The 128,005-nt window shown below is 39.1% G+C and overlaps 1 protein-coding gene, 1 long non-coding RNA gene and 2 other non-coding genes across 26 annotated transcripts; 2 read left to right on the top strand and 2 right to left on the bottom strand.

Annotated features, from left to right (window-relative positions):
- Positions 1 to 6,892: 6,892 nt before the first annotated feature.
- PRRC2C (proline rich coiled-coil 2C) lies at positions 6,893 to 115,837 on the bottom strand. 23 transcript variants are annotated; one of them, XM_063627271.1, is made up of 36 exons: positions 115,568 to 115,807; positions 90,017 to 90,063; positions 89,170 to 89,338; positions 88,198 to 88,375; positions 86,744 to 86,853; positions 85,525 to 85,650; positions 83,564 to 83,787; positions 79,187 to 79,269; positions 78,076 to 78,209; positions 77,908 to 77,995; positions 76,477 to 76,621; positions 73,594 to 73,647; positions 68,530 to 69,148; positions 65,886 to 66,055; positions 65,212 to 65,461; positions 64,029 to 64,239; positions 59,290 to 61,548; positions 56,121 to 56,329; positions 51,777 to 51,931; positions 42,196 to 43,093; positions 39,227 to 39,312; positions 33,937 to 34,125; positions 33,515 to 33,766; positions 32,017 to 32,109; positions 28,952 to 29,053; positions 25,250 to 25,451; positions 22,746 to 22,949; positions 20,934 to 21,046; positions 20,436 to 20,572; positions 16,267 to 16,498; positions 15,916 to 16,038; positions 13,233 to 13,451; positions 12,703 to 12,806; positions 11,948 to 12,074; positions 10,830 to 11,066; positions 6,893 to 8,826 (listed from the first exon to the last, which is right to left on the bottom strand). In XM_063627271.1, the coding sequence occupies exons 3-36, from the start codon at positions 89,279 to 89,281 to the stop codon at positions 8,566 to 8,568; spliced, it is 8,706 nt and encodes a 2,901-aa protein (XP_063483341.1). In that variant the 5' UTR covers positions 89,282 to 89,338; positions 90,017 to 90,063; positions 115,568 to 115,807; the 3' UTR covers positions 6,893 to 8,565. The 23 variants fall into 23 exon arrangements, with proteins under 23 accessions (XP_063483341.1, XP_063483347.1, XP_063483354.1 ...); XM_063627277.1 differs by having other exon boundaries at positions 86,759 to 86,853; positions 115,568 to 115,792; XM_063627284.1 differs by lacking the exon at positions 90,017 to 90,063 and adding an exon at positions 9,222 to 9,274 and having other exon boundaries at positions 15,931 to 16,038; positions 115,568 to 115,782.
- On the top strand, positions 81,488 to 81,591 carry LOC134734974 (U6 spliceosomal RNA). The gene has a single exon (XR_010117841.1). It is a non-coding gene; the product is annotated as a U6 spliceosomal RNA (small nuclear RNA).
- Positions 115,783 to 118,799, top strand: LOC134734564 (uncharacterized). The gene is made up of 3 exons (XR_010117648.1): positions 115,783 to 116,021; positions 117,857 to 117,893; positions 118,153 to 118,799. It is a non-coding gene; the product is annotated as an uncharacterized lncRNA (long non-coding RNA).
- A 608-nt stretch (positions 118,800 to 119,407) lies between these two features.
- LOC134735042 (small nucleolar RNA U13) lies at positions 119,408 to 119,510 on the bottom strand. Its single transcript, XR_010117903.1, has one exon. It is a non-coding gene; the product is annotated as a small nucleolar RNA U13 (small nucleolar RNA).
- Between the last annotated feature and the right edge of the window lie 8,495 nt (positions 119,511 to 128,005).

Genomic DNA, 128,005 nt, shown 5'->3' with positions numbered 1-128,005 from the left:
TACTCACCTAGCAAGGCATACCTTGAAGAAATTGTGGGTTTGGTTATAGACTACCACAGTAAAACAAGTCACATGGACTTTTTGGATGTCCAGTGCATATAAAAGTTATGTTTACATGGTTGCTATTAAGTGTTCAATAGCATTATGTCTAAAAAATTGCATACAGTTTTATTTAAAATACTTTATTGCTAAAAAAATGCTAATGATCGTCTGAGCTTCTAGTGAGTCATATCTTTTTTTTTTTTCAATTTGAGACAGAATTTCGCTCTTGTTGCCCAGGCTGGAGTGAAATGGTGTGATCTCAGCTCACGGAAACCTCTGCCTCCCGGGTTCAAGCAATTCTCCTGCCTCAGCCTCCTGAGTAGCTGGGATTACAGGCATGCACCACCACGCCTGGCTAACTTTGTATTTTTAGTAGAGACTGGGTTTCTCCAGGTTGGTCAGTCTGGTCTGCAACTCTGGACCTTAGGTGATCCGCCCGCCTCAGCCTCCCAAAGTGCTGGGATCACAGGCCTGAGCCACAGCGCCCAACCAAGTCATATCTTTTTGTTGGTGGAGAATCTTGCCCTGATGTTGGTGGCTGCTGCCTAATCAAGGTGGTGGTTGCTGAAGACCAGGGTGGCTGTGGCAATTTCTTCAAATAAGACAATGAAGTTTGCCACATCAATTGACTCTTTCTTTCACGAATGAGTTATCTGTACCACGTGCTGCTGTCTGATATCATTTTACCCACAGTAGAACTTCTTCCAAATTTGGAGTCAGTCCTCTCAAACCTTGTCACTGCTTTATTAACTGAGTTTGTGTAAAATTCTAAATTCTTGTCATTTCAACAACATACACAGCATCTTCACAAGGAGTAGGTTCCATCCCAAGATGGAACCACTTTCTTTGCTCATCCATAAGAAGAAACTCCTCATCTGTTCAAGTTTGATCATGAGATTGCAGCAATTCAGTCCCACCTTCAGCCTCCACTTCTAACTCTGCCTCTCTTGCTATTTTCACCACATCTGCATTTACTTCCTCTATTGAAGTCTTGAATCCCCTAGGGCTCCATGAGGGTTAGAATAAAACTTCTTCCAAACTCCTATTTGCTGTTGATGTTCTGACATCCTACCATGAACCACAAATGTTATCAATGGCATCTAGAATGGTAAATCCTTTCATATGGCTTTCAATTTCTTTGCCCAGATTCATCAGAGGACTCACTGTTTATGAAAGTTGTAGCCTTACAAAATGTATTAATATACATATATTTTTTTCTGAGACAGAGTCTCACTCTGTCACCCAGGCTGGAGTGCAGTGGCGCAATCTCAGCTCACTGCAAACTCCACCTCCCGGGTTCAAGCAATTCTCCTTCTGCAGCCTCCTGAGTAGCTAGGATTACAAGCACGTGCCACCATGCCTGGCTTTTTTTGTGTGTGCTTTTAGAAGAGACGGGGTTTCACCATGTTGGCCAGGCTGGTCTCGAACTCCTGACCTCGTGATCTGCCCACCTCGGCCTCCTAAAGTGCTGGGATTACAGGCGTGATCTACCATGTCTGGCCTAATATTTCTTAAATAAGACTTGAAAGCCAAAATTACTGTTTGATCCATAGGTTGTAGAATGGATGTCATGTTATCAGGCATGAAAACCTCAATCTTCTTGTACATCTCCATCACAGCTCTTGAGTGACTAGGTTCATTGTCAATGAGCTTATCATATTTTGAAAGCTTTCTGTTTTTTCCACCCCTGAGCAATAGGTCTCAACAGTGGGCTTAAAATATTAGATGTGCTATGCTGTAGAGATATGCTGTCATCCATGCTCTGCTGTTCTATTTCTAGAGCACAGGCAGAGTAGATTTAGCTTAATTTTTAAGGACCCTAGGATTTTCGAAATGGTAAATGAGTATTGGCTTCAGCTTAAAGTCACCAACTGCATAAACCCCTCACAAGTCAGTCTTGTTTGAAGCTTTGAAGCCAGGCATTGACTTCTCTCTAGCCTATGAAAGGCCTAGATGGCATCTGCTTCCAATAGAAGGCTATTTTGTCTACATTAAATACTTGCTATTTAGCATAGCCCCTTCATCAATTATCTCAGCTACATCTTCTAGACAACTTGCTGTAGTTCCAACATCAACTCTTGCTGCTTCACCTTGCACTTTAATGTTATGGAGATGGGTGTTTTCCTTAAATCTCATGAACCAACCTCTGCTAGCTTCAGACTTTTCTTCCACAGCTTCTTCACCTCTCTGACTTCACGGAATTGGAGTTAGGGCCTTGCTCTGGATAAGGTTTTGGCTTAAGAGAATGTTGGGCCTGTTTCAATCTTTTATCCAGACCACTAAAACTTTACATCAGCAATAGGGCTCTTTTGTTTTCTTATCATTGTGTAGTCACTGGAGTAGCACTTTTAATATCCTTCACAGTTTATCTTTTGCATTCACAACTTGTCTAATGGGCCCAAGAAGCCTATCTTTCTGGCCTATCTCAGATTTTGCCATGCCTTCCTCATTAAGCTTAATCATTTTCAGCTTTTGATTTAAAATGAGACGTGCAACTCTTCCTTTTATTTGAACACTTAGAGGCCACTGTAGGGCTATTAATTGGCCTAATTTCAATATTGTGTCTCAGGGAATAGAGGCCTAAGGAGAGGGAGAGAGGGAACAGCCTGTTTGTGGAGCAATCAGAACATGTGCATTTATGTTCACCATCTTATGGGTGTGGTTCATGAGGTTCCAAAACAATTACACTAGTAACATTCAAGATCCCGGATCACCATAACATGATAATTTAAGCCTGAAATAATTTTGAGAGTTATCAAATGTGACACAGACAGGAAATGAGCACACATTGTTAGAAAAATAGCACTAATTAACTTGCTCAACATGGCGTTGCCACAAACCTTCGATTGTTTTTGAAGAAAAAATCTTGCAATATCTGCAAAGTGCAGTAAAACGAGGTATGCCTGTAACTTCAAGTACAGTGCTTTCACAACAGTGTAGCTTAGTAAAGAGCTTACACTTCAGAATTAGACTGTCTGGACCAAAAAACCCTGCCTCCTCTGCTTACTGTGTATCATTGGGCAGGTTACCATACCTCATTCTCTGCATGTGTAAATAATATTACCTACCTTATAAAGGTGGGGGGTGGAGGGGGCAAGTGGGTGATATTTATGTGTAATTTCCAGTTTTTCCCTGTAAGGTTCTAAGCTGGAGATACAATTCTGATAACTGAGTCATGTAACAGGGAACTTTATAACACCCATTTAAATTCCCAGGTTATAGAAAGCTAAGGCCCAGTCAGTCTCCTCAATGGGTATCACAATCAGCTTCTGTGAAGAGTGTGGTTTTTACCCCAAGTACAACCTTCTTTGCAGCTTCTCATACTAGAGAGGGTGTCTCCTCCCTGGAACCAATAAACCTTATTCACATTGGTAATTAAAAAAAAAAAAAAAATAGCCACTGAATCCTTTAGCCAAGCAAAATTTTAAAGTGGAATTGCTTCTGTTTAATAGTGTGTACTTCCAATCTGAAAACCACTGCCCTAAGTAAACCAGATTATATCAGTTCCACAGAACTGTCTGAAATTAACTATTTCGCCTCTTGACAAATCTAACCCTGGAGGGACAGAATGCATCTGTCCCTCTCCACCATCCTTGAACTTCAGACTTATTCACCTGGAACCACAGGCTCTGCTTATTGAAATTCTCTTCCTCTGTTCTCCACTGAACATTAGTGCCTTTTCCAGCTCAGATAAGGAAACTATTGCTTTTTTTTGCTCATATACCAGGAAGACCCAAATTTACATGTAATTGTACTTATTAAATATTAGTTAGTATGTGAAGAAATGGTGAGAAGGCCAGATCAGGACTGACCAAAAACCTCTGGAAGATTTTAATCATATTTAGAAGGTTAAGCAGTACAGGCAAATAGACTAGGGGTGAAAGCTTAGACTGGAAAATGGGGTTTGAGGCATCCATGAAATAAGGGCTAGGTATCTATCAGTGACGAAAACCTGAAAGGCCTCAAAGCCACCACATGTATCTCTACCCACACCCCAGACTGTGTTAAGAAACTGTCCTCTATATTCCCAGCACCTGACACATACAGAGTTAATACTTGACTCCTTGCCTGATTACACCAGAGATTCACCTCTTGCTTAAACTCTACCTCAGGTAAGTTTTCCTTTTCCTGTAGCACATTATTCCTTTCTGTCGAGGGAAGTTTCTAAAAAAATCATTACAATATGAAGTAAATTTGTGGCTCTTAACCAAACTCTATTTAACCACTTCCAAGGTAATATAAATTGACTGATGACTATTAGCTAGTAGGTAGTTGTCATTACTTGAATGATTTCTACAATTTTCACTGTAAAAACTGCGGTCAAATTAGGGGTATGAAGAAAGGTGGAAAACCGAGAGAAGGTATCTGTGAAAGTTCAAGGGAATTCTCTATTCAGATTTCTTTAAGACAAAACTGAAAACTATAGATGATGCGTACGTAACAGAATCTAGGCAGCAGACAAAGAAATGGTGTAGTCCTTCATCAAAAGATTGTATGGCAAATAAGCATACATCTAATACAAGCAATCAAAGTATCTAGACTTCGTGACTTTCCACTTTAACTGACCAACCACCAATCCTAGTTCTTCTAACGCACGTACAAAATAATTAGGTCTGTCAAACTATGATATAATTTTATATTTATCCATAAGGTGGAAAAAAGTTGCAGGGGAACGTGAAGTCAGTACTGAAAATGGTAAGCATCTATGAAATATGCTGCTATGGCAACATGAAAAATCACTGGTTACTTGTTAGAAAAGACACTTAAATAGCTTCTGACTCATTCTACCCTCTGTATCTTGCCTCTGGCCAAGAGTTTGTTGGAATTTTATAAACTATACCCTCCTCTCATTCCCCAACCCTCCTCCCCCAATCACTCTTCTATCAAAAGCACTATTTGTTATTAACTAGGAGCAATGACCTGGACTCCCCTTACCTTCTACCAGGGCAGCTCAAGGGACAATGTTCAGAAGCTTATGTGACCAAGTATCTACAGTCAACTATTAACTGCAACACCTTTTGGGTTATTCTGTCACATGTCAGAGAAGCCAGGGACAAAACTGCATGGCCAAACTGCAGAGACACTTATATACATTATCTTACTTTCATTCGATATGCTTTTGGTGCCATTTTTCCATTGTAGGTACTAACAAAGGACCCAAGGTATTAGTGATATTTTAACAGCTAATACAACCAAATAGCACATGCCTGCTGGTTTGCAAGTGGGGGTAATGCAAGCTGTATAGCTGGTCACCATTAGGTCTTAAAATTTAGGAGGATTAAACTTAAAAACTAGAATATGAAAAATACTGACAATGGCAGTGACTTAGTAAGGCAAGTATTTGATTCCCATTCTTATCCATCATACCGCTTCCCCCAATCCCCTGCAATAAACCACAGCTTTTAATTTAGAGCATATTTTGAGAAAAACCCTAGACTGAAAACTTGGATCAAGGCAGGGCCTATTAATACATATCAGACCTGGTGTGGTGGCTCACGCCTGTAATCCCAGAACTTTGGGAGGCTGAGGCAGGTGGATTGCTTGAGCTCAGGAGTTCAAGACCAGCCTGGGCAACATGGAGAAACCCTGTCTCTACCCAAAACAAAACCATCAAAACTTGAGTATCTTGTGTTTAAGAACCGCAGTATCCATGAGTTAAGAACGCACATGTGTCATTAGTGACTAAATGACTAGTTTTCTCAAAACTGGGTCTGGAAGCCGTATGTTCTGAACATGGGATTAATTACAGTCCCTCAGTATTTCATTTCATAAATTGAGTAAATGATAGAACAAATGCCCTATAGCCTTTTAGGGCAGGTGATGATGTTTATGAACATGCTAACAAAGCTATGAAAAATACAAATGTAAATAATACTGAGATCTATTTTTGGTCCTTCAGCTTCTGATCAAAAGATGGTGAAACTCTTTTCTGCATCTGGCACTATGCATCAAGAGAACTTTTCTCCTTGACATCTCCTGCTTCGGCCTCCCAAGTAGCTGGGACTACAGGCATGCACCACCATGCACAGCTAATTTTCATATTTCTAGTAGAGACAGGGCTTCACCATGTTAAACAGGCCAGGCTGGTCTCGAACTCCTGACCTCAGGTCATCTGCCCACCTCAGCCTCCCAAAGTGCTGGGGTTACAGGCATGAGCTACCACGCCCGGCTGACAGATTTGTTTTCAATATGAGTTTGGCTACTTCAGAACAGGGGCCATGACTATCTGCCATGACAATAGTTACTTTAGTTGAATAATCTTCAGAGTTCTTCAAAGTGAGAAGTCAAGGTTTTGGATGATAATCCTTTTCTAGAGTATAATGTACTTTTTTTTTTTGAGATGGAGTTTCATTCTTTTGCCCAGGCTGGAGTGAAGTGGCACGATCTCGGCTCATTGCAACCTTTGACCCCCGCCCCGGGTTCAAGCAATTCTCCTGCCTCAGCTTCCCAAGTAACTGGGATTATAGGCACCTGCCACCAAGCCCAGCTAATTTTTGTATTTTTAGTAGAGACGGGGTTTTGCCATGCTGGCCAGGCTGGTCTCAAACTCCCGACCTCAGGTGATCCACCTGCCTCGGCCTCCCAAAGTGTTAGGATTACAGGCGTGAGCCATTGCTCCCGGCTGTATAATGTACTTTTTTTTGTATTTTTAGTAGAGATGGGGTTTCACCATGTTGCCCAGGCTGGTCTCGTACTCCTGAGCTCAGGCAATTCACCCACCTCGGCCTCCCAAAGTGCTAGGATTACAGGCGTGAGCCACTGTTACTGGCCAGTACTCTTGACCACTATTTTTAATACATGACAAACGCTCTTGCTTCAGATTTTAGGAAATGATTAGAAGCTCCAAGAATCATTATTTAGAGAATACTTTATTAGTTTCTGTAATCAAACCCATGTAGATAAGACCTTACATATTTAATACAGTGCGTTACCCCTGTACAAATGGAAAAAAATTAAGTTTAACGTTTCTAGACCAATATGGCTGTTAATTTCTGTACAATGCCAACTCAACACAGTAAACTGGGATACTTTTTCCAAAGTTGACAGCACAGCTAAAGTTTCCAAAAATTCAAATTATATATATATATGTATATATATATATATATATTTATATAAAAAGACCAATAGCAGTATGTTATGCATCAATAGCAGCAACAGCTTTTCCAGGTTCTGCAGTCATCTGAATAAAATTATAGAGACATCCAGCACACTCCATTTAAAAAAAAGGGGGGAAAAGGTAAAAAACAAAACCCCAGAAAATTGCAAAGTTCTGTTACTGTTGTGGTACCTGGCACCATTTTTTAAAATTAGCTTCTGAATCATCATCTGGAAAGAAAACATTCTAGAATAACATTATTAAAAACAGCTCTGATAAAGCACGGTCACTACTACGTATCATAAAGCAGGTACAAGGTATTTTACATTCACAGAGGTATGATACAGTACTGTCCTATATCTATAATACTAGAGGATACAATTAAAAAGGCATTATTTGAGACTTGATTCTACTTTTCCAGCAGAGGGCCCAAAGGATGGCATGACACAGCTCTGTAAAGAAATGCACCTTCTTAGGATTTCCTTTAATTAGTGGCACAGTTCTAGGTACTCACTGTTCTTCATAAACACCAGCTAACAACTGGTAAAAAAAGAAAAAAAAAAAAAAAAGAAACCCCCAAATAATGAGATTCATACAAAGATGACTGAGTGGGGGCAAGGAAGACTCAACCTAACTAGCATTTTACCAAATCTGTCATGTTTGAATGGTGAGAGCTCCATGGAAGAAAGGAAATGCTAAGTAGCGCTTCAAAGCTTCAGACCACAACCAAAACACAGCACCATTTCAAACAGAAGCAGTTGCCAAACACTGCTCACTTTGATATGGTTCAAGGATGCTGACATCAATATTTATCTGCTCATTCATCCAGGAAGAAGGGGAGATCAGTTACTACTGTACTTTGATTGTGTTCAACTCAATTACCATGTTATAAAAATAGCAAGCTGCCATAATAAAAAATAAGGCTCCTCTATCCAGCACCAGTTATCTTCAGTTCTTCACCTTCAAGCCTACAAATGCCATGACCATATCCAAAGAACATAAGGGAGCAAAAAAACCCCATCTGATGTATTAGCTGGGACCATCACACTGTTCAGGCTGAACTATTCCTCTGCTGTGTTATTTTCCTTATATTTTTGGTGTTTCATGTAATCATAAGGATTTTTAGGTCTAAATTATATGCACTCAAAAAAATGGGTGCATATATTTATATATAAATTCTGACTGAAGATGCATGGCCATCAACCAAGCGCATGTTACATAGTAGGTACAAGCTTGCAAAGCCTCATTTTTACTGGTACAGCAGCTGTGTGTCAGTGTAAATTTCTCCTATGTCCCCTGTACATCTCCAAGCTCTGAACAGGATAATGTCACAGACCATTTTGCCCCTTTGGCTGCCAGCATTATCTGACTTAATTCTCCATGTTTTCCCTCCCCCCCTCCCAATCCCCTGCAATAAACCATAGCCTTTAAGATTTTGTTTCTTCAGTTTTGATAGCCTGAGGTTTGATTGGTCCAGTTCTAACAGGTTTGGTGGCTATGGAGGGTGCAGGGGGTGGCTTTTCTTCTACTTTTTCCTGACAGACCCCAGGAGAGTCAGTCAGTGTTTCAGGAGGTTTACTTGAATCACTGTCCACTTTCTGGGCTTTGCCTCCTCCTATCTGTTTGCTCTGTTGCTGTTCAGAGAAGAACCGTTGCGTGGACTGAAGAACCTCTGCTCTCTGCTTTGCCTTAAAAAATGAGAAAGAACAACTGAAAATACTGCAGCATTACCAAAGCCTGTCAAATCAATCTTGGTTCAAATTCTTTTACCAATCACAAATCAGTTTTCCCCACACTGGTTTGGCCAAAGCCAAAAGTACCTCATTGATCTTTGAGCCTTTAATGCATAGATTTCTTCCTATTTTTGAAATATTCCATGTGATTTAAAAAAAAAAAAAAAAAAAAAAAAGGAAACCACAGGACCACCTCCCACCACCTTTTCAAGGTCTGCCCTCTCATATTAAATTTTATTTAGGGAACCTGCTTGCAAATCTGAAAACATACATGTAACACTTAAAACTTCTAGTTATCAATATGTGGTCTACAATAAAATGAAAAGGAAGCACTTATATTGTGGCATTACCAACACCTAGGACCAAATGTCTTGTGGCTGAGTCCTCTTCCCACAGCTCTCTTCTGCAGGGGAAGAGCATCAGAAATTAGTAACTACGACTTCACTTGATCACTAAGTTCTGATAGCTCCTACCACATTCTGAGCTGGTAAATAATTTCTTAGTTTTGACTATGTGCCCCCAAAAATATACTTACGTCAACTCTGTAAATTTTACCACTGTAACATTCACAATTAAAACTTAAGTTTCCATCCTTCTTGCATATTAAAAAAATGCTTTATGTTCTATAGGTAACCTGTACTATCCAAAGATCTGAAGCAATTTTCAAGAAGCTTGTACCCTCTCCCACCCCATTACAATTATTAAGCTCTAATGTCATTTCCAACATTGGAATATGTGAAAATCAAGAGCCAAGGAGCCAGAAGCAGAACTGGAATCCAAGGCCAAATAACTTTCTAAGATTTTTACTCACACTGGTATTTCTAATTATAACAAACAGATGGAAATCCTAGGCACACCGCCTTAATAAAAGTAGATAATTATTTAATAAAAGTTTTGCTGCTGGGTAGTCTTTAAATTTGATTACTCAGGATCAGAAACACTAGGAATGTTGCCCCAGAAAGAAACTTTACTCAATGAATCAAATTTTCTAATAGGATTATCATAAACATGTTTCTAATTCAGAGTAAAGCATTACTATGCACATTTCCCTGTTTGAAAGCAGTAAGCTTTTCTTTGTTCTAGTCTGATCTGATGACATATGTAGTGATAAAACAGGCAAAAATTACTAAGATCCCTGCAAGTCAAGCCTAAAGTAAATATAGAAATAAACGGATTCAACTGGCTGTACTGGCAGACACGTAAGGTTTATGCTACAAAACTGTCCCCACACAGACTCCTAAAGGCACTCTTTCTGCATTAGCAAACCTCATGTTTATCAGTGCCTTTCATCATGAAGGATCCCAAAGTGCTTTTCTGAGTTCTTCATCTAAAACTGCACAATCCACTGTGAAATACAACCACCTCATGTGGTAGGCCAAAAAGGGTATGAAAACAGTTTGAGAAGAAAACTGTACTTTGATGACTCATAATGGAAAAAAATACTAAGATAGGTAACACATCTTACCCATTCCAGAGTTTTCATATAACCGAGATTTATATTTTAAGCTGCTGGGAGGAGGAGGAGTCAGGGGAAAGGGGGGAAGAAAATATATATTAAAAAAAAAAAAAAAGAAAGAAAATGGGGAAGTCTATAATAATTCATATTACTTCTTTGCTATTCCAAAAAAAATTTGCATCTAAACTCAGATCTCCCTCAAATATTTATTTGATAACAATTCATTTGGCCACAGTTTAAGACATTAATTCATTTCCTGACTACAGTTGCAAAAAAAAAAAAAAAAAAAAAAAGAAAAAGAAACAAAAAGAAAAAAAAGATGAAAGGAATGGGAATGGGGGAAAAAAAAGAAAAAAAAGGGGAGGAATGAATAAAAGTAGTTAGCTTGGTTAAGTGTGCTAAGACAATGAATGCCTGGATATATAGTTATGGGTCCAGAGGCATTTTAAGACATGGTTCAGAGACAGATTCTTGATCTGTTGGCTGTTAACACTGTACTAACCTTCATGTCTTGTTCAGCCTTCAACGCAGCCTGGGCCTGATTACCTCTGACTCCAGATAGTGATCCACAAGGACCCCTGGCTACATGTGGCAAACGAGCATGGCTCATGAGGCCTGTGGTCAGCGGAGGAGGCATCTGACTGGCCAGTGCCATTGGTGGCCTCTGAACAGGCGCTGGGAAGGTGTTAGTATGTGGGGCTCTTACCAATGGAGGGACCAGGTTAGGCTGAGAGAGAATCTGAGTGAAAAAAACAAAACATACAACATTGAACTGTTAAAAAAAAAAAAAAAAAAAACCAAAAAAAAAAAAACTGCCAACCAGACCAGGTTGGCTCATCCCAGAGTAAATCTGTGCCCATCCTACCAGTGAAAGGAAGTGTATAGATTGTGCCATTCCAATAACAAGGACAAGGAATAAACAGGCCATGCTTGGAGAGTTTAACAGAAAAATTAGGCAAAGCATGCTATGGCACTTCAGTTAGTCCTAGCATCTCAGTTGTAAATTCTGAAGGGGGGATAGAAAGACTTTTAATTAGGCTATCTTTTCAAAAGATAGTGGCAGAAAAGGCACACACCTGTAACAAATGTAATCTGAAGATAAATAAGATCAATACTAATTCAACAAATTTGAATTTCTCAGGAACCAGTTCTAGTTTGTGAGAGTTCTTAGTTAGTCCTTTTATACGATCAGCAAGGGGAAGAGAAGCCAACATTTTTTACATATATTAAAACATCTTTTTGGAAATTTTATCTCAATTGCACATAAATATCTTAACAACAACAAAAAACAACTTTAAACCTAGAAAACTTGAAGCACTGGGACCCTTCGCTGAAAAGTCAACTCCTTAAAAAAAGTTAAAAGGAAAAGGACTCATTATCAGAGCTGTGTGGGGAATCTTTTAACTACTTCTCTTGTCTGCTTTAGAACTAAACAATTATCATGTCTGGCTATAAATTGCAGACCATCTTTATAAAATAAATTTATTGTTAAATTCACAAACTATTTTTTATTAAAAACTGTACTTCTTAACTGGTTAACATAAGGCAAGATCATAATTTATCCAGATTAGCAACTATTTTTAAGTAAATAATACTCATTTCTTAATTATGTCTGCCCACCTGGGGTGCAAACTGTGTAGGAAATGGTTGTGTCATTCTCACAGTGGCAGGGGCTGACTGGAACTGCTTCTGGTAGACAATGCTGTTCATTTTGCTGGACTGGCTGTTCGGACTTGTAGAAGTAGCCCTTGGAAAGAAGCCATTACTAGTCAGTATAGTAATACCAAGTAAATAATGCTGTTAGATTTTTGCAAACACCGTTCTTGGTATTTTCATCATACTTGGTAGTTGGTAAAAATTTACTAAGATGATTACCAAAACATTCTGGTAGAAGAGAGACATTGGAGGAGCAGAGGTAAGAAAGGATACCAGTTACCAGTTAGATTGGCTGGTTCAAGACCAGCTTGGACAATATTTTTTTAAAAATTAGCCAGGTGTGGTGGCATGTGTATGTAGTCCCAGCTACTCAGGAGGCTGAGGCAGGAGGATTGCTTGAGCCCAGGTGTTTGAGGTTGCAGTGAGCTATAATCATGCCACTGCACTCTAGTCTGGGTAACAGTGTGAGACTCTGTCTCAAAAAGAAATAAAAGAAAAAAAGATTTGCTCTGTAACAAAAGAATTTACTTAAAATATAGTACAATAAACACATTTTAAATAATTTAAAAGCTTAACATATTAGACAAAACTATCAAAAAGAATGTCTTAATAATTCCTTTTCTGCTTGGAAAAGGGATTATGTCACACAGGACTGATAAGTATTTAACAAATAGTGACCAAATTGGAATTTCATAAGCAAATTTAAATGCCCATTTTACCGGAAGGGACTAGATGTTGGTGTGGTGCTTCTACCAGCGATTGGAGGTGTGCCTGGTTTTATATCAATGCCACTTCCAAAGGCTTTTAGTTCCATTTCAGACATCTGAGGAAAAGCATAAAATAAACTTAACATTTCTTTAATTCCATAAGCTAAGTGCTGTGTTTACATGTCCTATATGTGAAGACGTAATCTAGGAAAGGGCAAAGAACCTTAGTACAAAACTCCTATAGTTAGGCTTCAAGTATTATGGAATTACCAGACCAAACAGACTTATAATTAAATAAGCCCAAGAGACACTATAAATCCAATTCTTCCAATAAATTTGTGAATTCTTTGTTATTAGGTAAAAACTAGATGGGGCCAAACACATTAAAAGTAAATAGATAAAATGTAAATATACTGGGGTTTGAGATTTTTGCAGGGTGGCAAAAACTGACACATTTTAGTTTTTTAGATAACACAGATGCATATATCTGAACACACTACGTTAAATTCTCAAATAACCTGTGCAAATGTCTCTTTACTTACTTTTCCTGTAGTTGCAATCATGCTATGCTGTGTTCCAGCAGGAATTAATCCTCTGAAAGGCTGGCTTACTTGTGCAGGACGACTCAGACTCTGAGCCTGTGCTTGGGGAGTGGTATGCTGTAATGGGGGCTGAAGAGTCTGAGGCAAAGCAATTAGAGGTTGCCCTGTAGATCCAAAATTAGGCAAGGAAAGCTGGGAGGCTGGTAAAGGTACTGTAACCTAGAAAATAAGTAAAGAGAAACTGAAGCAATTTGTTTCTGTTTACTACAGACATATCCATACAACTATACACAACTCTTCAAATACTTTTGAGTAAGATTTAAAATAGAACACATCGGCCAGGTGCAGTGGCTCATGCCTGTAATCCCAGCACTTTGGAAGGCCAAGGCGGGCGGATCACGAGGTCAAGAGGTCGAGACCATCCTGGCCAACACGGTGAAACCCCGTCTCTATTAAAAAAAAAAATATGAAAATTAGCTGTATGTGGTGGCATGTGCCTGTAGTCTCAGCTACTTGGGAGGCTGAGGCATGAGAATCACTTGAACCCAGGAGGTAGAGGTTGCAGTGAGCCGAGATCGTGCCACTGCACTCCAGCCTGGTGACAGAGCGAGACTCTGTCATAAAAACAATAAAATAACATAACATAAAATAAAATAAATAAATAAATAAAAAGAACACACCCATCTGCTAATATATTTCACAAATTTCTTTTGCTTAGTGACTACAAGTTGAGTATCTCTAATCTGAAAATCTAAATCCAAAATGCTCCAAAACTTTCTGAGAGGCTGATATGACACCACAAGTAGAGAATTTGACACCAAGTCCAGGCACGGTGGCTCGCGCCTATAATCCCAGCACTTTGGGAGGCCAAGGTGGGCAGATCACTTGAGGTCAGGGGTTTGAGACCAGCCTGGCCAACATGGGGAAACTCCGTCTCTACTAAAAAAAAAAATAAATAAAAATAACAATAAATAAAATACAAAAATTAGCCCGGCATGGTGGTGGGTGCCTGTAATCCCAGCTACTTGGGAGGCTGAGTGAGGCACGAGAATCACTTGAACCCAGGAGGTGGAGGTTGCAGTGAGCCAAGATCATGCCACTGCACTCCAGCCTGGGTGAGGGAGACTCTGTCTCAAAAAAAAAAAAAAAAAAAAAATTCAACACCTGACCTCCTGTGACAGATCAGTCGAAGTGAGGTCAGAATTTTGTTTCAAGCATAAAGTTATTTAAAATGTTGCTTAAAGTTACCTTCAGGTTATATGTATAAGGTATATATGAAACAAAAGAATTTCATGTTCAGACAGGCCCCACACCCCAAGACACCTCATTATGTATACGCAAACATTAAAAAAAAAAAAATCTGAAATCCGAGACACTTCTGGTCCCAAGCATTTCGGTAAGAGACACTCAACCCTCAACTGTATCTCCATTCTTATATTAAAGGTACAACATAGTTTAGTTGATGCTACTTGTAGTGAAGAAAATAGAAACTGAAAGAATTAGGACTATCTTTGAATTTATCCACAGGACATGTCAAATAATCACAAAGTACATGGGGACACAATATAAGTAGTATTCACAAGTTTCCAAACAGATATTTTACATAATATTTTCAAGGCTGGTCAAAATGAGCTATGAAAAGAACAAGAATCTCTCAGTTTTCATATAAACACTATATTTAATCTGAATGTCAATAAGATATTCATGAATTATCACTCCCTAAAATAGCAAACAACAACAGTTATAAGAAAATGACTAACGACTTGTTCCCCCACCAGCCCTCCACCACTTTTAAAGAATAAGCTAATGAAATTATTAGAGGAGACAGTTTTAAACGCACCATATACTTTTCACTGAAAATTATTATTGCATTCATACACTTAAGAAAGTGTTTGTCATTTATACTCGATCACAGCCTGCCACACTGTTGTATGTATGCTAACCTGCCAGATGGTCTTTGGGAGGCTTCTTCCTAGCACTAATGGGTAAACCACCTGTATCACACTTAATGTAACTATATTCTGGACAATGGTTTTCAAAGTTTTATATTCATTGAATCCTTTGTTAAAATAGAATAAATAATTACACGCAAACCTAGTTTTTTTTTTTTCTTAATTAAAAAAAAAAAAAAAAAAAGGCAGCCAGGTATGGTGGCTCAAGCCTGTAATCCCAACACTTTGGAAGGCCGAGGCAGGCAGATCGCTTGAAACCAGGAGTTCAAGATCAGCCTGGGGCAACATGGCAAAACCCTGTCTCTACAAAAAATATGAAGAAAAATTAGCCAGGCATGATGGCATAAGCCTGTAGTCCCAGCTACACAGGAGGCTGAGGTGCGAGGATCGCTTGAGCCTGGGAGGTTGGGCTGCAATGAGCCATGATCACACCACTGCACTCTGGCCTGGGTGACAGAAAAAAAAAAAAAAAAAAAAAAAAAAAATCCCAAACCAACAAAAAACCTAGAAGATATAAAAAAACAGGGATGACTGAAGTAGGGGGTGATGGTGGTGAGAAGAGGGGTGTCATGAGCCTGAAACCCCTTCTACGTGGACTCAATGGACTTCTTCAGGACATCTCAGTGAACAGTTTAAAAACCATCCTCCATCTTCCATCTTGGTTCAATTTAAATTCCCAAACAATAACAAAAGCAATAAAAATAATAATAAAGAAAATTGAGGAAATTTACCATGCCATAGTTTACCTGCTGGAGAGCACTTGGTGACTGGGCAGTGTTATAAAAATTTGTCTGACCAGGCTGTTGTACTTGTCCAGAATAAAGATTTGAGGCCTGGGTAAGATTTGCTCTAGCCTAGAAAAAATTTTGTAAGAAAACATGAGTAAGACAAAAAAATTTCAAATTCAGAGCTGGAGATTATGACTCCAAAGCAATGTCTAGCAATTTTTAGTATTAGATAAATGAAAGGACTTTTTTTTTTCATTGCATCTTTTAACATGTTTTCTTTTAAAAATGTTTCCTTAAAATGATCTGTGGCATAGGAATACAATGAGTGTGCATTGCTCTAGTCCCCTGACTTACCTGGAGAAGATGTGTGTCAATCAGCTGGGAACCTCCTAGTCCTGATGCCTGCCCCAGTTGATGTTCATACAATATAGGAATGGGCTGAGTATTTGATGTTTGCTGAAAGGCAAGACCGGATTGTGCCTTGGCAAGTTCTTGGTGTTGGACAGTTGGAAAGTTGTGAATAGCAGTACCAGAGAGGACCACAGATGGCTGGGATAAACTGCTTTGCATAAAAGCTGGCTGAGATCTACATAAGGATTAAAGAGAAAATATTGTTAGAAGTTAATTTCATCTGGAATCTGAAAATCTTAAGAACGCAAATCCCAAATGACCCAATACAGTCATGGGTTGCATGACATTTTAGTCAACAACAGACCACATATATACTGATGGTCCCATAAGATTATAAGGAAGCTGAAAAATTCCTATCACCTAGTGACATCATAGCTGTTCTAACATCATAGAACATATGACTCAAGTGTTTTTGCTGGTGCTAGTATTAAATATAAACAAACCTACTACACCGACAGTCATATAACAGTTCAGTACATACAGTTACATACAGTACATAATATCTGATACTAATAAAAAGAATTATGTTACTAGTTTATGTATTTACTACACATTTTCTTGTTATTTTAGAGTGTACTCTTTTTACTTAAAACTATAAAACAGCCTCAGGTAGATCCTTTAGCGGGTATTCCAGAAGAAGGCATTGTTATCATAGGACATGACAGCTCCGTATGTGTTACTGCCCTTGAAGACCTCCCAGTGGGACAGGATGTGGAGGTAGATGAAAGTATACTGATGATCCTAGCCCTGCGTAGCCCTAGCCTAATGTGTGTGTTTGCATCTTAGTTTTTAACAAAAAAGTTTAGAAAGTTAAAAAAAAATTAAAAAACAGAAAAACGTTACAAAAGAAAAGGCCAGTCATAATCCCAGCACTTTAGGAGGCTGAGGTGAAAGGGCTGCTTGAGGCCAGGAATTTGAGACCAGCCTGGGCAAGAGAACAAGACATCATCTCTACAAAAAAATAAAAAATTAGGTGGGCATGGTAGCAAGTGCCTGTAGTCCTAGCTACTTGGGAAGCTGAGGCTGGACAATGGCTTGAGCTCAGGAGTTTGAGGTAGTGAGCTATATGTGCCACTGCACTCCAGCCTGGGTGACACAGACCTTGTTTCAAAAAACAAACAAAAAGAAATATTTCTGTGCAGATGTACAATGTGTTTTGTGTTGTAAGCTAAATGTTATTACAAGAGTCAAAAAATTATAGTAAGTTGAGGTTAATTTATTATTGAAGAAAAATTTGTTTTTTTTTTTTTTTTTTTTTTTACAAATTTAGTGTACCCACAGTGTAGTACAGAGTCCACAGTAGCGTACAGTAATATCACTCGCCACTCACTCACTGACTCACCTACAGCAACTGCCAGTCCTGCAAGCTCCATTCATGGTAAGTACCATTTTTAATCTTGTATGCTATATTTTTATTGTAACTTTTCTGTTTAGATCGTTTAGATTTCTATGTTTAGACACAAATATTTACCACTGTGTTACAACTGCCTACAGTATTAAGTACAGTAAAATGCTGCACGGGTTTATAGCCTAACACAATAGGCTGGTACCCTAGGCGTACAGCTGCAGGCTATACCACCTAGGTTCCAGTAAGTACACTCTATGATGTTTGAAAAAGGATGCATACTTCAGAATGTCTCCCCATCACTGATACTTGGCTGCACTCTAATTAGCTCAGAAATCAAGAAAAGAGGCAGAGAATACAGATTGTGTCTAAGGCAACTTGTTTCAAGATTTAAAGCCCTGTATACAAGGAAGCTTCACATGTAAAAGTTCTGTGAAAAGGCCTGTTCTCCCTGAGAAGTGGATTGCTCTTTCTTTTTGAACAGTGAGAATAATTCTTTTTGTGTTCACTACAAAGTTCAGAACAAAATCTCTTTTTCTCTTTGGCAACATTCTAATTTATAGCACCAATAGCCCCAACTTTTCTTATTTGTATTTCATTACTTCCCCACATATATTTTTAATATAAATGGCCTAGCCTCAAGATCTCTATGGAATAAAGCACAGTAGTAGCTCACGTCAGAGTTACCCACGAAGATCACGCAAGCAAACAAACAAGAACATAAACCAAAACCAAACCAAGCCAAAACACACCACCCAAAACAAAACCATACTATTCCAGAATCTAACTCCAGATTTCCCTATCATCTCTGAGATGGATGCCTCCAGTCTACACTTTTAAGACGTAGAGATAAAGAATAAGCACCTAAATCAAAAGTAGTGGGTTAAACAACATTATGCTTTGTTGCTTTGTTAAAACTGACCTATGTGGCAGGAACAAAAGCCACCAAGAAAGAATGCTAGTCTAGGATCATAGCAGTCTTTACAATATCTACTTATAATTTATGTTTCAAACACGAGGTAAGAAAACATGAATATACTGCTATAAACTATCCTGTCCTTGTAGAAACCAATTCAGAGATTCCCTAATAAACACTATGCTGATTCGGTTAAGGAACAACAAGGAATGTTTAGGGATAAAATAACTGCTTTCAAAATCTAAACCTGTACTTTCCAATGTGGTAGCCAAGTGCCACAATTATATATGTGTCTTACATTTTATTTCTATTGACCACATCTGGTCTTAAAAAGTATATCTTCCAAGACAATTAGTGAAACGGGGATTACAAATATAGTACATTGCTACTCCACCTCCTATGGCCTGTGGAAGACATTACTAATTAATCACCGTACTCTTTTTCATAGTACTGAAAAGTGGTTGCAAACTTTTCAACAGTGTTTCAAGCAGCCAATACAATTTAAAAGGAGACTGGCTTGTGAGATTAAATCTAGCTGCTATTCCCGTGTCAGAAATTTTCAAGTTTTATTTTTAATATAAATTCCAAGATAATCCCAAATTCAATACAAGACTTTCTTTAGCTTCTAGGTGGGGCTTCTAATGGGAGAAAATAACGAAACTAAATGAGAGTAAGATGAGGGAAGACCTACAACAACTATATAAGTAATGATACAGGTGTCTTAAATTTTACTAAAGCATCTTTAATCAAAAGGTAAAAATAAAAGCCACATTTATGAGGTTTACTAATGACTCAGCTCTCTGTTAAGAAAGTTTCATTAGCTGAACCTGGCTTCTCTAGGAGTATCATTATGGTAATATAAAACATACTGTATTAACTGATGTCAGGTTTAATCTATAAAGTATAGAAATTCTATCTGAACCCACTTCTGAAAACAAATTCCTAAAAACAAATGCACAGCCTTCCTAAACTAAGTGTCCTGAATGTAACTTATTTTTCTTTATGATGATTTAAGGCCACCATCATGAGTATGGATGACAGCTATGCCATGATGCACTGCTCCTACTATCTGACTCTTAACTCTCACTCTTTTTCCCTCATTAAATTGGAAACCAGAGACACTGAGGGTCTGCCACTTTATGTATAACCTTAGGTTAAAACAAAACAAAACAAAAAAAACCTCACCCTCTTCAAGTCCTAACATCCACATGTTAAATAAGGGTGACTTAGGTGGTTGTGTGAAGACTAAATTTAGTTAATGTATGTGAAAGGCTGAATATCTATCATATATAAGGAAAGTTCAATAAAAATCAGTTTTCATTATTTCCCTAGTTGCAAAGATAACTTACAGTGCATCTGAGTGAATTTTTGGAAAAAATGCTTTCTTCACTACACAGCATATTTATCACCATTACTTCCATGCTTTGATATTTACCCCTCTCTGTTCTGTTATATTCCACCCTGCCCTGCACTCCCTAACATAATGTAGTTAACTGCCATGCCTCAGCTCGTACATAGAGGAGATTCAGATTTATAGTTGTTGGTAGCCAGATGGCACACAGACTTTTAGGTTCTTTAGCAGCTATTTTCTATAATTTCTAACAGTTTTGGGGTTGCTGTTGTTCACTACTTCAAGAGGTTTTGAAACCTGACATTCTTTAATAAGGTATGGTTGAAATTACCAGAGGCTGAGGTTCATGACACATAATCAACATGCTCAATTAGCCAATGTAGTTTATAGCAGAGTCATCCTAGGTTTTTTTGGGAAGGAACACTATGGATTACGGCAAGGAAGATCAGCAGTTACAATGTTTTCAACATCATTACAAACATAACTTTTAAAGCATTTACCTATATGGTTGAAGTGAGGAGCTGAACAATTCCTGAGCCTGGGAAACAGCAGGGCCAGCCCCCAAACTCAGTTGGGCTTGATGCTGCCCTTGCAGTGGTGCATAAATAGGGATTGGAATCTGCTGAACTGAAGTTGGCTGCAATGCATTGAAAAAATACATAAACATATATATCAACATCATACAGATAAATCATTAACACTGGAATATAAAAATTTGAGACATGAAAAGAGTAAGATTAATACTATATATCAGCTCCGTTTTAAAACAAAACTGAATGTAAACATCTAAATTTCCCTTTCAACCCACTACTTATTCTACATTATTAATATTAAGCTTTGGTAAATTTGGGAAAAATTTTAAATTTTCCTTATAGAATATCAAGCTAATCATGGGTAGCTTGTAATTTCAGAGTCTATTATTTATGTTCCAAGATAACTATTATAACCACAGAAATGCGAAGGAACAAATACAGGATGGAAGAAGTCTTTGATATTACCTGAGAGAGACCTGGTTGGAAACCTTGTTGTTGAGCCAAGGATGGTGGAGCCAATCGTGCATGTTGGGTATTGAATAAATGACTTGTGTCCATATAGAAGGCTGGGATTTGAGCTGTAGACCATCAGGATAAACAAGCAGTAGTAAGTGACCTAATTTCAGAATTTTCCAAACAGTAAATAAAAATCAAGTTTTGCAGCAGATTCCAAATTAAGTGCACCCTCTGAAAATACAGCCATGGAAAAACTAAAAACGTGACAAGAGGCAAATGTGAAAAGATGGAAAACTTCTAGTAGACAGGTACACACAAACATAACTAGTACTTGTGAAGGCATGAAAAAAATTTATATACCACCAATGGGGTATAGATACTCAGATTTTGTCAGTGGTAAAATTTCACATAGTCTACTAAAATTGAAAATGAATCTACCCATTGAACCAGCGATTCTACTCCAATTTTAAACCTACCTACTAGAATCTAGCAAAGTATTTAGAGGATTGACATTTAATTTTAAGTTTGGTATAAATTTTAAACACATTTCTATGTACAATACATAATACTTTGTGACTTGCTTTTTTTTTTTTTTTTAACAGTCTCACTTTGTCACCCAGGCTGAAGTGCAGTGGCACGATTGATCCCAGCTCACTGCAACCTCCACCTCCCGGGTTCAGGCAATTCTTGTGCCTCAGCCACCTGAGCAGCTGAGTGTGTGCCACCACGCCCAACCAATTTTTGTATTTTTAGTAGAGACGTGGTTGCACTATGTTGGCCAGGCAGGTCTTGAACTGCTGGCCTCAACTGATCTGCCCGCCTCAGCCTCTCAAAGTGCTGGGATTACAGGCATGAGCCACGGTGCCTGGCTGACTCGCTGTTTTTATATAGTAGTATGTTCTGCAGAACTCCACATATTATGATGATGAGACAGGGTCTCACTCTGCCAGGCTGGATTGCAGTGGCATGATTATCACCTGGGTTCAAATGATTCTCTCACCTCAGCCTCCCAAGTAGCTGGAACTACAGGCATGTGCCACCACATCCAGCTAATGTTTTAAATTTTTTGTAGAGATGGGTCTCACCATGTTGCTCAGGTTGGTCTTGAACTCCTAGGGTCGAGCAATCCTTATGCCTTGGCCTCTCAAAGTGCTGGGATTATAGGTACGAGCCACCACATCCAGCCTATATATTATTTTTAACTTGTCACTATTAGAAATAATACTGCAATGAACACCCTCACTTAATCTCTAATAGGTTAAGTGTATCCATATGAGATTCCTAGTTATGAAACTGTTACTACAGTATGTATACTTATATTCTCCAAGACACTTTTAAAAAGAATTATGCCAATTTAGGCTGGGTGAGGTGGCTCATGCCTGTAATTCCAGCACTTTGGGAGGCTGAGGCAGGAGGATCACTTGAGCTCAGGAGTTCGAGGCCAGCCTGGGCAACATGGTAAAACCGCGTCTCTACCAAAAATGCAAAAAAAAAAAAAAAAAAAAAAAAAAAGAAAAATTAGCTGGGCGTGGTGGTGTGCTCCTGTGGTCCCAGCTACTTGGGAGGCTGAGGTGAGAGGATCACTTGAACCTGGGAGGTGGAGGTGGCAGTGAGCCAAGACCGTGCCACTGCAATCCAGCCTGGGCAACAGAGCCAGATACCATCTCAAAAAAAAAAAAAAGAATTATGCGAATTTAAATATTTGCAGCAATGTACTTTAAGAGCCTTATGCTTAGCTGAAAGGGTAAGAAGAGACAAAAATAAGCATTTTAGTAAGTCTTCATTTTCTAAGTTCCTTATATTCAAGCCTAAAAACATTACCTGCTGCAGACTGAGACACATAAACTTGCGGACTCTGTTGTTGCTGGGCAATAAGGGAAGGCATACAGCTTAACTGTGAAAAATGACTTGCAGAAGGCAGGCTGCTTGTCTGTAACTGCTGAGGTTTCACTTTACAAATATTTGGAGGGTCCGATGTGGTTGTAGATTTTGTGCTCAAAGAAGAGGTAGTGTATGTACCAGCTCCTATATTTGGGGAAGCAAATAAAGGGGAAAATAGAACATATTTAAAAGTGTTGCTATTGTTCACAGTACCAACCAGAAACTGCAAAATTAATGTTTCTACCCATCACGTACTTATATACTGCTTCAGGCCAAAGCAGATGAGGTAGCTTATAAAAGAAAAGAGTGATTATCACCAAATGCAAATATGACAAGAAAATATGGAACAATAAACAACAGAAAATTAAAACAAGAAAGAAACAAAACACAAAATTCATAAAATGAGGCTTAGAGCCTATATAACTGCTATAGTTTAGCCAGAAACGATTTGTTTTTTAATCATCACAAAGAAGAATAGGATATATAATCAAGAGCTTCATTCACTTATGACCATAGATACAACGACACAAAAGAGAAAAGTGCTATACCTTAGAAATAATTATGAATATACATAGGCCTTGAAAGATGTCAACTGGTCCTAAAATGTCACATAAACTTAAGGCTGGATTTCTCTCTCCTGCAAAAACTGGCACATGTTGAGGCCAGGAGTATAAGACCAGCCTAGGAAACACTGTAAGATCCTGTCTCTACACAAAATTAAAAAATTAGTTGGGCATGGTGGTGCCTGTAGTCGCAGCTACTTGGGAGGCTGAGATGGAATGACTGCTTGAACCCAGGAGTTTGAGGCTGCAGTGAACAGTGATGACGTCGCTGCACTCCAGGCTGAGCGACAGAGCAAGACATCATCTCTTAAAAAACAACAACAAAAAACAAAACTCCAAAAACAACTAACCAAAAAACAAAAACAAAACAAAACCACCTGGTATATAGTAATACTTTAAAACAAATTAAATAAACTACTTAATAAGTAAATAGAATTATAAAACTTAGGTGTTAGGGTCAATTAGTTTTATTGATTAGTGAGCTATTATGACTGTATTACTGGCCCAAAATGTCGGTACTGGTATTTGATTAAAAAGTAATGTATAGTTGTCATTATCTTCAGATGATGTTCCACCTGAGAGTAGACCAAAATTCAAGTGCTTCCATCCTTCCAGTGAATCATCTACCAGTAGGATGAATAGGCAATAAGGGCCTTGTTAAAAAAATTATCCTAGTCAAGCATAGTGGAGGAAATCTAGACCTGGGGAAACGGGTTAGTTGGGTTCCAAAGAAAGAACTAGGAACCATTATTTCCAGATCTTCCTACCATACTCTCCTGTTTCCTTTACACCACTTTCACTAACCCCCCATCCCAAAGTAGACTGGGGCTCAAGCTAGTCTAATAAACATAAGTGAAGATGCCTTGGCAAATGAGTGGTGGAGGAATGCTAGGAAGGGTTTTAAAGTGAAAAGAAATATAGTTGGAACACAGTTTGATTTAAAATGTTAATGCAGCGTAGAATCTCGGGAGTTTGTGTTAATACATACTTCTGATTACAGACAATATCAAAATAACTTGTATAAACCTAAGACCAGCTTTTTGATACCTAAAAATAGCACGGTGGGCTGGAATACTGAAAAGCAATATTGAATGAGAACCAGTCAAACAAAGTAATTTATATCACTGGAAAGGAGCTTCCTACTGCTTTGGAAGCAGATAATACTGAGAAAGCTTGAAATTAAATTTTATTTTTTCAACAGAAGAAACTTGGTTCTACATATAGTAAAAGGAAAAGGGTGTACTTTTCTACAGTCAAGCACTTTGGAAACATCTGTGTTTCTTTAAGAACCGTAAGGCCTCCAAATAATGAGATAGTTCAATGAAAAGATTACACACTAGTAAAAATTTAAGAAAATCTAAGGAAAAAGTGCAAGAAAAGCACCTTCTAACTTTGGGCACCAAAGGACTCTCCTAAAAAACAAAATAAAACAAAAACTAAACCAAACTAAAGCCAAATCCAATGAATTACATCACTCAAATAGCAGAGGCTGAAAATTCTCCATCCCTAAGTCTTTACCAGAAAATATGTTATCCCAACAGGTTTAGGCCAACAGCACCTTCAAATTAGATAAAGATTGTGAAACATTTAAAAGAGGTGTGATACTGTTATTTTTGAGCTGATCTAGTTAGTTGTATATACATAAAAAATGACAATCAAAAGGTGAACTTCCCAGAAAAATTTAGAGGAAAATGACATTTTAAAAAGCAATTACTGCCAGGTGTGGTGGCTCATGCCTGTAATCCTAGCACTTTGGGAGGCTGAGGTGGGAAGATTTGAGTATTACTTTTTTGGGAGGGCTAGGGATAGTAAACAAGAAAAGATCATAAAAAGTTTTAAATAATGTAAGATATTGAAAGAAACAGAACGAAAAAGTTCTACCTGATAGTGATGTTGTAGGAGTGACTGAAGCAACAGGAATCTGGGGCATGGATGCACTTGAGAACGAATTGTAATTAGCAGTGCTTGGTCCACTGGCACTACTGCTGACTCCAGTTGCAATTGGAGGTGCTGTGGAAGTTACTGGAGACCCCTTTTCCCTTACATTTGGAGAATTCTCCCATGCTTTGCGTGCAGACTCCATCTGCAATAAAACAGACATTTTTTATAGTAAAAAAAATGATGTTAATACAGAATATACGTACGTATATACACGTATCAGTATTTAAGTGACAAATACAATCTTTCAAAAACCACACACACACAAAGATATTTAAAGAAAATCTAAGACCCTAAGACCCTAGGGATTTCAGACTTTCCATTTGCCTCTTTATCTCTGCTCCATTACTCAAATTGAGAGTGTAAGAGTGGGGCTTAATTATGTTTCTACAGAGAACTTGTTGATGGTTTTAGAAAACAAGTCAGTGTACTTTAAAGTCACAGCTCCTGTATCATTTAAACATGAGCCCTTATCCCTACCAGTGAATAAGGAAAGGCCTTCCCCAGTAAATATCCATTCTCTCCATTCTTTCTTTTTACTCCAATGCTTCTTAAATGGCAAATGGCAGGCATCTTTTGGTTGGGTGCTTCATGCTCAGTGTTTTAAAAGGCAAGGTAACAAGATAGGTTTTAGGCTTGGGTGCAATAGAAACACTTTTGTTTCACATCCAGATCTCAAGCATTTCATGTACCACCAGATGTAACCATTTGCATTTATGACCCCTGGTTTCAGCTGTATTTTCTTCTCCTAGTTTCTTAAATGGCAGAAAATGGCCTTATTTCAATGTAGAGCAGCACTATTCAGTAGTTTTCAACAGATACATATGTAAATGCAAATCAAATATGTAATTTTAAATTTCCTAGTAGCTACATTTTAAAAAGTAAATACAAATAGATTATATATTTTGAAAACATTTAATTCAACCCAATATTTATATTATAATTAAACACTAATAAACATAAATTGATATTTTGTAAGTTTAATATTAAAATTTCATATGCAGTATATATCCAACATAATCTATAAGATCCAGCTGCAATGACTTACGAGAAAGAAACTTTTTCAAGTAACATATTTAATATCACTGTTTGATACTTTAAGGACCCACAAAGTTCCTATTTCTAAAATTTTATTTTGGTTATAAGAATTTTGAGAGATAGAGGCCGGGTGCGGTGGCTCATGCCTGTAATCCCAGCACTTTGAGAGGCTGAGGCAGGCGGGTCACGAGGTGAGGAGTTCGAGACCAGTCTGGCCAACATAGTGAAACCCCGCCTCTACTAAAAATACAAAAAAATTTAGCCGAGTGTGGTGTGCACCTGTAAATCCAGCTACTCGGGAGGCTGAGGCAGGAGAATTGCGTGAACCCAGGAGGCACAGGTTGCAGTGAGCCAAGATCGCACCACTGCACTCCAGCCTGGGCAACAGAATGAGGCTCCAACTCAAAAAACAAAACAAAACAAAACAAACAAAAAATGTATTTTGAGAAATAGTACATATTTTACCCTGCCTTCCTTTAAAAACACACTATTCATAATTTAACCTTTTCTTAAGACTAATTGTTATCATTAGATATTTAAAATATATAACACTTTTATATTTGAGAAAAATCTGAAATCTTTTCTTTTTCTCAAAATCACCTGGTTGATTTCAAATGTGTTTTATTTTAAAATAAAAGTCTTGGGGGAATTTAGGAAGTAAGCTATAATGTAATTTACCTGTACCAGCTGAGATTTTGTGGTTTAGGGCAAGTTGACAGAGTACAATGTCTTTCATGCCAATTTTGTTTTACTGAGAACATATAAATTAAGTTATAGCTAATCAAACTTACATAATATATAGGCCACATATATGCATACAGGCCACAAGTTTGACTTGATTTCATTCCTTAAGCAGAAATATAAAGTTTTTATTTTTGGAAATTCAGTGAAACTAAAAGTACAATTAGTTAACCATACTCATTTTTTTCATATTTTGTCAATGATGTCCATAAAAACTTAACGTCGTCATGGATCCATCACACAGTTTTGCTTAAAGTTGCAGTTTCCATGAATCACTGATAAGAAGTAAGAATTTACTGTGTAATATAACTTTTCTATGCTTTATGTATTACTCCAATAAAAAGGAGATGGCAGAGGAAGTAAAAATAAAGAAATCAGAAGTTTTAAGCTAATGTAATTTGACTTAAATTTGATTCTCAATGTGTATATTTCTTCTTGGAATGTTAAAAACATAAGTGAAAGGCAAAGTTGAATAGGTATTCTAAAGAAATAAATACTGGCCTAAAAATAATTAAAGATGACATTATATTTGCTTATGTGAAATTAGATTATTACCTTGCTAGTATAATGATAAAAACCATAAAAGTAAGACTAAGTAAGGAACACAGATTGAGACAATCATTCAAGCCGAAAGACAACAGAAAAGGCTGAACAAGAACTGGCAGTAAACAGTAAAGACTGGGCAAAGACAGGGATGGCACAAAGCAGAAGCTGTTGTCTTATAAAATTTTATGATCTCAAACTTATATTTGTTAAGCCTCTTACAAAGAAGTTGGGCAGAGAGGGGAGAAGATAAGGGAACAAAAGTAATATGAGTCCAAAATGATATTGGCCACATTGTAAAACAACAAAGTTCCTGTGACCCCAACTGAAGATCATCAAAGAGATTGTCAACCAGTGCAACATCAGGATGCCCTACTATATTAGAGATTAAGAGCTTCCCTGGATTATGAACAAAGAACACCAATGAGATAAATAGACTTAAAAAAATCTTCCCTTGGCCAGGTGTGGTGGTTCACACCTGTAATTCCAATACTTTGGAAGGCTGAGGCAGGTGGATTGCTGGAGCCCAGAGTTCAAGACCAACCTGGGCAACATGGCAAAACCCCATCTCTATTTAAAAAAAAAAATTAAAAAATTAAAAAAAACCTCCTTTAATTCCATGTTTGCACTTTTTAAAACCACTGACTATTCCAAAGATGAACTGATTTAAAATACTCTCAAACAATACAACTGTAAAAAATCATTAACATAGCTCAAAATTACAATAGGAGATTAAAAAAAAGGCCAAAACATTTTGACATCAAAAAGCGCTCAATCTCTTTTGCCCTCTTATTAAATAATTATCCAAAAAAAATCAACTGAAAATCTTCTGACGTCATCTATAAAGCATACTTGTCAATTATCTTCCCATAAAATAATCATACAGTGTTCATTCAATTCACACATAACTTACAGGAAAGACAAACAACATTCTTACTATTATCAGTACTTAATATTTTGGTAACAATCACAAAAACATGAAATAATAAGATTGTATTTTTTGTATACAAACCCATATATCCAAAAATTATTATGATCTCTGGGAGGAACTTAACACAAACATGGAAAAATACTATCCTGTATTTTTAAGACAAAATTCACAAGCATAATAGGCCTCACTTTAAATATGAGGATATCACATCACCACTTAGTGGTATCAGAAGCTAATAAAACTGTAAGGTATAATTTGACAGCACTCTATTTCCTCAGCTTAGTATTGTTGCTTACCACATAAATCTAGTAAAAATACCACACGAATATTGTTAACTTATGTTCCCTTGCATGCAACAATTAAGGACTCTTAGAGATGGATGTTGTACATACCTTGAAGGTGAGGCTGAAAGTAGTGGGAGGAACTGAAGTTAGGCTGGAGCTCTGTTGTATAGTCTCCCTCTTAGGGAGGGGAAGGGTGTTGGGCAGGGGCACCTGAAAAGGTAGGCAACACATATCACAATCTAACTATGTGTCTACAATGCTAAGGTGTTCTAAGGGTAGTGTTTATTTTTCATCAGAGCTAACAGAAATACGTGATTACTTAAGAGTCACATTGTGTTTATAGTAGTTGGTAATTAAGGATATCTCAGATAAAACTTCTGAAGGGAAATTATTATCTGCCTTTTTATACGTTAAGTTGGCAGAAAGAGAGTCTGCACCAGATATGAGGTGTATACTCAGAAGGCAGTGCTTCTCATATTTTAATATGTACATAAATCACCTGAGGATGCTGATAAAAATCAGATTTTGATTCAATTGGTCTATGTTAAGGCATGAAATGCTGGGTTTCAAACAAGTTGCCAGGTGATGTTGATGGTGCTGGTCTACAGGCTGCATACCGTGTAGCAAAGCTCTAAGGAATAAAACCTTCACCATATACGGGGCATCTACAGGTTCCACCAGAAGTATTTAACATGACAGCAAAAATATAAAAAATTAATCTCTTTCCTGCAATATGGTAAACTTTTTTATAACAAGATTCAAGAACAAAAGTAATCTTGGGAAGAAAGTATGGACTACTAGCACCACCTCATTACAATAAAACTGTTCTGCTATAGTAATAATTATGGCAAATATTGTTAGAAACTTTAAGATATTAGAAACTCACTGCCTTTATCTCTGGATCTTGGGACTTTATTATGTATTACATTTTGGATAGTTCATTCAGTTGTTCAGGAAAAATAACTGGGATGCTTGAGAGTTTTAAGATAATCACTTTGTGATACTATGGACTACCTAATGGAGATTCTTTCATACATGTTGAAAGCAGCTGTGCTATGATAATCCAAAAGGCCACTTGCATTTAATCTTCAAGACATTCAAGATACAAGATGATTGTACTACTGAGTAATACTAACCAACATGTATCAGTTAAGACCATAAAAAAAGTATATTAAGCCCCAATAAGAGAAATAAGCCATTTTCAAGTATAATTAAAAAAGACAAAAGTTCTATGTGAAAAATGGAACCCCCAAACAGACAAGTGAAAGAAAAAAGGACATCTCAAGAGGTTCTAAATTTTTTCCCATGTAGGACATTTGTTTTTAACTCTACATTGAGTTCAGAATCACCAACACACTTGGCACAAGTAAGCAACACCGTGAAATCCTTTCAAACTGATGACCATTTATAATGCTCCCTGACCCAAACTGATCCTTCTGCTTTCAAATATACCCTGGCTACACTGTTAACAACTGCATGCAGACTATTCACCTATATATGAGGCTGGGCCTCTTGCCTCCAGTAGTTATCAGTATAAAAGTCGCTCCATTAATTAGCCTTATAGATCACACAGAAACCATCAAAATGCTCATCTGGATATTTTCAATGAATTTTAAGGGTTCTGAGAATAATAATTTTTTTCTTCTTTATTTTATATATTTTATAAATCATATTTTCAGAGGGTAGTTTCACAAAAAGCATCACATACTTTAAAAACCACTATCGTAGAAATATTCTGTATTTTTTAAATATGAGAAAAGACACAAAGTGTAATTAAACTTTATTGAGATCTTACTGATTGAATATTTCATAATCTAGACAGTGATATCACAGCACTTAAACTGAAAGGAAGTCTTTTCCTCCTTCCCAAGTCTTCCATTGTTTTTCACAGGAGGTATAAGGAGTTAAAAAAAAAGAAAAAAATTTATATATATATTTAAACCACTTTCATAAAAGTGGGGGGTGGGTGGGAGGAAAGTTGAACAAATCACATTAATCAGCTCCTCAGAGCTCTCAACACCAAGAAAAAATATGTGACTCACTCCTTTCTATTCCTTTTCTCAGCTACATATTTAGTACAGTCCTTCAGCTGAACTACAAAAATTGGATTAAGTGACCCCTAATGCAGCTCACCTTTCTAAAATTCCATATACTTGATGCTAGAGGGAAGAATAGAAAGCATAGAAAAAAAGTAAGAAGATAATAAAGATTTTTATAACTCAAAATGATAGTTAAAGCTCTTTGTGACAGACCTTTAAATATTTATCTGTAAAGGATTTTTTTTAAAAAAAGGATGATCAACATTTTAGTCTGATAGCCTTTACTTATTATAGAAGGCTATATTTAAAACAGAGAGCACTAACCAAATTTCCATCATACCTGCTCTCCAAAATAAGGACCATGCAAGTAACTTTTAAAATGTTCTTCTAAACAAATGACACTGTATAACTATCGCATGCTATCTAATGTTTCTGGGCTAACAATTTTTCATCTATCAGTCAGTGAGCTAAGCAAAATGATGAACTGTACAGACTTTTAACACAACCTTGAATTATATTAGTAACATGGTTGCTCTGGAAAACTAGGTCCTAAGTTACAACATGACTTAACATCACCTTATATTAGAGTATATCAGAGTGTTTGGTGTACTTATGTATACAATACAATATAGCTCAATCTACACAACAAGAATGTTATTAACACGTTGGTATTTTTTCTTTTTTAAAGACATACTTGATTCTTTGGGAATTCTATAGTTGTCTTTTAATTCTAATTTTAGTCATCTTAAATAAGTTTGGTTTCACTGAATTATAAAAAGGTTTTATATAAGAACAAAATCACCAACCGTTCATGTTAAATTTGTAAATGTGAGAGCTAAAAAAACTTCTTACCAATACCAGGTTAATAAGATTAGTATTTACATGAAACCAAGCCTACGCACCACAAACCTTCATCTTAAATGGAAAGCAGATGGCTTTCAGAGGAAAAATAAAAAACTCAGCTTTGACTATTTTTGCTAATTATATTACAGTACTCCTAAACACAAATTTACTATCAACCCTTTCCCTGAGTTAAATATTGATCACTACAGTAAATAAAACATGAAATAATGTGCTTGATAATAATAGCCAGGTTCCAATGCAAACTTGCCACATCTCAAACTGATTACTTACATTATTAACCAAAGTATCCTCCATCTTTGTATTATTAGTAGCCACAGTGTTAGGCAGAGAAGAAGAGGGTGTAGTATAGTCTGTTACAGACTCCTGTGAAGTAGTAATAGAAAAAAAAATACATTTGAAACTGAATTAATTGTTCACTTCTTTTTTTTGTGTCTCGCTATCATGCAGGCTGGAGCACAGTGGCATGATCTCAGCTCACTGCAACCTCTGCCTTCCAGGCTCAAGTGATTCTTGTGCCTCAGTCACTGAAGTAGCTGGGATTACAGGCGTGCGCCACCATGCCATTAATTTTTGTATTTTTAGTAGAGATGGGGTTTTGACATGTTGGCCAGGCTGGTCTCGAACTCCTGGCCTTAAATGATCTGCCTGCCTCAGCCCACCAAAGTGCTGAGATTACTGGCATGAGCCACCACGCCTGGCCAAATTGCTCACTTTCTAATGATAGCCTAATAGTTGTAAAGTTGTTCTGGAAGAAAGCAGGAGGAGAGAGTAGACTTTAAGACTCAACTCACTCAATCAACTAACAATGGAGTAATACAACATGGACTCACGATCAAAATGATGGCATTTCAACTACTGCTGCATTCTTGTACATTTAGTACTAGGAGACTGTCAACAGTACCAAATATTTATTTCTGTAGGTTATTAAAAGAACCTTTTATGTGCTTCCCACATTCATTCTATAGCTTACTATCAATTACCAAGATCTTAGTTGATGCAATTACTTAGGTTTTAGGGTACACTCCTTGTTTCCTGTCACAAATCTCATTTTGAAATATGGCAGAGTAGGACCACATAAGCTATTACTTATATGAATTCAGGTGTATGGCAATTAAAAAGAGAATAATATTCAGATAATATAAAAAATTGCATGTAACTTTTTTCTCAGAGTTTATGTCCTGGAGTCAACATAAAATGGCAGATATGTTTGCTATTCCCACAAGTGTCTGTTCCCATGGTCAATCAACATATCTTGTCTTAATGAGTATTTTTAGATACACGTTTCATTCAATGTGGCCCCTAAATGTGAGTCAACAGCCTCTAGTGTTCAACCAAAGAAACAGTAATCTGTTCCAACTATGAAAAAAAAATGGCTATACTGGAGTTACTAAAAGTCTGCCTTATTTCCTGACTTTAGAATGTCACCAGTGGGCAAGATAAAGCTCTACTGTAATTCTATTTATATTAAAAGTGATATAGAGCCATCTTTCAAAGTATTCTGATTTTGTATAGATGTTTTTCACTTTAAGCTACTCAAATAGTCCAGAATTTAGAGTAAATTTCCTCAAAAAGAAATATAATTTGCTATAAAGAACTTTCTTAGATTACATACATAAATCATGAAACAAAATCTTCTTTGCAGAAATAAACTATAGAGTTTTATGCCTCAGCAGGAAAAAAAAAAAAAAAGCAGACTGTTGCTTTTCTTCCTGTTCCTTTTAGACATGGCTTGCATCTATTGAACTGGTAATCCCTACATGTGGCTTACCTTTGCATTAGTTACATATTCTGCAGATGATACTGAGATCATTGCCCCTATTTCAGTAGACATTTCTGAGACTGCTTTAGTTTCCTTTGTCGTGACAGGATCTGTGCTTCTGACTGTAGCTGGGCTTGGTTTCTCTTGTCCTTCTGGCTCCACCTGTTGGGCATCTTTTACTTTTCTATTTTTTAATGAACGTTCCTTTCCAATGGGACCAGGTTTGTGTTCTTTGTTTTCTACTGGACTCAAATCTGGAAGCTAAAGTCAAATGTTTATGATAAAACTATGTTTATGATAAATGAGTATCTTTCATCATTGCATCATGATCAAAGATATTCATTAAAATTAAGTTCACTTTTAAAACTATTATTTGCTCTTCATGTCAGTGGCCTTCATAAAATTTTATCTGGATTATAAAGTATATTTACCTTCTGGGCTTTGATAGGTCCTGCTCGTGGCTGCTTCTGCCGCTGTTCTTTTGGTTCAGGTATTTTGTCAGCAGATTTTTCCGAAAGCACAGGAACAACTTCATTTTCATTTCCATTTGAAGCTGGAGCACCAAACTGAATTGTGTCAGTTCCAATTTCGAGTCCACTTTCTTGACCATTCTTCGTTCCCTAGTAAAAGAATATTTTAAAACTTGCTTGCAAAGCATAGTTCTGATGTGACTGATTTATGAAGCACTATATAGTTTAAGTACAATAGAAGGTTTAAGGCAATCTACATATTAACTGAGACTGACATTAATTATATTTTAGGAGAATTTTCTCTTAACTGTTATTTATCTGTACTAGAAAATAACTGATAAAATGAAACTAGCACAAGACTTAAGTTTTTAAAGTCCTGGCTCTCATGAGTGTGATCATGGGCAAAGCACAGCTTCAAGTTGTTTCCTCATTTAAAACAAATGTAAAAGCAACACACAAAGACACCACTACCAACAAACAGATGAATAAACTGGAAATAAAAGACAGTAGTAAGTGTCACCTGCTTCTCAGAAGTCTGCTTTGAAAATGAAATTTAAGAAATATAATAAAAACTTTGTTATTGGTAACATAGAGCAAACATCTAAGCAATCAATCCACCAATTAAACAGTTAATTTGGGCCAGGCATGGTGGCTCATGCCTGTAATCCCAGCACTCTGGGAGGCCTAGGTGGGCGGATCATGAGGTCAGGAGTTTGAGACCAGCCTGACCAACATGGTGAAACTCTGTCTCTACTAAAAATACAAAAATTAGCAGGGCGTGGTGGCGTGTGCCTGTAATTGCAGCTACTCAGGAGGCCGATGCAGGAGAATCACTTGAACCTGGGAGACGGAAGTTGCAGTGAGCCTAGGTTGCGCCACTGCACTCCAGCCTGGGTGACAAAGCGAGACCTGTCTCAAAAACAAACAAACCCAGCTAATTTGTTGAGCATCTTCTTTGTGCTAATCAGTCTAATTGCACAATTTGCATTCTAGCAGGTGAAGCAAATAAAGAACTAAAAAGTCAGATAAGGAATCTGCAAAAGCAAAATAGGGTTCAGAGACCAGCTACTAGACTGGTAGACAGAGAAAGCCCCTGAAGAGGACACACTGACATTGAATCTAGAAGACAAGATCAGTGGAAAGAGTTTAGGGAGACCACATACCTAGGGTAAAGATCAAGAACAAAAAAAGGTCAGTGAGGCTGAAGCATAGCAGGTATGGGGAACAGTTGTAGAAACAGACAAGCAGGTTAGGTGACCTAGGGCTTTGTTACAACTAATCTTTTCATGAAAAGACAAACATAAGCAAAACTAGGGTCAAAATTCAACTAAAGCTTGTTTTAATAATTGAATCACTACTCCATGTCATTTTTGGCATTCCTAAACCCAGCATGGTCAATTACTACATAAGGCTAATGTTATATCTACCAGGATATAATGTATGAACAACGCATGTAATTCAGATTTTTAATATCTAAATAGTCACCTTCAAATACAGTCACGTGCCATATAATGGTGATGTTTAGCCAATGATGGACCACATATACAAGGTGGTTCCATAAAATTGTAATATCGTATTTTTACTGTACCTTTTCTATGCTTAGAAACACAAATACTTATCACTGTGTTACAACTGCCTACAGTATTCAGTATAGTAATAAGCTGTATAGGTTTGTAGCCTAGAAGCCATAGGCTATACCATCTAGGTTTGTGTAAGCAGACTCTATGATGTTCACACAATGACCCATTTCTCAGGAAGTATCTCTGTTGTTAAGCAAAGCATGAATGTATTGGAAAATACTGATGTACATTAGAATAAAAATTTCTTTGCTTTAGTCAATGTTGAAATTCTACAGTCAGTTAAGTGTTAAGTGTACAGTAGTATTAGAAAAGAAAATAATGCAGTAAGTAGACTGTGAAGGCTATTAACTGTATATACAAAAATGTTAAGAACTTGCACATATTTAAATGAGTAGAAAAATAACTGTCAAGTTAATGACTGTTAGAGAATGTTATATCCTTTGAAACGAAAGTGTTTATGAAATATACATAATACAAAGAATGATAAAAGCTTAGACAATATTATAATATCAGGTCTTTGTAAGGCTAGTTGGTATAACTAACATTGATAACTTTAAGTAAAATAATCATTAAGAGCTCTGTTTCACTAGAATAATCTAAGAAAAAGTCCATTAGGGAATTCTTTCCATCCTATGAAATGTCAGCTTTGCTAATACAAAGTTTCATCATGAGGAAAAACTCCAAAATAATGTATGACATTCACAAAAAATCATCTTCCATACAGAAAACATAAAAACACAAAGATAATGAAGAAAAAAGTATGAGAGAAAAATGAGACACCACTAAAATATCTTGCTCCACCACTGACTGAAGGTAAGTTTAAACACCCATTTATCACTGTAAACTTGTAGAATGCCTGCAAGAAAAATCTTGCAGTTGGGAAACAAACTTCCACTCTGTCCTTCACACCAGCATGAAAAATCCTGAAATGCTCTCTATGACTAATCATAATGCTAATACCAACAGGCAGAAGAAAAATTATTATACTGAGACTCTTAAATATTGAATGCAGTGACTCTTGAGTTGTAGAGTTCTCTGAATAATCTGTAACATCAAAACAGATGATGATGCCTACTCTAGACCTACTAAGTCAGAAAACTGGAGTGAAGACAGAAGTAGCAGGAAGACTCCTTAAAGAAAAAAAAATCTTTTAGCACCTATAGGCTATACAAAAATTAAAATAAAAAATTAAAATCTCAACTATATCTTCTTTACTGCCCCATTTTTTTCTGTACTCCTTTATAGCAAAATGACGTTCAAGTTCTTTATACAGTTGGCTCTCCTTATTTGTGGGTTCCACATCTGTAGATTCCACCCAATATGGATGGAAAATATTCAGAAAAAAATTATAAATGGTTGTCAGTACTATACAAGAACAGACGGTTCCTTCTTGTCATTACTCCCTAAAATGGTATAACAACAATTTACATAGCATTTACATTATATTAGGTATATAATTAATCTAGAGATGATTTAAAGTACACAGGGAGGTTATGCATAGGTTATATGCAAATACTGCTTCATTTTATATGAGACTTGAGCATCCCTGGGTTTTGGTTTCTATTGTGGTGAGAACCAATCTCCACAGATATAGAGAGAAAATGGTACTCATCTTTCCTTTCATTTTCTCTGAAACTCACTCTTTCATCCAGGCTTTCATCCCTATTACTCCACCAATAATGTTCTTATCAAAGTCATCAGTGACCATCATATAACTCTATCAATTGAACACCTGTATTACTTGACCTACCAGCAGCCATCTGACACCCTTAATCTATCCCTTCTTTGAACTTATCTTTCACTTGACTTTTAGGATACTTCTCTAATCACTTAGCTTCTCTAATTCCTACATTTCCTGGAGTCAGAAAGCCCCAAGACTTAAATTTTTGATTCTCTTTCCTAACTACTCTCATCCTCCCTTAGTAACCTTACACAATTCCATCACTTTAAACATCATCTATATGCTAATGACTTCAAATTCATTATCTTCAAACTAGATGAACTCTTCTGGACTACAGACTCATATCCAACTACATTTCCACTCAGAGGTATAATAAGCATCTTAAATCTAACATGTCAAAAACTGTCCAATCTCAGTTACTGAAAATTCTCGTATTTCCTACTGTTCAACCCAAAAACTTTGGAGCTAACTTTGACTCCTCTGTCCCTTCTCATACCCCATTTAACACTTTAGTAAATCTTGTCAGCTCAATCTTCAAAATACTCAGAAACCAACTATTTCTCATGACCTTTCACGCCACTTCCCAGGTTTTAAGCTATCATCATTAGATTATTGTAACATCCTAACTTCTATTCTTGCCACCTATGGATTATTTTCCACAGACCACCCAGAATAATTTTAAAAGTCAGATCCTGTTGCTCCTCGCTCAGAACCCTCCAGTGTCTTCCTACCTCTTCCATAGGCCCTACAGGATCCACCTGCTACTCAGGTGTGACCACCAACTTCATCTATTCTCATTCCATCTCTTACTTCACTCCAGCCACATGGACTTCCCTGAACTTCCTCAAACAAACCAAGTGTGCTCCTGTCTCATGGCATTCATATTTGCTATTATCTGAATCTGGAATCTCTTTTCCTCAGGCATTTGAATAGCTACTCTCTTATATCCTTCAAGTCTTTAACTCAAGCATTATCTAAGTAGGCTTTCGTGGTCACCCTATATTAAACTGTCTTCGTGAACCTTGGAAAATTCCTTATGTACCTTCCCTGCTTCGTTTTTCTCCACAGTGCTGATCACGATTATGTTTTTTTATTAGTGGTTTCTCCTCACAGGGCAATGGAAGTCCCATGATGGTAGGGCTTTTTGACTGTTTTTAGTCCCAGTTTTGTAAGCCCACAGGTTAGAACACTACCTAGAATACTGTGAGTGCTTAGTAAATGTTCGTTCAATGAATGAATGAAGAATCACTGACCCCCAACAGTCATTTACCAGTATCACATTTGAGAAATTATGTTAGAATAACAATCTGCTATAAACAGTTTCTAAATACTTATACTACTTAAGTCTTCAAGATAGAAACATGGGAAAAAAGTCCACAAAACAATAACCGCACTTTTATTTTCTGCATCATTAAGATCTTTCTTGAGACTAAATTGAAAACAAGTGTTTAATGTCTAAAAGTGAGACACACCTTATAAATGTAAAGATGTAGCAGCAAGAGTATCACTTGGGAAATTGTTAGAATTTATTCAAACCTTAACCCAGACCTAATAAGTCATGAACTATGGACATGGGGCTCAGCAGTCTGTTTTAATTGCCCTCCAGGTTAATTCTGAGGCATGCTGTAAGTATTGTTTTGCTTTCCAGGTGGGGTCTTGCTCTGTCACCTAGGCTGGAGTACAGTGGCACAGTTATGACTTTACTGTAGCCTTGACCTCCCAGGCTCAAGTGACAGTCCAACTTCAGCTCCAGAGTAGCTGTGACTACAAGCACATGCCACCACAACTGGCTATTTTTTGTTTTGTATGTACAGACAAGGTCTTCCTACATTGCCCAGGCGGGTCTATGTTACCCAGGCTGGTCTCGAACTCCTGGACTCAAGCAATCCTCCCACCATGCTAAGATTACAGGTGTAAGCCACCACATCCGGCCACACTGAAGTATTAGGGAAAACCCAGCACACCAATGCTGTTAAAAGCCTATTCTTACCTCTGATGAAGTAGCTGATCCAAACGATGTTAAGGGCTTATTCCATGCACTGACTGAAGGTGGCTGTGGTGGACTAATGGGACCTACTGGAAAGAAGCCATAAGAAACATGATTAAGATATAGAGTCTAATAATCTCTAACCCATTTAACCCTTTCCTTAATCTCCTATTGTCTAGCTATTACTAGCCAGGCAATAAAACAATCACTTTTCAAATCAGACTTACAAAGATTATTATGTATCAACATACAGGCATACTTCAGAAACATTGTGGGTTCAGTTCCAGACCACTGCAATAAAGCAAGTATTGCAATAAAGCAAGTCACACTAATTTTCTGGTTTCCAAGTGCATATCAAAAGTTATGTTTACATTATACTACAGTCTAATATGTAATAGCATCATGTCTTAAAAAAGATACATACTTTTTAATTTAAAAAAAAACTACCGCTAAAATGGAAGCTAATCATCATCTTAGCCTTTGAATCGTAATTTTTTTGCTGGTGGAATCTTGCCAGTGGAGATGTTGATGGCTGCTAACTAGGATGGTGTTTGCTGAAAGCTAGCATGGCTGTGGCAGTTACTTAAAATAAGACAACAATGAAGTTTGTAACATCAACTGACTATTCCTTTCATGAATTCTCTGTAGCATGTGATACTGTTTACCCATACAGTAGAACTTCTTTCAAAACTGGAGTCAATAGTCTCAAAACCCATTGTTTAATCAACTAAGTTCATGTAATATTCTAGATCCCTTGCTGTCATTTCAACAATGTTCACAGCATCTTCATCAGGAGATTCCATCACAAGAAACAACTTTCTTTGTGTCAGTTATTTCCTCCACTGATGTCTTGAATTCCTCCAACTCATCCATGAGGGTTACAATCAACTTCTTCCAAACTCCTATTAATGTTGATAATCTGACATCCTCCCATGAATCACTAATGTTCTTAAAGGAGTCTAGAATGGTAAATCCTTTCCACATGGTTTTCAAATTTCTTTGGCCAGATCCATTAGAAGAATCACTGTCTATGGAGGCTGTAGCCTTAGAAAACGTATTTCTTAAATAACAAGACTTGAAAGTCAAAATACTCCTTGATCCATGGGCTGCAGAATGGATGTCATGTTGGAAGGCATGAAAACAACATAAATCTTCCTGTACATCTTCATCACAACTCTAGGGTGACTAGGTGCCCTGTCAATAAGCTTATATTTTGAAGAAAAGCTTTTGAGCATTTTCCCCCCTGAGCAGTAGGTCTCAACAGTGGGCTTAAAAATAATAGGTATGGGCCAGACATGGTGGTTCACACCTGTAATCCCAGCACTTAGGGAGGCCGAGGCAGGTGGATCACCTGAAGTCAGGGGTTCGAGACCAGCCTGGCCAACATGGCAAAACCCCGTCTCTATGAAAAATATAAAATTAGCCAGGCATGGTGACGTGTGCCTGTAGTCTCAGGTACTCAGGAGACTGAGGCAGGGGAATTGCTTGAAGCTTGAATCTGGGAGGCGGAGGTTGCAGTGAGCTGAGACTGAGCCACTATACTCCAGCCTAGGTGACAAGAGTGAAACTCTGTCTCAAAAAAGAAAAAAAAAAATTGGCATGCCATTTTGTAAACAGATGTGATGTCATCTAGGCTTTGTTGTTCCATTTCTAGAGTACAGGCAGAGTAGATTTTCTAGAGTACAGGCAGAGTAGCATAATTTTTAAGGGCTCTAGGATTTCAAACATGGTAAACGAGCAGGGGCTTCAGCTTTAAGTCATCAGATATATTAGCCCCTAACAAGAAAGTCAGCCTGTCCTTTTAAGTCAGGCATTGACTTCTCCTCTCTAGCCATGAAAGGCCTAGATGGCATCTCCTTCCAATAGAAGGCTGTTTCGTCTATGTTAAAAATTTATTATTTAATGTAGCCACCTTCATCCATTATCTCAGTTTTGGATCTTCTGGATAACTTGCTGCTTTACCTTGCACTTTCATGTGATAGAGGTGGCTGCTTTCCTTAAACTTCCTGAACCAACCTCTGCTAGGTTCAAACTTTTCTTTGGCAGCTTCCTCACCTCTCTCAGGCATCACAGAATTGAATAGAGATAGAGGCCTTGCTTTGGATTAGGCTTTTGGTTAAGGGAATGTTGTGTCTGGATTGACCTGCTATCCAGACCACTAAAACTTTGTATCAGCAATAAGACTGTTTTACTTTCTTATCATTAGTGTTGATTACTGAAGTAGCACTTAACTTTTGACCTATCTTGGCTTTTACCATGCCTTCTTCACTAAGCTTAGTCATTTCCAGCTTTTGATTTAAAGTGAGATGTACGTGACTCTTCCATCCACTTGAACACTTAGAGGCCACCAGAGAGTTATTAATCGGCCTAATTTCAGTATTGTTGTGTTCTTAAAGAATAGGGAGGTCCAGGACAGGTAGAGATCAGGGAACGGCTGGTCAATGGAGTGGTCAGAACACACAAAACATTTATCAATTAAGTTCACCATCTTATTTGGGTGTTCATGGTACCCCAAAACAATTACAATATCAAAGATAACTGACCACCATAACAGACAAACGATGAAAATTTGACATATTGCAAGAATGACCAAAATGTGACACAGAACATGAAATGAGCACATGCTGTTGGAAAAATGACACCAGAAGACTTGCTTGACACAGTTACCATGAACTTTTAATTTTTAAAAATGCAGTGTCTACAAAGTGCAATCAAATGAGGTATGCATGTACAAGTCCCTCCCAAACATTGCCTATTATTTTCTCATCAACACAAAAATTATTTCCATAAAATATGCCTGTTAAACATGCTTAAAACAAAAATTTTAAGAAAGTTGAGGATTACTATTACTTTTTCCTACAATAAAAAATGAGATGGCTAGAAAACACTTAATGAGTATATAAATAAAATTGAAAAGAAACCTCAGTATTCCCATGCCATTCCCCACCCCTCACTTCTCTTTTGCAACTTACATTTCTTAGAGATATCATTCAGCACAGCTGGTGGGGCCACCTTGTTATCCCATAATTCAGCTGTCAGAGTGCCATGTGACTGTGGGGTCTGGATGGATTTTCCTGAGGCTACATAATCTGTGCCATTAGATGTCTGAGCTGAAGGCAGCCTAATTGATGGTGGTGGCTGTTTTGAAGACTGAGATGTAGTCTGTAGTGGATTCTGGACTGGTTTGTGGGTCTGTGCCTGAGTCTGGGCTGGGGCAGGCGGGGCAGGATTTGGGGCTGAGACTGGGGTGGGGGCTGGGGCTGAAGCTGAGGCAGGGGCAAGTGGGACTGAGGCAGTTGGGGCTGAGGCTGGGATAGTAGGTGCTGCGATGACTGGGGCAGCTGGGGAAGAGGCTGCTGGGGCCGGCGTTGGAGCTGAAGCTGGTGCTAGGGCTGAAGCAAGAATGGGAATTGAGGCTGAGGCAAGAATGGGGACAGAAGCTGGGGTTGAAACTGAGGCAAGGATGGGGGTTGGAGCTGGGGCTGAGGCTGGAGCTGAAGAAGAGGTTATAGCTGCAGCTGAAGTAGAGGCTGGAACTGAAGCTGAGACTGAGGCTAAGGCCGAAACTGGAGCTAAAGGTGAGGCTGGAACTGGACCTGAGGTTGAGGCCAGAACTGGAGCTAAAGTTGAGGCCGGAACTGGAGCTGGGGTTGGGGCCGGAACTGGAGTTAAGGTTGCTGGAAGTGGAGCTGAGGTTGAGGCTGGAACTGAAGCTGAGGTTGAAGGTGGAAGTGGAGCCGAAGCTAGAGGTGGAACTGAGGCTGAAGACTGTGCTTGCTGGATCCCTGTAGCCTGTTTTTTGGCAAATCTTGGAGGAAGCTTAGAAGTCTGGCTTCTTCCTTTTTCATTTGCATTCTTTTTGTTCCAGACCTTAAAAAATTAACAGGAACCATTTTTGTCAATAACGCAGCTGAAAGCAACAGTTCATAAATGCAACTTTTAACTAACTCCCACTAACCTGGCTCCTTTACTTTTCAAAATAGGTACTCAAACTACAAAATGTCAGGGTTGCTAATAAGATTTTGAATGATGAGAAGCCAAAATAATATTGAGACAAAAGACAAATAGGTATTGTACATTCTTGACATACAGGTACACAATTCTGAAATTCAAGAACTAAGAAATTTTGCAGTAAATTCATTTGGCAGCAAAACCTACCTGAGCTAACAAAATGAGACTTACAGTTTTAACTCATATATTTGCCACAGACATTAATTTGGGCAGTGTGGCTGGTATGTTATGATATAGGGTAGATGCACAACTATTTTACCTTTCTAAATAAATGACTTCTGAAAATTTGGTTCCAAAGGTTATAGGCAATTAAACGAATAATTTATCTTGATTCATTCTGTGTATTTAAATGAACTAATATAAATTACAATAGATACTTTTATAGGCCAGGAATCCAAAATCTACTGGTTCGTGACATTTGTGTTCATTATCTTTCCAAGATAATTTAAAATCAACTCAACTTTGCCTTGGGGCAAATAAGGTGTCCCTAGCATATAATGTTAAAGTAAAGATGGTCTTGAGGAAGTAGCGGTTGCCATTCCAAGACGGCAGAATAGGAACAGCTCCAGTCTGCAGCTCCCAGTATGATCGATGAAGAAGATGGGTGATTTCTGCATTTCCAAATGAGGTACCTGGTTCATCTCACTGGGACTGGTTGGACAGCGGGTGCAGCCCACGGAGAGTGAGCAGAAGCAGGGTGGGGTGCTGTCTCACGCGGGAAGCACAAGGGGTGGGGGGATTTCCCTTTCCTAGCCAAGGGTGTCATGACAGACTGTACCTGGAAAATCGGGACTCCTGCCCTAATACTGCACTTTTCCAATGGTCTTAGCAAATGGCACACCAGGAGATTATATCTCACGCCTGGCTCGGCGGGTCCCACACCCATAGAGCCTTGCTCATTGCTAGTGCAGCAGTCTGAGATTGAACTGTGAGGTGGCAGCCTGGCTGTGGGAGTGGCGTCCGCCATTGCTGAGGCTTGAGTAGGTAAACAAAGCAACCGGGAAGCTTGAACTAGGGGTAGCCCACCGCACTTCAATGAGGCCTGCCTGCCTCTGTAGACTCCACCTCCAGGGGCAGGGCATAGCTGAACAAAAGGCAGGAGAAATTTCTGCAAACTTAAAAGTCCCTGTCTGACCACTCTGAAGAGGGCAGTGGTTCTCCCAGCATGGTGTTTGAGCTCTGAGAACAGATGGACTGTCTCCTCAAGTGGGTTCCTGGCCCCGTGTAGCCTAACTGGGAGACATCTCCCAGTAGGGGCCGACTGACACCTCAGACAGACAGATGCCCCTCTGAGATGAAGCTTCCAGAGGAATGATCAGGCAGCAATATTTGCTGTTCTGCAATATTTGCTGTTCTGCTGCCTCTGCTGGTGATACTCAGGCAAACAGGTCTGCAGTAGACCTCCAGCAAATTCCAACAGACCTGTAGCTGAGGGACCTGGCTGTTAGAAGGAAAACTAACAAACAGAAAAGAATAGCATCACCATCGACAAAAAGGACATCCACACCAAAACCCCATCTGTAGATCACCATCATCAAAGACCAAAGGTAGATAAAACCACAAAGCTGGGGAGAAACCAGAGCAGAAAAGCTGAAAATTTTAAAAACCAGAGCGCCTCTTCTCCTCCAAAGGATCACAGCTCCTCGCCAGCAACGGAACAAAGCTGGACAGACAATGACTTTGGCAAGTTGACAGAAGCAGGCTTCAGAAGGTTGGTAATAACAAACTTCTCTGAGCTAAAGGAGGATGTTCGAACCCATTGCAAGGAAGCTAAAAACCTTGAAAAAAGATTAGACGAATGGCTAACTAGAATAAACAGTGTAGAGAAGACCTTAAATGATCTGATGGAGCTGACAACCATAGCACGAGAGCTACGTGACACATGCCAAAGCTTCAGTAGCCGATTTGATCAAGTGGCAGAAAGGGTATCAGTGATTGAAGATCAAATAAATGAAATGAAAAGAGAAGTTTAGAGAAAAAAGAGTAAAAAGAAACAAACAAAGCCTCCAAGAAATATGGGACTATGTAAAAAGACCAAATCTACGTTTGATTGGTGTACCTGAAAGTGACAGGCAGAATGGAACCAAGTTAGAAAACACTCTTCTGGATATTATCCAGGAGAACTTCCCCAACCTAGCAAGGCAGGCTAACATTCAAATTCAGGAAATACAGAGACCACCACAAAGATACTCCTCGAGTAGAGTAACCCCAAGACACATAATTGTCAGATTCACCAAGGTTGAAATGAAGGAAAAAATGTTAAGGGTAGCCAGAGAGAAAGGTTGGGTTACCCACAAAGGGAAGCCCATCAGACTAACAGTTGATCCCTCGGCAGAAACTCTATAAGCCAGAAGAGAGTGGGGGCCAATATTCAACATTCTTAAAGAAAAGAATTTTCAACCCAGAATTTCATATCCAGCCAAACTAAGCTTCATAAGTGAAGGAGAAATAAAATCCTTTACAGACAAGCAGGTCTGCCTTACAGGAGCTCCTGACACCAAACATGGAAAGGAACAACCAGTACCAGTCACTGCAAAAACATGCCAAATTGTAAAGACCATCGATGCTAGGAAGAAACTGCATCAACTAACAGGCAAAACAACCAGCTAACATCATAATGACATGATCAAATTCATGCATATTAACCTTAAATGTAAATGGGCTAAATGCCCCAATTAAAAGACACGGACTGGGCCGGGCGCGGTGGCTCACGCTTGTAATCCCAGCACTTTGGGAGGCCGAGGCAGGCGGATCACGAGGTCAGGAGATCGAGACCATGGTGAAACCCCATCTCTACTAAAAATACAAAAAATTAGCCGGGCGTGGTGGCGGGCGCCTGTAGTCCCAGCTACTCGGAGAGGCTGAGGCAGGAGAATGGCGTGAACCCAGAAGGCGGAGCTTGCAGTGAGCCGAGATCGCGCCACTGCACTCCAGCCTGGGTGACAGAGCGAGACCCCATCTCAAAAAAAAAAAAAAAAAAAAAAAGACACGGACTGGCAAATTGGGTAAAGAGTCAAGACCCATCAATATGCTGTATTTAGGAGACCCATCTCACATGCAGAGACAGAGATAGGCTCAAAACAAAGGGATGGAGGAAGATCTTCTAAGCAAATGGAAAACAAAAAAAAAGCAGGGGTTGCAATCTTAGTCTTTGATAAAACAGACTTTAAACCAACAAAGATCAAAAGAGACAAAGAAGGCCATTACATAACGGTAAAGGCATCAATTCAACAAGAGAGGTAACTATTCTAAATATATATTCACCCAATACAGGAGCACCCAGATTCATTTAAGCAAGTCCTTGGAGACCTACAAAGAGACTTAGACTCCCACACAATAATAATGGGAGACTTTAACAACCCACTGTCAACATTAGACAGATCAACGAGACAGAAGGTTAACAAGGATATCCAGGACTTGAACTCAGCTCTGCACCAAGCAGACCTAATAGACATCTACAGAACTCTCCACCCTAAATCAACAGAATATACATTCTTCTCACTACCACATCACACTTATTCCAAAACTGACCAAATAGTTGGAAGTAAGCATTCCTCAGCAAATGTAAAAGAACAGAAATCACAACAAACTGTCTCTCAGACCACAGTGCAATCAAATTAGAACTCAGGATTAAGAAACTCACTCAAAACCGCACAACTACGTGGAAACTGAACAACCTGCTCCTAAATGGCTACTGGATAAATAACAAAATGAAGGTAGAAATAAAGATGTTCTTTGAAACCAATGAGAACAAAGACACAACATACGAGAATCTCTGTGACACACTTAAAGCAGTGTGTAGAGGGAAATTTATAGCACTAAGTGCCCACAAGAGAAAGCAGGAAAGATCTGAAATCGATACCCTAACATCACAATTAAAAGAACTAGAGAAGCAAGGGCAAATACATTCAAAAGCTAGCAGAACGCAAGAAATAACTGAAATCAGAACAGAACTGAAGGGAATGGAGACACAAAAAACCCTTCAAAAAATTAATGAATCCAGGAGCTGGTTTTTTGAAAAGATCAACAAAATCGATAGACCGCTAGTAAGACTAATAAGAAAAGAGAGAAGAATCAAATAGACTCAATAAAAAATGATAAAGGGGATATCACCACCGATCCCACAGAAATACAAACTACCATCAGAGAATACTATAAACACCTCTATGCAAATAAACTGGAAAATCTAGAAGAAATGGATAAATTCCTTGACACACACACCCTCCCAAGACTAAACCAGGAAGAAGTTGAATCCCTGAATAGACCAGTAACAGGCTCTGAAATTGAGGCAATAATTAACAGCCTACCAAGCAAAAAAAGTCCAGGGCCAGACAGATTCACAGCTGAATTCTACCAGAGTTACAAAGAGGAGCTGGTACCATTCCTTCTGAAACTGTTCCAATCAACAGAAAAAGAGGGAATCCTCTCTAACTCATTTTATGAGGCCAGCATCATCCTGATACCAAAACCTGGCAGACACAACAAAAATAGAGAATTTTAGACCAACATCCCTGATGAACATCGATGCAAAAATCCTCAATAAAATACTGGTCAACCAAATCCAGCAGCACATCAAAAAGCTTATCCACCAAGATCAACTTGGCTTCATCCCTGGGGTGCAAGGTTGGTTCAACATATGCAAATCAAAAAACATAATCCATCACATAAACAGAACCAAAGACAAAAACCACGATTATCTCAATAGATGCAAAAAAGGCCTTTGACAAAATTCAACAGCCCTTCATACTAAAAACTCTCAATAAACTAGGTATCGACAGAACGTATCTCAAAATAATAAGAGCTATTTATGACAAACCCACAGCCAATATCATACTGAATGGGCAAAAACTGGAAGCATTCTCTTTGAAAACTGGCACAAGACAGGGATGCCCTCTCTCATCACTCCTATTCAACATAGTGTGGGAAGTTCTGGCTAGGGCAATCAGGGAAGAGAAAGAAATAAAGGATATTCAATTAGGAAAGAGGAAGTCAAACTGTCCCTGTTTGCAGATGACATGATTGTATATTTAGAAAGCCCCATCGTCTCAGCCCAAAATCTCCTTAAGCTGATAAGCAACTTCAGCAAAGTCTCAGAATATAAAATCAATGTGCAAAAATCACACGTATTCCTATACACCAATAACAGACAAACAGCCAAATAACGAGTGAACTCCCATTCACAATTGCTTCAAAGAGAATAAAATACCTAGGAATCCAACTTGCAAGGAATGTGAAGGACCTCTTCAAGAAGAACTAGAAACCACTGCTCAACAAAATAAAAGAGAACACAAACAAATGGAAGAACATTCCATGCTCATGGGTAGGAAGAATCAATATCGTGAAAATGGCCATACTGCCCAAGGTAATTTACAGATTCAATGCCATCTCCATCAAGCTACTGAGAGGTGCCAGCGTGCTGGCAGCCCTCACAGGCCTCACTCGCTCTCGGTGCCTCTGGGCTCCCACTTTGGTGGCACTTGAGGAGCCCTTCAGCCCGCCGCTGCACTGTGGGGGCCCCTTTCTGGGCTGGCTCCCCGGAGCTGGCTCCCTCAGCTTGCGGGGAGGTGTGGAGGGAGAGGCCTGGGCAGGAACCCGGGCTGCACGCGGTGCTTGCGGGCCAGCGCGAGTTCTGGGTGCGCATGGGCTTGGCGGGCCCTGCACTCGGAGCAGCCAGCTGGCCCTGCCGGCCCCAGGCAATGAGGGTCTTAGCACCTGGGCCAGCGGCTGTGGAGGATGTACTGGGTCCCCCAGCAGTGCCGGCCCACCAGCGCTGCGCTCAATTTCTCGCTGGGCCTTAGCTGCCTTCCCACGGGGCAGGGCTCGGGACCTGCAGCCCACCATGCCTGAGCCTGCCACCCCCTCCGTGGGCTCCTGTGCGGCCCAGGCCTCCCCGATGAGCGCTGCCCCCTGCTCCATGGCGCCCAGTCCCATCGACCACCCAAGGGCTATGGAGTGCAGGCGCAGGCGCGGGACTGGCAGGCAACTCCACCTGCAGCCCCAGTGCGGGATCCACTGGGTGAAGCCAGCTGGGCTCCTGAGTCTGGTGGGCATGTGGAGAACCTTTATGTCTAGCTCAGGGATTGTAAATACACCAATCGGCACTCTGTATCTAGCTCAAGGTTTGTAAACTCACCAATCAGCACCCTGTGTCTAGCTCAGGGTTTGTGAATGCACCAATCGACACTCTGTATCTAGCTACTCTGGTGGGGCCTTGGAGAACCTTTATGTCCAGCTCAGGGATTGTAAACGCACCAATCAGCACCCTGTCAAAACAGATCACTCGGCTCTACCAATCAGCAGGATGTGGGTGGGGCCAGATAAGAGAATAAAAGCAGGCTGCCCGAGCCAGCAGTGGCAACCTGCTTGGGTCCCCTTCCACACTGTGGAAGCTTTGTTCTTTCGCTCTTTGCAATAAATCTTGCTGCTGCTCACTCTTTGGGTCCACACTACCTTTATCAGCTGTAACACTCACCGCAAAGGTCTGCAGCTTCACTCCTGAAGCCAGTGAGACCACGAACCCACAGGGAGGAATGAACAACTCCAGATGCACCACCTTAAGAGCTGTAACACTCACCGCGAAGGTCTGCAGCTTCACTCCTGAGCCAGCGAGACCACCAACCCACCAGAAGGAAGAAATCCCAAACACATCCGAACATCAGAAGGCACAAACTCCAGACATGCCGCCTTTAAGAACTGTAACACTCACTGCGAGGGTCCACAGCTTCATTCTTGAAGTCAGTAAGACCAAGAACCCACCAATTCCGGACACACGACCAATGACTTTCTTCACAGAATTGGAAAAAACTACTTTAAAGTTCATATGGAACCAAAAAAGAGCCCGCATTGCCAAGACAATCCTAAACAAAAAGAACAAAGCTGGAGGCATCACGCTAACTGACTTCAAACTACACTACGAGGCTATAGTAACCAAAACAGCATGGTACTGGTACCAAAACAGAGATACAGACCAATGCAACAGAACAGAGGCCTCAGATATAACACCACCCATCTACAACCATCTGATCTTTGGCAAACCTGACAAAAACAAGCAATGGGAAAGGATTCCCTATTTAATAAATGATGCTGGGAAAACTGGCTAGCCATATGTAGAAAGCTGAAACTGGATCCCTTCCTTAGACCTTATATAAAAATTAATTCAACATGGATTAAAGACTTAACTGTTAGACCTAAAACCATAAAAACCCTAGAAGAAAACCTAGGCCATATCATTCAGGATATAGGCATGGGCAAGGACTTCATGACTAAAATACCAAACGCAATGGCAACAAAAGCCATAATTGACAAATGGGATCTAATTAAACTAAAGAGCTTCTGCACAGCAAAAGAAACTACCATCAGAGTGAATAGGCAACCTACAGAATGGGAGAAAATTTTTGCAATCTACCCATCTGACAAAGGGCTAATATCCAGAATCTACAACGAACTTAAATTTACAAGAAAAAATCAAACAACCCCATCAAAAAGTAGGCAAAGGATATGAACAGACACTTTTCAAAAGAAGACATACATGCAGCCAACAGACACATGAAAACAATCCTCATCATCACTGGCCATCAGAGAAATGCAAATCAAAACCACAATGAGATACCATCTCACACCAGTTAGAATGGCCATCATTAAAAAGTCAGGAAACAACAGGCGCTGGAGAGGATGTGGAGAAACGGGAACACTTTTACACTGTTGGTGGGACTGTAAACTAGTTCAACCATTGTGGAAGACAGTGTGGTGATTCCTCAAGGATCTAGAACTAGAAATACCATTTGACCCAGCCATCCCATTACTGGGTATATACCCAAAGGATTATAAATCATGCTACTATAAAGACACATGCACATGTATGTTTCTTGTGGCACTATTCACAATAGCAAAGACTTGGAACCAACCCAAATGCCCATCAATGATAAACTGGATTAAGAAAATTTGGCACATATACACCATGGAATACTATGCAGCCATAAAAAAGGATGAGTTCATGTCCTTTGTAGGGACATGGATGAAGCTGGAAACCATCATTCTGAGCAAACTATTGCAAGGACACAAAACCAAACACCTCATGTTCTCACTCATAGGTGGGAACTGAACCACGAGAACACTTGGACACAGGGCGGGGAACATCACACACCTGGGCCTGTTGTGGGATTGGGGTAGGGGGGAGGGATAGCATTAAGAGAAATAGGTAGTGTAAATTACGAGTTAATGGGTGCAGCACACCAACATAGCACATGTATACATATGTAACAAACCTGCATGTTGTGCACATGTACCCTAGAACTTACAGTATTAAAAAAAAAAAAGATCGTCTTTGCTGTAAGTCAAAATATAAGGAGCTACGGTCCTTATATTTTATTTAAAATTTCCTTTGATTCCGGTCAAATGATTAAAAGTTGGGAAGATGATGTCACTCTTAACACTTGAAGAATGAATACAGCCTTGACAAGTAGATAAAAACTTTGAACATTTGCTGATACACTTTGGGCAACAAATCTAGATAACTAGCAACAAGTTGAAACAAGGTTTAAACCTGTATGACTTGTTCTTCCTTCTTTCGCCGTTCTTCATCCTGTAAACGTTTTTGTTGTTTTTTGGATACCACTTCAGTAAAACCATCATCATTCAAATTTGACTGTGGATCTTCAATTACTGTTACTTCAGGATGATCATCAATTATAACAACACCTGTGGGTGTGGGAAAGGATTTAAGATATTTTCCGTTTTTCAAATGAAAATTAATAAAAACGTTTAGTATAGTAGTACTTAAAAAAAAAAAGAAACTAGCCAAAGGCCTAGTTCCTATAACTTATAGTGTATAATCTATTTTCCACCCTATTGCATGGCCATTCATTGTAAAGATTTGAAAAGATTTCATACACTTAAAAGTTAAAAATAAAAATCCTAAAACTGGCCAGGTGCAGTGGCTCACGTCTGTAATCCCAGCACTTTTGGAGACCCAGATGGGCATACTGCTTGAGGCCAGAAGTTTGAGAGCAGCCTGGCCAACATGGCAAAACTCTATCTCTACTAAATATACAAAAATTAGATGTGTGTGGTGGTACACACCTGTAGTCCCAGATACTCGGGAGGCTGAAGCACAAGAATCACTTGAACCTGGGAGGTGGAAGTTGCAATGAGCCGAGACCATGCCACTGCATTCCAGCCTGGGTGACAGAGTGCGACTCTGTCCAAAAAATCCTAAAAATACCTGTTTTGAATGATATAGGTCATTTTTCTTTTCCTTAAGTAATATAGAAGTAACGCCTTAAAAAAGAAAAAAAATCAAAATTATCCTATGACCTAACCTCGATCTCTTAGCTTCAGATCTGTATAGTGCTTTAAAAGATCTACAAAGCATTCTACCTCATTTGCATCTAACCATTCTAAGAGGTGGCTAATGTTTTAAAAAACGAAATAAACTGATTTGTTTAAGGTAAGACGACCAGCTTAGCTGGTCTTATGACTCTTAATGTCTCTGTTTTATGTAGACCCTTGTCTACAGTGTGGAGTTGTTAAAAATAAATATATGTTATGGGCAACACAGTGAAACCCTGTCTCTACAAAAAATGCAAAAATTAGCTGGCGCATGCCTGTGGTCCCAGCTACTTGGGAGGCTGAGGTAGGAGAATCACTTCAGCTGGGGTGGTTGAGACTGCAGTGAGCTGAGATCAAGCCACTGCACTCCAGCCTGGGAGAGCAAGACCCTGTCTCAATAAATAAATAAATGAATAAGTTAATTAATTAAAATAAATGTGTAAGCTGTGTGTGAATGTAAGATAGCATAGGTGAACACACACCAGAATCATCTAGGTGATGCAACTCAAGATCATTTTTCAACTTATTTTCCAACTAACCATTATTTTGGCTATCTTAAAATTACCCTATATCCCAGTCAGTATGTGAAATATAAATCCATCAAATAATATTTCCAAGAAAAATTAAATTACTTCAGGTGATGTAATTTTTTTATAGGTATAATGTCTGAACAATAACTCTTAAGTATCAAGAAAGAGTAAAGCAATTTAAAGAAATTATTTAATTTTCAAATAATATACAATATGTTTTAATTGGAAATTACATATACAATAAAAATATTTTTCTTGGAAACGATAAGTATACAATTCAGGATGGTGATAACTTGTTAGGTACAGCAACAAAGGAAGGTGATACTTGTTAGGTATGGCAACATAGGTATGATCAGGGAAGTGGTCACAAAGAAACTATCTACAAACATTTCTTCTAAAATAGTTAAAACTTAGCATTAACATATTCTGAGAGATGAAATGAAAAATGAATACTGGCTTTCACTCCTTAGAAACTGGCTGGGCATGGTGGTTCACACCTGTAATCCCAGCACTTTGGGAGGCCGAGGAAGGCGGATAACATGAGGTCAGGAGTTCGCGACTAGCCTGGCCAACATGGTAAAACCCTCTCTCTACTAAAAATACAAAAAATTACCCTGGGAATAGTGGTGCGCGCCTGTAGTCCCACCTATTCAGAAGGTTGAGGTAGGAGAATCGCTTGAACCTGGGAGGCAGAGGCTGCAGTGAGCCGAGATCATGCCACTGTACTCCAGCTTGGGTGACAGGGCGAGACATTGCCATTATTCCATTTTTCTAATAGAAACTTGATTTCAGCCAGGCACGGTAGCTCATGCCTTTAATGCCGGCACTTTGGGAGGCCAAGGTGGGCGGATCACTTGAAGTCAGGAGTTTGAGAGCAGCCTGGTCAACATGGCGAAACTCTCCACTAAAGTCTCTACTAAAAATACAAAAAATTAGCTGGGCATGGTGGCATGTGCCTGTAATCCTAACTATTAAGGAGGCTGAGGCAGGAGAATCACTTGAACCGGGGAGGCAGAGGTTGTAGTGAGCTGAGATTACGCCACTGCATTCCAGCTTGGGGGACAGAGTGAGACTGTCTCAAAAAAAAAAAAAAAAAAAAAAGGAAACTTGATTTCAAAAGAAAAAACCCAATTGATTCTGATTTATAAGACACTTCTACTTGTTTTTAAAATCCTTTTAAAAATCATTAACTCTGTAAAATGAAGCATATTCTCATTTTAATGAAAGGTCTGAGTCAAACATTTCAAAGGATGTCATGCACACATTACTTTAGACTGATGGAAAGACCTCATCATAATTCTAACTTCATCTCAGTTTTTCACTTACACTAAAATGTGTGTGTGTAAAGCCTATCTTATTATTTCAACTTCCTTAGTTCACCCAACTACAGGTAGCGTTTATGGAAAATTTGAACACTACTTTTTAGTTTCCAATGTCCTCTTCTTGTTAACACTTTAGGTTAGAGATATTACTTAAAAACAATGTTACCAGGAAAAAGAACTAAAGATGACTAACTCTTAAAGATAACTTTAATGAGTTGAAATGAATAGCTTAATTTCTATCACCACTTCAGAAATACATATAGCTTTTATCTGTTTTTACTGTCTTTTTTGTTTTGTTTTGTTTTTACAGGCATGCACCACCACGCCTAGCTAATTTTATATTTTTAGAGACGAGGTTTCTCCATGTTGGTCAGGCTGGTCTCAAACTCCCGACCTCAGGTGATCCGCCCACCTTGGCCTTCCAAAGTGCTGGAATGACAGGCCCGAGCCACTGCGCTGGGCCTATTATGTCTTAATATAGCAATATTATGGCTGGGCATGGTGGCTCATGCCCGTAATCCCAGCACTTTGGGAGGCCGAGGCGGGCAGATGACTTAAGCTCAGGAGTTCGAGACCAGCCTGGACAACATGGCAAATACCCATTTCTACAAAAAAATAAAAATAAAAATAATAAAAAAAAATTAGCTGGTCATGGTGGCTCATGCTTGTAGTCCCAGCTACTCGGGAAGCTGAGGCTGGGGAATCGCTTGAAGTCTGGGATGCAGATGTTGCAATGAGCCGAGATTGCATCACTGCACACCGGCCTGGGCAACAGAGTAAGACTCTGTCTCAAAACAAACAAACAAATGAAGAATTTGCATTGCTCACAAATTTCCAGGTAATGCTGATGATGTGGGGACCACACTTTGAGAACTAATGGTAAAAAACAATGTCCATGAGCTGTGCTCAAATCAGGGCTTAATATGTACAAATAACCATTAGGCAGATGAAAGAAAAACCTCATCTATATATCTTATACTAGAATAACTGCAACTAACCCAACTTTCCCATTACTACTATTATTACTACTATCTGAGCTATCTGGTCTTAACTTAGTAAATCTCTCAATTTTATTCAGTATTTCCAGTTTCATCCAAATGAATGGCAAATAGTACATTTTACATGTACAAATGTCTATACACAGATATTCCTTGTCTGCTTTTTCTTCATTTAATATTTTCTTGTTGCTTGTATTATCCTTCATATTTGATCCTCTATTACTTCATGGCTTTCCTATTTATCCACAGTGACACTGCCTCTCATCCTATTATTTATTCTGTATTTGCCATATCTTAGACACCAATTTTACCAAGGAGATAATTCATTGAGTTTAACATTTAGTTCCTTTTGTTTTTAATAATACATCTATACCAATATAACTAAGAATCAAATTTCTGTGCTTTCTCAAATCTGGCAAAGTAGAGTGGTTACTGAATTTTCTTCCTCTTTTTTGGAAGAACAGTGCAATGCTGTTGGATTATTTTTAACAAAAATTTTATTAAGCATTCAAGGCTACACTAAAAGCTGGAGTTATTTTAGTTTAAGTTCAATCAGTTAGTGTTTCATAAACAGCCACTATGTATATCTTGAATGTCCAACTCTCTCCTTCTTGGAAAACTTCTTTAATTGTGGCATCTACATTTTAAAATGTAACAAATAAATAAATACATAAATAAATAAATAAAATGAAAGAAACCTAAGACGTACTTGCATAATTGTTGAGATCAAACTGTGATAGAGCATCCACTTTCTCTTTTGGTTTTTTAGGACCTGGTTTGGGGTCTTCTCTTTTTTTCCCAGTAGAATCTTTGGAGTTCTTTTGTCCTGTACCATTAGGTACTCCTTCCTGATGGTGTGCAGAGCTGCCATTGACGAGGTCAACCCCAGTTGTGCCTGCAGGCTGGTCATCAAATGGCCTACAAAAGAATAACTTGAGATATTACTATTTCCACCTATTCAAACAAAAGAAAAATGCTCTTATTGGCAGTTTCTAAAGTTCATTCTAAGATGAAACACTGTTGGGACAGAAAACTCTTAACTGTAACCAAACAAGCATTAGTGACTTTTGTTTAGTACAACCTTACTAAAACCGGGTTTCCCAAGAAAGTAGACTAGCTCCCTAGAGTTCTTTCCAGCAATTAAATTCTAGAATTTTAATTATACCAGAAGTTCTTAGAGTCTATTTGTCTATCACATTATGAGCTAATTATAGCAGAAAATTTCTGTGATCCAAGCAAGTTCAAAGTATTCACAAATGGATGCTCTCCAAAAGTCGGCAGCATATGAAAACAAAAATTTTTAAAAAGCATTCTATATTTACAACTATGTACATTTAAAAAAATGTAATCAGATTTACACATTGATAATAATTATTTAAAAAAACTTAATATGGAAATAATTCACTTCACAAACCAAATGTATCCCCTACAGTTCTTAGTAGTTCTTATTTCCTAAAAGAACAATTTCAGGTTGATTTTTTAAAATTTCCAAGTGAAAATGATCATGGGAAATGGGTTTACTAACTCATTTTCATCTTAGCCTATAGTATTACTCAAGATAAAAGCTTACCAGGTCCCTGGCCATAACCTGAAACATTTTAAGAATGAGTTCATTTCTTCCATGATGCTCTTATAAAAAACATTTAATTATAATCGTCACTGCCATTTCTACAGGTTCAAAGTTGTTGCTATCTATGTGGCACAAAAATCTTGCTACATAGTTGAGATTTACATAGCACAAAAATCTTATCAAAATTTTCCCTGAGTATTGTTACTTAAAATTCTAATAGTTTGGTTACAGGAAATGAACTATTCTGTTTATTTTGGTTATCCCGATTCTCTTGGAATTTTAAGGGAATGTTCAAATTCCAAGTAAAAATTTCCTTTTTCTAAATTATCTGGAACAGCAAGAAGATTTTCTCTAATGCTGTAATTTGAACGTATCCCTCAAAAGTTCATGTGTTGGGCCACATGCGGTGGCTCACGCCTGTAATCCTGGCACTTTGGGAGGCTGAGGTGGGCAGATCACCTGAGGTCAGGAGTTCGAGACCAGCCTGGCAAACATGGCGAAACCCCGCCTCTTCTAAAAATACAAAAATTAGCCGGGCATGGTAGCGTATGCCTGTAATGCCAGCTACTAGAGAGGCTGAGCCAGGAGAAATGCTTGAACCCAGGGGGGTGGAGGTTGCAGTGAGCAGAGATTGCGCCACTGCACTCCAGCCTGGGTGACAGAGTGAGACTCCATCCCTCACCCGCCCCTCATTAAAAAAAAAAAAAGTTCATGTGTTGGAAACTTGGTCCCTAATGGCAATGCAGCAGTGGTGAGAGGTGAGAACTTTGGGAGGTGATTATGTCATGAGGGCTCTGCCCTTCTGAATGGATTGATCCTTAACAGGTTAATGAATGGGTTATCAAGGGAGTTGGTTAGTTATCATGAATGGGTCTGTTATAAAAGCCAGTTGTGCCATCTCTTGTGAGCCCCCTCACCATGTGATAGGCATGCTGCCTTGGGACTCTGCAGAGTCTCTACCAACAAGGCCCTCATGAGATGTCACCCCCTCAACCTGGGACTTTGCAGCCAACAGATTTGCAAGAAATACATTTTTCTTTATAAATTACCAAGTCTCACGTATTTAGTTATATCAACAGAAAATAGACAAATATACCTTACGAGTGTAGTAACCTGAAGTGCTAAATATGTAAAACTAACGAACTCAGATTAATACCATACAGTCCAAATAAATTGTTAAATTCTTATCAGCTCAGGCTGCAAACCTGGCAGTTGCTCTAAAAGCAGGGCACACATAATAATGATTACTTACTATATACCAGGTATTAAGTGCATCAAAAGTATCATCTTAGTATCTTCACACATTAAGTGCTATTATTTTCTCCCCATTTTACTGGTGAGGAAGCAAAGGGGAAGCAACTAGAAAGTACTAGAGCCAAGATTTGAACCTAGGCATTCTGAATCTTAACTGCTACTTTATAATGCTTTCTAACACTAAATAAATCGATACTAGCTTACTATAACCTCCCAAAATGCTGGGATTACAGGTGTGAGCCACCGCGCCCGGCCCAACATCTGAATACTTAAAAAAACAGGCCAAGCGATAGGTGCAGGTGGGCGGATCACGAGGTCAGGATATCGAGACTATCTTGGCTAACACAGTGAAACCCCGTCTCTACTAAAAATACAAAAAATTAGCCAGGTGTGGTGGCAGGCACCTGTAGTCCCAGCTACTCGGGAGGCTGAGGCAGGAGAATGGCATGAACCCCGGAGGTGGAGCTTGCAGTGAGCCGAGATCGCGCCACTGCACTCCAGCCTGGGCGACAAGGTGAGACTCCATCTCAAAAACAACAAAAAACAGGCCAAGTTTAGCTTACTTGAGAAAAATTATTTTTTTTTAAAAATCTATTGCCATGGCAATTATGTTACTGGTGTCCTTGGTAGTAGAACGGATTTGTTTTCTGGGCCTCTCTCTCGAGTGGCAAAGTATATGGTTATAATATTAATTTAAATCTCAGAGGACACCTGTGTAGCATTAGAGGTTTATGAGGAAAAACTGAGAAAGAAGGGAGGGCTACTCATCAGATAACTTACCAAATAAGGACACAGTACATGTCCCTCCCTAGATGCGTACATTTTCCCAAAGCTATAAGTTTCCAAGAGGACTCTTCTGGAAAATGTAACATAGCAGGCAAAGACTCCTAAGACACCTTAACCTCTCTCCCTTAAGCACCCTTACACTTTGAGAACAGAGAATAAAGCATTTGGGAAGAACAATGTTTTTTGGTCCTTTATCTAGACTGGCTCTTTGCATAATTCAACCAAGAACTCTACTTTTAGCTTCTTTAAAGGTGCAAAAGCAACTCACCCTCTCTTCCCACTTTTTGATGGTGGGCCACTTCTCCTTTCATTTCTAGGACCCGAGAAATTCCTTCCTGATTTGGGCGGACCATTGTTGCCACGTCGATTTTGACGATCTACTGGTCTCTGACTAGAAAAACTTCTCTTTGCAATTTCCCTCTTTGGAGGTAAAACATTCTCTCCAACCTTTACAACCGTTTGTGCATTCAAGTCAGCATTTTTTTTTTCATCCCTCTCTCGCCTCTCATTGAAATCACTGCTTTCAGAAGCTGTTTCCCATTCTTCATTTGCCTGATCTGAAGAGTTCTGATTAGATAAATCTGGTGTCTTATTCCCCGAAATATCCCCAAGAGTATTAACTGGTTCTTGAGCCACATTATTAACTGTGCCATTTGTAGGCACTGCTACCACCTCATTTGATTTTGAAGCAGCCTCCCTCTCTCTTAGCCGTCTAAATCGAGGTGGCTTGTCTTGCCTTGGTGGTCGGGTAGGACGCTGCCTTCGAGGTCTTTCTCTAGCTGGGTCAAATTTTCGCTCAAATTTTGGAGGTCGTTTATCTGCTGCTATAGGAATAAACTGCTCATGTCTTCTTGGCGGCTCTCCATCTTCTGGTTTAGGAACTTCTGACTGCCTTGGGTTCCACTGATTGTCCCGATAAGCTGGTCTTCGTAAAGTGGAAGGGCGTGATGGACGGCCTCCAGGATCCCTTCCACCACGCCTGAATGTTCCCCCTCTGCCTCTCCTTGTAGGCTCTCCTTTAGGAAGAAAGCCTGGTTTAGCTTTATCGTCATCCCTTACATAAGGCTTTTCTAGCAGTCTATTATCTATTCGAACATGATTATCAGGCTTGAAAGAAGATTGAGGCTTTACAGGTTTTTTGTTTTCAGGCCGTTCCTCTCTTTTGGGAAGTTTGCCTTTACTTAAACTGTCCTTGTCACTTGCACTTTCATGAATTTCACTGTCTGTGTCAGTCTCTGAACCCCGCTGTCGTCTTCTTTTGGGGACAACTTCAAAATCAGAGCTCTCACTCCGTGTTTCACTTTCTTCTCGCTGTCTGAGAGGCCCTGAGGGTATATGCTCTGCTCTTGGCTTATTGTCTCTATACTGAGGATAATCTCGAGTGTGTCCCCTACCACCCCTGCCACGCCCTCCATAAGAACCTCTATAGCTTCGACCTCTGGAGTAATATTCACCTCGGCCTCGACCTCTGTATCCTTGATCTGGAAACCAATCTCTATCTCTAGCTTCTTTCCAGTAGGTCCTGGGAGGCAAAGTTGATTCTTTTTTAACCGCTGGTCTTGAATCTGGTCGGGGCCTCTCTATAACAAGGTCTCTGCTGATGACTTTCTCAGGTTGCTTTTCTTCTTTGACTATTGGTGCTGCCACAGTCTGTTGGTTTACAGTCTTAACTGCAGGCTCTACCTGAACAGTACTCACAGGTTCCGGAGACTTCTCAGTATCCTGAGATGGTTTTTGAGCCAAAGTTGCAGTTTCTGTTGAAGGAAATTTCTCTGCTTCTGGTTGAATTGGTGGTGGAACTGACTGTGGCTGAATCGGTGCTGGTGGCTGAGGCGGTGGTGGGGGAGGAGGAAGATCCTTCTTTTCTGTCTTTTCAGGCTTTACAACTACTTTTTCAGTGACCTTTTCAGTCTTTTCTCCTTCTTTCTCCTTCCTCTGTTCCCGTTCCTCTTTCATATCTCTAAGCACAGGCTTTTTAATGGGACCTGATCTTCTCACAGGTCTATCATTACCTTCTTCCCTTCTGTTGGAGCTTGGTCGTGGGCCCCAACGAGTTTCTGATTTAGATTTATATACTTTTTCAGGTTTTGGTCCTTCAGAAGATCGTATAAAACCTTCCTTTTTTGGTTTCTCCTCTGGCCTTTCTGTTGGTTCTTTTGAATCAATGCATCTGCTGGTTACTTTAGGAATGCCTGCAGATGTTTCACTTCTCTGCTCGTCTGGTTTTTGCATATGGTTAGATCCATGGGAAACACTTCTTTTCCGGGAAGGCTGACTTTCTACAGCTGAAATCCGCTCCTCTTGAGGAGTGGATAAGGTCTTTTGATCAGGTGCTTCAAAACAAGCAGATTGATTATTTGCATCAGTATGGTGAGGTCTAACATCTTCCACAGATCTGCTTAAAAACTTTTGTACTTCTGCCTCACTTGATTCTCTGACAAAGTCTGCCTTTGGATGTGCCTCTAACTGATTATGTTCTACAGAAAAAGCAGCAGTAATCTGTTCTTGGTCCAACGCAGCTTCAGACCTATGATGATAAGAATTCAAAGGTATAACCAACAAAGCAATCTTTCCCATGTGTAAGTATATAGCAAAATAATCCCTCTAAAACAGAAAGCAATGACTCTTAACCATAATGAGAATCTTTCTCTCGCTATATAAAAAGTTTAGAGGAGAATTACTCACAATAGCCAAGAGGTGGAAACAGCCTAAATATCCAATAGCTGAATGGATAAAGAAAATGTGGTATACACATACAATAGAATATTATTCAGGGATAAAAAAGAAGGAAATAGTGTCATATGCTACAACATGGATAAACCCTGAGAACGTTATGCTTCAGTGAAGTCTGTCAGTCAGGACAAACATCTTACATGAGGAACATGAAGTAATCAACCTCATCAAAGCAAAAACCACAATGGTGGCTGCCAGGGGCTAGGAGTAGGGGGAAATAGGAAATATAGGTATAGGTATAATATAGGAAATACAGGTAAAGGTAAAAATAGGAAATAGGTATAAAGTTTCAGTCATGCAAGATAAAAAAAGTTCTGGAGATTTGCTGTATAACATTGTGCTTACAGTTAACTACATGGTACTATATGATTAAATTTTTGTTAAGAGGATATATCTAATGTTCTAAGTGGTTTCTGCCACAATTAAAAATAAATAGGGCCGGGCGCAGTGGCTCACACCTGTAATGCCAATCCTCACTTTGGGAGGCCGAAGAGGGCGGATCACCTGAGGTCGGGAGTTCGAGACCAGCCTGACCAACATGGAGAAACCCTGTCTCTACTAAAAATACAAAATCAGCTGGGCGTGGTGGCACATGCCTGTAATCCCAGCTACTAGGGGAGGCTGAGGCAGGAGAATCGCTTGAACCCGGGAGGTGGAGGTTGCGGTGAGCTGAGATGGCGCCACTGCACTCCAGCCTGGGCAACAAGAGTAAAACTCCATTTCAAAAAATGGGCCTGGAGCGGTGGCTCATGCCTGTAATCCTTGCACTCTGGGAGGCAGGAGGATCACTTGGGCCTCAGGAGTTTGAGACCAGCCAGGGCAACATGACAAAACCCTGTCTCTACAAAAAATACAAAAATTAGCCAGGTATGGTACTGCATGCCTGTAGTCCAGCTACTCAGGAGGCTGAGGTGGGAGGATCACCTAAGCCTGGGAGGTCAAGGCTGCAGTGAGCTGTGATTGCATCACTGCATTCCAGCCTGGCTGACAGAGCGAGACCCTTCTCAAAAAATAAAAATAAAAAATAGAAATAAATAAATGAAGTTTATTCCTTAAGGAAAAACAAAGTTAAGACCATGCTGATGTGAATTTCTAATCCATCAAGACCAGTAATTTCCACCTAGAATGAAAGAGTACACTTGAGTAAGCTTATCTGTCCCAATTAATTACAAATAATTATAAAACATTACCAAAAAAATATACCCCATAAAAGGGCAGGAAGTTCTAACTGTATGGCTATAAATTATTACAGTCATCACCAACTGTGCGCCATTTCAAAGTTAACTTTGTATTATTGTATGTGTCCTCATCTTGGCCTTAAAAATGTTCCCTAAAATACTGTTAAAAAGAAACATCTCACTAATGGAGAAATTACATCTAGCTATATTATATATGCATTGTAGATACACTTAAATTTCTTCACACCTACTCTACAATAAAGACATCCCAAGTGGCTGCACACGATGGCTCACGTCTATAATCCCAGCACTTCGGGAGGTCAAGGCAGTCAGACTGCTTGAGCCCAGGAGTTCAAGACAAGCCTGGGCAACATGGCAAAACCCCATCTCTATAAAAAATACAAAGATTATCACAAGGTCAGGAGATCGAGACCATCCTGGCTAACACGATGAAACCCCGTCTCTATTAAAAATCCAAAAAATTAGCCGGGCGTGGTGGTGGGCGCCTGTAGTCCCAGCTACTCAGGAGGCTGAGGCAGGAGAATGGCGTGAACCCGGGAGGCAGAGCTTGCAGTGAGCCAAGATCGCGCCACTGCACTCCAGCCTGGGAGACAGAGCAAGACTCTGTCTCAAAAAAAAAAAAAGAAAAAAAGAAAAAAAAACCAAAACAAAACAAAACAAAAAAGCCCCACAAAGATTAGCGGGGTGTGGTGGTGAACGCATGTAGTCCCAGCTACTCAGGAAGCTGAGGTGAGCCGATCACTTGAGCCTGGGAGGTGAAGGCTGCAGTGAGCCGAGATCGTACCAATGCACTCCAGCCTGAGTAACAGAGCAAGTTCCTATCTCAAAAAATAACCTACCAATTTCAACAATTAATACTAAATTACAGCATACAATTGAGTACAGAACCAGGTTACAAAATGCCCTAATGAATACAGAGAATATGTCCAAAGAGTAAGTGTAGCATGCTAAATTAAATAGAAGGAAACCAGATGTATGCTTCAGTCCTAAACTGGAATAATCTTCCGAAACACTACACAGTTTTCCTTTTACCAAAATATTCTGTATAGTCTATTAAATTGAAATAATTTATTACCTTACATCCTCAGATTCTTCTGTTGCTTTGGGAGTAGTTGCTTGTTGAGGCTCAGCATGAGGATAGGGATCTGACCCCCACAGCATACGAGGCTCAGAAAGGGAAATTGCGTGATCTCTTGCAGATCGAGCTATATGCTCAAATGACTCAGAACTGTTCGGTGACCCTTCCATCTGGTCTCTTCTCATTAATGGTTTAGGAGGAATCATTCCTGTAACAAAAGTTCAGAAAAAGGTGAAATGAGGATTTTGAAAAATGAACGAAACAAAACCATGATAGACATAGAATACAGATTATTAATTGTTACGTGGAATTCTCCATATTAAAAGCATTTTTTTTCCTGAGTAAAAGATTGGTGGAAATTATGTAAGGGTTGTTCTGTGAATGAAATTTTATTACTGCTGTTTAAGAACTGAGGAAGCAAAATAAGCAAAATCACAATAGCAGCCTGTTTTACTTCAAAAGAAAGAAAATATTATGCATATAAAAATCAGACAGCAAGTATTGTGACTCTGGATGTCAATACGAACATCATGAAAATTATACCATGATAACTTTCAGAGAAAATTCTTTCCTAAATTCCATTAACCTACCTTAGTTGGTCAATATTCTACACAATATGCCACTTAAGTTTCCAAATACCAGTATAAATGTAAAAATCAAAACATGATTTGTGATCAGCTTATCATCCCTAAATTTTCCTCTGTAACATTTTGGTAATAGATTATCTTGATTTATTCTGATGGATTCCATAAAAGACTGCTAATTCACTCTTTTTTCCCCCCTAACCTAAAGGGAAATTCAAGTGTTAGGTTGGTAAATGATGGACGAGGAACTTGAAAAGGAATATATATAACGTACGGACAAAATTCAAATGCTGAAAACACTTTAAACAAGAAAATCAATGTAGCCAATAACAGATACTGTTAATAAGACATAATTATTTCCATCTGAAGTTTTAAATAATACTTACAAAACAGAAATGAACTAGTATTTTGTTCTTGCCACATAAGTAATGTGAGTGTCAGATATTTAATTACTCGATGCTGAAAGTTACACCATTTTGATTAAAAATCTGGAGGTTTAAGTTTTTCATAGATTACAACTCTCAAAGGAACTGAAACTAAAAGCAGGGGAAAAAAAATTTTGATCCTGTAAAACTATAAATGCAAATTCAACTGACCAGGATGAATGGGTGGAATATCCATAGCAGGTCTTCCTGACATCATTCGAGGATCCATGTAGGACTGCATCATGAGCCACCTTGGATCAAAACCCATAGAAGCCAAATGCTGAGGATGAGGCTGCATAGGCTGATAAAGAGGTCTGTGTGGTGGAGGAGGGACAGTACTACTGGATGGTTGTGAAGGAACAGTCTGTGGAAGTACACCTTGCTGTTGCTGCTGCTGCCACTGCTGCTGTTTCATCTGTTCCTGAAAAAGTAAGATCCCATATCTTGAGATTTTAGTTCCACATGACAAATTAATATAATCAATCATATCACAAAATAATGGCCTGTTTTGAATCCTTGAAGGAAGAGTTCAAAAGATATTTAACAGTTAGAGTTGGCAAGACAAAAAACTGAAACATGAACTATAACATTTTACCTTATACTCAAGCACTATATAATCTATCTCCTAGAAATGGAAGATGGTGTCTATAAATGAGGCAGAAGATCAAAAGGAACAACACAGAAGGTCAAGGTAAAACCCACGTTAACTTTTATTTACGAGGAAAAATAATTTCAAGGGAACTTTGTGTGCTTTACGTATTATAAGTTTTATGTCTAATTTCCCACACTGTTGCATAATAAACCATTTCAATCACACATATATGATAAAATATTTTTATCATTACCTGCTGCCGCTGGAATCGTGGAGGTAAAGACTTCTGAAACTGTTTGAAATAGCCAGATAATACAGCCGGCCGAGGTTGAGACCCTGATTCAGGTTCTGTTTCATGCACCACTGGTGTGGCTTCCTTTTCACTACGATTGCTGTCTTGTCTAGTGAAAACAGGTTCCTCCTCTGCTCAAAGAAAAGGTGAAAGGTAATAGTATTCATCTATGACACTTATCAAACACAGGATTTTTACACAGACTGAGGTATAATAAAAGTTAATGAGGAAGAAAATATCCTCAACACTCTAAAACATTATTTTCTACTTTAACATTGGTAGTTATCAATGAGGTAACATTAGATTATCAAAACCTTAGATTTCCTAAAAGCTGCATTCTTAGAGATGGAGAGCAGAGATCCAAATGCTTCGTCATATAAAATCTACGTTTGATTTTTTTTTTAAATAATGAAACATTTCCAACTCTACATATTTTTTATTTGTTTCAATAAACATCAATGTAATTGTCAGTATTTACTGGTGGTTCATTAAAATCTACATGAAAACACAAATGGCCTATAAATACTTAAAAAGAGAGCATGTTGGTTTATTTAGTTATTTATTGGATAAAGGGACTATTATCTGTAAGGAAAACTAATGAGTTTAGGTCTGAAGACAACAGAGTGATCACCAGTTATCTTCAAACATAATTCATTCTAGAATGTCATTTGTCACAATTACAAAACCATGCTTGTTACAAATTCTTTTCTCAAATGACTAGTAATGAATTTAAAATGGAAGTTTATCTCCCAATGTAAAAGCATGCTGTTAAGAATCACAAATAACATTTTTATTGCTTGGATTACATTCAATATTAAGAATGTTGTAAAAGAGTGAGCAGGTCATGGTGGTGCATGACTGTAATAACAGTTACTCAGGAGGCTGAGGTGAGAGGATCACTTTAGCCCGGGAGTTTGAGACCAGCCTGGGCAACACAGCAAAAAAAAAAAAATAAAACAAAATAAGAATGGAAAATAATACACTGGAGGAAAAAGAGCCACATAGGCACTGACTTTAAAATCACGTGTGTCTTGAGAACATCTCGGAGAGCATTAAAACAAACAAAAAAATTGTATGTGTCTAGTATCAGAATTGAGGGGGAAAAAAATCACATGGGTACATCTCACTGATAAACCAAGCTAAAATTAAATTGCCATGAGAGAGAATATATAAAATGTGAATGAAAATAAAAGCACAAATAAAACTTACTAAACTATGATAATGTTTTCCTTTCTCTTGTGAACACTTTATTTCACTATTTTGGTGTTATGAGCAATCTTCATAAGTACTTATGTAATATAAGCCCACTATTCAATAGCAAAGTCTCTCTAGATTGATTAATATGAAAAATATCTGAAATCTTAGAGTCTTAACAAATGATCCATGCAGGCCTTATTTCATAAAAAAAAATTAAAGATAAAATACTCATACTCTTTTATAGTTACATTAAGAGCCAAGTGTGAAGGTAACCCTGCATATAAATAAAAACTTTATTTTTAAAAACACATTCTTATTATTTTAAGCAGCAGTGCCTTGTAGAAAAGAGCATGAGACATCAGGTTAGAAAACTTACAATATTTCCACATCAGAAAATACATTGAAATAAAACTGCATTTCTATTTTAATTCAAGTCGTTCATTAAAGCTAAACTTTAGGCCGGGCGCAGTGGCTCACGTCTATAATCCCAGTGCTTTGGGAGGCCGAGGCAGGCGGATCACGAGGTCAAGAGATTGAGACTATCCCGGCCAACATAGCGAAACCCCGTCTCTACTAAAAATACAAAAATTAGCTGGGTGTGGTGGCATGTGCCTGTAGCCCCAGCTACTCGGGAGGCTGGGGCAGGAGAATCGCTTGAACCCGGGAGGCGGAGTTTGCAGTGAGCTGAGATTCCACCACTGCACTCCAGCCTGGAGACAGAGCGAGACTCTGTCTCAAAAACAACAACCACAACAACAACAACAAACAAAAAATGAAAACCCTGCACTTTAACTTTGCCAAGGCTTTATACTATATTTGAATGCCATTAATCGGTCTACAAGCCAACTCGGAGAAGAACAAAAAAGTTGATTAGATCTAGAAAAAGAATTTTATTTTAAAGTATAATTACTCCAGGAAATTACAGTTTAATAGCATATCAACTACACCATGGAAGCTTGCATGTTTAAACTGATTAAACAGCAAACCTGAAATTATGAACTAGGTGCAGTCATTTAATTATGATAATCCAACATACTCATTAAGCTCTATGCCAGTTCAGTTTTAGAGGTATTAATGCATGTGAACAAATAAAATTTTGTTTAGTTAAATGTCTTGGAGTCAGAAAAAAGCAGGGGGAGAATCAGTATATGTGACTATGAAGCCAATACAATTCTGCAGATAAAACAGAAATGAAGCTCATCTAGTAACTGAGGAACACTTCAGGGACGTCTGTTCATATACAGAATTAGAAAACATGGCTCTAGCCCATATGTTGTACTGGAAATGCTATCATAAAACAATCACTTTTATTTTGATTACATATATTTAAAATATACAAACCCCAAACTGTAACCAACATAAAGCTCTTTGTAAAGTTTATAAAAGAGAATGAAGAAGACTATCAAACCTTTATTACAGTTGTTTTCACTTTCTTGTTTTTCTACCATGGGCTCTAAATTAGGTTCTCTGGGTTCAATTTTCTCCTCTAATTTCTCCCTTTCCTTCTCCAGCTCACATTCCTTTTCTTGTTCTTTCATCTTTTGTAGTTCTTTTTCCTTTTCTTTCTGCCGTTCTAGTTCTTTTTCTTTTTCTTGCTTTCTTTCTTTCTCCATTTCTCTTTGTTTTTCCTGCTCCTTCTCCAGCTCTTTCTCCTTTTCCTGCTGTCTCTCCCTCTCTTTTTCCCTCTCCTTCTCTTGCTCCTGTTCTTGTTCTTTTTCAAGTTCTTTCTCACGCTCCCGTTCTTTTTCTCGCTCCCTTTCCCTAATTTCCTCTGGAGATGGTTGTTTTTCCAGGATGCCAAGCTTCTCATCCAATCGTTTCAGTTTCTCTGCACAAGCTGCCTTCCTTTGTTCTTCCATTCTTCGCTCTTCCTCTTCACGCCGTTTACGAGCACGTTCTACTGCTGCAGAAATTTCTGATTGTTGTCTTCGTCTTTGCTTCCATATTTCATCTTCATCAGCTACTTGCTGCTTGGACGGAAAGGGGCCTGGTCTTCCAGGTACTGCCTGTCGATCTGGAGGTGGATGCTGAAACATTAAGATATAAGATGAGTATGACAACTCTATTTCTGACTAACACTGGGTATCAGGCATGGAGAAGGAAAAACCCCACAAAAATATCAGAAATTTCTCTGATGAACATACACATTAAAATGAAAACACATAAGATGGGAAATATATTACATCTAGATAATTCACCAAACTAAGACCAGAATAATTAATCCAGCAGTCCAATGTTTACTGAGTATGTACCTATTTATTGTGCCAGACATTGTTGCTCATTCAGTATTTGTTGAATAAAACTAGAAGCACAACAGTGAATCTCAAAATCTAAATTTAGAGACAAATGAAATTTAGCATGAATACTTTAGAAGCAGCTGCCAGAGCTGGAATGTCTAAGGGAGAGAAATGAAGGTATTAAATATCCAAAATGATGGCATGTGAGCCCTGAGAAAATTAAGGTACAGCTACAGGTAAAAAGCACAGAGCCAAAGAGGCAAAGTGAAAAAGACAGAGTCAGTGCTGTAATGATACCCCAAAGGAGAAGAAATTCCTACAAATTAGTCTGGGTGAAGAAAAGTTCTATCTTTAGACTGAAAGATCTAGAACCCAGAGTGGAGAATGGGAGGATCATCTGAAAGATCCAAGTTTCAATGACTAAATTTTCATTAATGTGTTATAAAACAATGACAGGCTTTAAAATCACTGCTTGCAACTATGCAAAAACAATAAAAGTAATTAAAAAAATTTTTTTAACATATTGATTTTAAAAGCTACTAGGGTCAAGAAATCTTAAGAGCCATATGTAACCCAGCTGGAATGCTTACAAAAAGATTAAACAATGATACAACGAAAACACTTGACTGAATATCTTTTTAAATGAATGCAGACTACCATTTACTAATAGTGCCAATCATATGCAAATTACTTCACCTCTCTTCTGCTGAGTTTCTTCACAGCTCAGAGATAAGCTGAAAAACCAAATATATAAGTACCTAATTTACACAACTCACTTCATAAAAGTAAAATTTACATAAAACGTGCTGCACATATTTTAAGTGTACAGTTTGATGAGTTTGGACAAATGATACACCTGTGTAAGCACTGCTCCAATGCAGACACAACATTTCCATCACTCCTCTGCCTCCCCCTGTGGCTCCAAGCACCCCAACCCTAATCTTGCATAGTTCTGTTTGTCCTAGAATTTTATATAGATGTATAAAATTATATTCTCTTTTGTGCTAGCTTCTTTTGCTAAGTATAATGGCATTGAGGTTATTTTATGTATGAGTAGTTTGCTCCATTTTACTGCTGGATAGTATTCCATTGTGGGCATGTTGTTTCATGTATGATAGACATGTGAGTTGCTTCCAGTTTTTAAACTATGAATAAAACAGCTATGAACATTCATGCATAAGTCTTTGTGTAAATGTATGTTTTCCTGGCTGTTGGATAAACGGCTAGAAGTGGAAATCCTGTGTCATACGGTAAATAGATATTTCATTTACAAGAAACTGCCAAACTGTTTTCCCAAGTGGTTATAAGGTTTTCCAATGTATAAGGGTGCCAGCTGCTCTATACATCCTTGCCAACACATGGTGTCATCAGTCTTTAATTTTGGCAATGTAGTAAAATCTCAGTGGTTTTAACTTGCATTTCCCTAATAACTAAAGATACTGAATATCTTTCCATGTGCATACTGGCCATTCTTACATTTTCTTTTGAGAAACAAATGTTCAAGTCTTTTTGTTTAACTACTTATTATTGAGTTGTAAGATATAAAAAAAAAAAAAAAATACGGCCCAGGCTAGACACGGTGGCTCACATCTGTAATCCCAGCACTTTGGGAGGCCAAGGCAGGAGGATTGCTTGAGCTTAGGAGTTCAAGACTAGCCTGGGCAACATGGCGAAACCCCATCTCTACAAAAAATACAAAAACATTAGCCGGGCATAGAGGCGCATGCCTGTGGTCCTAGCTACTTGGTACGCTGAGACAGGAGGATCGCCTGAGCCCAGGAGGTTTAGGCTGCAGTGAGCTGAGATCTTGCTCCAGCCTCGGCAACAGAGAAAGACTCTAAAAGTCCAGATACAAGTCCTTCGTCAGATGTATTAGGAATATTTTTTTCTGTAACATATGTTTGCATTCTTTGGGAAATGTTCTCCAAAGTCCAACTGACCAGCTGCTTTTCCTTTCTAATTTGTGGCCAAGGTCTTATTTATCAAAGAAAGCTTTGTCAGCTCAAAGTTCATGAACACTTGATCTTCTATACTTTTTTCTAGATGTTTTAGTTTTAGCTTCTGTGTATGCAGAAATGTTATAAAGAGCTTTCAGTGGTTATGAGGAGAGGGATTGCTGGAAATGATGGTGATGGTTGTGATATGTGCAGCTATCACAGTAGGGTGATTAGAGAAGGTCTGGAGACCCTGATCATAACAACGATTTCAGGAAAAGAAAATCTGCTAGTTAGAAAGAAGTAAAAAAAGTCAGGAAGAGCAATGTGTATGTGGTGAGAACAGCAGATGAAATTAGAAAAGTGGACAGAGATCTGAAAGATCATGAGAAGGACCTGAACAAGGAGTAATGGACCTAATCCATAGTTTCAAAAAGACAACAACTACTACAGGAGAATATGGGATGAAGGTGGCAAGTGAGCAGACAGCATAAGAGGAAAGCAGTATCTGTTAAGAACCCACTCCAATAGTTCAAAGGAAATATAAGAGGTGGTAGCAAGTAGTCAGTGTACATTTTGAAGGTACAGGTGACAATTTGCTGACAGATAAAGCTAGATGTAGGGTAAAAAAAGAAGAGTTAAGAGTAACTTCTAAGTTTCAGCCTTAGCAAATATGTGAATGATAATGCCATTACCTGAAATGGGAAAGACAGGAGAAGCAGCACTGTGGGTACGTGGGGAAGGTGGGGGTGTGTGTTACGGTTTGGACATATTTGAGCTGTTTACTAGAGATCCAAGCGGAGATGTTGAGTTGATTGTTGAATATGACTCTTAAAAGTCAGTGCAAAGCTTTTCGGGCTAAATGTACATTTGAATGCCATCAGCTCATAGAAGACATCCCCAAGGAAAAGGATACAGATTTTTAAAATGGACTGAGAAAAAGGCTGAGTGCTCCAAGACTTGAAGTGTAGGAGGCCCAGAAGGAATACAAAGCAAACAAAAACAAAATAGTGAGGTGTCTCAGAAGCAAGTAGATAAAAAAAGTGTTTTAAGGATAGGCCAGGGATGGTGGCTTAAGTCTGTAATTCCAGCACTTTGGGAGGTCAAGGTGGATGGCTTGTCTAGGAGTTCAAGACCAGCCTGGGCATGAAGATGAGACCCTGTCTCTGCAAAAAATTAGCCTGGCGTGGTGGTGTGCACCTATAGTCCCAGCTGCTGGAGGTGAGAGGACCCCTTGAGCCCAGGAGTCCAGGTGGCAGTGAGCTATGATTACACCACTGCACTCCAGCCTGGGCCAGGAAGCAAGACCCTGTCTCTAAAAATATACACATATACAAAAGAAGGATGGAGAAATCAACTATGTCAATGACTGAGCTGAGATTTAAATGAGATGAAGACAAGAAAACTGAATTTGTCAAGATGGAAGTCATCACTGAGTCTGATAATAATAGTTTCAAAGGTAGACTGGGAAAAGAAAGCATGCCTGGAGAGGGCTAATGAGAGAATGAGCAGCAAAAGACGGTAAGTATAAATAGTTCACTAAAAGAATTTCATTAGCCAGGCACGGTGGCTCACGCCTGTAATCCCAGCACTTTGGGAGGCCGAGGCGGGCGGGTCACGAGGTCAGGATATCGAGACTATCCTGGCTAACATGGTGAAACCCTGTCTCTACTAAAAAAAAACACAAAAAATTAGCCGGGCGTGGTGGCGGGCACCTATAGTCCCAGCTACTCAGGAGGCTGAGGCAGGAGAATGTCGTGAACCCAGGAGGCAGAGGTTGCAGTGAGCCGAGATCACGCCACTGCACTCCAGCCTGGGCGACAGAGCTAGACAAAAAAAAAAAAAAAAGGAATTTCACTGATGGAGAACAGAGAAATAGGGTAGACACTGCAATGGGATGGAAGGTAGTGGGATGGAGTAATGTAAAGAAAGAGGTTTTTGTGAAGTTGTTTTTCTTAAAATATAAGAGATAACATTATCATAAGTGGAAAAGGATACAAGGAACAAAGTAAAAAAGTGTCCTCAGCAGCAAAAACAATAGGAAGAAAAAGTATATGGGCAGTGAAATGGAAAAAAAAAGTTATCTCCTAGGTACTTATTTTCTTAGTGAAACTTGAAGTATGCTTTATCAACTGAGAATGAAAATGAAAAGGATGAAGAGTAAGACATGTAAGAGTCACAAGGTAAAAAGTTAGTAACTGTCTCATAAAAGTTTCAAATAAAAAATTTGGTGTCTTTCCACCAAAACAAAAGGTCAAATAAAACATATAATCCATAAACAAGCACTTAGTTAAAATTTACCTGCTGTGCAAGCAACTTTGGAGGTGGTGGCAGATGTGAAGATGTTCCACGTTCCTATTATAAAGAAGAAAGAATTATTCTTATTATTCTGGAGACAGTCTTGCTCTGTAGCCCATGCTGGAGTGCAGTGGCATGATCTTGGCTCACTGCAACCTCTGTCTCCCGGGGCCAAGCAATTCTCATGCCTCAGCCTGCTAAATACCTGGGATTACAGGCGCCCGCCACCACAACCGGGTAATTTTGCATTTTTAGTAGAGACAGGGTTTTGCCATGTTGGCCAGGCTGTTCTCGAACTCCTGACGATCTGCCTGCCTTAGCCTCCCAAAGTGCTAGGATACAGATGTGAGCCACCGCACCAGCCTGAAAGAATTACTTAAAAATAACCATAGAAGAAACAATATATCTGCCGGGTGCGGTGATTCACACGTGTAATCCCAGCACTTTGGGAGGCCGAGGCAGGCGGATCGCCTGAGGTCAGGAGTTCAAGACCAGCCCGGCCAACATGGCAAAACCCTGTCTCTACTAAAAATACAAAAATTAGCCAGGCGTGGTGGCGGGCGCCTGTAATCCCAGCTACTCTGGAGGCTGAGACAGGAGAACTGCTTGAACCTGGGAGGCAGAGGTTGCAGTGAGCCAAGATCGTGCTACTGCACTCCGCCTGGGTGACAGAGCAAGACTCCATCTCAAAAAGCGAAAGAAAAAGAAAAGATATATCTATTAGAAATATTTCAGCCGGGCGTGGTGGCTCATGCCTGTGAGCCTAGCACTTTGGGAGGCCAAGGCGGGCAATCACAAGGTCAGGAGTGAGAGACCAGCCTGGCGAACATGGTAAAACCTGTCTCTACTAAAAATACAAAAATTAGCCAGGCATGGTGGCAGGAACCTGTAATCCCAGCTACTCGGGAAACTGAGGCAGAAGAATCGCTTGAACCTGAGAGGCAGAGGTTGCAGTGAGCCGAGATCACGCCACTGCATTACAGCCTGGGAGACAGATCAAGACTCCATCTCAAAAAAAAAAAAAAAAAAAAGAGATATATTTCTGAATGTACTGATTTTCTCAATACCTTAAGATTACTAAATATCTTTCTCCTCTCTTTTTAAATAAAAGCATATCACTCATTACAAGATTACTTTCTATGGAATCACTCTGCTATTTCAATAAGGTTAGAATCTCAAATGCACTTTACAATAAAAATTTTTAGCCAGGCGTGGTGGCTCACGCCTGTAATCCCAGCACTTTGGGAAGCTGAGGCGGGTGGGTCATTTGAGGCCAGGAGTTCAAGACCAGGCTGGCCAACATGGTGAAACTCCATCCCTACTAAAAATACAATAATTACCCGGGTGTGGTGGTGCACCACTGTAGTCCCAGCTAGTTGAGAGGCTAAGGCATGAGAATCTCTTGAGCCCAGGAGGTGGAGGTTGCAGCGAGCCAAGATCGCACAACTCCACTACAGCCTGGGTGAAAGAGCAAGGCTCTGTCTCAAGAGGGAAAAAAGAATTTTAGTCTAGCTGTTCTGGAATTCTGATCCAGCAAATCTGACTGAGGAGATCTATACCTCAAATTACTAAATTTTATTTATGTAAGCTCAATTCTTGTCTTGTGGCAAACTAAAAATATGAGATTTATCTTAAAAAAAGAAAATCTAAAATATAATGGAACAAAATATATGAAACATTCGCTTGCTAATATAAACTGTCACATAAACTGTCATATGACTGTCACAAAAAAAGTCAAAGACATCAAGACATATTCCATCTATTCCTCTATTCTTTCATGAAAAATTCTCATTCCCCATTATGCCAATAAGTAAAAAGTCACACAAAAAATTTATTAAAATGTTATTTTAAAAATTCATCTTTTTCAGGTTTCATAAATTTATTCTTCAATGGATCATCAATGCCTTAAGATTAAAACCCTCATATAGCATACATTTTTAAGAAGTGGTTCTTACATAGCTCTCTTAGCTCTCTCCCGTATCAAACTACTTAGAATTTCTTGAATGTGCCATGTTTTCTCATACTTCTCTACACGTGTTTCCACTGCTTATAACAGCTATATTCCCTTTGTATACTGCCTAAATCATGCTTGTTTAAGAATTAGCTCAAGTACTTAGTCTTCTGCAGCCTTCTACCTTAAATGAATTCTCGAAGAACTTATTTTGTACCCTCTATGATTATGCCACTTAGCACACTGTAACTGCTTACTGACTTTTTTTCCTGTCAAGGAAACTGTTAGCTACCTCCTTTTAGTCCTCAGAAGGGACAAGTTCCTCCATCTATTTTGTATGAATCCAACAAATACATGATAACTATACTGATTCCTTAATAAAGAGATAAGTGGACTCCCTTGAAAGTAGCCCTTTTTATTCCCAGTTTATAATGCAGCTTTTGCAACCATTTACCATCTCAGAAGTGGGATCAAACATCTGTTGCACACACATTTCCCTTCATTCACAATGTCCTTCAAAATGATTCAGACTTTAGATCTCCCTACTCACTATGTGATTTCCCTACAGATAGTGTACCATTCACATAAAAAGACTGACTAGTATTTAAGTATTCAATAAACCATAAAGCACTTCAGCAATGTTTATTTTATTTTAGAAAAATATTATCCCTACACTTTGCTATGACTGAGCTATATTGTAAGGTAAAAAAAGGTGAAGCTTTAGTTTTCACTTGATAATTTTAGCTACTGTATTGATAATTCTGGTTAAATGCAATAAAAATTATGATAGTCAAGACTATTTAAGAAAAAATACATGGTTTCCTTTTTCTAAGTCCCGTTCCACTCTGAGGTAAGAATAATTATCCACAGTATTACATAGTAATTACAATAAGGAGATCCTTGCAATAACAAGGATCTCCATGAGTCCAACAAACCTGATTAAATGAAGGTCCTTTCCCATAGGGAACCTTTGCTACTGATGGTTGGGCAGGTATTTGAGAAGATGATTTAGTGTTGGAAACTTCATCTGCTTTTTTTTTGTTTTCATTGTTTTCAGAGGCTTTTGAACTTTGATCCTCACTGAAAAATCAAAATGCAGAAGAAATAAAGTGGATCAACTGTATCATAAGTACATTATTTTTGCAATAAAAAAATTATTTCTGTATGGTTTCTGGGGGCGAAATGTATTAAGGAATGAGATGGGTGTGTGACCCATTAGTGCTAATTTGTTCTTTCAATAAATATATACTATGAAAGTGCAATACAGTAGTTGTCAAATCTAAACAAACACGTCAGGCATATATCCTGGCAAAATAATATAATCACATAATTTCCCATCTCCTCTACATAAGAAATATAATCCAAATATAACTGGGTAATATTGGAATTATTATTTAACTGCATTCTAATTTATTCTGATTTAATAAAAAGATAAATCAAACTACAGTATTTTTTCAAAGCCACAACAAATCACAGGTATCTCTTAAATGATCATAAAACAATGTTTGTCACAATGCCATAACTGAAAAATTATGCCAAATGTGCTTACAAACTTCCATATATTTTAAAAGCCCAACTTTTATGATATATAACCCATATATTCCTGACTGGCGCTTCAATATTCCAGAATGAAGGAAAAAGAAATAAAAAGCTCCCCATTTTCCAAGGCCCTAATGCAGTTTACTAAGTTTTAAGAAATCGAGGACCTGAAGCAGCTGTAGTAATCCAGGGAATTATTCTCCAATTTTGTAAATACGGATCAGGTCAAGCAAGTAACAGTTTAAAACTGTTCCTAATACCAGTTCTCAAAAGATCTCCAAACTAGGTGCCAAGCATCTAAATATCTCTTTTTTTTTGAGATACAGTCTTGCTCTGTCACCCAGACTGGAGTGCAGTGGCATGATCTTGGCTCACTGCAACCTCCGCCTCCTGGATTCAAGTGATTCTCCTGCCTCAGCCTCCTGAGTAGCTGGGATTACAGGCATGCACCACCACACCTGGATAATTTTTGTATTTTTAGTAGAGACAGGGTTTCACCATGTCGGCCAAGCTGGTCTCGAACTCTTGACCTCAAGTGATCTGCCTGCCTCGGCCTCCCAAAGTGCTGGGATTACAGATGTGAGCCACCACACCCAGCCCTAAATGTTTTTAAATAAACTTTCTTGAGACGCATCAATTTTTAATTCCTTGATTAGCTGTATACTGTATTAATCTAGCTCATTAATCACCCTCTGTTCAGTAAAACTTCTGAGAATATATAAATTCTACAAATAAACAATTGTCTATTAATAAAGCCTCTCTGCATAAGTAGCTAATATTGTATCAACAAATTCATACTGCTATTAGTAAAAGATACCACAACTTACCTGTTATTCTCTTTAGGACTGTTACTTCCTTGTTCATCATCATCACTGAAATTCAGTTGCTCTGTATAATCTACTTCCATCTGAGCACCTATTAAATTAAGGAAAACTCAGACTGGCTGCTTGAAAGCATCTAACAATTTAAAGCACTTAATTAATTTTGCCTCTTACCTGCCCAACCTTCATCAGCTTCAGCATCTAGGTTATCAAATTTATCAAGCTCCTTCAGTTCTGATGCACTAAGAATGGATGGGCGTTCAGGCTCAGAGGCCCATGAAGGAGGTGGGCCTCTTCCTCGAAGGCCTCTAACGAAAGGCAGGTCATGGAAAAGATACAAAAGTTTATGATACTAAACTGGGAGAATACTAAAAGATTGGAATTTAGTTCATTTCAACATTAGTGTTTTCTACACCAAGATACCTAATATGTTCTGCATTGACATGTGTATGAAAAAATTAATATTAATACGTAATTATAGGATAATACGTAACTCTTAAGTAACAGCTGATAAAGTTTTTAAGAATTCTCAAATATTTAAGATAAAACAAATATATGCTAAAGGATAACGATATGAATAAAACTAACTTCAAAATATATATATAATTTTGAGGAAAATAATTCAACAGGATGTTCAAGTCTCATATAATATGCAAAAAAAAAAAGAAAAGAAAAGAAAATGGGGAGTTCATAATATGAAAGGAAGAAGAGAAAAACAAGTGTCATCAATTTTAGGGCCGGGTTTTTCAGTTTTCTTTTTTTTTCTTTTTTTTTTTGAGACAGAGTCTTGCTCTGTCACTCGGGCTGGAGTGCAATGGCACAATCTCGGCTTGTTGCAACCTCCGCCTCCCGGGTTCAAGCAATTCTCCTGCCTCAGCCTCCCGAGTAGCTGGGATTACAGGTGCACGCCACGATGTCCGACTAATTTTTTGTACTTTTTTAATAGAAACAGGGTTTCGCCATGCTGGCCAGGCTGGCCTTGAACTCCTGACCTCAGGCGAATCACCCACCTCGGCCTTCCAAAGTGCTGGGATTACAGGGGTGAGCCACTGTCCCTGGCCTGGTTTTCAGTTTTCAAAATCCTATGTAAATTAATTTAAATGCTTAAAAGAATGAATTATTTCTGTTCTGTCTTATAAGAGCCAGTTATTTATTGATGACAACTGTACTGTGAGGAAAGGAAAATGATCAATTACACAACTCAGAATCACACAATCCACTCAACCTTCAGGAAATCTTAACAAGCATATATTCCTTATAGACTTTAATCATTTAATAGCCTTACTTGTTTGTTTCAGATAAAGAAGGTGGGAATCTCATGGGACCATGTAGAGGAGGATATGTCATCCTCGGATACTGTTGAAACATCTGAATGAAGGAAACAAAAAATTTTGATAAATTTAGCAACCCAGTTATTTAAAAAAATTATATATATATATATAAATCTGAGCCTAGGCCTGAAGTTATAATTTACAGAAACAATGATTAAAGTGAATAAAACTATTAATAACTGTTATCTGTTCATCCTCAATAGCAACCCATTTCCAAGGCCAATGCCTCTACCAACTCTTTACAAATAGACTAGAGCACATCATATGAAAAACTTCTGTATTATATTAATAAAATTACATTAAAGTAACTGTATCAACAAGATATGTAATGTAAAATTACATTAAAGTAACTGTATCAATATATAAATTAAAGTAACTGTATCAACAGGATATGTACACACATGCACCCTAGCAAACAGCAAAGTGAAAATATTTGAAAAGCAAATGCTGTAGGCCTTCCTCCATAAGCAGGAGTAGAATAATGAGAGGCAGATTTGTGGATAAGGAGGATAACATCAGTCCCCAGCCCCAGCACCTCAAAAAGAAAAATGTAGGGGTGGCAGGGGTGGGGAAGAAGAACTCAGCTCGGATAAAATTAAGAGACAGTCCACAATCCAAGGAAGTGAGTTGGAAAAGGGGGACAGAGAGCTACCCAGAAATTTTCTATGGATATGGCATAGGTGAATTCTCAATCAAGTTACTGCACAGATGATGATTATAAACTGTCCCAAACAGGTCCAGATACTGTTCTCTGTAGGAACTTGGCTCTGGGAAACTAAACTTAAGAGAAGACATAAGATAGATTCTGAGAACAAATAACACCAAGGGATTCATCCTATGATTCTGAAGGGAAGAAGTGTCAAAGAATGGCTTGGTCATTGACTACATGCTTATATCCAAGTCAAATTATGTAAATAATAGGAAATTATATTACTGTAAAAACATAATTTATATCCTGAAATAGAAGACTAGTTTTTCTAAAAAGAAAGTAGTCACTGTGTGTTAGATAAGAAAATTACCTCACATTTGAAGTAAGGCTATGTTTATATGATTATGCTGTCTAAAGAAGAAATTTCTCAGCCAGGTGCAGTGGCTCATGCCTGCAATCCCAGCACTTTGGGAGGCTGAAGCGGGTGGATCATGAAGTCAGGAGATGGAGACATCCTGGCTAACATGGTGAAACCCTGTCTCTACTAAAAAATACAAAAAAATTAGCTAGGTGTGGCGTGCGTGCCTGTAACCCCAGTTACTCAGGACGCTGAGACACAACAATCACTTGAACCCAGGAAGCAGAGGTTGCAGTGAGCTGAGATCGCACCACTGCACTCCAGCCTGGCAACAGAGTGAAACTCCGTCTTTAAAAAAAAAAAAAAAAAAAAAAAAGGAGAAGAAATTTCTCTTAAGTCAGGTCGATGCAATGTTAATTAAGTCAAGCAATAGCTGAAACTCAGCTGGGGAAACTTTGAGGGATACTCTGGAGAATTTTCAGTTGCATCACACTTCTATACTGAAGTTAATAAAGACACTACTGGAGGCATATGTTCATAGCTAAAGTTGCATTAAATCCTTCATCTGGTCATTCCAGGCATAATTTCATGTGGTCTTAAAAAACGCTTAAAGTCTAGGAATTTGCCAGAAAATTCATTTTAGAAACAAATTTTAAATTCTCAGTATACAGTAGTGATATTTAGATTTTTGTTAATTAATGGAACACTTTATTCAAATATAATCACTGATGAAAGTGGGAATGATGCCCACGTGGTCTCTCCTCTTTCCTATCCTACCCTCTCACCTGAAAGTTCAGGGGTCTTTGGTAGCACAATTTGAAAACGATTAGAAAAAAATTGGGTATAAATCATTTTTCAAGGCCACGTCAGCATACTCCCAAATTTCTTTTAGGAAAACATTTAACGGCCAGGCACGGTGGCTCACGCCTGTAATCCCAGCACTTTGGGAGGCCGAGGCGGAAGGATCACCTGAAGTCAGGAGATGGAGACTAGCCCAGCCAACACGGTGAAACCCTGTCTCTACTAAAAATACAAGAATTAGCTGAGTGTGGTGGCGTGCCCCTGTAATCCCAGCTACTTGGAAGGTTGAGGCGGGAGAATCGCTTGAACCTGGGAGGTGGAGGCTGCAGTGAGCCGAGATGGTGCCACTGCACTCCAGCCCAGGTGTCAGAGCGAAAAACATTTAACAAGTAATTGTATTTAATCATTCATTTCCCTCTGTTAGTCTAGAATGATTAAAAAATAGTAATGTATATGCTTACTTTGGCAGCAAAATTGGAACAATACAGAGAAGATTAGCACAGTCCCCGCATAAAAATAACATACAAATTCATGAAGCATTCCATATTTTTAAATAAAAACAACAATGTGAAGGAATGGAAAGTATGATGGATATTTAGGATTCAAACATTAGGAGTTAAACAACAAACTAAATAAATATGACCTAGATTTTTGTTTCCTATGAGAGTAATGAGTCTTCTGGAAAACTAAATGGATGTACCCAGGCACATGTGACTTGCTTTACAACTTTACATTGGGCTGAAAGTAAACAAAGAATGAGGACACCAAATCTAACAATTTTGAAAATGTGGTGGGAGGGCAGGGGTGGGTGCCAGAGTATATATTAAATGAAACTAAAGATAGAATCAACAAAATCCAAGATCTGAGGAACTTCACAGGTTAACAAATTATAACAGATAAGCTCCAAAGGAAACAGGAGATGGAGATATCTATAGGTACCAAGATTCTTAAAAGAAATATGAACCAATGTCAACGAATGGATGTTGCCTGGATCCTAATTATGAGACAATTACTGGAATACTAACATAATATTTGAGAATATCAAGGAATTAGTTTTCTTTTTACGTATAATAGCATTGCAAACTTTCTCCCCAAGTCTTTATCCTTTAAAATAGAACTTAAAATATTTACTGATGAAGTATCTTGGATTTGCTTTAGTAATCCAAAGTGGTAGGAAAAGAGCGGGCATGGTGACTCACGCCTATAATCCCAGCACTTTGGGAGGCTGAGGCGGGTGGATCACTTGAGGTTAAGGAGTTCAAGACCAACCTTGTCAACATGGCAAAATCCTGTCTCTACTAAAAATATAAAAATTAGCCAGGTATGGTGGCGGGCGGCTATAATTCCAGCTACTCAGGAGGCTAAGGCTAGGTTAATTGCTTGAACCTAGGAGGCAGAGGTTGCAGTGAGCCGAGATCATGCCACTGCACTCCAGCCTGGGTGACAGAGCGAGACTCTGTTTCAAAAAAAAAAAAAAAGTGGTAGGAAAAGAGGCAGATTCATTGCACTGTTATCTTTATTTATGTACATGTTTAAAATTTTCCATTAAAAAAAGTTTAAAGGCCAGGTGAGGTGGCTCATGTCTGTAATCCCAACACTCTGAGTGGCCAAGGTGGGCAGACTACTTGAGGCCAGGAGTTCAAAACCAGCCTTGCCAACATGGCAAAATCCCATCTCTACTTAAAAAAAAAAAGCCAGGTGTGGTGGCACATGCCTGTAATTTCAGCTACTCGGGAGGCTGAGGCACAAGAATTGCTTGAACCCACGGGGCAGAGGTTGCAGTGAGCTGAGATCATGCTACTATACTCCAGCCCGGGTGAAAGAGCAAGACTCTTGTCTCCCAAAAAAAAGAAAAAAAAAAAAGGAAAAAATATTAAAAGTACACAAATAAAAACTTTGAAACTACAGCAAGTGTTCTTTATCTTTTTTTCCATGAACCATCCCTTTGGCAGTCTGATGAATCCTATGGCCCTACTCTCAGGAAAACATTTTAATGCATAATGTAAAATACAAAAATATTGCAAAGAAGAACAATTATATTAAACAGAATTTTAGTGTAATTGTTCTCTGTATTTACAAAATAAATCTGTGGTATGGTAATGTACATGCTTCTTTATTAGATCATTATCTATGGGTCTAATAATTATTTTGAAGTAATGTTGAACGTAATGTGATATGAAAATATCTACAATCCCTGTTAATAATAAAGATACTGCTGATACTCCTGTGATTTGTTTCCTATCTGGTACAACTACACTTAACCAAATAAAACAGCTAAGTGTTTTTGCTAAGAAACACTGTGTGGTAACCAGTTTCCCGGATAGCCCAAATGATCTCTATCTTCTGGTGTTTACATCATGTTTAGTCCCTTCTTACAATATACCATACAATAAAAGAGAATGCTGATTTTTAGTTAGATGTTAATGAAAATAAAGACCTAAACTTTTCCCTATAACAATTCGCTCCTTGGACCCCAGATCAAAAACCACTTGTTTGACTGCTTGTTCATTTAACAATACTCACATAAGGAGGCATCATAGCTCTATATTGGGAAGCGAGAGCAGCCTGCTGTCCATTCAGTTTAGCCTGTGGAGGACCACAAGCTATCCTCTTTTCCACCACTTTGAGGATATCATTTTGCTCTGATGTTCCAGCTGTGCTTTCATCCTGGCCAGGGAGCTTTTCATCTGGATCAGATGACGAAGGTGAGCCAGCAGCCTTACCACCATCTCTCCAACAAGCAACATCTAGTACGAAGGCAGAGAAAAAAAGGAAAAAGATAAAAATCTGAAAATGGAACAAAGTGAAACCAAACCAGGAACATTTCAGGAAAATGAAAGCAAGTAAGCAGAGTGAAAGAGCAGGAAAAGTCTAATCCAGGTCCTACTAATGCTTTCAAGTTGTTTGGGTAGTAGTGGCTTCCAAAGTGGAGAGGATGTACCTCAGAGGGTGTCACCATAAGCAAACACTGGGGTGGGAGAAGAAAATATTAGAACTTCTCTATGAAGCTTTATCAATATTTGGTGTAGAGATTAAAATCACTGTTCTCCATATATCAGATGGCCATGTTTCAGAGTGACATACCTGAGGTTTTCTGAGGGAAGGAAGATGGGACTTCTACAATCTGGAAGGGTTGACAGTGATATTCTCATTTGTCTGTTTCCAGTATATCATTGCCAGTTACAGATGCCCCCAAGTGAACAGATTGCGTGAAATTATCTGGTGTAATTACACTTAACCAAATAAAACAGTTAGGTGGTTTTGCTAAGAAACACTGCATGGTAACCAGTCTCCTGGATAGCCCAAATGATCTTTATCTTCTGGTATTTACGCTAAGTGTAGTCCCTTCTCACAACATAGCAGGGTTGGTCTGTGTAACCTGTAGAATACAGCAGAAGTGATACCATGTCTCTCTCCAGATTAAGTTATTAAAGACTGTGGGCTTCTGTCTTGGGTGGAGGGTGTCTGTCTCTCATCATTTATTCTGCAGAAGCCATGTCATAAGCAGCCCCACTAAGAGACCATGAAACTAAAGAGCCAACAGCTACACCAGTCAGTTTGGAAGTACAGCTCCAGTCAAGTCAGCTTCAGACAGCTTCATTGCAGCTTTGAGAGAGAGTCCCTTGGCCAGAACCTCAAGCTAAGCTGATCCTGGATTCCTGACCTTCAGATACAGTGAGACATCATAAGTATAGCTCAGTTTGTTGTTTTACATTGCTAAATTTGTTTTGCAGCAATAGACAACTGGTGAAAATTCAACTGAACAAAAAAATAGAGGAGTCAGCACATCTATTTCTAATACAAATGCACCAACCACATTATGAAGCTTGAAAAATAAGATTTAGATTTATTTAGATCTGACAAGAGCCAAAAAATGTGAAATATATCAGGTTATTAGAAATATGGAATTTGTAAACCCTTCTGTCATAGACGAACCTCCCCATGTAAACAAGGTCCTTTAAGATACTTGGTAATGACAATATGAAGCTATCACAATTAAGAAGACATTTAAAAATCTTTCAAACATTTTATACTTCTATTTTTAGTTTTTGCTTTGTAATGTACATAAACTATCCCTCACTATCCAAAATTATGTTTCCTCAGTTTGAGCTCAGAAAGTGAGGAATCACCGAATATTAATACAGTAGTAAGTAAATAGTTATATATTAGAGAAGCTTGCTCAAAAACTAATATAAAAAAGTCCAAATATTGGTATACATGAAAGTCACCTGGACATCTTGTTAAAATGTAGATTTTGATTTCGTAAGTTGGATGCAAGGCCCAAGATTACACGTTTCTAACATGTTCTCAAGTTATAGTGATACTGTCAGTGCAAAAATCACACCTGAGTAGCAAGTGACTATAGTACAAAGTCTGCCTTTTCAAACTAGGCAAATAATATATACAACAGCAAGCAGGAGGTTGGATTGCAAGATAATACACAAATATGATCTCATTTTGTATTAATGAGAAAGTACTCTTACTTGGTGGACGTAAACTGGGTCCAGGTCCATAGTTGTCATCATTTGTTTCCTTTTCTTTTTTTTCCTGATCCCCAGCTGCCTGCAGGCTGGGAAATTCTTGCTGAAACTGACTATTCACTTGGATTCCTATAGATTTTTTTAAAAAAAATTAAAGGTAACTTTTATACTGAAGATAATACAAACCACCCTCCCAGGGAAGAGCTCCCTGCCTCTTTCTCATAAATTATTCCACATTTCAGTGATGACTGTTCATAGCCATAAAACTTTAAAATTCATCTAGACTCCTTTGAAAAGCTAATGATCAGCCATGAGGAGATGAAAGTCTAAGACAGTAATCTACCAGTACCATTCCAGAGGACTCATTTAAGATGACCATGCAAGTGAAGAGCTTCTCTTGTTTCTCTTTCATCATGACTCCTTACATTTTCAATACACATCAAATTCCTTTGCTAAGAATTCTCAGAATTCATTCAAATCATATTACTGAAATAGTGTTTGATGAATAAAGACTCCAAGATCAAGATGAGGCTAAAATGCCTTTATTTGATTTACTGCTTCATTTGCTGTACTTTGATTTAATTTACAGCTGAGATTATTACACCTCACCATTCACCCAACTTCCTATCTACCTATTTTTTATACTTCTATAAATTAAAAGAGCTAGTTTTATTAGCTTGAGGGCCCAGATTGGTTCTTCCATAGAATGTTTTATAGACAGTTCCTGTTTTGAAAGTGGGAAAACTAAATTCTGCTGGGGATTCCATCATTCCTTGGGGGAAAGGGGAATATTACAGCAGTGGTGCTTTATGGCTACTTCCTAGCTCTTCTCCTCTCAGGAAATTGTGGCAGCATGTCTGAAACAGGAGAGGTTGGGGACACAGATGAAAAATGAGTATGGTTTCTAACAATCTATGCGATGGCTGGATACTTTGAAGGTACGAGCTTTCCTTGGATATGTAGAGGTAAAGATAAAATAATGTGGGGCAGAGGGTATCTTAAAGACTCCTTTTCTTAACCAATATCATTGACTCATACACGGCTTTTGACATTGGAATTTAGCTAGCCCAAGAGATTTTTTTAAAAACCTTTTTAACAGCCTCGAGTATATCCTTTAACAATGCTTTATGGCTCTACCAAAATACAGTTCACCCTTTATCTCTTGCATGGCTGTTCAGTAACTATAAAGCCTAGGCAGTTTCCCCAACTAATGTCCACTTACCATCTCCTTGCCCACCTTGCTTGTTACTGGCCCATGACTTGGGAGCAGGTGCTACTTCTGGGGGAGCTGCAACCCCAGGTTTTGGCTGTGCTGGTGGCACTTCTGGTGTTCTTAAAAAAAATATGAATCCATTATTTCAGATACTGTATGTTTAAATAAAATCAATATTATATTTAAGGTAAACCTGTGTACAAATTATTTTGGCTATACGTTTATTCATTGGTGAATCTCCTATGAATGTTTTCTCTCTGCAACATTCCTTTAAATGAATTATGGCTATTTTTATTGTCTTTCATCTCTGCCTTTGAATAACCCAATGAGATGAGTTTTGCTTGTTTTCCATTTTGTTTAAAACACACACACACACACACACACACTTTTAATTAAACACAGTTACCAAATATCTGTTTTGAAGAAGTGAACACTTATAATTTAAAATGGCAGTATAAACATACATACAGTCCGGACTGGTGAAATTAGTTGAGGGCTAAAGCTAAGCAAACTCTTCACTTGGCAGTCAACAGGATCACCACTGTACTTATTACTGTTATTCAAAGAGGTAACAGCAACCTGCCTAATGCATTCACATGAGTAAAAGGTATTTTGAAAGGGTGTACAGTTTTATTCAATTCTTGTAATGAGGTAATGCTTAAAAATAAGAAAGTAGTTAAGAGGCTCACAAAATGCAATGTATTTCTGGGACACTCATACCTATAACTGACTCATTACTATAAAATAATTTTACTACAGCTAACAAGCATTTAAGTATCTGATACATTACTACAGAAGTAGTCAAATTTACTATATAAATCTCCCCAGGCAGGAGTATAGAATTTTGATAAGAGATAGACAAGAAAACATCAAGTATCCAATGGCTTGTCTTCTTTTTTTTAAATTACCACTATTTAGGCTTGGTCATTCAATTAGCTAAGAGCTTGGCAAAATCCTTGACACACAGAAGTCTAAATTTGTTGAAAGAACGATGACAAAGATGGACGCTATTAATTCTATCCTAGCTTTCTTGCTACAGTATATACAAATTATTACTTGAGCACCTATGAAACATCAGGCAGTTTCAATGCTAGAGATACACAGTCAATTGGCAGACAGACATCCTTAGTATCATGGAATTTAGGTATCGGAGTCAACTCTTAATCATATTGGAAAGGGAATACCTGATTTGGTGGTAGTATGAGAGGGGGGAGCCTAATAAAGGCTATGACATAAGCACGGTTGTGATTCCCAATTGTGTCATCTGTTCTACCCTGACAAATTGAAATACTTTTAATAGGGAAAATTAACCAAAAGTTACTATAGTCAAAAGACTTTAAAGAGTATAAAATACGTAATATGTTAATACAGACAGCATAACACTTAGCAAACAGCAGGTACTCAAACATAAGTTGCCTACAAAGAAAGGGGAAGGGTTCATTCTTTAACAGACTTTGACTCACTTTTCTTCTTCATGTTGATCTTGTTTTGATGCCCACCCTGTGCCATCTTTAGGTACAATGTTTACATTAGGATCATTGCCTTTGTTTTCTGCTTTAAGACTCGGGAGGTTAGCAGGTGGAGGCATACGCCGTGAAATACCGACTTTTCCAAGACTCTGTAATCCATGTCGAGCTGCAACTAAAGATCAATAACATCAACTTCCTTAGAACATCTATTTTATTACCCATTTTATTCCTCAAACAATATAGAAAAACAATAGGAATTAATGCAACCCCTGAATGATTTTCATTCATGTATTTTAAGATAATTTTAAAACTAAGCTACACACCTGCAACACAATTCAGTGTAGAAATCAAGCCATTTAACAGCATTTAACAGATTCCTTAAAAATTTTAATAATGCAATTAAACACACTACAGAAAACATTGATAATGCTGATATTTTTTCAGAGAATCTATTTCAAACTCAAAACTTAGAATGTTAGAGAATAAATGTATTGACTTTATGTTCATAAAGAATACTGTTAATATGCCATGCATGATTTTCAGTTTTCACTATGTTCACTAGGTCACAGTATCACACACACACACACACACACACGCACACACACGAAACATAGGACTTTCTCTAGTCTATAACTAAAAAGACACTAAATTCCCACTAATATATAGGTCTGTGCCTATCAATCTCATTGACTGAGTTTCCCCTTTAGAGCCATACAGTTCCACCTTTTTTCTGCTGACAACAGAGAAAAACAAAAATATTTTTAAAGGGCTCTATGAAAGTATAAACTTTCAATTATAAGATATTTATCACATATCCTCTTAAAAATGTGTGCATGCATAAAAAAGCAAATGTAAATAGCGTTGTATTAACTTGGGTACATCCTAGCTTCTCATAGCAGCAGGTGTATCACTTATAGTAACAAAACAAACCATGAAAAACGTTAAGTGTCACTTGATTTTACTCACCTGTGGTTTTCTGTGTTTCTAATGATTTCCCCTTGTAAGTATTAAATAAACTGAGTGTTGCATACTTTTTCCCATCCTTTGCTTTTGTGCTCTGGCCTGACTTCTCCGACATTTCGGTGGAAACTCATCGAGTCCAAAACCTCCTGCCACACCCCTTAAAACCCCAGTCCTTAAGATGTACATAAGAAAGAAAAATAAGGATGAAAAACTCAGTAAATTCAAATGTTCACAGAAATTCTGAAAAAACTTCCCATATCAATGATAATTTCATAGAACTTTTTAACTGTCAAATTCCAATAACCAATGCACAAAAAATTGATCATAATAAGCTATCATGCACTTGTGAAACATATCAGTTATATATGGTTTATAACTGCTTAACTCTATCATAGAGAATAAGGGTTACAATTCCATGCTGTCGTGAATAGTTAAAACACAGTGAACCCATTGAGACTGTCTATTTTAAAGAGATACTATTATCCAATTTAATATGCTTGAAATGACTGACACATCAACCTATGCACATGGAATCCAAATGACAGGAGGACATCTTCATTCCCCTACATATTACATCCCTGTATCATCAGGCAATATGTGCCCAACAAAGCTCTATTAATTTAACAGTTTAGAACAGAAACAACATTCTATGTTCTCCTCATTTTGTAAAAGGTAAAACATCTCACAAACACAAGGTATATAAAAATAACCTATTTCATCGCTGCGGACTAAATATTCAAAAAATAGTATGCACTTTTTTCAAGGCATATATAAAGTTCCCTTACATATGAGAAGTTGTTAGAAATAAATAACATTTTCATAAGCATTCAAATACAAAGAGAATCCTCACCTTTAGAGCTAATGCACCCTCATCTTGGTGATGTACCCTAACTTGGTCTATTAATAGATAGGAGAAAAAGATAAATTATGTCTCATACTATTTCCCTTCAATTTAATGAACTTGTAGACACATATCAACCCAAGGGTTGTTTTTGTTTTTGTTTTTGAGGGGTTATTGTAGCAGCAGGGTAGAAGATGGCTAATTCTACCATAGAAATGATCAATAGCTGAAAACATTGAGAACTGAAACACAGGAGCCAAAGATAGTATAGAATAGGTATACCATGCAAAAAGCATCAAAGTAAAGCCTATATCCACTTTACTTTTATAAATTTCATTTCATCCATTAGTTTTGTATTTGTCAATTACAGAATCAGCAGAGATGTCATTTTATATGCATGTAAAATGCCACCCAATGTTTGCATAGTTCCAAAAAATTTATCAGGCATTCTCACATCTATTATCTCATTTCAGTCTAACAACTTTACAATGTAGTTACTGTCTTGATTTTTACACATAAAGACTAAATTAGATTGAATTTGAAACTAGGGTGTCAGGTTCAATCCATTACACTATGCTGCCTCCTCCCACATAACAGTGTAGATAACCATTTCGCTTTTCATGTATACATTTACAATAAACCATCTTTCCTTGAGACAACCGACAACCTGAAAAAAGACTGACCTGCAACCAAAAGGACTACACTAATACAATTTGCTACTATATATAGAAGAATGTATACAATTAATTATACCCCAAGAGCGCTAATGATGATGATGTTGTGAAAAGAGAATGTACTACCAAAATCTATCCTATTGGCAAATTTACTGGTAATACGTACAAAGATATAGAAAGAATATTCATCTACAGTGAAAAAAGAGGACAGTAAATATTCACTACCTGACAAAATTAAAATTCAAAGAGCTTTTTCATCAGGTGAAAAAAAAAGGAACTGATGTATCAAGAAAAATAGTCAACTTGCTCAAGTTATTTAACTAAGGATCCTCAAATCTTGGACTTTTCTGAACACCATTATTACTTAAGCAACACTCTTGGTGAAGACCCTTTCTGTACATTAGAGAGAAAGCAACATCATGAGAAAAGAACTCCTTAAACTTCCTAGGAGCAAATCTCCAAACCAACCTGTATCTAACATCCAACCTTTCCTTCCTACACCTACTGCTACTGTGGTTCACAGAACCATGTTTCTGGCCGGGTGCGATGGCTCATGCCTGTAATCCCAGCACTTTGGGAGACTGAGGCAGGCGGATCACCTGAGGTCAGGAGTTCAAGACCAGCCTGGCCAACATGGTGAAACCCTGTCTCTACTAAAAATACAAAAATTAGCCAGGCATGGTGGCAGGTGCCTGTAATCCCAGCTACTCGGGAGGCTGAGGCAGGAGAATCACTTGAACCTGGAAGGTGGAGGTTGCAGTGAGCCGAGATTGTGCCACTGTACTACAGCCTGAGTGACAGAACAAGGCTCCGTCTCAAAAAAAAAAAAGGAACAATGTTTCTGAGACATGTGATTCTAGAGAAACCATGTTTCTCTAGAAATAGGATGAAAATGAAAATTCTCAGGTCCCAACCCAGACCTACTGAATCAAACTCTGAGGAAGCGGCCCAGCACTCTATAGCAAGTCTTCCAGATTGACTAAGACTTACAAAAACATTAAGACCTACCGACTTATTATAAGCAGATATATTCTAAGCAGTGATTCTCAACTTTTGCTGTATACAAATCTGGGGGCACGGGGGCAACTGGGCATTCACTCTTTTTTTAAAAAAATTATTCAGGTGATTCTAACTGAAAGTAGCTTGAGCATCAATGCAATACAGAAAGTTTATGTTTCTTCTCATTCCATTTAAGGTCAATCTTTTCTCTAGTGCTCTTCATCCTATCCCCACTTCCCTTCTTATCTAAACTCTTGTCTAGGAAATCTCATTAGCTCCTTTGGCTTTAACTACTAACTGATTACCTTCAGCTCAGTACTCCTGAGGAATATATCCCCACACTGCCTATTTACATTTCTTTGTTTTGAATGAAGTTTCACTTTTAACTAGAACAGAGGCATCTATTTCACAGCAAAACTTTAAGAAGCAAGCCTACTTAACATTCTGTCCAGCATAAGAGAAAAATAATGGTTAAAAAATCAAATTGGGCCGGGCACGGTGGCTCACGCCTGTAATCCTAGCACTTTGGGAGGCCGAGGCGGGTGGATCGTGAGGTCAGGAGATCGAGACCATCCTGGCTAACGCAGTGAAACCTGTCTCTACTAAAAATACAAAAAATTAGCTGGGCATGGTGGCGGGTACCTGTAGTCCCAGCTACTCGGGAGGATGAGGCAGGAGAATGGCTTCAACCTGGAAGGCGGAGCTTGCAGTGAGTGGAGATCGCGCCACTGCACTCCAGCCCGGGCGACAGAGCAAGACTCTGTCTCAAAAAAAAAAAAAAAAAAAAAAAAAATTAAATTGATGGTCAATGACGAAAATAATCAACACTTGACAAAATGTAAATATAAGAACTCAACAAATCAAAGCAGCCCAAAGAGTAAAACTATGAACAGACAATTCACTAGAGAAATGTTAGTAAGCAAGCGGATTAAAATGTCCAATGTTACAACTAAACAAAAATCAAAATAAAATGTCAAGTTCAGCTTCTCCATATTCTTACAAAGGAACACAAAGTAGTAATACACAATTTAACCACAGGGTTATAGAATATCCGATTTAACTCTAGCCATCGCAGAACACTCAAGCTTAAAAGAATCATAAAATGAACCTTAACTTCCCTACTTAAAATCAAGACAATACCAATCCTTTTCAATAACACATTAAACCAAGTTTGCTTTATCCCTAGAATGCAAGATTGGTTTAACATATGCAAATCAATGTGATATATCACAGTTTAACAGAATGAAAAGTAAAAACCAAACGATCATCTCAATAAATGCAGAAAACCATGTGACAAAGCTTAACATCCTTTCATGATAAAAACTCTCAACAAAATAGGTACAGAAGAAAATTCCTCAACATAATAAAGGTCATTTACAAAAATCCCACAGCTAACATCACAATCAATGGGAAAAACCTGAAGGCTTTTTCCTGAAATCTAGTACACAGCTAGAATGTCCACTTTTACCATTTCTATTCAACACAGTGCTGGAAGGACTAGCAACGACAATCAGATCAAAAAAAAGGAATAAAAGGCGTCACAAATCAGAAAGAAAGTAAAACTATCCCTGTTTGCAGATGACATGATCTTTTAAGTAGAAAACTCTAAAATTTCAAAAAAACTGTTGAAACCAATAAATGAACTCAGTAAAGCAACAGGATACAAAGTCAACATACAAAAATCAGTTGCATTTCTTTTCACAAATAACAACCTAGATGAAAAGGAAATCAAGAAAACGATCCCATTTACTAGAGCATCAAAAAGAATAAAGTTCTTAGGACTAAATCTAACCAAGGGAGCAAAACACCTGTACACTGAAAACTATAAAATACTGATAAAAGAAATCGAAGACACAAATAAATGGAAAGATAGCCCACATTCACAGACTGGAAGAATTAATATTGTTAACAAGCCAGCAAAGAAAGACCTGAGAAGATCAGAGGGAAACAGTGCCTGAAGTTCATAAAGGGCTGGGAATAGTACCTGTTTTACAACCAGGACTAAAAAGATGACATGACATGCTTCACCAGGCATTAGGTAGAGTTTTTTTTTTTTGAGACAGAGTCTCACTCTGTTGCCCAGGCTACTTAAGTACAGTAGTGTGATCTCAGCTCACTGCAACCTCTGCCTCTTGGGTTCAAGTGATCCTCCCGCTTCTGCCTCCCAAGTAGTTGGGACTACAGGCGTCTGCCAGCATGCCCGGCTAATTTTTATATTTTTAGTAAAGACAGGGTTTCACCATGTTGGTCAGGGTGGTCCTGACCTCAGGTGATCCACCGTCCTCAGCCTCCCAAAGTGCTGGGAATACAAACGTGAGCCACTGCACCCAACCCAGGTGGAGTACTGAACAAAGCCTTGCCTCCAGCAGTGGGTGAAAATTACCCTAATGTAAATACTGCTCTGATCTTGTCTAACAAATCTTTCTTCATTTTATGTTAAATAAATGAGATGGGGTCTCACTATGTTGCCCAAGCTGGTCTCAAGTGATCCTCCCACCTCGGTTCTTCCCAGTAGGTGGGATTACAGGCATGTGTCAACCACGTCTGGCTTGTCTAACAAACCTTAAAGCTACATTGACAAGATCAGTTTCCCAGTAACTTAACTGAATCCCAGAATCAAGCGGGGTGGGGAGGGGAATCAAGCAAGTGAAACCAACCTAGTCTTGACTATTGATGTTAGAATTAGTGGACAAGAATGTTAAAAGTTATTTTTCTTATGTCACCTTGTCTAAGAAAAAGCTACTTTATAACTGTATTCTATATGTTCAACAAGCTAAAGATTGAATACAAAGAGGCACAAAAGACATGAAAACATCAAAACATAAAGAAAAAAATACACCAATTGGTATTACTAGCATTTTAGACATACTGCCAAAGGAAAGAATACTGCAGGCTGCAACCCTTTATGAAAAAGAAAACTCCCCTTTCCAAATTTAAAAAAAACACACACACACGAAGGAAAAAAATAGTGAATCTGAAGCCATCAATAGAAGCTATCCAATGGGAAAGATAAAGTGAAAAAAGCTTAAAAAAAAAAAAAAAGACCTTAAGTGAACCTTAAGACAACTTCAAACAGCCTAATCTATGTGTAATTGGTGTTACACATAGAGGGGCTTGAGAAACTGAAAAAATAATGGCCAAAATGGTACAAATTTGATGAAAACTGCAAATCCAGATCCAAGAGACTCAACAAAGCCCAAGTCTAAGAAACATGAAGAACCAACACCAAAGCCCATTATAATCAAAGTATTCAAAACCAATGATAAAAAGAAAATCTTAAAAGTAACAAGAGAAAATAGTTGCTTTACATACAGAGAAACAGAGTAACAGCAGAATCCTCATGGGAAACGCTGCAAGCAGTAGAGCTACATGCTTAAAGTACTGAAAGAAAAAATAAAAACAGAATTCTACATGCAGCAAAACATCTTTCAAAAATAAAGGCAAAATTGGCTGGGCATGGTGGCTCATGCCTGTATTCCCAGCACTTTGGGAGGCTGAGGTGGACAGATCACTTAAAGTCAGGAGTTCGAGACCAGTATAGCCAAAATGGTGAACCCCTGGCTCTACTTTTCACCACTGTGTCATCATAGTGCGTACTTACAAATGTAGATGGCATAGCCTACTGAACACCGAGGCTGTATAGTATAGTCTATTGCTCCTAGGCTTCAAACCTGCACAGCATGTTGCTGTACTGAATACTGTAGGCAGTGGTAACAAAAGGTGAAATATTTGTATATTGAAACATGTCTAAACATAGAAAGTGTACAGTAAAAATATGGTATTATAATCTTATGAGGCCACTGTCATATATGCGGCCCATTGTTGACTGAAACATCATTATGCAGTGCATGATGTGGATGCAGAAAAAGTATCTGACAAAAATCAACCCATTCCTGATTTGAAAAACAGAAACAAAACAAAAAACCTCAATAAATAAGAAGAGAAGGGAACAGTCAAAAGTTTGAATATGCTTGCCCTTCTGTTCCCTTCAATGAAGAGAAATGAAGCAAGGATATCCACTCTCTCTTAACACTTCTGTCCAACACTATACTAAAAGTTCCGGCCAGCAAAATAAGAAAGAAACAACAAAAAAAATTCAGATTGGAAGAGATAAAGTAAAATTGTAACAGCATTATATGATCACATATGTAGAAAATCTGATATCTTAAAAAACCTACTAGATGGGAGTTTACAAGAGCATATAAGATCAATACACAAAATTCAATTGTATTTCTATACAGCACTAAACAATCAGAAACAGAAATTACATATAGTGCCATTTGTAATAGCAATAAAAAATGAAATACAGCCGGGTGCGGTGGCTCACGCCTGTAATCCCAGCACTTTGGGAGGCCGAGGCAGGTGGATCACCTAAGGTTGGGAGTTCGAAACCAGCCTGACCAACATGGAGAAACCCTGTCTCTACTAAAAATACAAAAATTAGCCAGGCGTGGTGGCACCCAGCTACTCGGGAGGCTGAGGCAGGAGAATCGCTTGAACCAGGGAGGCAGAGGTTGCCGTGAGCGAGCAGAGATCGTGCCATTGCACTCCAGCCTGGGCAACAAGAGTGAAACTCTGCCTCAAAAAAAAAAAAAAAAAAAAAAAAAAAAAATTGAAATACTTAGGGATACATCTGACAAAAGATATGTAAGACCTACACATTGAACACTACAAAACATTATTTAAAAAGCTACATAAACATGGCATAAGAACTTATGCCATGTTCATGGATCACAAGACCCAATATTAAGATGTCAATTATTTTCAAATTTATCTACAGATTCAAAGCAATCCCCAACAAAACCTCAGAAGAAATTTACTGGAGGACAAAAGTTGTCAAGCTGATTCTAAAATTTATAAAGAAATGAATTGGCTCTAGAATAGCACCACCCACCCCCTACCCCCTACCCTGCCAGCTTTGAAAAGAATGAAATTGGAAGGTGAATACTACTTGCTTTCAAGACTTAAGGCACAGCAATGAAGACAGTGTGGTACTGGTGTAAAAATAAGACAAATAGTTCAGTGGAGCAGAATAGAGTCTAGAAATATAAATACATATAAGCATTTGATTTTTGACAAATGCAAAGAAATTCAGTGGATAAAGGACAGTCTTCCCAAAAATGATACTGGAGCAATTATGTGTACATAATATTAAAAACTTAACACTGATTCATACCTCACACCATATATGAAACTCAACTCAAAAATAAACCATAGACAAAATGCAAAACCTGAAACTGTAAAACTTCCAGAGAAAACATAGGAGAAAATCTTTGTGACACTGGGTTAGGTAAGGACTTCTTAGATATAACACCAAAAGCACAATCTATAAAAAACGAAATTTATAAACTGGACTTTCGCTTTTTGAAAGATACTGTTGAAAACTAAAGGACAAACTAGAGTCTGGAAAAAAAATTGTCAAATCATAGATCTGAGAAAGAACTTTTATCAAGAATACATACAAAACTCTCATAACAACCAACCCAGTTTTTAAAAATAGGCAGGAGATTTGAAGAGACACTTCACCAGAAATATGCAAATGGCAAGTAAGCATATGAAGATACTCAGTGATATGGTTTGGCTGTGTCCCCAACCAAATCTCATCTTGAATTGTACCTCCCTCAATTCCCACATGTCATGGGAAGGACCAGATGGAAGGTAACTGAATCATGGGGATGGGTTTTTCCTGTGCTGTTCTCGTGATAGTGAATAATTCTAAAGAGATCTGATGGTTTTATAAAGGGAAGTTTCCCTGTACAAGTTCTCTCTCTTTGCCTGCTGCCATGTAAGAAGCAGCTTTGCTCCTCTTTGCCTTCTGCCATGATTGTGAGGCCGCCCCAGCCATGTGGAACTGTGAGTCAACTAAACCTCTTTACTTTATGAACTGCCCAGTCTTGGGTATGTCTTTAGCCGTGTGACAACAAACTAATACACTCAGCATCATTTGTATTTGGGAAATGCAAATTTAAACCAAAATAAAATACCTCCACACATCCAATACAATTGCTAAAATTATAGAATGATTATATCAGGTTTTGGAAAGAATATTAAAGAACTGGAAATGAAAATAGCACAATCACTTTGAAAAACAATTTGGCAGTTTCTTTTCTTTTTTTTTTTTTTTTTTTGAGATAGAGTCTCACTCAGTTACTCAGGCTGGAGTGCAGTGGTGTGATCTTGGCTCACAGCAACCTCCGCCTCCCGGGTTCATGTGATTCTCCTGCCTCAGCCTCCCAAGTAGCTGGGACTACAGGCACATGCCACCACGCTTGGCTAATTTCTGTACTTTTAGTAGAGATGGGGTTTTGTCATGTTGGCTAGGCTGGTCTCGAACTCCTGACCTCAGGTGATCCACTTGCCTCATTCTCCCAAAGTGCTGAGATTACAGGTGTGAGCCACCGCACCCGGCCTACAAACACATTTATATGAACATTCACTGAGCACTCTATCATTATCAATAAGCCTCCTTCTACCACCAAAGGTGTTTATGGTAATGCCTCTAATTTTTGTGCACTTGCATGGGAACCTAACCCACACCTGTAACACTGTTTCCAAGGGATAAAGTATTTACTTCTCTCTTATATGCCTTTGCCATTGGACATTAAAACCTTAGATAACAAAACCAATGTCGGCTGGGCGCGGTGGCTCATGCTGTAATCCCAGCACTTTGGGAGGCCAAGGCAGGTGAATCATTTGAGGTCAGGAGTTTGAGACCAGTTCTGCCAACATGGTGAAACCCTGTCTCTACTGAAAGTATAAAAACTAGCCGGGTGTGGTGGTGCACGCCTGTAATCCCAGGTAGTCAGGAGGCTGAGGCAGGAGAATCACTTGAACCCAGGAAGTAGAGGTTGCAGTGAGCCAAGATCGAGCCTTTGCACTCCAGCCTGTGCGTGGAGCAAAACTCCATCTCAATAACAACAACAATCAACGTCCTTTTAAGGCCTACTAGAGTAGTTAGTATGTTCTCTAAAATATAATTTAGCAAAACAATTCTCTACAGGTTACACAGAAACAAGCCTTTTTTGGTGTTTCAGATATTAGGATATGTTATGAAAATACAGATGATGCCCCTGCCTTCATGGAACTTTTAACAAAACAATAAACAAGTAAATAAAAATGTGGGAATGAAAAACTCAACTGGGTAAAAACGGGCAGCAAAGAGGTAAAGGGGACTTTGGATAGGATAGCAAAGGTCCAGAAGACCTCTCTGAAAAGGAGACAGGAGTTAAGGAAAACCAATCAGTGGTTTTCAACTTAGGCTGCACAGTTATCCAAAGTTTTGAAAAAATATTGTATGTCAAGGTCCCATGCCAGGCAATTAAATCAGAATTTCTGGGGCCAGGCCTGGCAACAGTATTTTTTGAAAAGTTCCCCAAGTGTCTCTAAACTGTAGCCACAGTTGAGAACCACTGAAAAGCAAACCAATTTCAATCTAAGAATGTTCAAGTGTAAAAGTTATGTCTCAGTGAGACAGGCAGGAGATGAAATCAGAGTAGGCAAAGGTCACATTTTGCAGAGCCTTGGATTAGAAGTGTTACCCTTGAGTTTATTCTAAATGCCACAAAAAAGGCTGGGCGTGGTGGCGTATGCCTGGAGTCCCAGCTACTGAGAAGGCGGGGTGGGATGATTACTTAAGTTCAAGTCCAGCCTGGGCAATACCAGCAAGACCCCCATCTCTCATTTGCAATAAAAAAACCAAAAAGGTTTTAATGGCAAGAAAAGCCACTGGAGGAAAAAGCTAGTAAAAAAAAATCTCAATTGCTGAGTAGGCACAGATGCACTCAGCATAACCACATTTAAGTAACAAAATGGTACAATTTACATAATTAGTAATCCCAAAACCCTTGAAACAGCATGCTCAGTAGCATTTGTCTTCAGCTTGCCAGCTCTGATTTTGAAACCCGTCTACACGGTTATAGAGGATATCAAAATAAGTATACCCTCTACCTATATCAATTTTAATTTTGAAAAGCTTTTTTATTACGTTTACAATGTTAATACTTTTTATATTACTGTCCTACTTGCCATGTATCTAAAAATCTCAATCATTAAGGGCAGAGGATCAGCCTGTAAAAACAAAACCTTCTGAATAACACATCTTTCTTTCTCTGTTTAAGGAAGAGAAAATCATTATTTTAAATTCAAGGTTCTATGACTGACTGAGCAATGCTGGTAAGAAACTAGCATTTTTCATTGTAATTAGATGTATCAAAACAGGTACACCTCAGCTGGGAGTGGAGGCTCACATCTGTAATGCCAGCACTTTGGGAGGCCAAGGCATGCAGATCACTTGAGCTCAGGAGTTTGAGACCAGCCTGGGCAACATGACAAAACTCTGTTTCTACAAAAAATACAAAAATTAACAGGGCGTTGTGGTGGGTACCTGTAGTCCCAGCTACTCAGGAGGCTGAGGCAGGGAGGATTGCTTTGAGTCCAGGAGGTCAAAGCTGTAGTGAGCCCTGTTCACACAGTAGCTCATGACTGTAAAAGTCAGGAGGATCACTTGAGCCCAGGAGTTCAAGACCAGACTGAACTGGTAGTGAGACCCTGTCTCTATCAAAATAAATAAATTAGCTGGGTATGGTGGCACATGCCTGCAGTCCCAGCTACTCAGGAGGCTGAGGTGGGAGGACTGCTGGAGCACAGGAAGTCGAGGCTGCAGGAGCCATGATGGCGCCACTGCACTCTACCCTAGGCCAAGAGAGTGAGACCCTGTCTCAAAAAACAAAACAAGACATGTGCATCTGCATTTTCCATATTTTGAACAGCAAATATTACCTTGTTAATAACAGTTTTATTTTTGGGGGGAGGAACAAAAAGTACTGAAATGAAAGAAGTTTAGGAGGAAAAAAAAGGAAGCCAGGGATTTTAAAGCAGATTGTTTCCAAAAGGTCTAAAAGAAATTTGGAAGGCAGTAGTTTAATATATACATTGACCTTTTAAAATCAAAGAATGACACTGAACAGTGATAACAAAAGGACGGTTTTCATGAAAGGATAGCTATCATAGATTGAAACTCTGTGGAGACAACCTGGGCAACATAGTGAGACTGTCTCTAACAAAACAACTAAACAGTAGCCAGGCATGGTGGTGTGTACCAGTAGTCCAAGCTACTTAAGAGGCTGAGTTAGGAGGACAGCCTGAGCAGAAGTTCAAGGCTGCAATGAGCTATGATTAAACCAGTCCACTCAAGCCTGGGTGACACAGCAAGATTCTGTCTCTAAAAATAAAAAAAATTAAAATAAAAAAAAAAAGAAAATCTGGAAGAAAAAAGTCTAAGTGGTTTCCACATTTGTTAAAGAGATTAGCTATGGTCTCTCAAATTCCTTTGGTACTCAAAACTATAAGATTCTAGTTTTAACACTGAAAACCTTATTTTAAGTAATACTGAAAATTTAGTATATTTGGAAAAATAACCCCCATACTTTAGCAAATTGCAATTTGCTAAATTCAATTAAATGATGTAACTTTCTTTCTAGCCACAATGGGTTTCTAAATATCCAAGCTCTGTTTACCATTCTTTCCTCATTATTCTCATGATGAGAGTTCAGTTCCCCTGGAAAATACAGTGTCCCCCAGATTTAAATAGTTAACATTAAAAATAAACTACAACAATTTCCAGAGAAGTAGACTCTACAAGCGTTTTACAGAACATTTGTAAATTAGGAAATAATGTGTATTAACTAATTGATAATAGTCAAGTATCACATATAAATATAAAAGTTAAATAGCTTCTATGTAAACCATTTTCTTCGGTTTCCAAGACTATGACAGCTTTCAGCCTCGTTACTTTTTTTCTGTCTCTTCTTGCCATCGTTCCCTTTTCTGTTTTGTCTTTTTCTGAGTCCCACTTTGTCACCCAGGCTGGAGTGCAGTGGCACGATCTTGGCTCACTGAAATCTCTGCCTCCCAGGTTCAAGAGATTCTCCTGCCTCAGCCTCCAGAGTAGCTGGGATTATAGGTGTCTGCCACCAAGCCCGGCTAATTTTTGTATTTTTAGTAGAGACAGGGTGTCTGCCACCAAGCCCGGCTAATTTTTGTATTTTTAGTAGAGACAGGGTTTCACCGTGTTGGCCAGGCTGGTCTCGAACTCCCGACCTCAAGTGATCCACCTGCCTCGGCCTCCTGAGTAGTAATCCCAAAGTGCTGAGATTACAGGCGTGAGCCACCGTGCCCGGCCCATCTCTCTGTTTTCTATTAATAAGTGCTTTCTCCTTTGGCCATCTCATCTGTTGTTCACTGCTTTGAATATTATCAGTAAGGACAATTCCAAAACTTTCCTTCAAGCTACAATCTTTAGATACACAGTTTTAATGATCTACAAAACATCACTTATATTTCTTGTCGGAACTTCAAACTCAAAATGATTAGTTCCACTATTCACTTGTACAAATATTTACCCAGTGTCTACCATATACCAGGCACTGCTAGGAACAGATGAACAAGAGACATGCTTTCCTCACCCACTGAGTGGAGGCAGAGTTTAGAAATTTGAGGAGGCTGGAAAAGGTTTGAAAAGCAAATGGGAGAATGTGAAAGACAGCCAAGACATTGGCAAGAAGCACTGAAAGGCTAGTAGGGCTAAGTGTCATGGCTCACGCCTATAATCCCAGCACTTTGGGAGGCCAAGGAGGGAGGAATGCTTGAGCCCAGGAGCTCCAGATCAGCCTCTGCAACTTAGTGAGAGATCTTGGTCTCTATACAGAATGAACAATTGACCGGGTACGGTAGAGTATGTTTATAGTCCCCGTCCCAGCTACTCAGGAGGCTGAGGTGGAAGGGCCATTTGAACCCAGGAGTTCAAGGCTGCAGTGAGCGATGCTTGTAACTGCTGGGCAACAAAGCAAGACCCAGTCTCCCCTTCAAAAACAGAAAAGAAAGCCCAGTAGAAGCTGGAGAGCAAGGGTACACAGTATTTCCAAGTTTGTGCAGTTACGATTCTCTTCAATGTCCAGTAGGACATCCAGGGAGTTGGGAGTGGTAGGAAGCACAAAAGCAGCTGGATTGAATCAGAGATTAGATTTGCACCAGTAATCAGTAAACTAGTAAAGAAAAGCAAGGTAGATGAAGATACTGCCAGAATTTCTGGAGTAATGTTTTACTGAAGTCTAATCCAGACAGTGAAAGAAAATGGTTTGAATGCCTATGTTTCTTCCAAATTTCATGTTGAAACTTAACCCCCAATGCAACACTATTAAGAGGTGGGGTCTTTAGGAGGTGATTGGGCCATGTGGACTTTGCCCTCTCAGATGTGATGTGTGCCTTATGAAAGGGCTGGAGGGAACTAGCTATGCACTTCTGTCATCTGAGGACATGAACAAGGTGTCATCTTGGAGGCTGAGATCCTGAGATCCTGTCTGTTGATAAGTTGATCTTGGACTTTCCAGCCTCCAGTACCAACAGAAATTAATTTCTGTTATTTATAAGTTACCCAGTCTCAGGCATTTTGTTACAGCAGCATGAATGGACTAAGAGAGGAAGTCAGAAGAGAATGAGGAGGAGAGCAGAAAGGACTGGTGATTTCAGTTAAGGCTGACTAAAAGCTCTAGCAATAAAATAGTAATTATTGGCAGGGCATAGTGGCTCACGCCTGTAATTCCATAACTTTTGGAAGCCGAGGCAGAAGGATTGCTTGAGCTCAGGAGTTCAAGACCAGCTTGGGCAACAGAGCAAGACTTTGTCTTTTCTTAAAAAAAAAAAAAAAAAAAAAAAATTAACTGGGTATGGTGGCTGGCTCATGCCTGTAGTCCCAGCTACTCGGCAGGCCAAGATGGGAGGATCACTGGAGCCTAGGAGGTTGAGGCTACAGTGAGCCATGATTGTGCCACTGCATTCCAGGCTGGGGGACAGGAGACCTTGTATCTCCCCACCGCCCCACCAAAATCTGAGCTCTAAAGATATAGTATAACGTAAAAATACCAGATTAGGGCCAGGCGCAGTGGCTTACACCTGTAATCCCAGCACTTTGAAAGGCGAAGGTGGGAGGACCACTTGAGCCCAGGAGTTCAAGACCAATCTGGGCAACAAGGTGGGACCTCATCTCTACAAAAAATAAAATTTAGCCAGGCCTGGTGGCACATGCCCGTCTCCCAGATGCTCAGGGGACTGAGGCAGAAGGATCGCTTGAGCCTAGGAGGTTGAGGCTACAGTGAGCCATGACTGTGCCACTGTATTACAGCCTCGGCAACAGACAGAGTAAGACCCTGTCTCAAAATAAATAAATAAAAATAAAAATATAAACCAGATTAGGACTAAGAAGGGCTTAAAGCCTAAATCACTGAAAATTACCAATGAAGATGCAATCTTAGAGAAGTAAAGTAATTTGCTCAAAACACACAGAGCTGGAAAGTGGTAGAGTCAAGATTAAATCCAGGCTGACTTCAAAGCCAGTGCCCAACATAATCTCATTATTTAAAAAATCAGGATTGAACTTTCATTTTAAGAAATTAACAAACTGAAATATAAAACAATAAATGTCACTTAAGAGACCCTAAATGATTCATGTTTTCATTATCAAAGGTATTGCATTACAATATAGAATAAGATATCAAAGATAAAACACGATAGCAACAAAACATAGCAACATCTCTATTAACAAATGTATTGGTGGGGCATGGTGGCTCATGCTTGTAATCCCAGCACTCTGGGAGGCAGAGGTGGGAGGATCGCTTGAGCAATGGAGTTTGAGACCAGCCTAAGCAACATGGAGAGACCCTGTCTCTACCAAAAAAAATAGCCAAGTGTGGTGGCACATGCCTGTGGTCCCAACCAGGAGACTGAAGCAGGAGGATCACTTGAGCCTGGGAGGTTGAGGCTACAGTGAGTCAATGATTGCACCACTGCACTCTAGCCTGGGTAACAGAGTGAGACCTTGTGAAAACAAAACACACACACACACACACACACACACACGCCCCAAATGTATCAATTCGCTGCTAGAAATGTCATTTTGTAGTACAAGTAAGGAATAAGAGCTTGTGAAATAAATTTAAAGTTTCCGGTGACGACAGGGTTTAGACAGCAGCCGTTAAAAACCAAGCACAGAGTGCGTGTGTGTGCCTATGTGCATACTATACAGAAAATAATAAAGTAAATATGGTAAAATATTAACAAGTGGGGCATCTGAATGAAGAAATATGGAAATTCTTTGTATTATTTTTGTAACTTGTAAAAAACATAAGAATCAGGCCAGGCACGGTGGCTCACGTCTGTAATCCTAGCACTGTGGGAGGCCAAAGCAGGTGGATCACTTGAGGTCAGGACTTCGAGACCAGCCTGGCCAACATGGCACAATACCATCTCTACTAAAAATACAAAAATTAGCTGGGCGTGGTGGCATGCACCTGTAGTCTCAGCTACTAGGGAGGCTGAGGCAGGAGAATCGCTTGCACCCAGTAGGCAGAGGCTGCAGTGAGCCAAGATAGCACCACTGTACTCCAGCCTGGGCAACAGGGGGAGACCCTGCCAAAAAAAAAAAAAAAAAAAAAAAAGGCACAAAAATCAAAGCTCTAAAAATCGTAAAGGCGGCAGGGGTGCTGATGGACTGATGGGTGCCCCCCTGACATTCATATGTTGAATCCCTAAATCCCCTGGGCTGATTTTTGGAGATGGGGCCTAGGTGAGGTAATTAGATTTAGATGAGGTTGTGTGGGCCATGAGGGGATTAGAGCCCTTATAAAAAGAGATACCAGAAATTGCTCTCTTCTCCATTAGAGAATACAGTCAGAAGGTGGCTGTGTGCAAGCTAGGAAGAGCCCTCACCAGAACTACTATGCTGGCACCCTGATCTCAGACTTCCAGCCTCCAAAACTGTCAGAAATAAATTTGTTTTTTAAGCCATCTAGTCTATACTATTTTGTTATAGCGGCCTGAACTATGATGAGGGGAGACTGATGCATTAACTTGAAAAACCAGAATTTTATCACTCAAATTTTAACTAAATTGCCCATTTAAAATAAAAAAGCCCAAATATTCAACACACTCCTAGTTCCAAGTGAATCAGCATCCACAAAATATAAACCTTAAAAAAATTTAGTCACTTCCTTCCCTCAATCCACTTGATTTTTTAAACAGACTACTGAAAGTACTAGTCATTTACATACTTCTCCTTAAATAAACTTAATACAAATGAGAATCACACAATGTTTGAAGTAGAAAATCATTTTATATTTAAAAGAATGTGGTCAATACGAAATAATTTAGCCTGGATATGTTGGACCCTGTCCTTTTCCATGTCAATAACTTGAATAAAGACTTGGAAATCTAATGCACAGATTTGGAGTCATAGCAGTTCCACTGAATTTTATGTTTGTCACACTATGTTTAGAGTATTATGCTCAACTCCAGGCTTCATTAAGACAAACAGTAACAAACAAATCACTGAATGCAAAGGAAAAACTGTTCAGTTTATCCATAAGTGAGTAAGTTACATTAAACTAAAACTTATAGCATTACTTTAACAATTTGCCAAATAACCCAAAGAGCTGTGAAATGACATGTAATTTTGCTGAAGCACAAAATGTAACTAACATGCCATGAGGTATGCATCTAGAAAATAAGCTTGGATATCCCTCACCACTCCTAATGCTGAGACCCCATGCCCAGAGCTTTGTTTTCTTTAAGGGGATACAATAACTCTTACAAAGAGACATCTGTTTCTTTCCTGAGGGAGGAGGGCAGGGTGGGGAAGAGCAGTGAAGAGGCCAAATCCTAGTGTAGATCATGGAAGGAGAAAGTGAAGAGGTTTGAATGCTAAATACGGAAATTTGTAAGATCTTAGGATATATGCTTTGTGAATGTTAAGGGGTGACTCTAGTGACCTACTAATCATCAGATGGATCCAAGCAAAAGCAAGGTAAGCCTGTCAGAAATATTATAAAGATAATTCTTGCTTTGAGTAAGAAGTTGAACTGGCCACTTACAAGGTCTCTTCCATTTCTAGTGGTTAAAATGAACTAGTAATTCTAAGGTCAAATATTTTAAGAGTACATTTGCCACTATAATGGTAAAGCTAAGAATACCACCATATGTTGAATTATTTTACTACAAATAGCAGTTCAGCAAAAACATCCAAAATGGTCATTTTTAAAAAAACAAAGTGTAATATAAATAAATCTGTTGGAGTTCTAATCAGGCTAGTGGAAGGGCTCAGGCTGTTCTTGGAAACTGAAACATGTGAATTAAGTTTCTGGGGTAGGATAAAGCCTTAACAATCAGAACAGAAATGTAGCTATCAAATTTTCTGTACTAAAAACTGCTGTCCTTAAAAAGTACAGCTGTTCTGTCTACCGATTACTTAATGAGGTGATTGCCAGGGCATTCTTTTTAACAACTTATGTATTTTAAAAATTGTTAAAATTACACAACTGTTTCTCTTAAAACTGTTTTGGTTTAAATTCTAGCTCTAATATCTAGTAGCTAGGTGACCACAGGCAAATTACTTAATCTCAAATTTTTTACTTCCTCACCTGGGTGGGCTATAATATCTACTCCAATACTGTTATAAGATTTAATTAACAAAGTGTGCATAAAGCTCTTAGAATAGTGTAAAGCCCGTAACAAAAGCTTAAGTGGTAATCAATATTTGCAAAACTAATATATTAAAAAGAAAAATCCAAGCATAGATAATTTCTTCTCTTTTTTTTGAGACAGTCTTACTCTGTTGCCCAGGCTAGAGTGTAGTGGTAGGATCTCCGCCTCTCAGGCTCAAGCAATTCTCCTGCCTCAGCCTCCTGAGTAGCTAGGGTTACAGGCACCTGCCACCACAACTGGCTAATTTTTGGATTTTTAGTCGAGACGGGGTTTCACCATGTTGGCCAGGCTGGTGTCAAATTCCTGACCTCAAGTAATCTGCCCACCTTGGCCTCCCAAAGTGCTGGGATTACAGGGTGAGCCATCGCTTCAGGCCCAAAGCACAGATGATTTCTTAGTCAACCTTTATTTATTATTTTTCTTTTCAAGAGTTTTTACTCTATCACCCATGCTGGAGTGCAGCAGTGCCATCACTGCAACCCTGAACTTGAGCTCAAGTCATCCTCCTACCTCACCCTTCTGAGGAGGTAGGACTACAGGTACATGCCACCCCATCCAGTTAATTGAACTTTGTTTTTTGCAAGGCCAAAGTATGTTGAATGTTATGGGAGTGAAAGAGAAGTACTTGTCCCAAGATGCTCATCTAGCATCATGAATTATGGTTAATCTTTCGGATGACCAAAGGGTTGCCTTTAAAAGTCAGAATATTAATTTTAAATTTATTAAGTGCAGAGAATTGGTTAACATCCCTCCATATCATTGGCTCTCTTCTTCTACCACTGAAATATCCAATCTTAAGACATGTAAACCTATTTCCTTCCTTCTTTCTCTCCTTCCTTCTCTTCTTTTATTATTTTATTTTATTTTATTTTATTTAAATTCCCCGGACGGGCGCAGTGGCTCACGCCTTGTAATCCCAGCACTTTGGGAGGGCGAGGCAGGTGGATCATTTGAGGTCAGGAGTTCGGCACCAGCCTGGCCAAGATGGTGAAACCCCATCTCTACTAAAAATACAAAGATTAGCCAGGCGTGCTGGTATACACCTGTAATCCCAGCTACTCGGGAGACTGAGGCAGGAGAATTGCTTGAATCTGGGAGGCAGAGGTTGCAGTGAGCCGAGACTGCACCACTGCCTCCAGCCCGGGCGACAGAGACTCTGTCTCAAAGTAAGTAAGTAAGTAAGTAAGTAAATAAATAAATAAAATAAAATAAATTCCCCTACTCTCTTGCTTTTAATAAGAAACAGGGTCACCTTAATGTTGTCCAGGCTGCAGTGCAGTGGCTATCCTACTCTTGATCAGCGTGGGAGTTTTAACCTGCTCTGTTGCCAACCTAGACCAGTTCACCCCTCCTCAGGCAACCTGTTAGTCCCCCACTCCCAGGACACCCTGTTGATGCTGAATTTAGTGCACTCAGTCCGTATGTAGCACATAGTGGGCTACCCTCCACAACTCCTGGGCTCAAGAGATCCTCCCACCTCAGCTTTCCAAGTCGCTAGGACCACAGGCACATGCCACAACACCCAACTCCTTCTTTTTCTTTCTCCTACTTTAATTCTTTCTATGTTCAAGTTTGTCATAAATATAACAGTATAATCAAAATATTTTTTCTTTCTGATCAGAAAACAATCAGCATGGGTAGGCCATTCTTGGCTTTTTCCATCCCTCTTTAATAATTATTTCTTCAAGAGAATTTTCGTGTCTCCAAAATGCCAGAAGACTCTAGTTCTACAGTTGGGAGATGTTTTATCTTTCTACATTCTGTATCCTAGTTGTGGTGGGGGCTACAAAAATCCATACGTACTAAAACTTATAGAACTGTATACCACAAATCAAATTTCCAAATATAAACTTAAAAGTCACCTGTCTAAAGCCTCCTTTGTTTTCAATGTGCTCTTTCTGTTTTCAAAATAAAATGCCTCTGTTCCACTTTCCTAACCTTCAGAAGTAACTGTGTACCTTCCCTATTATGCTTCTTCAATTAAGAGCTATAAAATTTATATAGCTTTAATTATAAAGCCTAACATTAAAAAGTTACTTATATATGAAACTACCAGCCACATGACCAAAAATCTAAATTTTAATTTAAACTCCAAAATTACAAAGTTTTTGTATAAGATTAAATTGTGTTAAGTATTGTTTTACTCTCATCACTCCTCTTTGAAATATGATAAACTTTGATATTTAATATAGTTTCTTGGTTAATAAAAATATTTAATAAGCTATAATACAGATCTTTAAAGTACACTGGATAAATCAGAATTCTGTACTTGCCCAACCACCTAACCCATCTCAGCAAAAAGTTCAAAGCTTTTTGTTCCTTAGTCACCATTTCTCCAATTTCCCAATTGTTTTTGATGTTGTTCTAAATGTATCCTTTTTTTTTTTTTTCCGAGTAGCTGGGACTACAGGCGCCTGCCACCACGCCCGGCTAATTTTTTTTGTATTTTTAGTAGAGACGGGGTTTCACCGTGGTCTTGATCTCCTGACCTCGTGATCCGCCAGCCTCGGCCTCCCAAAGTGCTGGGATTACAAGCGTGAGCCACCGCGCCCAGCCAATGTATCCTTAATATGTCTCCTTAAGGAGTCTTTCAGAGCATCCATTGCTCTCCATAGGGCCTTTATGTAACTAGGAAAAATACATCCTTCTGGGGAAATACAGACACTTTTGGCAAGGAGCTGATGCCTTGTAGAGAGAAGTGGAGGCACAGTCTCCTCTGAAAGGCCTAAGCTAGGGCACAGGCCTCTGTAAGCAGAACACAGGCTGACTTGTTGCTTCTTTCAGTCCAGCATCTTTGGGCAGTATACAAGCTGCACAACCATATACAGCAGCCCTGTACCTTCAGATTGTTCACTGGCAAACAGGGAAGAAAAACTGAACTATTAACTTACCGAGATACCCATTCTCCAACCACATACATGCGTCCATCTCTTATCCTTCAGACTCAAGATTTATTCAGAAGGGATCTTCCAACCTTATAGGGAACCTATCTTCCCCTTTATCTTTAATTTTCCCTTTTCGTGGTTCTCTTTTCTGCTTTAGATATGGTCAAGACTCATGTCTTGATATTGTTTAATATCAAAGAATATTAAATTCAGAAGATATATAGAAATACATAAATGTAATCTTTGCAATAGTCCTCTGAGACAGGGGAAATGGATATTATCCTTATATCACAAATCAATATATTTAAAACTTAAGCCAGGTTAACTTGCCCCAAAATTAACAGCTGGCACAAAGTGACAAAAAGGACTAAACCTAGGTTTTAAAACAATTAGTCTAGAGTCCAAAAATCAAGAGATTTTCCCTCTTCCCCCTTTAACCTTTCACTTTTGTAACTTGACCTAGATTATTTTAAGGTCACCAAGGATATCACAGCCAAATCCAAAGGCTACTTGTGACATATTTTTCTGAACTCTGCTACTTTTAGCTCTAATAATCCTGTTTTTAGATTATTCTCTTCTGCCCCGATTTCTATAGTGACTTCCTTCTTATTTTGTCTTGTTCTTCCCTTGCCATAGACTGTCCTAGACATCCTACTACATTTCTCTATCTAAATAAACCTACTCCTTTGCAGTTTATCATGAAAGTGGTTGTCTCAAGTATGTAGTTAAGACTCTAATTCATATCTCTATTCCTGTAACGCTGCCATTTCCTATTTTATCAATCTATTCCATTCTAGGCTTTCGACTTTCATTAACTATACCTGTGGCCTGATCCTATCCAGCATTCATTTCTTACAGCAGTAATGTCCCAAAGGGTGGAATACAAAGACTGGTAGTATACTGGATGATTTTAAGTGATCCATAGAAAATTATGTAAAATCATGTTTATTTTAAAACATGTTAGGGGGGAAGCTAACGCCAAATAATCATAAAAATTTCCTTTTAAACGGCAGGAGGCAGTGGCTCACGTCTGTAATCCCAGCACTTTGGGAGGCCAAGGTGGGTGGATCACGAGGTCAGGAGTTCGAGACCAGTCTGACAACATGGTGAAACCCCATCTCTACTAAAAATACAAAAATTAGCCAGGCGTAATGGCAGACGCCTGTAATCCCAGCTATTCAGGAAGCTGAGGTAGGAGAATCACTTGAACATGGGAGGGAGAGGTTGTAGTGAGCCAAGACAGTGCCACTGCACTCCAGCCTGGGCAATGGAGTGAGACTCCATCTAAAAAAAGAAAAAAAAATTCTTTTAAATTCATTTAATTAAAAGATAGCAAGTTGAATTGAAGAAAAATATTAAGTAACAGGCAGATGGTTTGAGATGAAGCAGAAATTGTGAATGATTTAAGTTTGGAAAATACTGGCCACTAGGAAACCTATGTAGTTGAGTTAGGCACTCAGGCTCTGGATCAATAATTCAAATGCCATTTCTACCATTTAAAAGCTAAGCAACTTTGAGCAAATTACTTAAATCTCTTCCTTTTAGGCTTTCTGCAAATATGGATTTAAATAGATCATTCACAAAATAGTCTTAGTTTAGTAACATGGCATAGTAAGTGCTCAAGAAATATTAATAATCACAATTATTCTTGATTTTTCTTAGCCATCACAGCTTCACTTATAATCAACTAGGCACTCAATCTGTACTATCTGTAATTTTCTGCACCAAATCTCCCTTACCTTCTTATACACCTTTTTATCTTCTGGCATGAATCCAAAGACTACATGATAACTTTTAACATTAATCCTTAAGGCTGTGAACACCTTGGGAGTGGACCAAATGCCATATTGCTCTGATTCACTGGGCCTTACAAAATTAAAAGAATCTTTAATCTTTGTTGAATAAGCTAAAAATTTTAAAAATCAGATGTAAATAAATCTCACAATGCATGTTATTTAACACAAACTCTTTGAAGGTTACCTGTGATACTATTCTTAGAGGTAAAGGAAAAAAAACCTGACAGCGTTTTCTTTTGCTCCAATAATATACTTATCAGTTAATCTTGTGGGTCTATTATTTTGTGTTTCTGACCCTCATTCATTCAATAACATATAAACTCTAGGTATACGCCAACCACCATACAAGGTGATGAGGACATGGAAACAGTCCAGTAGAGGAAAACAAACTAATATTAGAATGCAGAAAATAGAAAAATTACCAGATAGTATGTAGTACATATTGCTATGTAGTATGCTACATACATAATACCCAGTAGTTTTTTTTAATACTAGATGTGCTCCTCAAATGACATCCCATCTTCCCTTAATGTTGAGCACATAGCAGCACCACACAGGGGTGAGTATATACTGACTATAATTCACATAATAATTTCATTGCAATCTTGTGTTCAGACTCTTAGTTATCAGCTAATCATGTCTGCCAATCAGACAAAAATTTCTGGTTGAAACTAAGTAACAGTCCTTGTTTGACTGGATTTGCCAGCAAATACATGTAGTCACAGGCCCCAAAACATGCTTTCTGATAATCTTGAGGAAAATAAGGACTAGAAATGTAACTGGCAATGCTGGGAGCAATGGTAGGCACTTCTAGTCCCAGCTACTTGGGAGGCTGAGGCAGGAGAATCTCTTGAGCCCAGGAGTTGGAGGCCAGCCAGGGCAACAGAGTTAGGTCTGTCTCCTAAATAGAAAATTCACTAAAGCTACCCTCTCTACAGAACGCTTTAATCCAAAAAGGTGTTCTGGTGATGCATCGATGAGATTAGCGAGGAATTTAAAATGTTATGACTCATAAAACTAACACAGTAACTCTCAGACTTGTAGGCAACAATTAACACAGACTGAGATAAGCTTTCATTGTGTTGTCCTATTCATAAAGTGACAAAATCACGCTTTACCGAAATGAAAGTGTGTCATAACTCAGACACAACTTTTGTATCTCCTTCACTGTAAGAATACAATTCTGTACTAACTTATGTAACATTTTACCAATGATCAATTCTTGTCACTTACAAATATGACATAAATAGCATCTAAAACACAAGTTACCTAACTAACAAACTGAAGCAGTGTTTGGGGTGGCACTTGGAGGCAGACAGGGATATAATACAATCATCAAAGACATTTTATCAGTAAAGAGGGTGGGGTGGGGGTAAGAAGAAGAGAGGTGGCTAGAATGAGCCAGAACTTCTGCATTTTCAGCTATGAACAAAATACTCATCCCAGGGATATTTACTGTAGAGCATAAAGAAATCGCTAAGAAGCAAAATCCTGCATATAAATAGATACATTAGGGATAAGGGGGGTGAAATTTTCTTATGTACCTAAAGAAATATATACATCACCCTGAGAATTTACAGATTATTTATTGCTTGGAAGAAGAGTGTTTTCTTCTACCAATATCCTACCACTCTCCCCCCATTATTAGTTAACCTTTCACTATGCACTAAGCATAGTAATAGGCCCTTTACATATATTATCCATTATCTTTTTTTACTCCTATAATAGGCCTTTGAGGGAAGTCCTATTATCATTACCATTTTACAGATGAGGGAGTATTCTACCAATAATATAGATCAGATGCCCAAATTTAAAAATTGTATCTATGACATGGTAGAGTTAGTTTTAAGTTATCTCTAAGCACTCAAATAGAAAAGGACGCAAAAAAATTAGCCTCTACCCCATCTCCAAAGTGGGTATATTCCATTTTTACAACTTTCAACACTTTAACCTTAGCATGCAACAATATTCATATATTAGTCAAACTAAAGAAAAACTACTAGTTAATAATGCTTTATCTTATTTAGTTACTGTAGTTTATAATTTACAAAGCAGGTTGAAGGTTTAGAGCAACCCCTTTGGGTTCAGACAGTATGGAACTGAACCTACACAATACCACCAATAACTGCTATGTGACCTTGGTTAGACTACTCTCTCAGATTTCATTTTCTCATCTGTAAAATGGGGATGATCATAATAGCACTTCTCTTAAAGGTCTGTTGTGGAGATTAAAAAAAATATATGTATGAAAAGGGCTTATTACTGTGCTCAGTGTATAGCAAAAGGTCACCTAATGGAGAACAGCCACACATAAGCTAAGCAGAGCAAACAAAATCACTTAAAAAGGCTATATTCTGAAAATCCACTTACAGAAAAGGAGAGAATTACTATTTGACTACATGCTAAAGACAAAATTCAAGTTCAATTTATTCCTAATTTTTTAGGGGATCAATGCATTTGGGGTGAGCCAGAAAAGATGCTGCAGTGCATCTGTGACACACACCTAAAAATGGCTCCAGTCAAAGCAGCATCTTAATTACCAATATGGGAGGTGAAATCTAGTTTTGAAAAATGCTGGGCTTAGGCTTGGTAGGTGCTTCATATCACCCTATTATTTTTATTTGCAGGAGTAAGCTATTAAGTACTCGACAATCAAAAAATCCTCCGATTCTTCTGGTGCATTCCAAATGAAAATCTTACAGCAGAGCCGCCTACTGTACAATTCTAAGTACTCTAACGAGGTACGAATCTATGAATCCAGACTGAAAACCAGCCAATGCGGAAATCCGGGTAGCTTTATAAGCCAGCAAGCATCAGGCATGTCAGACCCTCAAAAGATCCCAAATAATGTTAAAACACACATACATCCCTTTAAATTAAAGGTACTCCTCTCATGCAAAGGAGGGGAGACTCTATCAATGTCTCTATTGGCCCCATGCCCTTTTCTTCAGTCCTAAAACGGGGCCTTTACCCTAACACCACCAATATCAATGCTATCTCAAAGACAGGGAGCTACCGAGATTCACCACGCAAGTTAGAGGATGGAGCGGCCTAGAGTGTGAAAAGACTACACAAATCCTTCTCTGGAGTTGGGCAGCACTTCCCTAGCGGAAGTAGGGTTGGTCTTGATTCCCCGAAGAGCCTCTCATCTAATCAGGTCTTTAAACCAGACCCTCCCATACATTGCTCATTGCAAGTCCCACCCTCACTACACAGGGAGAGGTAGACAGTGAAGGCCCCGGCTGAGTCCTTCAGTTGTTTGGGGAAAGCATAACCGACACTTAAAAAAAAAAAAAAAAAAAAGACTACACGTCCGCCAGTCCAGGAAGACGGAAACCCCCTTCGCTTACCCGGCAACATGCGTAATCCCCTCGCAGGGCCAGGACTGGGGTCTGGGTGGAAGCAAGACAGACCGGTCCAGAACTCCCGCTGCAGACCACATGGGGCGGGTCTGACTCCGGTTTCCCGCTCCCCAAGCTGGAGGCCGACTTCCCCAGACACAGAGATGATGGTAACCAAAGAGAAGGGAAATGCCCGGACCCAAGGCCCTCTCCACGCGGCCCCCTAGCCTCCGGGCGCCAGAGTCTGGGTGCGCTCCCACGCCCCAGGCCGCACTCTGGCCGTTCCCGATGGGGCCCTCTTTGATCGCGGCCCCCACACCCTCGCTTTCCTTACCGGTCAGGGTGAGTGTCAAGTTTGCGCACTTCGAGGGTCTCCGCCGATCTCTGATCGAAAGAAGGGGGAGGGAAAGCTGGGGTTAAAGGGGTGGCCGGAAGGGCCACCTGACTGGAAAAGCCGAAGCTGCGGATGGACAAACCGCCAAAGCACTTTCGCAGCTTCCCGAGAGGGAGCCAGCGAGCGAGAAAAAGAAGCAAGATGGCGGCTAGCCAGCCCCTACGTACTACGTCATGACGCTAAGTACGTAGGGCAAATCTCCGCAAGACCACACTCCTGCGCAGAGACGGCCGGATCACGTGAAGCGTCCGTGGCGGCCCAACCCTGGCAGAGGGTGCTGGCGCTTCCTGCTGGACGGAGGGAGTTTCTGCAATCAGAATTATCTTTTCAGGACAAAGCTTGGACCTGAGACCTTTCCAAGAAGTCTTGAATTGACCACGTTTACAAGTTGATAGTAAGCCTCAGTGAAATGAGCACTCTTATGTCTGGTGGGTGGATGCGTAAGTGGTTGAACCAGCAGTTTGCCAGTATGTTCTCAGGGAATTTGGGGCAAGCTGAGAAGTCTTGCTGTATTGAAATGTTATCACAGAGAGTGAAAGTAAAACTAGTGTGAGGAACAGAGTAGCATGGACTGCTGAGAGCACTTTTTAAGTTTCTGATTATGGATGTGAGATAAGCCATTCAGTTTATTTATATGATCTCTCCAGCACAGTGTTCAGCTCCGTGGAATAGTAAGATTCACCCATGCTGCCTTTTACTAGGCAAGTGTAACATAGACAGATGACTGTATCTGGAAGTGGGAGACTACAATGATGATAATATTATGTCAGAACAGATGGCGAATGTTCAGGAAATGGTATCTTTTGTCCTCTTTTGTGAACTACCTATGACATATTTAAAATTCAAGGATTTCTTACCACTTCTGGGCTGAACGATCTTCCCCGCTAGTAGCTGGTGTATGTGCATGGAATTGTCACTGTAGCAATGTTAGAATAAATGAAATAATAAAGAGAGGTAAATTATGAACACCTCCCTTCCCACTAATATTAATTTGAAGTAGAAAAGTCTGGACTTGCTTGGTGGCTCATGCCTGTAATACTAATACTTTGGTAGGTCAAGGCAAAAGGATTGCTTGAGACCAGGAGTTCAAGACCAATCTGGGCAACATGGTGAGACCCTACCTCTGCAAAAAAATTGAAAAGAAAAAAAGCTAGCTAGGCATAGTGGCGCATGCTTATAGTCCTAGCGACTTGGGAGGCTGGAGGCAAAAGGATCACTTGAGCACAGGAGGTCGAGGCTGCAGCGAGACTCTTTCTCAAAAAAATAAAAAAAGAAGAAAAGAAAAGAAAAAGTTTTTCTTACTGATATAGGGTCACTGCCAGGGGAAAGCCTGCTGATCATCCACAAGAGGACAAGGAAGGATTACTTTAGTGAATTTCTACAACCTTCTAGGATCTGTCTATAGTGTCCTGGTCACAGAAACATCTTTCTTTGTTTTTTTGGAGGCAGGGTCTCACTTTGCTGCCCAGGCTGGAGTATAGTGGCATAATCACAGCTCACTGAAGCCTCAACCTCCCAGGCTCAAGCAATCCACCTGTCTCAGCCTCCCAAGTAGTTGGGACTACAGGTGCTTGCCACCAAACCTGGCTTTTTTTTTTTTTCTTTTTGCCAGTAGAGACGAAGTCTTGCTATGTTGACTGGGCTGGTTTCGAACTCCTGAGCTCAAGCAAGCCTCCCGCATTGGCCTCCCAAAGTGCTGGAATTACCGGCATGAGCCACCACGCCCAGTGAAAACATCTGTCTTGAGCAATGGAGAACAACTTCAGCAATCAGATGAAATTACATTAACCAAGGTCATAAGACTGACAAGTATGGCCGGGCGCGGTGGCTCACGCCTGTAATCCCAGCACTTTGGGAGGCCGAGGCGGGCGGATCACAAGGTCAGGAGATCGAGACCATCCTGGCTAACACGGTGAAACCCCGTCTCTACTAAAAAATAAAAAAAAAAAATTAGCCGGGCGTGATGGCGGGTGCCTGTAGTCCCAGCTACTCAGGAGGCTGAAGCAGGAGAATGGCGTGAACCCAGGAGGCGGAGCTTGCAGTGAGCCGAGATCATGCCACTGCACTCCAGCCTGGGCGACAGAGCGAGAGAGCGAGACTCTGTCTCAAAAAAAAAAAAAAGACATGTATTAAATTATTAATTTCCAAGAGCTTTAATTTATACACCTGAACACTCAACAACTGCAAAGCCAATACTTTTTTTTTCTTTTTTTAAAAATTTTTTGCCAGAAACAGAAAGTCTCCGGTGTGCCAGCATGGACCCAAGGTGCTATCTTTTCTTGAGTACATTTTCTCATTTCCCTCCACTCCCCTCCCCTCCCCTTCTTCCCTGCCTCCCTCCTCCTCCCTTCCCCTCCCCTCCCTCCCTGCCTCCTTCCTTCCTTCCTTGCCTGCCTGCCTTTTTTGCCTGCCTGCCTGCCTGCCTGCCTGCCTGCCTGCCTGCCTGCCTTCCTTCCTTCCTTCCTTCCTTCCTTCCTTCCTTCCTTCTTTCCTTCCTTATTTCTTTCTTTTTTTTAAATTTTCAGATGGAGTCTCACTCTGTTGTCCAGGTGGCGTGATCTCGGCTTACTGCAACCTTCACCTCCCAGGTTCGAGCGATTCTCCTGCCTCAGCCTCCCGAGTAGTTGGCATTACACAAAGGCGCCACCACGCCCAGCTAATTGTTATATTTTTAGTTGAGATGGGGTTTCGCCATGTTGGCCAGACTGGTCTCAAACTCCTGACCGCATGTGAGTCACCTGCCTCAGCCTCCCAAAGTGCTGGGATTACAGGTGTGAGCCACTGTGCCTGGCCCCGCTGAGTGCATTTTCTGTGTAGCCAAACCTACTCAGGAAACCAAGCCATTATCAGAAGGTTGCTTGATGAGCACGTATTCTGAACAAGTGGAGTTATATGTATAGACTTTTCTTGAGTCATCTATCTTCGCAACAGGACAATTTTGTCCCGAAAATAGAAGTTCTCCATTTCCAATGGCTGCAGTTTTCCACATTGATCTCCAATGTAGTGGGGACATCCTGCTGAGCTATTGATTTGTGCTCCTTGTCTCCTTAGCAGCACTTGGATGGCCACTGGCCCTAAAGTGCCCCCTGTACGTTACTTTCTCTGTTTCCATGGCTACCCAAACCTCTTTGCAATATTATTTCAATAAAAATCAAGTTACAGTTAAATCAAACCAGTTTATGTTTTAAAGGTGACTTTGCTTATTTCTGCTCCTAGCTATGTATGTGATCTTAAAGTTTAACTTTTAGAGAGCAGTCTTACTGCCTTTGTTTCCAATTTATTGGGGAAAATGTGACTGAAGTCTCCTTGTTCTGGTACAATATCCAAAGCCAACTAATACTCTTTTATAGTTTACTTTGACTTGGATTGCACTTCTCCTGACACTCCACCATTGTAGACAAATTTGTTATAACAAAAATGTCATCATGACAAATTGAATGAAAACTTCTCATTTAATTTACAACACTTCTATTTAAACAATAATTTTAGGGTAACGTAATCAAATTTCCAATTGGTGGTGTGGAATCAGGCAAACAAGTTTCTTACTGAAAACAAATTCACTCTCCAAACAATATGACGTATTTTCTTTGTGATTGTCCAGCCTTATTTGCTAATGATTTAATGTGTTTCTACCCTTCTCATTGTGATTGATTGCATAATCCTTTAGGTACTGAAATTTTATGGTAGAGTAGTTAAAAACAAAATGATCAATGAAAGTATCATTATTAGTAGCAATGTTCCTTTTTTCTCTCTTCTTTGTTTAAAATTTTTAAATTTTCACATCAGATGGGTAATGGACCACGTCATAACAGGGTTTGAGGGCGGCACATCTCATACATTCATGTGAACACCGAATCATCACACTTATGAACTACAAAAGGATCAGCAGTTGTGTTTCTTAAGTGTTTAGGTGCATTTGACAATTTTGTTTTCTTTTTATCAATGATCCAGCAAATCATATTTAGTTAAAAACTATGAAACATGATAAGCCTGGTGTAAAGAAAACTAGAATACCCAAATACTGCATGAAATGTAATCTCAGTTTATAAACATCCACAGATGTTATACATTTGCTAATAAAGATAAGGAAAATGTTGCTAGTGCTTCAACAAATCATCTTTTTTGGGGGGGGGGTCCAGAAAAAACAAAAACTAAGAAAAAAATGGGCCAAGCATGGTGGCTCACACCTGTAATCCCAGCACTTTGGGAGGCCGAGGTGGGCAGATCACCTGAGGTCAGAACAAGACAATCCTGGCTAACACAGTGAAACCCCATCTCTACTAAAAATACAAAAAATTAGCCGAGTGTAGTGGTGGGCGCCTGTAGTCCCAGCTACTCAGGAGGCTGAGGCAGGAGAACTGCTGGAACCCAGGAGGCAGAGGTTGCGGTGAGCTGAGATCCTGCCACTGCACTCCAGCCTGGGCAACAGAGCAAGACTCCTTCCCCCCGCCCAAAAAAAAACCTTTGGCCAACTTGTGAGAGGCTACATATTGAGTACATTATAATGTTTATATTATACGTTATATATAAAATTTTACATTATATATAAAGTAAGATAATTTTTTTTTTTTTTTTTTTTTTGAGACAGAGTCTCACTCTCTCACCCAGACTGGAGTGTGGAGTGCAGTGGTGTGATCTTGGCTCACTGCAACCTCTGCCTCTCAGGTTCAAGTCATTCTCCTGCCTCAGCCTCTGGAGTAGCTGGGACTACAGGCGCATGCTGTCACAACCGGGTAATTTTTTTTTTTTTTTTAGAGATGGGGCTTTACTGTGTTCCCCAGGCTGGTTTCGAACTCCTGAGCTCAGGCAATCCACCTGCCTCAGCATCCCAAAGTGTTAGGATTACAGGCGTGAGCCACCGCGCCCGGCCAAGTAGGATAAATATTTTATTTTATTATTATTATTATTTTTTGAGATGGAGTCTTGCTCTTGTCACTCACACTGGAGTGCAGTGGCGCGATCTTGGCTCACTGCAACATCCGTCTTCTGGGTTCAAGCAATTCTCCTACTTCAGCCTCCCGAGTAGTTGGGATTACAGGTGCCCACCACCACACCGAGCTAATTTTTGCATTTTTAGTAGAGACGGTGTTTCACCATGTTGGCCAGGCTGGTCTCGAACTCCTAAACTCAGGTGATCCACCTGCCTCGGCCTCCCAAAGTGCTGGGATTACAGGCATGAGCCACTGCGCCCGGCCGATAAATATTTTAAATTACCAGTCTGTTTATTGACTTAGCAAACACTTTTTATAATTGAATAAAGGGGACAGTTTGGCTAAAAGTTGTATTTATTTGTTATGTCATAAATTAATGAAGTCTGGATTACCTGGCATTTAGTGTCTACCAAAAATTTTCCCAGAGTTTTCTTAGCTTACAGGAGAAACTAAGTTCTTACAGGTATGGATTCCAAGTCAAGAGGGTTCTGTGTTGTTAATAAGCACAGAATATCTGGAAGATTTAGTCCGTCATGGTGCTGCAGGAAGAAGGGAGGGAAAGAGGGGAGAGACGGAGAAAACAAACTTTGCTGGCTCACATTTTTGCCTTAGGCTGTAAGTTCACCTGAGTCAGGAAATGAGTAGCGATAAAAGGCACTGATCTGAAGGGGAAGATCACAAAGGGAAAGGGGTCACAACAAAGGCGGAACAGGAAAAGCTTACAAAAGGAAAATAGCCAGGTGGTAATTGAAGATACAGAAAATTGTAATTTCTTAATTTTTTAGGCCAAAAAGCAGATCCTTGAGATATTACTAACGAATATGAATACAGTGCTCAATAATTATTTCTAAAATTGTAACTGGCTGTGGCTTGTAGCGTTTCCTAAAGTATACGAGACTTTTTATGTATCTGCTGCCCAACCAATTGGGTATATATATAAAACTATCCGATTTCAAATATTTTATTGCTTCATAGTAATTAAGAGAAGTAAGACTGATAGTACATTTTTTTGGTTACCATTGGGGCTAGGTATTTTGAATAATTTTTAGGCTTGTGGTGGAAGAGAAAATTTCATGTTACAGTGTCACCAGTAGCGTGTACCTAGTTTGGTTATTTGGTTTGTTTGTTTCTCTTTCTCTTCTATTTTTTTTTTTTTTTTGAGACGGACTCTTGCTCTGTCACCCAGACTGGAGTGCAGTGGCACGATCTCGGCTCACTGCAAGCTCCACCTCCTGGGTTCACGCCATTCTCCTGCCTCAGCCTCCAGAGTAGCTGGGACTACAGGCTCTTCTCTATTCTTATTTCTGCTGGGGTTAATTAAATGATTGTTTCCGAAATATTTCTATGAGTTGCTGAGAGTCTCAGTGAATAATTGCTTCAAATGGGAATTAGTGCAATTCTCTAGAGGTTGGACCATTGTTAACTTCATAGGGCACGGTCCTTATAGAAGAGAGAAAGGGGAATAGTGATTGAAAGAATTGAGAAAAAGCATCTCAAAGTATTTAACAGCCTTGGTGAATTGCAGTGAAATGAAACTCTTCATTTCAATATTCCATAAAAAACAAAAAAATAATATTCCATATTACCTATGTATTAGCCCGGTGTGTGCCTATAATCTCAGCTACTTGAGAGGCTGAGGCTGGAGGATCTCTTGAGCCCAGGCGTTTGAGGCTGCAGTGAGCTATGATCTTGCCACTGCTTTCCAGCCTGGAAAACAGTGCAAAACTCTGTCTAAAGAAAAAAAAAAAAAAAAAAGTCATGATATATCAGGCTATGGAAGACATAAAAATGAATAAAACAGTTTAAATTCCTGTTCTCGGGAGTTTCTATTCAAGTGGGATGAGAGTGGGGTGAAATTATAAGTAATTGTGATTAAAAGTGACATATTAGTCAGGGTCCTCCAGAGAAACAGAACCAACAGGATATGTAGACCAACAGGCTGGAGACCCAGGGAAGAGACAAAGTTTAAGTCAAAAGGCTGCCATACTTAAGAATTCCTTTGGGGGAGATCAGTCTTTGTTCCATTAGGCCTTCACCTGATTGTATGAGGCCCACTCACATTATGGAGGTCAAAACACATCCATTTACAGTTAATATAATCACCCCCCACCCCCTCCCACAAAACAAAAATACTTTTATAGGCCGGATGAAGTGGCTCATGCCTGTAATCCCAGCACTTTGGAAGGCCAAGGCAGGTGGATCACTTGAGGTTAGGAGTTTGAGACCACACTGGCCAACATGATGAAACCTCAGCTCTACTAAAAATACAAAACTTAGCCAGGTGTGGTGGCATGTGCCTGTAATCCCAGCTACTTGGGAGGCTGACGCAGGAAAATTGCTTGAACCTGGGAGGTGGTGGTTCCAGTGAGCCGAGATCGGGCCACCACACTCTACCCTGGGCGACAAAGCGAGACTCTGTCTCAAAAAACAAACAAACAAACAAACAGACAAAAAACACCACTTTTATAGAAACATTCAGGATAATGTTTGACCAAATATTGACACAGTAGCCCAGCCAAGTTGACACAGAAAAATAACCATCACAGGTGATGGATAAATTCTCTGATGAGAATTAAAAGTGCCATGTGAGTCCAAAGGAAGGCACCTAACCCAAATTTCCAGGGATGGTGGGGGTCAGGGAATGTAGCCATAATAGATCTGCTGCAAGTCAATATGCAGGGTTGCAGCAAAGAAAGATTTAATCATAGGGCCGTGAGGAGTTTAGGGCTTGGGTTTTTAAGGGTTTCAGAGTAGGCTGAAGTGTAGAGATAGTTGATTGAAGAGTGCAGAGTAAAATCATGGGGCAGGAGATGAAGAAACCATATTCTCATGCTGACTAGGCTGCTCTGTGGAGATCTTTAAACTAGTTGGTGTCAGCTGTTCTGTCTGGAATTCAGGATCTGTTTAAGCAGTTTTGTTTGTTTGTTTGTTTGTTTTTTGAGACAGAGTCTCGCTCTTGTCACCCAGGCTGGAGTGTAATGGTGAGATCCCAGCTCACTGCAACCTCCGCCTCCTGGGTTCAAGTGATTCTTGTGCCTCTGCCTCCCAAGTAGCTGGGATTACAGACACCCACCACCACACCTGGCTAATTTTCATATTTTTAGCAGAGACAGCGTTTCACCATGTTGGCCAGGCTACTCTCGAACTCCTGACCTTAGGTGATCCGCCCACCTTAGCCTCCCAAAGTGCTGGGATTACAGGCGTGATCAGCCGTGCCCGACTTTAAGCAGTTCTTAAAAGCCTAATGATTTTAATGTTAGAAATCCTATCTATAAGAAAAATCGAGATGCAAATGGTCAGTATCTAGTGTTATGCGACTTTTACTTACAAGGAAGTGGGTCATAGCGCAGCCTGATTAATGCTTATAACTACATTTCTGCCTAGAATTCAGCCCCAACAGTCTATAGGAATTAGATACTCACGTGAATATATGTTATGAGTGAGGGTGTGTGTCTGTATGTGTGTGTGTGCAGATATGACAGGAAGTGATGGGGAAAGTTTTGGGGAAAGGGAGGCAGTTAACTTGCATATAGTGAAGGGTGAAGAATGTTTCAGGCAGAGAGACCAGCGTATGGAAAGATCCCAAAAGCCAAATGGAGCATGGCATGTTTGAGGATTTTAAAAAGCATCTTGATAGCTCTGTTGTTCATAAAGTAAAAGGGAAGAGGTGGAGGGGGGAGAAAGGTGAAAAAAGGGGCAAAAAAAGCAAAACTTCAGAGATGATCAGAGACCAGATTGCAAAAAGTCACATTAACTGACTTTGTATGACTGAGGGCAATAGGAGCCAATGATTACATTTAAACTGGGATATTACGTAGTCTAGATAAAATGTGTAAGTTTTATGATATCACATAGGAAATACAGCTTAATATATATAATTCCTTAGTGACGTTTTCTTTCAAAAAGTATTAATTGAGTATAAACTATGTACCAGTGATTGTGCTAGCTGCTGGAGCTGTAAATGGTTAGTGTCTGAAATCTTTCTTTAGCTGAAATGTGAAGAATGGTTTGCCTCGCACAGGAGCAGCTGTTTTAGGGGCTGTAATGATAATCCAAGGAGTAGTGAGAGGAGGCTTGAATCCTGCAGTAGGGGTTGAGAGAAGTAGGCAGGGCTGGATTGTTTCCTCAGATTGTTTTTACTTCCACAGAAACTCCATCATTATTCTCTTAGGAAACTAGGGAGTTATTCTTGCAATGGTGTGATTTCAGAAGGCAAGCATTCTAAAACCCATTTGTGACCATTAAATGTAAAATGTATTTATTTTGCCACCCAGGCTAGAGTGCAGTGGCTGATCACAGCTCACTGCAGCTTCAACCGCCAAGGCTCATATGATTCTCCTGCCTCAGCCTCCCAAGTAGCTGGGACTACAGGTGTGTACCACCTTGCCCAGCTAATCTATCTCTCTTTTTCTTTCTTTCTTTCTCTCCTTTCCTTCTTTTCTTTCTTTCTTTCTTTTTTTTTTGTAGAGATGGGGGTCTCACTATATTGCTTAGGCTGGTCTCAAACTCCTGGGCTCAAGGGATCCTCCTGCCTCGACCTCCCAGAGTGCTGGGGTTACAGGCATATGTCTAGCTGCAAATTTAAAATTTTATTAACAAGCTAGTATAGCGCTTGACTGATGGTTGTGTCTTTTTTCGTTTGTTTGTTTGTTTGGGTTTTTTATTTTACTTTATTTTATTTTGAGACACGGTCTCACTCTGTTGCCCAGGCTGGAGTGCAGTAGCATGATCCTGGTTCACTGCAACCTCCTGGGTTCCATTGATTCTCCTGCCTCAGCCTCCCAAGTAGCTAGGATTACAGGAATGCACCACCACACCCAGCTAATTTTTGTATTTTTAGTAGAGATGGGGTTTTGCCATATTGGCCAGGCTTGTTTTGAACTCCTGGCCTCAAGTGATCTTCCCGCCTCAGCCTCCCAAAGTGCTGGGATTACAGGCGTGAGCCACCACGCCTCCCTTGTATTTTTATAATATGTAAAGTTGTTATCCACTTGAGAAATAAGGGTTCTGTGTCTCCGTGAGAGAACCACCAACTGTGGTGGACACTGAGATGTGCTGCCCGGTCCTTCCTGGGGAAGTAATGACTGATTTTAGAGTTCTTGGGAATGCTAGGTGAGAATGGCCCTCTGAGACTAAGCCTTCTTTTGAGATTGCCTCAGCTAATGAGAACTGCCTTGCCCAAGGTCACAACTCTTTTCAGAGGCATCCGCCATCTAAATGACTGATTGGTGTGAGGGTACAAAGATCTGGGCATTTTATCTCATCTGAGGACCATTATGAAGGGAAATTTCAGTTTCAGAACTCCATTTACTGTTGGCAAAAGCCTTCATTGGGACTTATCACAGATCAACCTCTCAGTCTGTCTGGTTCTGTTTCTCTCTCCTCCTTTCCCCTGGTGTTCCCCAAAGCATGCTAGTTAGTGTTCTGCATGCTAATTTGACTGCTACCCCAAGGAAGCCAGCCTGCAATACCATCATCTATCCAGTTTGCTCAAGCCAGAAATCAGGAAAATCCACCAGATGTCATTCTCTCCTTTATTCTGAAAATCACTATATCTAATCAATTGCCTAGTCCTTATTTTTTCCCCCATTCCAATTGCCACCATTGTAATCCAAGTCACCACCATATGTCATTTACGTAAACTATTAAGGTCACTGCTATTTTGTTTTCCTCTCTTTACCTTTGTCTTTATCAAAGTGACTTATTTTTTCTTATAATTTTATTATGCTGAATTGATTTGTTGAGGTATATATGACATCCAGTATGCTGTATATATTTAGAGTATACAGGTCAGCCAGGTGTGGCAGTGCACACCTGTAGTTCCAGCTACTCAGGAGGCCAAGGTGGGAGGATCATTTGAGCCCAGATGTTTGAGACCAGCCTTGGCAACATAGCAAAAACCTCATCTCAATTTAAAAAATAATAATAAATTAAAAATTAAAGTATATAAGTTGATAAATTTTGACATTTTGGTGTGTCCCTTACCCATCTTTCCAGCTTCCCCTGGCACGGTTCTCTTTTTTTCAGCCAGGCAGGACTGGACCTTAAAACCGAGTTCTGTGATGCCTTGCTTCTCGTGCCTCAGGGCCTTTGCCTGTGCTCCTTCGTCTGTTTCCCCCTTTGTGGGATTTGTTTTTCTTTTTTTTAACCTGTGAGATAGAGATAATAATACACCCCGCACCACACCTCTTATAGAATTGCTCCAAGGAATGAATTAAATGATGTCAACAAAGTTCTTAGCATAGGATATGACACATTTTTTCCTCTTTCCAACATTAAATGTAAAAAGTATCCAAGGGCAGTGATATGGTTTGGCTGTGTCCCCACCCAAATCTCATCTTGAATTGTAATTCCCATAATCCCCATGTGTCGTGAGAGAGATCTGGTGGGAGGTAATTGATTCATGGGGGTGGGTTTTTCCTGTGCTGTTCTTGTGAGTGCATAAGTTCAGGAAATCTGCTGGTTTTATAAAGCACAGTTCCCTTGCACACTCTCTCTTGCCTGCTGCCATGTAAGACATGGCATTACTCCTCCTTGCCTTCCGCCATGATTGTGAGGCCTCTCCAGCCGTGTGGGACTGTGAGTCCATTAAACCTCTTTTTCTTTATAAATTACCCAGTCTCGGATATGTCTTTATTAACAGTGTGAAAACGGACTAATACATGCAGGTATCAAACTTTATAATTATTTTGTATCCTCTACTATGCCTGGCATATACAAAGTAAACAGTACATAGCAAGATAACATTTTTATTTATTTATTTCTTCAGACACAGGATCTTGTTCTGTCACCCAGGCTGGAGTGTAGTGGTACAATCGTAGCTCACTGCATCCCCAACGCCTGGGCTCAAATGATCCTCCTGCCTCAGCCTCTCAAGTAGCTGGGATTACAGGCACAAGCTGGGGCGCCTGGCCCTCAGCACCTTAAAATTTTAATGAGTTTATTTAAATATTCAGTGATTCACGAATCAAGCAGCACTGGATTACAAGTGGTTCAGGACTCCACTGAGGGAACATGAGGGGGAAATTTTTATAAGGTGCTCACACAAGCAAGACAAATAAAATATTTTGTTTAAGAGAAAAGTCCCTAGTTAGAGGTTAGAGTTGGCAGTTTATGTTTGTTAATGTCTCTAGTTAAAGGTTAGTTTGTGGTTTCTTTCCTTTTCTTTTTGAAACAGGGTTTCACTCTGTTGCCGAGGCTGAAGGGCAGTGGCACAATCACAGCTCACTTACTCACAATCACTGCTCTGCTCAACCTCACAAGCTCAAGAGATTCTCCCACCTTAGCCTCCTGAATAGCTGGGACTATAGGCGCATGCTCACGATGCCTGGTGAGACGGAGTTTCACCATGTTGCCCAGGCTGGTCTCAAACTCCTGACCTCAAGCAAATGCGCCCACCTTGGCCTCCCAAGGTGCTGAGATTACAGGCATGAGCCACCAAACCCAG

The sequence above is a fragment of the Symphalangus syndactylus genome, chromosome 12, assembly GCF_028878055.3.
Source record: "Symphalangus syndactylus isolate Jambi chromosome 12, NHGRI_mSymSyn1-v2.1_pri, whole genome shotgun sequence".
NCBI lineage: Eukaryota > Metazoa > Chordata > Mammalia > Primates > Hylobatidae > Symphalangus > Symphalangus syndactylus.
This window is presented reverse-complemented; position numbering and strand designations above follow the sequence as displayed.

What these genes read in the sequence shown, in the direction of transcription:
- PRRC2C (XM_063627270.1), bottom strand. Translation starts at nt 89,281, where the DNA reads ATGTCGGAGAAGTCAGGCCAGAGCACAAAAGCAAAGGATGGGAAAAAG. An exon ending in AGGAAGAACAAGTCATACAG is followed by an intron (nt 43,094 to 51,776) that starts GTTTAAACCTTG and finishes TAATTTTTTAAG; the next exon opens with GTCTGGAACAAAAAGAATGC. An exon ending in TCCTCACTTCAACCATATAG is followed by an intron (nt 16,499 to 20,435) that starts GTAAATGCTTTA and finishes ATCCTTATGTAG; the next exon opens with ATCTCAGCCAGCTTTTATGC.